The 144179-nt window shown below is 47.4% G+C and overlaps 4 protein-coding genes across 7 annotated transcripts in view; 2 read left to right on the top strand and 2 right to left on the bottom strand.

Annotated features, from left to right (window-relative positions):
• The window catches only part of LOC144147003 (sodium-dependent serotonin transporter-like), a 20737-nt gene extending 542 nt beyond the window's left edge, over window positions 1-20195 (top strand). Inside the window, exons 2-9 of the mRNA XM_077679007.1 lie at window positions 1436-1539; window positions 2290-2414; window positions 2897-3009; window positions 4508-4639; window positions 11225-11324; window positions 12946-13046; window positions 13159-13326; window positions 14757-20195. Of these exons, the coding sequence (XP_077535133.1) occupies window positions 1436-1539; window positions 2290-2414; window positions 2897-3009; window positions 4508-4639; window positions 11225-11324; window positions 12946-13046; window positions 13159-13326; window positions 14757-14831 (918 nt within the window). The 3' untranslated portion in view covers window positions 14832-20195. The remainder of the gene's footprint in view (window positions 1-1435; window positions 1540-2289; window positions 2415-2896; window positions 3010-4507; window positions 4640-11224; window positions 11325-12945; window positions 13047-13158; window positions 13327-14756) is intronic.
• Window positions 20196-32345: 12150 nt separating this feature from the next.
• On the bottom strand, window positions 32346-87859 carry Ns3 (nucleostemin 3). Its single transcript, XM_077679003.1, has 15 exons — window positions 87702-87859; window positions 80845-80977; window positions 73868-73991; window positions 72110-72196; window positions 70076-70162; window positions 69535-69672; window positions 60804-60885; window positions 55773-55896; window positions 54121-54230; window positions 50870-50971; window positions 49038-49181; window positions 44041-44164; window positions 39744-39943; window positions 36901-36948; window positions 32346-32628 (listed from the first exon to the last, which is right to left on the bottom strand). Exons 1-15 carry the CDS (start codon window positions 87777-87779, stop codon window positions 32473-32475), a joined length of 1737 nt encoding a protein of 578 aa, XP_077535129.1. The 5' UTR covers window positions 87780-87859; the 3' UTR covers window positions 32346-32472.
• A 189-nt stretch (window positions 87860-88048) lies between these two features.
• On the top strand, window positions 88049-121823 carry LOC144146998 (branched-chain alpha-ketoacid dehydrogenase kinase-like). 4 transcript variants are annotated; one of them, XM_077679002.1, is made up of 13 exons: window positions 88075-88118; window positions 88335-88405; window positions 88488-88819; window positions 94187-94255; window positions 101682-101792; window positions 104012-104059; window positions 104905-105024; window positions 109090-109188; window positions 112717-112790; window positions 116026-116154; window positions 116854-116946; window positions 119068-119229; window positions 121149-121823. In XM_077679002.1, exons 3-13 carry the CDS (start codon window positions 88640-88642, stop codon window positions 121291-121293), a joined length of 1230 nt encoding a protein of 409 aa, XP_077535128.1. In that variant the 5' UTR covers window positions 88075-88118; window positions 88335-88405; window positions 88488-88639; the 3' UTR covers window positions 121294-121823. The 4 variants fall into 4 exon arrangements, with proteins under 4 accessions (XP_077535127.1, XP_077535126.1, XP_077535125.1 ...); XM_077679001.1 differs by having other exon boundaries at window positions 88049-88405; window positions 88534-88819; XM_077679000.1 differs by having other exon boundaries at window positions 88049-88405.
• A 22100-nt stretch (window positions 121824-143923) lies between these two features.
• The window catches only part of LOC144146536 (uncharacterized), a 1863-nt gene continuing 1607 nt past the window's right edge, over window positions 143924-144179 (bottom strand). The window contains exon 2 of the mRNA XM_077678478.1: window positions 143924-143980. Coding sequence (XP_077534604.1) covers window positions 143924-143980 — 57 coding nt within the window. The remainder of the gene's footprint in view (window positions 143981-144179) is intronic.

Genomic DNA, 144179 nt, shown 5'->3' with positions numbered 1-144179 from the left:
GCTACTTTTGGGCTATAATGTCTACTTTTGGGCCTTGTTGGGCTGTATTGGGCGACTTTTCCCTTTAGGGTGTTATTTTGTTTTTGATTTTCTATTGTTTCTTTTTACCAATAATCTACAGTTACACTTCTATAAAAATGAAAGCCTTAACTTTGCCCGTTATGAATTCTTGTGGAGATCACGATTTTTAAGTGCGAATGCACTTTATAAGCGACCCCAAGCCATCCACCTCCGGCGGCGGCGGCGGCGTCCGCAGTGCTCCTCTATATTTAAAAAAGAAACAGCATCCGGCGCCAGGTTTCGATCCGAGGACTTTGCGGCCGCAGCGCGACGCTCTACCGACCAAGCCACGGACGCGACGGTGATATCAGTGTTAGTTACGCGCCTTATATCTTTAACGCATTCAAACTACGTCGTCAGCGGCGTGCGTTGGCGACTCAGCGGCGTTATAGCGGCTTGATAACTGCGTGGTGTACACGTGATACTACAAACCCGATGGAAGAGATGGAAGAGAAGGCGGCGAGGCGGTGGGCTGCGGGGGCCGAGCGCAAGCGCCGCAAGCGGGCCGACAACCGTGCATTCGCACTTTCACATTCTCCCCCTCGGGGAAATGCGGGGGAATTTTCGCTCACATTTTTGTGCCGATGACGAATGTTTGTGCTTTTGCACGGTTATTTTTTCCCGTTTACTTTTGCTTTTTACGGGTATCTCATTTTCGTTTTGATTGCGTGAAGCGGTGGATTAGATAACGTTTTCGACTCCTTCCTTTGTTTTTGCCCTTTCAGTTGGTTAGTTTTTATTGTTATAGTTTCCTGCAGGAAATAATCGGCATTTATAATCACAGTGATTGAATGTGTACACTTTGCCAAATTTGCCATTTTACAGTGCGTTAAACGATGAGGAATGCTTAGGAATTAAAATGCGTATGAATAAGAGAAAAAACTCAGAACATGGCCTTCACAATGGAGCGTAACCTGGTGGGGTAATTGTACAGCTAACTTCAGCGTTCCCTTACAAGGCTACATTACTGTCGCACTAACGAACAGTGAAAAGGAGATTTGAGCATCGACTTTTCACCTAGGAAGCGCTATTATGGCCACTTCTGGAAGAACTGGAACTCTCTAGTTGGGCTTTTTCTGGAGTAGTCAAGCACAAGAGTATCGACATTTCTAAATGAGGATTCACTACTTATATGCAGGACTTATCTTCAGAGCTACACTTAAAATATGTTATACATCGTTCTCTTCGCGTGAGTAGATATTTTAAGTGCAGTATTACATACTCAGAAAAAAAGCTATTTTTATTGTTCAAATATCACCCTGCGCTTGCCCACATTGACTACGTACCTTAATTTTTGAGATAATTCTTCTAATTTAAATAACTTACCCGGCAACATCGTTGTACACGGAATATAGGCCTGCCCGTTGTTTTGCAGGTATGGATTGACGCTGCTACACAGATATTCTTCTCGCTCGGACCGGGATTCGGAACGTTACTCGCGCTGTCAAGCTACAACCAATTCCACAACAATTGTTACCGGTAAGCTCCTCTAACTTGTTCTCGCAAAACTGCCACCATGGTGTTTTCATTTGCTACAACCAATTCCACAACAATTGTTACCGGTAAGCTCCTCTAACTTGTTCTCGCAAAACTGCCACCATGGTGTTTTCATTTGCTACAACCATTTGCACCACAAATGTTACCGGTATGCTCCTTTCACTCGTTCTCACAAAACTGCCACCATGGTGTTTTCATTTGCTACAACCATTTGCACCACAAATTTTACCGGTAAGCTCCTCTAACTTGCTCTCACAAAACTGCCACCATGGTGTTTTCATTTGCTACAACCATTTGCACCAGAAATGTTACCGGTATGCTCCTGTCACTCGTTCTCACAAAACTGCCACCATGGTGGTTTCATTTCACTTGTCAGCAGGCGCCTAGCTATAGAGGAGGACGAGCTTCGAAGAACTATTCAAAATGATTTCACCGGAACCTTGCTTGCGCGTGCTCATTTCAAGCCATTACAAGATGCATACTCATATGCGAACACCGGCTCTCAGCTTTCACTTTTTCAATATTTCGGCGGGTATTGTAGGCCAGAAATGTCGTTGCTTGTTTGCCTGGTCTACTGGCCAGACAAACAAGCAGCTTTGGTCGGCCGCCTTTTTTGTGTTAGGGTGCACACCGATGATCAGGGTTGGATGCTAACGGCGCGGACCTGCTACGCTTACCTCACTTACGTTGCTGGTCAGCGATGCAGGCTTCTTGAATCTAATTTATTTTCAGAGATGCACTGGTAACAAGCGTCATCAACTGCCTGACAAGCTTTCTGGCCGGGTTCGTCATATTCTCTGTGCTTGGATACATGGCTCACGTACTCCAAAAGGACATTCAGGATGTCGCCACCGATGGTACGATGCTTTGCTCATTTGTTCCATGAATCATCAGCAGGCACTCAATCTATATTAAAAAAAATACCTTCGGATAAATCACATATCAATATTATGGTAGAGCCCGTAAACAAAACATGTGAGATTAAGTACCTTTGAAAAGAAAAACTAGATGTTTGTATGACCAAGCCATTCTTTTACTTGCAGACAAAGCTCGTGGCTTGTTAAACCGCCCGCGTCCACTAATTATCAAAAGCATTTTTATCATTGTTTAGGCTTGACTGATCGTATAAACAAGTGCCATTGTTGATAGTAGGGCACCTCACTTAGATGCTAAGGTGCCTCAACTTTTCATCCGCATCTTTACCAATTCATCTCCAACTATCCGTTCTCTGCTGTACAACTGTAAGTGTCCCCTCTACTGATGCTAGTATACACTGGGTCCGCCCCGGCAAGTATATCTACAACAGATGTTGTCTTTTAATTTCACACGTTATTTACAGGGCCCGGCCTGGTGTTTATAGTCTACCCTGAGGCAATTGCAACGATGAAAGGATCGGTGTTCTGGTCCATCCTCTTTTTCCTGATGCTCATCACTCTGGGCCTCGACAGCACGGTACGTCACTGCATGAAGACACTAAGAGTCTCCACTAGTTTTTCCCCATAACCACTTGTGTACAAAATGAACCGCTTAAATTTCTTTGGGAACCACTTTACTTGTCCATTATTTAGCAAAGAAAATTCATTCACTTAGATGTAAGAAATTGTTGTCTTAAAATCGTCGTTATTAGTGAATGAAGGGCAGGGCAATTACAAGTGCAAGCAACTAAGGAGGCTGGCTACAGCACAGCACGGCTCAGTTCCATTAATCAATCAGTTTGGCACACTCGCATAAAACTGATTGTGACAAATGGAGGAACTGTGGTTTCTAGTTAAGTGATGGCGTAGGACTATACATATGGCACTTTGAGACACAGCGTAAATTTGCTATGCAAAGGCATGCCATCGTATCAGCCACAACAAATACCAAGTTTATGTAAACAAACACCAAGCTCAATGACGTGTCTAAGCTACTCTTTTTCTTAAAATTGTTCAGATGATCTTGGGGCGCCCAGAACGCATGAAAATCGAAACGAAGTTGCATCATAAGGTTAGTCTTTCAGAGAAGCAAGCACCCACTGAATATATTCCCAAACCGATATCGTTGTTAGAACATGGTCATTGAAGCAACCGACACCTTTCTCTTTAAAAAGTAACATAAAGCTCTGTGAACTGGCCTGTTCTACAGTGCGCTGGCCGCTGTTGAAATTTACCTCTCCCAACCCCGCACGCCCACACACACCACTGGAAACACGTGGACTGCGTGCGCGTGAGTACATATAGGCCGCCTCCACAGCCCGTCACTTTTTGTAACTTTTCGAAGAGCTGTCAGGTACAGATCAATTGTATGCCCAAGTGCAATTGACCGTCTTATTGATTCTAAAGAGGAACAGACATAGGCGCCAGCAGGGGGTGTCAATGGGGAACTTGACCCCCTCCACATGCCACACCATCGCTTGCCCCCTCCCCCCGCCACCCGCCCCCACCCGATGTAAGACGATGTGAGCGTTTCCATTAACGGTTTTCTTTTCAATTGTATTTTTTTTGTCCGGACTCTGTTAGCAGCAATCTCTTGTTTTTCTTGTCCTTTTCTTTTTCTTTTTTTTTAACGCTTCATGTTTGTCTTCTTCCTACTGTAACCGTGATGTCTGATATGCACCACTCATCAACGTAGTCACCCCCCATCTGGTGTAGCAAGCCTTGTCCCTAGCAGGGCTGACCTCACCAGTTCACATTAAAGAGCATTCTCTCTCTCTCTCTCCCACCCGATGCGACGATGGTAACAGGGCAATCTGGGTGTATACACATTGTACAGCAGCATGCTTCTTTTGAGCAGAATGGTTTTTGTTAACAATTTAATTTTGTTTTCTGTAGGTTTACAATGCGTGTTGGCTGACAGACATCCTCTGTCAGACTGTCTTACATCATAGTTCACTACTTAACAAATAGAGCTTCTTAACATTGTAAATGGGTGTTTTATTGGATTTGTAATTGGATGTTTCGTTGGTTCGCAGTTTGGTGGGCTGGAGGCTATGCTGACCGGCCTGTGCGACGAGTACCCGCTGGTTCTGCGCCGACACCGAGAGATTTTTGTCGGATGCGTCATCCTATTTATCTACGCGTGCGCGTTGCCAACAACAACATACGTAAGCAGTTTTGATTGTACGCGTACCCGCTCTTTCTGCAGCAAATGTTTGTGCTTCCGTGAATACAGGTAGGGCGTATTGTAAAGCCCTTATAAAATTTGCGAAGTTACCCAAAGGACGTGGTCGTGATAATCGATTCCGCACGAAGAGCACAGTGTGGTGAATTTGCGGCGATGTAAACGTTACTCCCGCAGCAGACTTTTACAGTTTCAAAAGAAAGGGGTGCTTTATCTAAATAGGAAATGCTCTAAAAGAAGCAACAGATAACAAAGCGCACACAGAGGGTCAAGAGGTATTTGCTTCCTAGCACCAGATAGCGCAACTAATAGGGTGAATCAAACAACTTCCTGATGTGACATTGAGTGCTTCGCTTTTTATTAACTTGTAAAAATTCGATCTGAAACCCTATAATCATGCCGGAAGGGACACGTACCTTTGCATGTAGGTCCGTATATATACTGGCTGGATTCAGCTCAAGGAATGCCTAATAATATGAATGCCTAATAAGATGGTGGTGGATATCCAAGTGGGCCTTCATGTGTGTAAAATTGGGTTTGTTACTAACTAGGCTCATATAAGAACTCACAAAGCAAGTTAGCGTGCCTTTGCGTCCTGGATCCGCAAGCCCTCATGTATATACACCTTTTCACACTTTAATCTTTAATAAGATCGGGGCATGTTATGGGCTGTGTTGCGCATGCGCAGTTACATCCTCCTGTCGACTGCGCCAATTATAGGGCCGATATAACAGCCCACTGATAAAATGGCAGCTCCCAGGATGAAGAAGTTAAAAAGGTCTATAGTTTACACACGCTATATGTATACACTAGTTCAGAGGGATAACCCATAACTTAACGGATGAAGCTAGCTGAAACAGGCTGCCGCACCTAAGATTCACCGGAACAGGGTCACATAGTGACAAGGAGGACACACAATTGTTGTGTTACTGCTTTTTGACGTAGCTTGCCGTGAAAAACATGGAAATTAGGCACTTCAATGCGAACCACAGCTTGGATAGCTCCGCATATTGTTTGCATCACTTTTTCCAGTAGACTTGTTATAGGTTCCCTGTTCACTTAGATCCTGGGCCGTTGTTCTCTACACATGCCGTGGCTGGCCGCACGTGTTCTCCTCTCACGTTGTATGCCCGCCCTCTCCCTTCAGCCACCTTTCTGCCTCTGGCATTTTCCATTTTCACATAAGATGGCGTATATTTCCCCCGGATAAATGTCTTCCCATTAATGTGTAAACAAGTGCAGCTGGCTTTAACAAGATGAGTGTAAGCCTGATCTTCGTAATTTGGCTTTCCCACAGTGTGGGTTGCACAGTGAAGCCTACTCACGACAAAAAAATAACAAACGCGGCTGAAGGAGACCACCGACGACGATCGGGCCACTGGCGCCAAGTGTAAGCGTGATGCCCATCGGTATTCCGAATACCACGAGGCGGAAAACTCAGGACATCTGCGTGGCAGCAATCCCGCTGAACGCTTTCCCGGCGCGACGGCTCCGGTTTGAGCGGGAGTTTGTAGCCAGCCAGTTCTGCGTCATTTGTGCGGTATGTGATCGCTTGTGGCTCCCCGGGGACCCCAATCCCGGCCGTTACCATGGCATCCACAGACAGCTCCCCTGCTCACCCACCTCCACAGAGTGGAAAAGCACTCATCTCTTTTTAGTCATATTCAGCTCACAGGTTCCAGCAGGGAGCACATATAAAACGGCTGTCACTCTCGTTTCAATGCAATAAACATTGGAATGAATTGCATGTCGTTATAAAAAGGAAAATTTGCCGCTGATATAAAGCAGCTTGTTTGAACTGCGGCACTTGTCCACATTCTCTTTGTTGAACCTCCTGACTTTCCTCCGTTTTTGTTTTTCTTTTTGGCGAGGGGCTGCGTACCAATACTCACTTTGCAGCCCGTTTTGCTCTCTTTCACAGAAACTTGTTAACCGACCCACGCAAATCATTCGCAGTTACTCTGTGCGCAGTCTTGTACAGACCCTTTCCGAATCCATCAGTAGCTCATACCGTTCTTCTGCGGAAATACGTTGCTAGGCCTTGAACGCTACGTATAGCTGGCGCGCGTTTTGTGCTTGCGTATTGAGGGGCGGGTGGGCAAGTGTCGCTGTTGTGAAGTGCAGGGACAGCACGGTAGGGAAGAGTTGTCCAGCGCAGAAAGTGAAATATATTACTAGAAAATATCACTGGTAGGAAAAATTGGTGGGCCGAGCCGATCATACGGTGGCGGATTAGCCATAGAAGGTGTTCCGGTTTCGCTGGGTTGCAAGCAATCATGAAGTAAGACACAGCTGATCGGGGCGCAGTCCAAAGGAGTACACGAAACTGACACGTCTTGCCGGCCGGCGGGGTCCCCGCGATTGGTGGCGGGAGCGGCTGGGCTACGCGTGACTCCACAGTTTCTGCATCCTCTCCAGCTCCTCGATTGCTGCCACAGTCTGATAAAATTCACAGCATGATAAACAGAACTTCAGCTTTCGTTATTCCCACTTCGTGGAATGCGCATGTTTATTTAGTAAGGGAAAAATATTTAACGAGCCTCTTCCATCCGGAAACAGGCGTGTACGCGAAGCTTGACCTCAGTGAAAGCGAATCCCTTTTGTGAACATCAAAACGCAAAACCTTTGACCGCCCACAACGAAACCCTTCCCTTTTGCTGACCTTTACCTGAATGCACGGCGGAGCGAACCAAGCGCGGCCTACCCATGCCGCAGCCGACAGTGGACTGGCTGACGCGCCTCTTCCGGAGTGCACCTACGATGTGGCGTGATGCGCCGCGCATAGAATGAGCGCGACAGCTGCACTGTGGAGCGACAGCTGCGGGCGATGAGGGAGAGAGAAAGGAGAATACCGAAAAGCAGGGATTTCTGCGAAAGCAGCTATGGCGCAAGCCATTGTGGAGTGATCTGGAGGCCCAGCTGCGAAAGACCCTTTACAGTGAAATGTTCCGTATGTATGAAATTCCGAGAACACGGAAGTCATACGGAGTATTACGCACCCGGTCGTAACTAATTCATATAATCTTTCTAAAAACAAAAGAACCAAATGATTTGTCCCAATAGAAACTTTTGACACAGTTTTAATGCGTGTGTGTTACGTGCGGAATACGGCACCTAATGTTTTCCGTATACGTTGGGTTGTAATTTTTCGGGTTCAAAATTTTTTTTAATCGGGGAGAATTCGTTTGTTTTTGTAAAACCAGTCCGAAATTGGATTTTTTCTGGTCAAATCTACAGGTGTACTAGGTAATACCATAGTCCTTCAATTCTTCTCAAGGGTGCTGAAGGACTCGGGTAATACACTCAGTTTATTTTATAAGTGGGTGTCACGAGCTTCTTAACTTTAACGCGTTAAAATTAGTGTTTGTTTCAACCTGGTAATTGGGGAGACATTAGGGTTTTCTAGCAAATATTCTCTGAAATCTGGCGTTTGTTCGGAAATGAATCAGTAATGATGACAGTAAAGAGCATTGATAACTTCTAGGAAATTGAATTTTTACACATCCTTGTTTACATTTGTTGCTATCAACTGCATGCGTAACATGTCGGTTTCTATTCGAGACCTGTCCGATCGGTAAACGTATACCTCAGCCCGGAGAAAGTTCTCTCCACATCACAAATTCCATGCACGACAATGTCAGTGCAGCACTTGCCAGCCTAGGTAGCGAGCGGCAGAATCATGCCCATAATCAGTGAGTTCGAAAGCTGTGCCTGTGAGACTTGCATGCATCCAGCAAGTACTGGTTGAGAGCGACGGACCGTCAGGCCACAATTATGCAGATAGCTTCATTCGGCTAGAAAAGGTCCATTCGGCTAGAAATCGATTTGACTCGATTTTCCTGAAACATGTTCAAGGTGTAAAAATGAGGTACAATCTGGTTCACCCGAAAACGAACAACTTTGCGTACACGGTATACTCCAAATATACGGAACATGATTTGTCATTTATGGAATTCGTACAGAGGTAAAACAGGTGGTAAAAGTTTTTAAGGCAATACGTACCGCACGTACGTATTGCCTTACGTATTGCCGTACATACGTATTCATGTGTTGCAGCCACATATCCCTGTTTTTATTCCAACGGTGTGTAAGCGAGGGTAAAAATTTCGTATTCCCACAATTCCGTATGTGCGGAACGTTTGGTGAGGGTAGCAGTGACAGCTACGGGCGAGGAGGAAGGGCGAGGGGATTTTAGGCGAATGCCAACCACGGTGCAAGTAAACCAATAGAAGCTTCGCTTGAATAACACAGCTCTTTATTTGTTGCACCTACTAAATTTAACAGAACTGAGATGATGTTGGGTTTAGAAATACTCTATAGTCGTCCGAGTTTGCAGCTAATCTTATTTAAAATGCAGTTTGGAATCTTGTATACTAGCATCGTTTAAAAATACCTTGCAGTTTTATAACAGGGCTTCTTTCGGAACTAAAAGGTGGAAATTACATTGTAAGCCAGTTCGCGTGCTTTGCACTCGATTAGGTTGCTGGGAAAGGTTTTGCTGCGCGCACAGTGAAACCTTTCTGCAGCGCTGTAGACAAGAAGCATAACATTTTTTTCGTTGCATTCATTTAAAATTAAATTGCATTCCCTGCTCCTCCGCGGCCGCTGTCTTTAAAAACTTCCTATACGCATACAAAACTTTACAAGCTTTCGTTTTTTGGACCGCTATGTTGCTTTTGCAGTGGACAACTGCGTGGCTGTGAACGCTTATGTGCTAAATTTTTACTCAGACCAGTAGTGAAAGGAAGGTAATAAAATGTAGCAAGTCGCAGCATGAAGATGCGCTTAAATGACAAGTCAAATGACTAAGTAAGTATTTATTGAGGCTAATCTTTACACGATTATGGATTAGAGGCTTATTTTTGCACGATTATGGCTAATCTCTACATGCAGCAGCGTAAGACTCTTTGAGGAACGATGTACCTTTTTATATGGTCCTACGCAGACTTTGGAGGGACAGTATTCCGGCAAAATATGTGTAACCTGTCCAGAGTTCTACAAATATATTGGCATGTCCACCCCAGTTCAGCCAAAAGAAAGAGGGAATCCACGTCGGTTGCTCATTTTTTAACAGAGGGTGAAAAAGAAATGTGAAGGAAGCTCACACTTAACCCGTAAGACTTGAAGGTTGCGAAGCTGTGCGCATCCTTCACGGCCATCACGAAGGCTTAGTACCATGGTTGCAGCCGATTTGCTTTTTTTTCGCTGCCGCAACGACCTTTACTCCATCATTGTTGCTATAAGTGTGAGCTTCTTACATCAAAACTTCCTAGAGAGCTCCCTCGTAGGCTGGAGACATTATATCATCGCCTACGACTGAACTCGGCCTACACCAACAGTTACCTCTTTCGCCTCGGACTGACGTCCAACCCGTACTGCGATAACTGTTCTTCCATAGAAGCCGTCGAAAATATCTTATTAGAATGTGTGGCCTACTTGGCACCAAGATCCAGTTTTCTTGAAGATATTGAACGCCTAGATCAAGGGCCGGTAACTTTGAAGACCATCTTAGGACCATGGACTAGCCCCTCAAAGCAGCGTCAGGCCCTAAAAAGTTTGTTTTCATATTTGGAGGACATTGGCCACATTTCAAAATTGTAAATTCTGTAACACAATCTAAAAAATAGTCCGCCAAGCCCGCCATACCACGCCAGTGTTTTTTTTTTTGTTTGCTTCTTCGTTTTTTTTTTCTCACTCTTTTTTTTTCTTTTCTGCCCACCTCTCTCTAGGGCCTGTTCTCCCTACATCCCCGACCCCTAGCAGAGAAGCATGTAGGCGATCACAAACGCCGGCAAAACTCTCTGCTTTTTCAATAAAGAGCCTTCTCTCTATCTCTCTCTCTCTCATTTTTTGGGGAGGAGTGATAATCATTGGACATCACCTTGGAGGGGCGTATGCTATGACGTGTCTTTCTAGTTCCGAGCAAGTGTTGCCACGATTACGGCGAACGCTAGAGTATTTTTTGGCCAACAGGATGGAGAGTTGGGCGAGTTGGTATTGCGACATGGTTTTGGAAACAGCGCGCTAAAACAGGACCACAAAGAAAAAACAACCAGACAGGACGAGCGCTTGGTCAAACTCTTGGCCCATGAGTGGGTATGCCTGGTTCGACAAAAGTGCGACAGGTACGCCGGGCGGTCGGCGCGAGGCACGCACACACGAGCGCTCGGCATTTTCCTGGTATTTCTGCCGGGTGGTCGCCGCAATCTTGGCCAATCCTCCTGAGTGGGTACGCTTGGTTTGACAAACGTGCACAGGGAACACGGGGCGGTCGTCGCGAGGCACGCACACACGAGCGGTACGCATTTTCTTGGTTTTGTTAACTGCCCGGCGTTCGCCGCGAGGCCCGCGCTCACGTGTGCGCGCTCGGCAATTTCTTGGCATTTCTAATTGCGGACACGAAAAATTACTATTTTCTAAACAGCTTCGCTGTTAAAAGCTCTACCTGTAAGTGTTCGGATATCTGTGATGGCGGTGGCAACAGCCTACTATATCTGCATCCTTGACATTTCTTGTCGGGTTTAATATTTTTTGCCAATAAATGCTGGTATTTGTTGTTTCTTTTCAGGGTGGAAACTACATTGTAAGCCTCTTAGACACTTATGCAACAGCTACAGGCGTGCTATTTATAGTCTTTGTGGAGTCCATGGCCGTATGTTGGTTTTACGGTAAGAATGATTGCAATCCACGTTTTCTCTTAGCAGTTGGATTTGTCCGGGTGTACAACATACAGACATACGTACACATTACATACATACATACATACATACATACATACATACATACATACATACATACATACATACATACATACATACATGGGAATAGCAAGGTCAAGGTTCAATAAAACAGATAATATCATATTAATCAATGAATTAAAATTGATTACACTTTTAATCGCTCACTCAGCCGAACAAAGTTTGTTTAACCAATAACATGGGCAGTTGGTTATAATTTAAACTTGTGCTGAATCTCGGAGTGTGTGCCTCTGTTTTGCCATTCTTTAGGCCTGCTGCAGTGCTGCTTTATTCCGTATTGTATAAGATATAAGTAATTTCGAAATGCCGCTCTGACTGCATATACTAGAATTTTTGTGGATCCACAACAAACGCCTTCAACATAGAATCGGTGAACAAAAATATTTGATATTGCTACAAATGTAACACGTGCCACAGATGAAGTATAGATAAACAACAGGCCGATGTTTAGCCATCAGCATGGGCAGGCTTCTTTGGAAGCCACTCAGGTTCTGCAAGTTGTAGTTAAGCAACTAGCACAGTAAGGCCTCCTACAATACTTTAAAATAAATTTCGTGAAGATGCATTGTCAGACACCAAAACTAGCACCCAAACGTTACAAAAAGCTCCGAAGGGCCACAAGGCAAGGGTTGCTCGCACCCGTACTTTTCTTTTTAGTACGACACAGTTGCGAAGATCAATTTAGTAATATAGGCAGCTACGTTTTGCCTAATTTGGATAAATGTAGCTGTCACGGCATGTTAAACTTCAGTGGAGGGCAGATCAGTACAATCACTGCATGTTTAACTGTTATGGGGCACTTCAGCCAGCCAAACGTTGGCTGGAGTTTGAGCTTGACACCGTCACTGTTTCAGAAGGCACACCTTAAAATTTCTGTTACCTACTAATTGTTGATTTCAACCACCCCGAGACGGACCTTCGGCAAGAAGGAGGCAAATTGGTACACCAGAAATACATGGTCACTCATACAAAGTATGAAGCATTGCTTAACTGAGCCCAACTGAATGAAGAAATCCTTAGTTGGTGGGCTACTTTACTTGAAAATATCTGTTCTATGGTCCTAACATCATATGACTATGCACACAATTAAGTGACCCTAATATAAACCAGCTGGTGAGCCACAAACATCTGAAACCTTTGACTACCTCGTCAATTTCTACTGCGTAACCTAGACCCTCAGTGACCTGCGTTGCAAAAAGACGCGAGCCATAAATAGTATAGTATAATCCATCGTTCGTCTGTGCAAAAATGGCACTTATGTTTAGTTTTGGTCGTAACTCTAACCAGACGGCTCGTTGTACCAACTGTTAAACACGTTTGCTCAGTCGGCAGCAAAGAGCCATTACCTGAAAAGAAGGCACAACATGGTGCAGCATGAGAAGAATACAAATATTGTTGAGTCGTATTGCTCTGTGCAAGTGAAAGCGAAATTATGTACCACGACTAATTGCTCGGTAGTTTCTTGTGCTTCGATACATCAAGTGGGACAAGCATTTGGGTTGACCAACCGTTCTTGTTCCTTCTCTTTCAGGGGCCAACCGCTTTTCGCAACACGTGAAGGAAATGCTTGGTCACCTTCCTGGTCTCTACTGGCGCATGTGTTGGAGTTACATAAGCCCCCTATTTCTCTTCGTGAGTACACTACTCTGCCTGACCGCATTGTTTCGCTTGGTGAACAGGACCGTGTTGCATGCACACTAACTGTTGAGACCGACCTAAAAGCTTGTCTTTCGTTTGTGCGCAGACGATGTTTCTGTTTGCCGTGCTTCGCTACAAGCCTCTCGAGTGGGAAGACTACAAGTTTCCCGCCTGGTCAATATCCGTCGGGTGGCTCCTCACCGCGTCTTCTATGTGCTTTGTACCGGGCTACATGATTGTGGCCTTTCTGAGAACGAAGGGAACTTTTAAACAGGTAGGAAGCATTAGCGTGCCAGCAATTTAAGCTGCCGCCGTGCTTAAATTTTAATTTGCCCTATCTATTTGCTACTCAGGCAACAGCTGCCTATTAAAGGGTTATTGATTTTGCGAGAGCGTCTGGTGGACAGTGTACTCGCTTGGTGTCGTGCCGGCGAATTCTGGCGGGTCTCTTAAGACTTCGCAACGGACACCTAATGTATAGCTTCTAAAGAAGGCCGAATAGAACCTTAGCTGTAGGGCAACACTGCAGTCTTTAAAACAATTCCCGACAGGAATCACGATACGATAAAACAATACACAGGCTCTGCAGCTCAGCGCAACGGGCCACCCCACAAGGCAACGGAACGGTAAACGCAATGGCTCGCCCTGAAAAATCAAGAAAGTTCGGACGTGTTGCCTGTGATGGAGCGACAGCTGTTGCCATCGTTTAATTGCAGTAAGAAGCTGCTGTTGTTGTGTGCATCGCTTTTTCGCGAGTTGGTGTTGGTAACTTGCAAGATATAAAAACCATAGTCAGTTACCGGAGTTGCAACACATCAGTAACCATAGCGTACATACGCGTAGGCTGGCGATTTTCTAATGCCTCTGTTACCGTCTTCGTGTGTCCCTATACAGCGATTGCCAGGCAACCGCATAGTGGTGAACGCTGATGTTTTGCACGTGAGGGTGCAGGGAACGGTTGCTATAGCAAAATAAGGTATATCATACACGCTCAGTTTATGGAAAACGATATTTCCTTCAAATGGACTTCATGCCGTTGAGTAACTATTGCTTTTAGAGCACACTGTGTTTTTACTGTTGGCGTTGGCGTGGGTAAACTTCTCAGCCGGAATTACAAGTTGAGGCTCCTTTATCACTAGATAGATAGTATTTTGCTTGAAGGGGTCTGTTACTGGGTGCCTTCGCTTTGTACAAGTCAGAGTCCCCAGCAAAACTGTTCGAAACATGCAGTATATGTAGTGACCGAGTCAGTATCGAGCCGAGAGAAAAGAATCATTGAGCGGCAAAAAATCCTGCAAGCCAGCGCCGCAGACCTGCCCGTGGCACGAGACACGGCACCGGTTGAGTTAACAGAAACGGAATGGATATATCCAGGAGGGGGGCTGTTCTATGCGTGTACGTAACAGTTCATTGGTAGATACTCAGTTGAAGGACCTTGTCAGTGTGGATAAAGTAATAAATCCACTGACAATGACTGCTACAACCACATTAAAAGCAGTCTAGAACCCTGCCTTGAGGTACCTGCATGGCTCCAATACTGCGGACGCTTACCAAATGTGGCAATCTGACTGTGTTGCTGCGAAATTCTTGTTAAACACAACCTTCAAAACGAATTTAGTGGGGAGCGCGACAGCCACTGAAAATGAACGTCTGCGTGCTTGCTCAATAATCGCCTAATCGAAATCTAATTTTTTCTCCTCGCAGCGCCTAATCATCTGCCTTCGTCCGCACAGCGCCGCCGCCCGAAAACTTCGCCAAGGAGTCCCAGTTGCGGTCTAACTGTTGCTCCCCACCACACCCACCAGTCTCCTGGCTCCCTTTCTCCCTGACAGCGCAGCTCTGTACCTGCAGTAGAGGGAGCCGCTGGTCACGCGTGGTGACTTCAGCGCCCCTGTGTGCAAGACCTTGTGCAAGTCGTGGAGGCTTTGCTTGCATGCGGTGGAAGGGAAACGTGAGAGTCGAAGAACAAAATGATGTGTGAAGGACAAGGCACGGCTTCGTTTTCGACTTTGGTGTTACACGTTCAGGCATTCACTGGCCGGTCCCGAGCTGTGTAAACTGTAATCTGATGTCCGACGTTACAAAACTGTTGGTACGTTGTGGGTTGGCACTTTGGAGCCTATGTATGTGCTTTCAGATTCCATGCAAAGGGTCAGACCTATCCTGACAGGGACAACTGCATTTTGTGTCTTTTGATAGCTGTAGAGTTTGGAAATGTTGGTAGCAGTGTTACAGGATGAAAATTTAAAAAATTAAACTTCAAACCGGTGCGCTGAAATAACACCTTCTATTAGGGTAGTCTCTGTAATAACGCTTTTTATATCGGAGGGCTGTCCTCACGAGCTCTTCCGTTTTTTTATGAAATCTGTCACTGTTTTCGAATGCATTAGAATACTAACAAAACCAATTCAACAAGACTTCATTAGTTTAACACTAGAAAATGCCTACTCCATGAATACAAATACTAGCACGCTCAGTACTAAACGTTAGCCATGTTGGTTCAAGCTGCAGCATGCTTCTTATGCTCATCCAACATTTTAAAGCTAAAACTAACTGCAGATAATAAAACCTAGGCTTAAAAAATGGTCACGTACTTGCTCACTTCACTGCAAATGGCGTCGACAGATGATAGGCGTCCGCCGCCCTGTCATGTAACGCCCTCTCCTGTTTCCCCGTACTTCTCTTTCCCTCTCGCTTCCTTCATGATGAACGCAATGGCGATTTGCTCAACACAATTTTACCGCGGTCACCCAACTCGCGTGCCATCTCTGTGGACCTTAATTTCTGCTCTGCATGCAACAGCTCCAGCTGACATGTTTCGTTTTAGTGTACGCTTTTATATCCGCTCTCTTTGGCACCTTTTTGTAATGCAGTTTTTAATTTGCTGTAGTAAAAATCAATCCAACGCGCATTCCTAATTGAAAGATCTTTAAAAGGGCACCGATACTCCCGTTTATGTACTTATATGTTGCAAATGTCGTGGCTGTTTATGCATTCTTTGTTTTTGGCCAGGTGATTGAATCAAGTGACTGACAGACAGACCAAACGTTCGCGTTTAGGTATCCTAAAAAAGCTTGTCCTCTTTAAAAAATATCTCACCTTTGACGACGTACAGTTGTTAATTATGGTCCAGGTGCCAGTAGCCACCATCCTGAAGCCATCCTGCATCTCATTACCACGCTGTAGATTTCAGGTGCCCAAATTTATGTAAAGACATATCACTGTTTTTATATACTCTATTCGTGAACCAGCTTTCAAAAATTCTATGAATATAAAGATCCTGCCATGTCCACCGAATAACCTCCTTTCTCCGTCCCCATATTTGAGTGCGCGCAGCAACAGCGCGAGAACACGAAGGCAAGCAGGAAAAAAATAATGTGTTTGGATAAAGGAGACACGTGCTCATTTCGTTGAACCTTCTTTTCGCTTACCTTATTTGCGAAATTGTGTACAGGTATTCTGAACTCGCTCAGTTTGAAGCTTTTGAAGAAATTTTTCACTCATACAGTGCTCAGCTCGACTGCGAATGATTCGCATTAGTCGGAAAACTGCTGTTCTCCGGAAATCACAAAAAGTACCTAATATTTGCAGGAGTAATGCTATCCAAGCTTTTGATATCCACCGAATATATCAAAAACTGCTTTATTTCCAGCCAATGCCCACACAACAACCGCATAACTTTGAGAGTAGTCGATATCGGAAATAACCGCAAAGTTCTTGCGCGCATAATAATCGTTAACGCCTCAAAATCGCTGTGTGGAGGGAAGATCTGTGCAAGAAATTGCGTAGCTTCTCCATGCTCTCAACACAAACACAACAGTACAGTCATACCCGGTTATATCGAACTGTAATATGCAAAGCGATTAGTTCGATATATCCAATAGTTCGATATAGTCGAACCCGTCTACAACGAATTTTTTGTTACGAGTTCGCAATACGCGAGACCTACCTGCCATTCCCACGTCGTAGAGAAACAAACGCATAAATAATGCCACTACCATACACAAAACAATCCAGGTATTGCATGCCCTAAAGCTACTTTCCACCTTAACTGGCTATTTCACAAAAGAGCGGTGATTTTTGTTTTCACTTTCGCTTTGGCGGAGACGTCGTTTTCGCCAGTTAAAGTCCGCGTCCTTCATTGTCGAAGTAGTATTGGCAGAACACATCGACTGGTGAAAGCTCTTCATTAACCTTCATTAAAGCACCAAAGAGACTGAGGATGTCCCTTGTGACATTTTCAGTCTCTTCGGTGCTTTCAACAGATCCAGCTGCCATGATATCAGTGACGCTGTCTGTGCCTGAGGGGCTTACAGTGACGGCAAAGCCGTCGTTGACACTCAGAAAATTCTCAAAGAACACTCCTTTCGGCACAGCATCTGGAACTTGGGCGAGCTCTTCGAGCAGTTCGCCGATGATTCCGTCTTGGTGCGGACTCGCTGACTGGATGTGCTCCGTCGGAAATTCCGTGCGTCGGACACAGTTACGGAAGGTGTCATGCGTCACGTCGCTCCATGCGAGGCTCAGCATCTCAATCGTGGCCAATCAGCATCTCAGTCGCCGCTCCGAGACCATGCATTTCGGTGGCAATTGTAGGTGCGCCGAGTTCGATATAACCGATGTGAACTTCATTATGAGGAATATGCTTCGCATGCATTTTTGTAACGGGTTTCCTTTTGTTCGATATATAACGTAATTCGCTATATCCGGGTTCGTTATAATCGGTTTGTCTGTACTACAGTACACGTCGTGAGTAGTGCCACACATTTTACCGACTTTTAATGGCTAATATGCTACGTACGGAGGACACCCTATTCGCGCTAAAATACGGGACACAGGAAATAAATACATGGGACGAGCGCTATGCTATACTTTCATTACGTCGACGAAATACAATCATGCCTGCCAAATCAAAAGCGCCATCTCCTGTCTAAAAACGTCTTTGCGGAACATGTAGAAAGCCGGAAATTTCCAGCCGAAACTGACTCAGTGTGTGCACTATTCTACCAAGAGATGCTAACTGGGCAAGTGCGAAAATCATGGGCGCCAGATGTCCTCACAAGCTTCCACGCCACCACCAAAATGATAAGGGGACACGGTCACCCAATGCAAAAGAAAACGTTTCGTCAAGTGGCTGCGATTGTGACAATTGGGATACCAAATCATGATGACCCTCAAGCCAGAATTGTGCGCAGTTCTGTGCGAATTAGCGTTCTGAGGTAACATGAGATGAGCGATCTATGGATGCTTACGGACAAAAAACTGCAATTTGTGTTTACGAATTTGCATTAACACAAGTTTCACAGTGATTGTTCCGAACTCCAGGCTGCAAACGCAGCAAATCCTTAAGTGGTGTCGTAACATCGTGTGATAATAGTGCCATTGCTACTTATCCAAAGTAATGAATTGTATAAAACTTCGCATTGTTAGCGCTTATTAGAAATCGCGAAGGCAGCGCCAGTTATGAGAATCTCCCATCTAACCCTCGGTTTTTGAAAAGACGGGAGGTCGGACGAGTTGGTAATTCATGTCGCGTCAAAACAGCCCAAAAACAAGACCTGGCGTGCACGTATATAACAAGCCCGTGGCTTATACACACATGCATTAGATTGGTTTTCATCACTCGTTTGGTTTTCATCACTCAACATGAGAATCTTTTTAACAATTGCTGGAGTTTTGTGGCAGTATTTCTATCCCAGTCGTCGCATAGCCCGTTTGTTAAAATAGCTTTTTTCTATTGTAATTACCACCATCAATGAGCACAACAGCATTAAATTGAAGCAAATTTTTACTGCTATTGAAGGCGCTCGCTATTTACTATTAGAGAAGGTTTTTGGACAGGTTTTAAGGTTGTTGGTGTTATGAATTGATATAGAGATTGTTTAGCATCGTTAGATGTACATAAAATAACATGCTCTACACACTAACATTTGTAATGTTTATAACCTACATACAATGAAGTTGGCCGTTAATACACGGTCTTGTGTAAACTATATTTCCCCTACTTATCACCTCAACCTATTGTGAACTCAGAAACTTGTTTCTCGTTTGACCCAATAGTTATTGTAGTATCATACGTGTGGAAGTCAGTAGTACAATCCATCAACACAATACTAGTGCATAAGGCTTATTGTAATACATTGTTTTTTTTTTCAATATTGCTGGCTAGAAAATCGAACACTGAAGTTGAATTTATCTCAATGTCTAAAACTTAATGCGCCGGTACATTTTCCTAAAATTACCACAGAAAAACATTCCCGGTGTGCATGTCGTGCTAACAACCCCTTGAAGGGTTGCTGATCCAAGGGCAGATTGTATATCTATTTTGGTTTAGTGCCCGGTAAATACCTGTATTTAGCGTGAAACTTTTCTGCGCTTTCTTATTCAGAATGAGTAAAGCCTATTTTAAATTATGAGTGCACAATGAGTGAAACTGTTTTTGGTGTTGTGTAGTTGCTGCTTGAACTTCGTCTTCATGCTTATTGAGGCTATGTGTTGTTCCGGCCGCTAATTTCTGCTCCCGGAAGCAAAATTTGGTTTTGGTATTTATTCATTTTACCACGAACAGTGTGGTGTAAAGTGAATTAAGGTGAGCACAAACCAAACACATAATAGCACAACTTTCGCCACGAGTATTAAAGGTCAGTTTTGCATGTGTGAATATATTCACCACATTGACTGAAGTTTATTCAGAAATCATCGATGCATTTTAGGGCCAGTTTATTTCATGCAAGCAATAGCCTGTATTTATGCATTTCACTGACAAAGTTTCATCGTTGTAATATGAAATCAGTGCAGCTGTGAATATTGTGTCGCTAATCATTTTTGTCTGCGCCGAAGTGCAGAAAAAAATAGTATATGTTTACCCCATGTGACAGCCATCTACACAATACTAGGCACCCTCACCTCAACGATTGCTCACAGAGACTTGCCGCTCAAGTATGTGAAACAAAAAGCAGAAAAAAAAAAAACAACCAGAGCCGAAGGCGCTGAAAGAGCAAATTTCATGTTTTGTGACTGTACCGCATTTTGCGTACGTACCGCACAGAAGCTGCCACAGCCCGAGCGCTATAACTTAATTCGCGGCACCATTATGTCCCTGAACGCGTTTGTTAAAGTGTAACTGCTATTCTGACTGAAATAAAGGTGTTGCGTAACACGTTTAAACTGTTGCATCTGCTCATTCTACGCTCCTGCGGGCTAAATTCCTATTGCCCCAACGCAGACTACTGCGTTGTTATCGCTTTGTCTGCCAAAGCTGTGAGTGAAATCGGGCTCACTTCTTGAAGATGAGCACCTAGCTGTTTTGTAAAAAATGAAGTTTGGAATAAAATCGCAGTGCACAGAGGAACGCAGCTTCCCACATAGAAAAAGGTGAGAATTGCAGAAATTCTGAATTGCAGCCACTGAGAATCACAGGTATACTGAGAATTAAGAGTACGGTTTCTGCGAACAATGCTGGTCCGAACCACGCACATAAAACGCGCACAAAAATGCAACGTTTATCGTTCCATGTTCGAACCTAGTATAAATAGTGTGGAAACACCAGGTCTGTCTTTCCACAACATGACAATGAGACAGCAATTTTGAAGCAGAAAGACTCGCCTTGTCTATACTCGCCTCCACGTTAACCGCCGCTACAGCGAACAGACCTGGCTTCAGTGTCATTTTTGGCGAACTTGTTTGGTGTTGAAGACAGGCGGCTTGCAAGAGCGTTCAGATAAGCTCGCCACCACAGGAAGGATGAAATCCGAGTGACCGCCGAAGGAGGTGCTGAACATCAAAACCCTCAACGCGGAAGGTGTCGCTTTGATGGATACCATGACCACCTACTGCACCTACGAGACTAACGACTTAATCAAAGATTACCATGGTTAGACGAGCTCGATGATGATACCAAGGACAAGGAGGCGTGCTAAGCCGAGTAGAACAGTGCGATTAAATATCAATATAAGAAGATACACGTCCCGGCCAGCCGACAATTCACCCGCACACCAAGAATGACATATGGGCCGAAAATTGGAGCCTATCTGTAAGCACCTTGAAAGCAAACTTCGATCGACCAATGGAAAGAAGAAGGGCAATAGGTAAGAAAATAGCAGCATGGATTAGGAAACAAATCGCGTAGAATATATTCTAGCTGAAAATAAGTGAAAGAAGTAGAGTACAGAAGGTCATATGTAATGCAGGTGATGACAACAAGTGGACTGGATCCATTTACCGTAATAGTCGCCAAGGAATTGGTAATCAGAACTCGGGAAGAAAGGATTTGATGCTAGGACTAACCAACAATGTTCGGAGGAAAAGAATGGACTGAGCAAACTAGCAATTGAAGCAGCTGACAATCTCTGGGAGATGCCTTTGTCTTCCAGTAAACACAAAAAGGCGATGATGAAAACCAAGGTAGCACTACCTACAGAGAAAGCTGCTGACGTACTACTGTCACCTATAATGTGACAAGCGTATACATATCGTCGTACTCACGCATTGCATCCATATTCTATGCCTTTTGACAAACAAAACAACCATATCATCAACAAGGTAGAAAGAAATGTGGGCTGAATATATATATATATATATATATATATATATATATATATATATATATATATATATATATATATATATATATATAAGAGAAGAAAAACTTCGAACAAGGTAAAAGCACGATTGTGGCCTACGTTTCAGCAAAGAGAACTTGCTTTCCTCAGGGCCCGTTCTCTTTGCTGAAACGTAGGCCACAATCGTGCTTTTACCTTGTTCGAAGTTTTTCTTCTCTTGTGTTCTCTACCATCTTCAAAGTTCTACTACTCCCTGGATTTTATATATATATATATATATATATATATATATATATATATATATATATATATCAGGGTGTCGAAGCGAACCGAAAACCCGGAACTGAACCGAAAAAAGAAATAACGGTTATCGGTTCATGCCGAAACGGTTCGACCATCCGTTGTTGATATTGCACAGTCAATGCAATTCAGGCCTTTTTTTCTTTCACGTACCACCAACTTCGTACCCGCTCGCGCACTTTCCCCTCCAGACAATTGAACATTATCACGCTTTCTGTAACACAATGTAGCAATGGTCTGTTGCTGCTGGAAGCGCGAGCGTAGTCCAAGCTGACCAAACGAAATGTCATTCTAGGCAGCTTGCAAATGATATAAAACGCTTTGCCCTTCCCTAGCTGAGACTTTATTGGAGCAATCAGGCTGCAGGAGTGCTCCACTGCGCAACAGCGAAGGCCCACACCCGATGTGTGCAAACTTTTTGCATTTCATAATTTGTGTAAAAGGTCCGGCACCTGCAAATTGTTATAACTTGACAAGTGTGACCGCAGGAGCGGCTCAGTGGCTAAGCCGTTTGCTGCTGACCACAAGCGGCCTCGATCTCCCTTCCCCACAACCGTTTTTCTGAAGTAGATGGAAATCGAGAACGTCCGTGTATCGAGGTTTTTATCCCCGTTTAATATCACCAGATGGTTAAAGTAAGTCTGCCGGCCTGCAACATAAGCTGCACCTCGGAGCAGAGGTATAGCGCGGGGCATCAAATGCGCCAGTTTTTTTAAAAAGTTTGTTTACACGGAAAACAACAAACAAGAAAAGGCGAATCACGTTGTTTCAAAATATTACGCAAAAATTCAGTAAAACCGTATAAGTAAAAAAGAGCACCAAAATGCGGATATTGCTCTATAATTTCCTTTGCCCTGCCTTTCACAACCAAACGTGTCATCATTGCGAAGGAAGTGAGTTCCGTGGTCAGTTTTTGAGGACAGTACAGTGGGTAAGTTCCGTTTTTTACAGGTTCGGGAGCTCTTCCGGCCTCCCGTACGCCGACGGCTTTCACGCGCGCGTGTGCTTGTTGTTTACCTGTTTCCACCGAAAAAAAAACGTTCATGCATCGCACATGCAATGTGTAACAACAATGAATCCTAGTAGGGGCTTATATGAAAGGTAAGCACTCTGTGGCAAATAAACAACACGCACACACGCGCGTGAAAGCCGCCGGCGTACGGGAGGTCAAGCGAGATCTCGAACCGAAAGTGGCTGGAGCAGACGACGTACCCATGAGCCTTTGCGCTCTCCGTGCGCAAAGCGCTCCTCCGTGACGTCGGCTCAGGGATTCTCACATTTGTCGTCTGCTTCGCTCAGGCTCGCTCTCCCTAGAGTTCCTGTATATAGCTCCCGCAGGGAGCTATATACAGGGACTCTAGCTCTCCCTGCTGTTTGTTAGCGCCCGGTCGACGTCTGATGCTTGTCCACGCCAGAATTTGCGTTTGCATAACTTTTTGTCATAGGCTTAAAATCGCATACGCTAGTTCAAGATGTGAGTTAAAGTATTGTTTTCGATACCGCTACGGGAGAAAAATTGCCAGCGTCGCCCCATTCCTTGCGAAGCCGGTCCTTTGCGGAGCGCGAAGATGCTAGGCGTCAGCGTCTGTATTAAGTAATATTTCGAACAAAGGGAATAGCCAGCTGCTAGTAAGCGACAACAGCGAAAATACAAGACCAAAACAAATTGTAGCTAAGCCTTCAGAGCTGTCGGCTTTGACAGAAGCATTACGATTCCTGGTAATCATATGCAAGGTAACAGTTTTTGCAACCTTGCCGAACGCTCGAAAGTATTGTATGACATCACTTTACGTTGTCATGCATGACAGTATGCCGACATGCACTATGGGCTGCAATAACTCTCAGCTGAGTTCTAAATAACCCACTGTGTGTATAGGCCGGTTTTATACCAGGCCTCTAACCAGTATGGAGGTTTATTGAGCAAAACGAGTCACGTCTACGGTAAAGATAAAGTAAAAATATGTTTGTTCAGACCTGGAGGGACATTTCGTTACAAAAAAAGATAAAGTAAAAATATGTTTGTTCAGACCTGGAGGGACATTTCGTTACATTTCCCACAGCTATATCTTACCAATATTCGGATATGCGTTATAGGAAAACTGCACTCAAGAGGAGGAGAAAACTTCAACAGTGAAATCGAGCTGGCTATACTCGGTGACAACTGCAGCGGAAGTTGCCGCTGTGCCTTATCACCGTAGCCAGATGTTTCTCCGCGCGGCGCAAGTAGGGCGTTACTGGGAATATTTTGAACATGGCGTGAGCCGTTCCCGTGATTTTTTTTACTTAATATGCTTATAAACGACTCCAGTGACGACAAACAAACTGCGTGAGACAAGGCAGACGATATCACGCATTCATAGCAAACCCCTTTCAAAACGCGCGCGCACTGACGTCACGGGTCCGGCGCTTTGGCGTAGTGATACACTACATGAGGTGGTGCCGTTCTTGAGTTAAGAGAGTAAGAGTAATTTTCTTCAATTCATAGAACGCCATCCTGAATAAAATATGATTTGTTCTTTGTGCCTCGAAGGGTTGGAAACCAGTAAAGAGCTGCTTGGAAATATATTCATCAGTTTCGATTCTCGTAATATCTGCACGTATACTATTTATTGCGTTAGTTAGCGAGTAGATCGTGCCTTCAACAATGTAATCATGTTATCAATGTTCGGGTTGAGAGTCAGGTCGTTATGATAACAATGGTTACGATAGAAATTCGGAGCACAAAAGCCGCCTTCGAGTACTCTGGACAACGTTGTCTGGGGCGCGATCGCGATGGCGTAGCACTAACGTTCTCATTGTATTTGCATGTGAATAAAAACGCACGCTGCGGATATGCACCTTCTTGCACGCAGCCGTAACGAAAGCCAATTTGTGAAGAAGGGAATGTATGCCATACAACTTGAAGAAAATATCCACACTATATCTTTGTGAGCCTCCCAAACATCCCCAAACCTCCTAAAAAGAGTGTGATGGTGCAGAAAAATTAGTGCGTTGGGCACCGAAAAAAAAAAACAGTCAACAACAACGAAAGAAATAGAAGACAGTCGTTTTATTTCCTGCTGTGCGATGCACGTGTAGGGGCCTGTTGAATTGGTACGTAGCATTAAACTGTTGAGTCTTCATGAGAGCATCTCAAGAATACTGCAGGGAAGCTTACGCGTTTTTAATACTTATCGAGGAGCTCTGAGCGCTGATCCTCGCGAATAAGCTAGAAAGCGCGAGCTACACACGATTTTCTGACCGATGCTCGGAAGAAAGTTGTCTCTATCTCCTCGCGTGTTGTGGGAGATACAGCTGGAACTTATTTAGATGTGTCAGAAGCTGGGAAAAATAACTTAATTACTAAAAGTACGCTTTTTAATGCACAAAAAATCAAAGCGGGCGATTTCTAGCACAGGCACTGCTGCCCCTCACAAGCGGAGTGTAGCAGACGACAGCGGCGCGAGTCCCTCCGACGTCAGAGCCAGGGGGCGCCACTCAAACATCTCACCGCCAATTATCAAGGTGATGCACTTTCTCTTCGGGCGGGTGACAGGTGAAGCAATTGCTTTCAATCAACTTATTTGGGGGCGCTACTTTATAATGCGCACGGGAGTTATGTCACGTGGTATTTTTCATATTTCGCGGGTTCTCTTTACCAGTCAGCATAAATGAGTACGCAATTAGTTCGTCGCTGAAAATACCGCAGTTAGATGCCCCTCGTGGGTACCTACAAGTGCCTCATTGACACTATAGTGATTAGGACAGTAATTCTCGAGTCAGATAATGAACTCTCATTAAAGAAAAATTTGCTGTCCGCTTCTCCACAGTACTGCAAACATTATGCACTAGTTTTTATTCGAGTAACGCCATTGCTCTTTTTTCTAATCTTGGTGCATGATAGCTGGGACCATAGAGTTTCTCAGCTAGTGAGAAACTCTATGGCTGGGACACCCTGTATATATATATATATATATATATATATATATATATATATATATATATATATATATATATATATATATATATATATATATATATATATATATATATATATATATATATATATATATATATATATATATATATACAAGAGAAGAAAAACTTCGAACAAGGTAAAAGCGCGATTGTGGCCTACGTTTCAGCAAAGAGAACTTGCTTTCCTCAGGGCAATCTCTCGCCTGGCAGGCAGTGTTTATATAGGGGTAGGACCCCAGGTGAAAGGAGAGGGAAAGATTGAAGGGAAATTGAGCAAGCTGATTGGTTTCGGAGTGTGTCGGGGGAGAGATTGAGGGGCCAAGAAGGTTGTCTAGTTTAAGCCGCGAAGTAGGTCACACGGAAGTCAGCTGGTGGTTGATATTCGTGGAATTTTTGGACAGAAAGGATGAGAGGGTGCTTATTGACCCGCCGCGGAGTATAGGGAAAGGATCTCAGAACCGCCGGAAGCCGACCAGGCGGTGAGGGTGGGGTCCTTATCAGAAACTATCTGCAAGCCTCAGGTCAAAAGAAAAGATAGAGACGGGGGGGAAACTAACTAGGTCAAGAAAATAAGAAAAAAAGGAGAAAAAAAAAAGGGAGGGAAACCCACACACAAAAGAAAAATCAATGACCCGGCAACTGAAATGGCACGTGTCACCCATGGCAACATTCCTGGAACAGGCCTGTCCTGAAACTCAAAAACGAAAAGATAAAGTTAGAGTGACGTACGGGCCACAAGACCACGCGGAGTAAAAAAAAAGGAGAAATTAAATAATAAATAAAATTGAATTCCAAAGGCAAAGGTTGGAGGGATGAGGGCGAGTATTAAGCTAGACGCTAAGGAATGAAAAAAAGAAAAAGAAATGAGGTGACCAGGTACAGAACAGAGTGAACGGTCATAGTCTTTGGATGAGGTATATGCACGAAAATGCCTAATGCTGTATTCCCGGCGAATATCGCAAGGATTCCAAGTTGCCCTTAGACGCATTAATTCCAGCAGGTTCCATGGAGTTGAATTTGTGAATTAGGTAGGATTCTCGGTATTTCCTGTCCCTAGGAGACTTAAAATTTGACTGAAGTATATATAACTTAAGGTCATCAAAATTGTGGCCTGGTTGGTTGAAATGCTGCGCTACAGCTATGGAGGATTTGCTAAGAGTATCTGCCCGGTGACCATTAAGCCGTAGGCTCATAGGTTGGCTCGTTTCGCCTATATACTGTTTGTGGCACATTGAGCATTCCAACATATACACAATGTTGGATGAAGTGCACGTAAAACTTGAATTAATCTTGTGGACATAATTACTGGCTGTGCTTTTTACAACGCAGTCTGTTTGCAGGTGCCTACAAGTCTTGCATCTGGGGCGGGAGCAGCTGGCTATGACTGGTTGCTTTGAAGGCCCTGTTTTAGCATGCACTAAAATATCTTTGTAACCCTTGGTGCTTCCGGGAAAGTCTTTTTAAGTCGGTCGTTACTGGCTAAAATGGGGTAGTACTTCCGCAGTACATTGTTTACGTTTGGGAGGGCGTTTGAAAATTTAGTTATTAGGGCAGGTGGCCTGGCGCTTTCGTTTTGCCGCTGTTTGTTGAGAACGTCATCCCTTTTGAGATTAGACACATGTTGGTACGCCTGATCGAGCGAGCTTTTGGGGTGGTTCCTGTTCATAAGGGTAGCCTTGAGTTCGTCTAGGTGCTCTACGTAGTCACTGTCATCACTGCATACTCTACTAAGCCTGGTGGCTTGTCCTAACAAGATCCCTTGTTTGCAGTGTCTGGGGTGATGGCTTTTATAATCTAGGTACTGCTGCCTGTCTTTTGGCTTTCTAAAAAGCGTGGTTTTAAGTTTATCGTTGTCTAGAAGTGAGATGAGATTCAGTGAGATCTTTGTGTAACTCGTATTCATTCACACTGTTAACTTTCTGTCCCACAAATAACAGTGTGAATGAATACGAGTTACACAAAGATCTCACTGAATTTTCTCGGAGAATGAGACTAAGCGAGTTTTTTTCGGAGAAGCAGGACCAACCTGACATTAACGAACGCACCCTCCACCCTCCTAGCACTTGGACTCCAGATGTAGATCAATCTCCAGAATTGGATCTGTACTTAAAATCAGTATCAAGAGAAATTTTGGCAACAACTAAGCGATCAAACAAGCGCAAGAACCTAACTCCGTCGGAAGAAGTTACCCTGAATTGCCTATCAGCCAGAACCGACATAGTCATAAAGCCAGCCGACAAAGGTGGCAGTGTAGTTGTTTTACCTATGGGAAAATACAAAGATGAAGCTTATCGGCAGCTCAATAACCCTTGCCACTACAAGCCCTTAGATAACGATCCGAGCCAGGAATACAGCCTAAAAATCATTCAGACCCTCACAGATCTACGATCTAGAGAATTAATAACGACTACTGACTTAAATTTCATGAAACCGAATAATAAGCATGCAGGACGTTTTTACCTCCTCCCAAAAATCCATAAAGTCCCCGTAGAATTATTGTTCACTGCCGACATTCCTGGCAGACCCATAGTTTCGAATAACAATACCCCAACCGAAGCACTATCTCTGTTTCTGAATCATCACCTATCCGACATTCCGGCTCTTCTTCCTTCATTCGTTCAGGACACCCCCCACTTCCTCCGCATAATAGAAGAGATAAATATGGGCGGGCGCCTACCCAGTGGAACCCTCCTTGTTACTCTTGACGTTGCTGCATTGTATACAAACATTTCGTTCGCCGAAGGAATTGAAGCGATTTCAAAATATCTATCAGTGAACCCGCACCAACATGCACCAGAAGTGTACATAACCTTTTTAAAACTAGTTCTAACTCTCAATTATTTTGAATTTGACTCTTCTTACTTTTTGCAAGTTTTTGGAACTAGCATGGGTACTCCATTCGCACCGACCTATGCCAACATCTTCATGGGGCAACTTGAAGCTACCCTATTAAGCTCTTTTCCGCATAAACCTCAGGTTTACCTCCGCTACATAGACGACATCTTCATGATTTGGGAACACGGTCGCGCGACTCTAGAAACGTTTATATCCCATCTCAATTCTTCGCATCCGACTATTAAATTCTCCTGCCAGTATTCTGAAAAAGAAGTGAACTTCCTAGATACTACCGTCTTTCTAGACAACGGTAAACTTAAAACCACGCTTTTTAGAAAGCCAAAAGACAGGCAGCAGTACCTAGATTATAAAAGCCATCACCCCAGACACTGCAAACAAGGGATCTTGTTAGGACAAGCCACCAGGCTTAGAAGAGTATGCAGTGATGACAGTGACTACGTAGAGCACCTAGACGAACTCAAGGCTACCCTTATGAACAGGAACCACCCCAAAAGCTCGCTCGATCAGGCGTACCAACGTGTGTCTAATCTCAAAAGGGATGACGTTCTCAACAAACAGCGGCAAAACGAAAGCGCCAGGCCACCTGCCCTAATAACTAAATTTTCAAACGCCCTCCCAAACGTAAACAATGTACTGCGGAAGTACTACCCCATTTTAGCCAGTAACGACCGACTTAAAAAGACTTTCCCGGAAGCACCAAGGGTTACCTACCGGAGAAACAGGAATCTAAAAGATATTTTAGTGCATGCTAAAACAGGGCCTTCAAAGCAACCAGTCATAGCCAGCTGCTCCCGCCCCAGATGCAAGACTTGTAGGCACCTGCAAACAGACTGCGTTGTAAAAAGCACAGCCAGTAATTATGTCCACAAGATTAATTCAAGTTTTACGTGCACTTCATCCAACATTGTGTATATGTTGGAATGCTCAATGTGCCACAAACAGTATATAGGCGAAACGAGCCAACCTATGAGCCTACGGCTTAATGGTCACCGGGCAGATACTCTTAGCAAATCCTCCATAGCTGTAGCGCAGCATTTCAACCAACCAGGCCACAATTTTGATGACCTTAAGTTATATATACTTCAGTCAAATTTTAAGTCTCCTAGGGACAGGAAATACCGAGAATCCTACCTAATTCACAAATTCAACTCCATGGAACCTGCTGGAATTAATGCGTCTAAGGGCAACTTGGAATCCTTGCGATATTCGCCGGGAATACAGCATTAGGCATTTTCGTGCATATACCTCATCCAAAGACTATGACCGTTCACTCTGTTCTGTACCTGGTCACCTCATTTCTTTTTCTTTTTTTCATTCCTTAGCGTCTAGCTTAATACTCGCCCTCATCCCTCCAACCTTTGCCTTTGGAATTCAATTTTATTTATTATTTAATTTCTCCTTTTTTTTTACTCCGCGTGGTCTTGTGGCCCGTACGTCACTCTAACTTTATCTTTTCGTTTTTGAGTTTCAGGACAGGCCTGTTCCAGGAATGTTGCCATGGGTGACACGTGCCATTTCAGTTGCCGGGTCATTGATTTTTCTTTTGTGTGTGGGTTTCCCTCCCTTTTTTTTTCTCCTTTTTTTCTTATTTTCTTGACCTAGTTAGTTTCCCCCCCGTCTCTATCTTTTCTTTTGACCTGAGGCTTGCAGATAGTTTCTGATAAGGACCCCACCCTCACCGCCTGGTCGGCTTCCGGCGGTTCTGAGATCCTTTCCCTATACTCCGCGGCGGGTCAATAAGCACCCTCTCATCCTTTCTGTCCAAAAATTCCACGAATATCAACCACCAGCTGACTTCCGTGTGACCTACTTCGCGGCTTAAACTAGACAACCTTCTTGGCCCCTCAATCTCTCCCCCGACACACTCCGAAACCAATCAGCTTGCTCAATTTCCCTTCAATCTTTCCCTCTCCTTTCACCTGGGGTCCTACCCCTATATAAACACTGCCTGCCAGGCGAGAGATTGCCCTGAGGAAAGCAAGTTCTCTTTGCTGAAACGTAGGCCACAATCGCGCTTTTACCTTGTTCGAAGTTTTTCTTCTCTTGTATATATATATATATATATATATATATATATACATATATATATATATATATATATATATATATATATATATATATATATATATATATATATATATATATATATATATACAGTGGAATCTCGGTGCTACGAATTCGGTTGATACGAATTTCGTTGTGATACGAATTTTCAAAATTCTCCGGCAAAAATGCATTGCATGATATGTAAAAAATTCGGATGATCCGTACGCATTTATCACTCCGGTGCGGGTGATACGAACCCGCGAGCCGCGAGCAGACGACTGCGGCGTGGACGGGATGCGGTAGTGTTTGTGCGGCCGTGTGGCCTTGGTTGCGCGCGGGCACAAAAGCATTAAACGTGAACCGCATGGAGCGTTTTCTGCTCACAAAAACGCGCCGCGCACGCCAGGCACGCTGACGCCGCCGCGAATACCACCCGCATGCTACGCGCGGCACGGGAAGCGGCGACAACATGGCGGCGTCAACGGCCGCGAAGTAGGGCGGGTAGCTCGACCGACCGCTTCGGACCGCTCTTTATGACACTTAAGGAACAAATGAAGTTGCTTGTTCAGTAAGGGAGCTGATAATTTGTCCGAAAACGACACTATAATGCATCATCCGTGCGGCTAGGGAAAGCGCCTATCAAATATCCACCACCGTGGTAAGCCTAAACATCTCCGGCGGGGCCAGCGGGCTGTCTGGAGCGCTTTCAAACTGCCGCCATGAACAGCGCGCCTCCCCATTGGGGCAAGTCGGCAGGCTCCTCTTACTTCCGCGCGCTTCGCGCATCATTTTCCGAGCCAGGTAGAACCCGACGCGGGCGTCAAAAGAACGCGCGCGCAACGCCGACGCGCCCGAATCGCATGCGGTTCACGCTTGAGTACGTTTGCGCCCGTCGCGTCGGCGATGAACGCACGTTCTTTTTGACGCCCACGTCGACCCTCTGCCTCGGTAGCTGCGAACGGCAGTGGGAGGAGCCTCACGACTTGCGCCAATGGGGAGACGCGTGCCTCATGGCGGCAATTTCGAAGCGCTCGCAGCAGCTGGCTGAGCCACCTTCGCGGCGGATATTCGGCGCGGATGCCTTTTTATAGTGCTCCTCCTACACTGTAAGCTCCTTTCCCGCATGAGCAATTTATTTTACACCTTGAGTGCGTTTTAACAAAAGATTAGAAGCGGTGGCTGAAGCTACCTGCACCGCTTCACGGCAAGAGTCGACGCCATGTTGCCGCCGCCTGTCGCATGCGCGGCACGTTTCCATTTTTTCTCGTTTTCTGACGATACGAATTTTCGGGTGATACGAATATTTTTGCCGCCCCTTGAGATTCGTATGAGCGAGATTCCACTATATATATATATATATATATATATATATATATTGTCACGTAGGATAGGAGAAAGAACTTTTATTTAGGGCGAACTTGTGCCCGAACAAGAAGAGAGAAAACGAGAAAGGTCCTTGCGTCTCGTTCGATCTCCGAGAACGACTTCCTGCCTCAAACCGATCTCAAACTAATGCTGGGTGCAACCCCAACTCATTCACAGCCCCAACAATGCTCCCACAGAGAAACCGATCTAACCACGAAATCAGCGTCATTTATTCACAGCATTTTGTTGTACAGTTCATCTTGACTACCATCAGCAGTGTGCTTGTGCTCGACGAATGAAATCGTCGCAAAAGCTCCTTGAGTGGCCAGCACAGTTCAAGCATCATGCTCTGCATAAAGCCGCCTGAGTTTCTCCTTCTTTCGGCCATTGTGGTGCTTCTTCCATGGCTTGGATTCTTCCGGCAAAGCTCGGCTTGGTCCGGCTCCCGCTGGGCCAACAGCACGGCCCTTCATGTGAGCCTGGGGTCCAGCCTGCATGTAGAGCATTGGCCGTTTGAAGTGGCCTCATATATAGGCACTCTGCACACGGTCCCTTGCTTTGAAAACATGCAGGACTACTAACTTTTCCTTTCACTCATTCATACACAGATTAGTGAAGATGACCTAGTAAGATGCAACAATTTAGGAGAAGCAAACACAAAATGGCAACAAAACGTGAATAATGGTAGCGGTATATTTATTTATCCGATACACTGTCATGCTGAACCACTGCATGTGTCTCTGGCTCAGTGATTGATTCTAACACACCGATGCAGCGCAGGCGGTGAGACGCGCCATAGTGGAGGGCTCCAGATTAATTTTGACCACCTGGGGATCTTTAACGTGCGCCAAAATCTCGAACATATGGGCATTTTCGTTGTTAGACGATGGTCTAACAATGACACTGGGTGGGTGAAGGTGTTCAGCTTTCTAGTGAAGGATTTGTGTGCTGTCGTACGAGTTTCAACTCTGACTTTTCGACTTTGGCAGGCAGTTTGCACGTGATTGTTCCCGCTTGGACATACATTCTCGGGCAGTTTGCACTTCAATCGTTGATGCTTTTACTTTGATTACAGAGGCCTTGAGCTTGGCACTTAGCGATTTGACTTTCACACGCAAGAAAGCTTCGTGTTTCAACCATCGTCATCATTAAGTGGAGGGGATTTGAACTTCTTGTCCTTTCCGCCATTTCGCATGTTATTTCTGGTGCACACAAATACCGGCTAGCTGGAGCCAGTTCTCTCTAGAATAACCCTCGAAAACATTCGCACACGAGAGGTTGCGGCGAGCCCTGCTTGCACTGCATGACCTCCGAGCAAGACAACAGGAGGGCTGGTGCCAATAGTTGCGCGCAGTGTGGACCACAGTAGTACACACATGAGAAAGGAGTATGACAACATTACCCTCCCCTATCATGCCTACAATATGCCTCTAAGCAACACAGTCATTCAACACTTTCCTGCCTTTTCACATGCCAAGCATCTGAATTTGATTTCTATTTGCAGCCTCAACTGTGAATTTTTTAAATCCCTACAGGACTAAAGTTTGTGACACAAATAAAAACAAGCTCTGCGAAGAAGGAACCAGCCAGGGAGATGCACTCAGGGCCTTCAAAATGCAATCTTAAAAAAAATTAAAGCAGTTCCACTCAACATGAAAACTGTAAAGTGCGGAGCAGTGATTCGCCAGAGGGGCTGTGGCACCCTCTCTTGACTAGCTTCAGTATCAGCAGTCAAGAGATGGCGCCAAAGCTTTGAAAAGGCCTAGAAAGAGGTACTGGATTGAATTTTTATTAATTTTGGGGGGAATTAACACATCAATTCATAATTTTTCCATATTTTAAATTACTGTGTACTTATCTGCAGCCTAGCAACAGCAGCCTCTGTGGCGACGGCGGAGTGAAAGATCACCCGAACACTTTGCATATAGAGAACATGTGCCTCTGTGGTGCAATGGGATCGACAATGGCTTTGTAATGTGAGGGACCCATGTTCGATCCTGACCAGGGGAAATCTTTTCGAAGCCTCTGTTTGGGTGCGTGATGCCACACAACAGCAGTGGCTAGATACCACGACCTGGATGAGACCTAGATACCGCGACCTGGATAATGACAAGCCAGGCCCCTCAAGCGCTCTGCACTTAATAAACTAAGTTCCTACGATTCAAACAGTTTACCATGCAGGAACACATACGGACACTGAGGTGAAGGACAGAGAAAGATGACCATTTTCATCTCCCAACCAATCAGCCTGAAAGATGCGTCACAGCCAATCAACCTGAAAGATGCGGCGCGGTGGCAGGAACCTTTCATTCTATTTTTTGATGTATGCGGGAACACTACTCGTGACACCTTCACCTTCAAACTCGCACTACAGCTGAACCTTGTTATAAGAGACACTGATGTAAGAGACAAATGCGTATAAGAGACACTATTCACCCACATGGTTGGCTGCCCTATGTTTCCCATTAAATCGACCTCTTTTATAACAGACATTGGATGTAGAAGACAGTTGGTTATAAGGGACAAGTCATCCTCGAAGTTTAATCAATAATCTCGCTTGTAACAGGCGTTTTAACTTCAGATGCAGTGCCACCAGTCAGTAATTGCAGTTGCTTCCATTGTGGAAACACAGGTGGACGACAGACACCTGCAGTCACTATTTATTATAATTTCTGCAAGCACAAAGTGGTTCAGTCAGCTATAAAATGACAATAAGAAGCCCTGCCAATGGAAATGCAACTGACAGAAGTGGTTGAAGCTTACTGCCATCCAGTGGATGGAGCGCAATCACAGCAAAAACGCCCGTGTGTACGAGATTTCGGCGCACGATAAAGATCCCCAGGTGGTCAAAATTAATCCGGAGCCCTCCACTACGGCGCGCCTCATCGCCTGCGTTGCGTCGGCGCGTTAAACCCCACAATCAATCAATCAATGGAGCGCAATCACACATGCAAGCTCTCCCACTCGCGTAGCTCCCAATCAAGAAGCACTGCAGACGTTGAGTCCTGCAAGCGTAATGAATAGCCTGAGCACACAGCGGAAGAAGCTGTGCGCTCTGGCTATTCATCAGGCTTGTGAACTCAACATCTACGATTCATCTTCCACAAACAAGGAAAGGCAGGGGTGAGACAGCTGAACCAGATTTGGGAGCAATTTTTGGAGCAGCGAAATCTAGGTTTTGGAGCAGAAGAACCTTGATTTGGAGCAGAAGAACATTTATTATGTCACCTTAGGAGCCTAAAAAATCAAAGTTTTGGCAACTCAGGGAGGGTGGGAAGTGGACATTTTAATCGGTTTTGAACGTACATAACACTGAAACAGCCTTTCAATAGAGTTTTTCCACCAGAGTATCAAAAGGTACGAACTGCACTACATCTTTACAAACCATTTTTAAATTCTTAGGCTCTATGCATGGATAGCGTGGAGTGCCGTTGAGAATATCGAATTTCAATTCCCAAGGTGCACGTTCACAACGATCGTAATTTCAGAAAAGTTGGTATATTTAGCCACCTCACTTTTGGCATTAAGTTTCACTTCAGATAGATGAACCTTTAATACTAGCGTGCAATAAGAGCCCGGCCGTCCCATTATCGGACACTGCTTGAACATTTTGCGGCGATATAGCCTGCGCCGCCACATCTGCCGTGTCGATCGTCCCATTCCCGCCGCTCGTCAGCTCGCTGTCAAAGGCAGCAATAACTCAGCGTTTTATAACACCGCAACGAGTCGAAAATTTCACTTCAAGCGCTCCTCACACTCACGGCCGAAACATGGCGAATTCGCGGGCCCCACGCTGTTTTAGGATGAACTCCTGTCTTTCAAGTCGCGGAACTTCCCGCAACAGATCAAACGACTAAATGTAAACCCAGCCACCCCCATAACCAAAACAACGGTAGAAATCGGCGAAGAGCGCTCTGCCTGAAACACGAGCAACTGCTTTGCCCGGCGGCCATGTTTTCCAATTTTCTCCACACCAAGATGGCGGCGCCCAGTGATGTCGTTCCGGAGATACAGTGCTCCAAGGATTGTCGTTTTTTCATCAACTTACACAAGTAAATTTCATGCGGGTTTTCATTGAATAAGCAATCAATTAAACCTTCACAAACAACATCACCCTGGTGGTGCTGGAAAATTATGCCGTCAGTAAGCATTGTTCCCCACTCAAACTGACGGGAGCGTCAAAATTCTTGGCTCTCAGACTGTTTTGGAGCAGTTTGGCACAATTTTTGCGAATTTCAAGCTTTTGGAGCAGCCCGGCGCAGGAAAACACATTTGTATCAAAACTGCGCAATATGCGCAGCTGTCTCAACCCTAAAAGGAAAAAAAGCTTGTAGAAAACAGTGTAAATACAGTCATGAGGCAAACAAAGTTTCATAAATTTTGGGGGCCAAACATAAATTAGAATGAGCCTTTTTCAACACGCTGTAGCGTTCTTTTGAGCTTATTTTAGTCATACGGTGCCCACATTGAACTAGGGTCTGATTAGTAAGTGAAAACATGGTTCCCTGCTTATAAAAGACATCTCGTATAGGAGACAGAAACTGCTCCCTGGTACGTGTCTTATAAAGGGGTTCAACTGTAACTGTTCTACTTGTTACCCTGGGGTGACTAGCAAAGCACAATTAAAACTGCCCATTTCGCATTCTGCCACTGCTGGCCTTTCGCTCTATTTGCCGCCCCAAGACCCACACAGAAATCAACCAGGCCGCTGCTTCTTTCCTCCACTGCACGCAATTAACAGAGCAATGAGCGGATGCACTCACTTTCTGGAAGAAGTCCCGGTCAATGTCCCTGCTGGTGGTCCGGTGGTCCTGCAAGGGAATAAGCAGGGCATCCTTCACGTTCGTATGACTTCTTAAAAAAAAAAATTGATGTGAAATTGCTACTGTTTGCATGCTGCTAAGTTTTTTTCGCATTCATCTGGAATTCACCTTGACACTGCAGCCGCTCCCACCTCAGAGACTGATAATTCGTGAACAAAACTGCCACCGAAAACTGTGCATCACAAAATGGCAATCCTCTTCTTGAACTACGATCAGCACGAAAATCAGGCGCCAATAACGGGCCTGTTTGACTTTCCGCTTCCGGCTGCCCGGGAGCTGCCCAAGGGCTGCCAGAAGGCAAGAACCGTTCATTTGGTTTTCTCAAGCAGTTCTCTACGCCTCTTCCAGTGGTGCCAATCGTCTTTGATTTTCTCGGGTCAAGCAATTTCTGGCTCTCCACGAGCTGCCAGCACCGCCAGGACGTTCGCGGTCTGGCTCCAGTCTGGAAGCTAGCAGACGACAACAGGAGATTGACTCAAGCTGTGCGGCCTGTTTCAACAATGATACAGAGGAATTGTTTGGTTCTTTCAGATTTTGAAGTTGAAAGAGTGTTTAGTTGATTTGCAACTTTGCAAGCCCAACATTTCACTTGATTAAAATTTTTCTTTTGATACAGCATGTTCTCGTTGCAACACGCTGCTTTTTTTTTTTTTGATGAAAGACGACAGCTTCCCGCTTCAGCTGCCTCTCATTTTCAGTTGAGTTTGTGCTAAACATGGCTAGAGCTCTTCAGCTCGTAGATGAGGGCAGAATTTTGACGTTACACGGAAGCATACATTTTTGTTAGTTTAGGTAAGTGTTCGTTTGCAGGAACATACGATGTCTGTACATGAATCCTTTGAATGAACGTTTTCTTTTGTGCGCCAGCAACCAGTGCCGGCTGCCGTGTAGGAAAGCGCATCAAAAGAACTTCAAATTTGGTTTGAGGCCTACGTCCTCTTTTCAGATGATGCGTATAAGCCCCCGAGAAACTTCCTAAGGTACTTATTGCATATTTTCCAGGGTTGGCGACCCTGGAAAAGATGCAAACAAAGCGGCAAGTGCGGGATACCCTATCAAACAAATAAACAAACAAACAAACAAACAAAAAAAAAACAATGAGGTCTTCTTAGGAACTGTGACAATTTCCAAAGTCTCTAAAAAATGGATGTCCGGCGATGGCAAAGGTCTGCAGAAGTGAGTTAGTGTCACCGTCACGCTCACTTTCAGCTTCGTGAAAAAGCCCGTCCGTATCAAGTGCATCCGCAAAAGCAGCGATAGCGTCTTAGTTTGTCTGACATTTTGTGAAGTGAAACCGTAACAGAGGACAGAGAAAAGTTGCTGCTGCGGCTGGGCTTGCTGTTCTGTACACCCAGGTTGGGTGTACAGAACAGCAAGCAGAACAGAAAAAGTGCTCTGCACTTAAAAGAACAAAGCGATGCAAGATCACAGCTTGGTGATCCCATCCAACCAGCTATAGACCTCTGTGGTGGCACGCAACCAACAAGCCAGCCAGTAGGTCAACACAACGCTACGTAATTCTCATGCAAATTCCTGGCCGAGGGCAAGAGCTTCTGACAGCCTGCTGGATACCACGACGCCTGTAAACCGAACAGTCCCAACATTGTGCAGGCCTACTTATCTGCAACCTCTGCTTTCGTAGATAAGCACACGTCTGCAATGCCACTCAACAGCATGACGGGGCAAGACAGCGACCCTTATTTTGCCCAGGCACACAACAGTGTTTTTTGTGGATTATTTTCTCGTTGCTGATTCTCCAACTTTTGAGGGGAAAATGGAGGAGTGAGCGAAAGAAATGAGGACGGGAAGCATGCAACCCGATGTAATATAGTGGATGGAGAATTATCAATTCGCACATAACACGGCCCAAAAAACACGTAGTAAAAAAAAAAAAAATCGAGCCTCTTCGCTACTCCGAAGACGAAAGATTAGCAAAGCTGTCTTGGCTGATAACTGTATCGAGTCATGCGTGGTGACTAACCGCATTGATCGAACGAGGACACATACACAGAACCTCCTTAGCCCTTTGATGCCCAAAACTCAGATTTTTTGCTTAAGATTGTGAAAACATTTTTTATGATGTGTAAGGACTTCTGACATCACAAACATGAAGTCAGAAAAAACATTTGGTTCATTAGGACGTACACTAGGACACACTGGGCACTGGGAAGCACTGGGCACTGGCTGCCCATATATCAGTTGAACAAGAAAGCTATCTTGACCAGCACGATTTATGGCTCAAGGGAAGACAATAACGTAAAGTTTGTATTGCTACCATTAGTAGTAACAAGGAAATTTCACATTTTTGCTTACCTCTCCCTAGCCCATTGAGCCCCCGGGATCGATGCAAGTTGACATGCAGAAATAAGACTTTTTTTTTTTTAGCACACGGAAGTACGTGCTGCCCACTCTTTTTTAATTTTCGAAGGTCCAGAAACCTTTGTCTGTCAACATATGGTGTTAAATGTCGAAAAAAAATCCCAAAGTGCGAGAGAAAAAAAATATTGTTTGATTTGTTGCACCTGAGCAACAATGGGCATCAAAGGGTTGCAATTCGAAGTTAGTTCCCACGTGATTTCTGCTGGGACAGTTCTGTTCAAAGAAGATTCACAGCCATTTCCTCCAACCACACTCCTCCCCTAATTGCCCCTGCACTGGCAGCAGACGGGAATTGTACGACGTCAAGAACTTCACAGTGAACTAATCACGACAAGGACATAGAACTCGGTGTAACGATGGTGTTGTCCCCAGAGAAGTGCCCCTCCTTCATCCTCCCTGCCTACCCGTGCCCGTCGGGGCACCACGCCCATGGTGAGCAGAGGCCGCCGTTCCCGGGGCGGGGGAAACTGGTGGTAGAGCTTCTGGTCGACCCCCGGTGGCGCCACGCAGTACAGAAGCTTGCCGTTCACGAAGTCCTTGAGGATGTAGCGCGAGGCCCGGGGGTTGTCCGGCAGGCCGCTCTGCGTCATGAAGCCCCGCATGTCTGCACAGGAACAGCAGAAGGAGGGGGGGGGGGGGGGGGGGGGGGGGGGGGGGGGAAGTTCAAAGCCGTTCTATTCAATGTGAAAGCTGTCGGAAGTGCAGAGCAGTGATTTGCCATAATGGCCCACTGCTACCACCCATTGCAATTCAAATTTCCCGCCTTCGCAGTGCTCGCGCACCCCCTGCCTGAAACTGCGCCAGCGGGAGTTCTGTTCTTTTTGTGCTCGCTTTTCCTCCGGCACTGCACTGACACTTTTTTTTCGCTTACTGTTGTAAAAGGGACGTGGCTTTCAAAATCCACTTTTTTATTTCTTTGTGGATTTTGATAAAAATTGGCACAGCAACTGGAAATGCTTCTGCTATAACACCATACAAATTTCAAGGTAATATTTTGATAACTTTTTCATTTATTAAATTTTCTTTCTGTTCCGCTTGTACCGAGCTTGAGCGACTTATAAAACATGATAGAAAACTTGTTCGGAGTGCTTTGCATTCCCAAATGAACGGACAAGGTCGTGACAGTTTTAGAATTTTTTTTTTACAACACAATGTTTTTTAGTTTTCATTTTTTTAGAGGTTAATGAGCAACAGGCATGTCGACTGCGAACGACTATTTCAATTAAAAAATCCCAAAAAATAAATCTGGAAAACCAAGAGTGTCACGACCTGAACTGTTCATCAAGGAATGTAATGCAAGAAACGGAATCAAAATAGCCCCAGCGGTCACAAAGAAATCCCTGGAACAAGCGTCACAGGTGGCAAAAAAAACTGTTTTGAGAAAACGGCTTCCGAAGTTGCAACATAGGTTTCACTTATCAAAAGTTGTCACGGTTGTAGCCTTTCATGTCCTTTTGAACATAGGGCTTCTGGAGGGCCTTGCCTTGAAATTGGAGTGCCTTTTACAGCCTTTCTCTTTCCACACAACATCATTTTCAGCTCCTCTGTGAACAGTACATAGCCCAGTTAGCAGACCAAACGGAGGGGGAGATGGCTTTCAATGGGCTTTCAATGCAAAGTAGGTTAGCTGGTTGGCAGTATCGCACTGGACAACTTCCCTTTGCAGTGTTGTCCCCATGGCAACAAGTGAAGCGTTTTTTTTACTTAAATTTGAAAATTTCTGGCTTCTTTTATGTTTTATTACTTTGCCTGGCGCAGCAATTCAGTACTCATAGGTGTTCATTGCCAAAAGTTTGCATACCATAAGGGTGCAAATGAACTACTTTGAAGCTTGGTATAATACTGTGCATAACTCCAACTTTGATGGAAGGGTTTTTTTTTTTTTCACTACTTTTGACGGCATCCAACATTTCTCACAGCACAGTCAGTATGCCCTAAGCCATGATTATATGCATTGGTGCCAATCATTTCCCTATAAAAATCACTTAAATACTGCGACAGTAAAGTAAATTTTTAACGCAGAGAACATATTTTTATTCCTATATTCCTAAATCAAACCGGTTTGCATGATTATTAGAAGCGCACGGGAAACGTTGCGCAAGAAAGGCGATATGGCTCGCGCGCATCGCAGCGCACGCTTACCGCGACATATCATGCTTTGATTATCCCTGATATGGCTTGTCAGGTCGCTTTTAAGATTAAATCTAACGTCGCAGGCATTAATTACAACTACTGGCGTTCAATTGTAACCGGTTGCGCAGACATGTGATGCTTCAATGCGCGTCGGCTATGCCGTGCGCGCCGCAGCGTTTGACGCGTCGACTGTTTCTTTCCCAAGGCTAGCGAGCCCACAATCAAATCACAGCAATAACTAAGCGTGTAAACATCGCAAATCCGACTAAAAGTTCACTTCACGAACCGCCATCGCAAGCGCGCACACCGCGTCACCCTCCGGGGTCTGGCGACGGTAGAGTCACGCGCCCCACGAAGCGTTCGATGACCTCCGCCTTTCGAGCCACACAACTTCCCATAATCTGGCTCGTGATCTCAGGCATTCCTATCGCGATAACGTCCGTGCTGAATACCACCGATTGAATAGAAACTTGGCCGAGCGAAGCACCGAAAATGAACTCAAACCGCACGCTACGCAGTTCTGGCGGCCGCCATCTTGCATTGCGCCGCGACACCCAATCAGGAGGGCCGTCTTGGCGCGGCCCGACCGGAGGACGAATAGCGCTTTAGCATCTATTTCTAGCTTCGTTTGTGCGTCATTTCTTTTCTGCTGTTCGTGCGTTTGTGAATGAACGAAGATAAAAAAGACGCGGGGAACCGGAAAGATGAACGCTCAGCCGATCTAACGATATCATAATGGCCGCGCCCGATGGCACCGTTGCGGAGATACAGCGCTCCGAAAATCGCCGTTTTTTCGCCCTTTTGCGCTGATAGTTTGTCACCGCGCCTGGCAAAACTATTTTTTATGCCACTTTGCGACGCTTTTCAGCGGAAAAACTTCGCAGACATACAGATTAGAAAACATAGAAGCCGAATATGTGGATTTCAAAAAAACGATGTTTTGGTCATTTTTCTGAAGTTGAAAGCCGCGTCCCCCCTTAACGAGCGTTCCTAGCTGAATGAACACGGGCACTGCCGGTTAATTACGTATATTTTGCCTCACATGCGCCTGCAGTTTCCTTTGCGCTAAACGACAGGGAGATGTATGACACAAACGCCAGCAGTTCATGAGTTTTTAAACGCTTATGACTATATAAACCGCTTGGCTTTCGAAGCCTCTGGGTTACACCGTGACCACAGTCGCTACGATGGAATGCCGTGTGGCTCTACTTGGGTCCAGGGAGCGAGCTACGACGACAAGGTGAGCCCCTAAAGTGCTCTGCACTTAAAAGAACAAAGCAATGCAAGATCATAGCTTGGTGATCCCATCCAACCAGCTATAAGATCATAGCTTGGTGATCCCATCCAACCAGCTATAAGATCATAGCTTGGTGATCCCATCCAACCAGCTATAGACCTCTGTGGTTGCACATAACGAACAAGCCAGTCAGTGGGTCAACACAGCCCATTTACAAGTACCACGCCACACTTGGCTGGCTTTAACGGCTCTTTGGCAAAAGACAAAAAACGAAAGACGACACTGTCAGGGGCAACCCATATTATTTTTTACACTGGGATTCATCACAAAAATATGAAAGTTCATTGGCAGGTTCACCTTGTTCAGGCAGATTCACCCTATGCAGCTCGCGTTGTGAGACCAATTGAAATTTTATTCGGTGTTGTCACTTCAGAAACGTACCACTCGAATTACAAACGCATCTCAACGACAAACGACTGGTGCGCTGTCTGAGAGCTGAAAAAGACACTGCCCACAACTTGCTCGTGCTCTGCTTTCCGGTGGTGCGAAAATACTGCGCCGGTCGGCTGCTACCCTAGAGGTCCCAACAAATCCTGATCTCCGCCGTTTATACGGCTGGTTTATTAACTGCCCACTGAAGAAGGGCAAAATGTTGAAATGACCCTACACTGGGTGGAAAAAATGGCAATACCGCACTGGTTTTCTACATTAGCCCAAAAAACTCTCAAATTACTCTATAGCCTGTATTCAATCGTGAGGCACGCATGCAGGCAACCATGTGAGTGCGCCATCGCTGGTTATGTCTGGCTCCGCGGGATGGTGGTACTTGTCCGTGCTAAGCGCATTATATAGGTTGGACATTCCAAGCTCTAGTCCGCCGAACGCAAAGTAATGCCTCGATTCCAATGCGAGTGTGCTTAACAACAACTCTATTGACACCACCGTTGAGAATCGGGTTGAAAAGGAGCAGACGACGCACGCCGGTGTTATTTTTTTCTTCGGCGTGCGGCCGCAGTGGCACAAGCCGCGCCATGTCTGCGGCGCTTCGGCCATGTCCGTGGCCATTTCAGTGTTGCCAAACGAAGAAATTGGCAGCTAAACTTTTCAATGAATACCGGCTATAGGTGGAGAAATTACCCTACAGTTGGCAAAACTGGCACGACCAGACGGTGCGCAGATGCAACAAAAAGAAGGAAGGCCATGGCTTCCCCAACAAAAAATTTAAGTGCAAAGCTACCATTCCTGTAGAAACGCAGCACGCGGTGAACAGGGAAACTGAAAGAGGGCTCGTAGACTCTTCACCTCCTTGCCAATGCTACACGGCCACTCACATCCGTAGGCGTTGAGTAGCTCCTCGGCCGTGGGTGACCGGCCGGGGTCCTCCGTTTCATGGGGGGCCGGCAGGCAGATGCCGTACGTGGACTCCAGCACATGCCTCGGGATCAGGCTGGCCACGTGACCTTCAGGTTAAGGTCGCCACTTGCTCTACGCAGTTTGGTCCCCGAGATTCCTTCGTGCAATGCCGTTACGTGTGCTCCCCAACCGAAAGCCCATGTTGCAACGTGAGGTCTGCGCGCCGCGTTAGAACGGTCACCACCAAATGTGCAATGGAACAAGCAAGACCTAAAGTGCTAAGTTGGCCGAGTTGGTTACCAAATAAGGAATTCATCGTACTAGCAAACATTAGGACAGGGACAAAGAGGAGACTAAACACATGCTATAACTTCGGCTCAGTTTACGCTACAGGAACACGGAAACAGACCGAGAAATTGTGGAGGCCTTCATGATGGGCAGAGAAGGGGAAAGGTGCGTCAGCACAACGTCCTTGGAGCTGTCCGCAAAGAAATTAGTGTGACGTTTCCGAAACTATTTCGTTTCTTCTCGCTGCATTTTTATGATTACCCTTTCCACATATCATGTACGTGTGCAAGTGTTTCCGTGTTTCTGTGGCATAAACTGACACCTTTGTCCTTGTCCTAATGTTGGCTAGTACAATAAATTCCTTCATAAGCCAGACCTGCCCCTGTTGGCTCCAACCTGTCCTTACAAAGACCATTCAAAGCAGTGGTAATCGAATCGCTCCCCATACTCGAGTTTGGAGTGAATGTTTTGCCCGGCAACCCTGTCGTCGCAGAAGGTTCAGCATGGCGCGCAACAAGGCCAACCTTAATTTCTCGCTAGGAACTTTCCGAATACAGTCGAATCCCGCTACAATGAAATTGGCGGGATGTGCGAAAAATTTCCTTGAGCCGGGGCATTCGTTGAGGCGAAATCTGCACCGATATCAGGGTGTCTAGCAAATTTCGTACTTCAATTTCCCTGACTTTTCCAGGTTTTCCATGACCATTTTAGTTGAAATTCCCTGACCAATACAACACGCGCCATTTTGTGGAAACGGTCCTAGAAGCATATAAAAAGCGTAGAGAAAAGACATTCGATCATACGGAAAAACACATTTGTTGCAACTGCCCTAATTCTCAAAATGCACTTTGATTAATTTCAGTTTGCTCATTGAGGTTTGCTTGCCTTCAGTTATGGCTTCAGAGTTTATTTCATCTTGCGGGATAGAAACTTCAAGTTGCGCTTCAGCAAGCACCTTTTGCTTTTTTTCTTGATTGTCCTGGCTTGACATGCAACGTGAACGGCATGGTGCGTTGCGCGTGCGATTTTTTGACGCCCGCGTCGACGATTCGCGCACGCGGCAGCTTCTGCCTCGCTCAGAAAATGACGCGCGTCGCGCGCGGCAGTGGGAGGAGCCTGACGACTTGCGCCAATGGGGAGCCGCGCGCCTCATGGCGGCAGTTTCGAAGCTCTCGAGGCAGCCTGCTGGCTCCGCCAGACATGTTTGTTAAGGCTTACCTCCCCGGCAGGTATTGCATGGGCCCTTTCAGTAGCGGCGCGAATGACGTTTTATTGTACCGTTTTCGCCCACATTATAAGCTCCTTTACCTCACGAGCAACTTCGTGCGTGCCATGTGCGTCATTTTAGAGAGCGCTTAGAAGCGGTCGCTCGAGCTCCCGTCACCACTTCGCGGTCGAAGCCACCGCCATGTTGCCGCCGCCGGCAGCACCACGCGCAGCGTGCGGGTAGTTCCACGGCAGCGTCAGCGCGCCTGTGATGTGCGCGGCGCGTTTTCGCGAGCAGAAAACACCCCATGCGGTTCACTGGGTTCGCGCTAAACCATGTTTCTTTTTGATTATGTAATTCTGGCTCCTGATGTCATAAGGAAGTTCTTTCAAAATTAGCCCCCCAAAAACGCTGCCTTTTAAAATTCGCTGGAGAAAAGGCCCCGTTTTGCGTGCGATTTGGGCACCACCTAGACGTCCCTCTGCCGCAAATACACCCAGCAACCTAAGCCAGGTCCGTGGACCGCACGGCGAGTTTCTGCACGTGATTCGTGCGCGGTATTTTCACGGCCGCGTCGACGATTTCGTGCCTGCGGTGGCTCCTTTCCTGCACAAGCGAGTGCGTTTGTGCCTTGAGTAGCATTTTAAAGTGGTCAGAAGCGGCCGTTGGAGCTACCGCACTACTCCGCGGCCGGTGCTGCCGCCATGTTGCCACCGCCTGCCGCTCGGCACGCACCGTGCGGGAAGTTTCCGCGGCGGCGTCAGCGCGCCTCGGGCGTACGCGCCGCGTTTTCCCTTGCAGAAAAACCAGAAAACGTTTCATGCAGTTCACGCTTTCGTCGCGCGCGAACGTGTTACGTTCGGTTTGCGTTCGCGTTGCGTTCGACTGGTTTCCCCTATTCTAAAACTGTGTGGACAGGCCCCAAAGTGGTTTTCCCTGACTGGTACTACTTGATTCAAAAATTCCCTGACAATTTCCTGACTTTTCCCAGTGGCTAAAAATTCCCTGACTTTTCCCGGTTTTCCCGGTTTTCCCGGTCGCTAGACACCCTGAATATACCACAGAAGGGCAACAAAAATATCCCTGTATATTAGCTGCATTATTGACGCCATAATGCAATCTTTAGGAAAAAAAAAAGCGACGTGAAAGTATTCCGTGTTTATTTGATAACAGGTGCAACAACGGTTATTTGTTTTTTTAGCCGCATGTAAAGAGCACGGGGAATATGCAGTCGCAAAACATAGTGGTGTACAACAAGGCATATCCATCGAGCTGATTATGAGCACGTTACCTGGGGGGATGGGGATTCCCAGTCGCAAAAACAGTGGTGTACTACAAGGCGTATCTACCGAGCTGATTATTTGCAAATAGCTGCTAGGCCGTCGAAAGCCCGCCCCCTCGCTTGTGGCAGGAGCGCCGTCCGTTATATCTTATCCTCTGATTAAGCACGGCGGCATCTCACCTAGGCAAGAAATCCGCGCGCGCTTGAATTTATCACGACCGCGTGTTCACAATTAAGGTAGGATGATGCGGGTTAAAAATTAAATACGAAAACATTATTATTGCTTTTGACTTTGAAGAATGGTAGAAAAAAACTGCAATGACAGCTGCTCACAACGCATATATGACGGCGCAGCGCCAACAGAGCACATTCGCGCGGCGTGATTTCAACTGGACACGGATTGGATGTAGGTCCGGCTTGGTGAAAAGGACCTGTGCCTCGTGTAACGACGGCCAGCCATATCATTATCACTAGCAAAAAATGATGTTCATCTATGAGTGTTTTGGTTTACGAGAAGCGGTGCAGCACTGATGTGGGCCCAAGGCACACATTTTCGGTGAAACTAAGCCCCCTGAATGTATGAAAAGTCACAGATAGCTGGCATTATGCTTGTTTTATCATAACGTAAATGTTAAACCCCAGCAGCACAGAGCAAAAATTTCGTTGGAGTAAACACAAGCCAGACAAATGGTGCGTTGTGGCGAGGACGTTGTAGCGTTGAATTGTGTGGCTAGCTGACGAGGAATTGGAAATATTTCGTTGAAGCAGGAATTTCGTTGAAGCGGAGTTTGTAGTAGCGGGATTCGACTGCACTCCAGACACTTCTATACTACTGTGAACTATAAAGGAGCCCAGCAAATTTAATAAAGCAGCAGAGGCTATTCGCGAGTATCCAGTTTGCAATCATCTCGGGCACTTGCAGTAGGTGTGCTTGTGAGCCACAGAGATTAGATAACACAAGACTGTTTGAAAGCCTCCCACATGACAAAAAAAAACAGTGGCCAACCTTTGCATATCCTTCAACTGCATGAAATTCGCTTTCACTTATAGCGCTTTCCATTGGGCGAACAGGAGCACCTCTAACTGCACCCAAAGTGCTCTCGCGAGTTCTGGCGTCTTCCAGTGGTCGGGCCGGAGCAGGGGCGTTGTGTTTCATTGGTCGATGAGGAGCACTTTTTTGGCGCCGAGAGCAGTTCTCGGTGCTCCGTCGCCAGCTGCAAAGTAACAGGGAACGCCGAGGAAGTCACATGACCTCTTTTGCGTCACTTCTGGTTTTATCCCCGGGTGGCGGAGGAAAAATGGCGGAATCCAGCAGCCGTGGTACTCGCACAGTGCGTATGGCAGCAGCTAAGCGCGGCCGTCTGGACAAGGAATTGCTGCTACTTTTAGATGATGAAAGCACCACAGATTCAAGCGCAAGCTCATCATCGGACAACAGCAGCAGCAGCGACGATGACGATTTGACATTGCATGAGTTTAAGTTCGAGCACCTGTTCGCGCCGCCGGAGCAGCGACCGAAGGTAGAGTCGTAACTGGAAAAGACGGTTGACGCTGTTATCGTTCGCAGCTAATTTTTGGGAGACACGATGGTGACCCCTTTATCATGAACATGAACATCCACTCGGCTTCTTCATTCGTCGCCATGCGGAAGGCAGACACAAAACCACCGGCACGTATCTGGCAAAACTGGCGAGGAATAACTGCGTGCGGACATCGCGAGCGCGCGAAATGCTCCGGGAAGCGAGCGCGAGAAACGTTTGGTCACATGACTCTTGATATCTTGCCCTCCCCCTCTTTTCACTGCTCCCGGAGCAGCGCGAATGTTTCATTCGCGGAACGAAAGCACACGTCCCCGTTACTCCCGTGTGCTGCTCTGGCTGCTCGCTCCACTTGCTCCTGTTCGCCCAATGGAATTCGCCATTACTTCACTGGCAACTTGGCGTGCTGTTCGTTGTTATTTGATCTGAATTTTTGTACCTGAGGTATATTCTGTTTGCTACACCAACAAGCTCACTCCCCCAGTCATCCAAGAATGAACTATCCTAAATTGCAGCAAAATCATGCAGGAAATGACCCACACACGCACACGCACACACACACACACACACACACACACACACACACACACACACACACACACACACACACACACACAAAAACTTCTACAACGCAGCGTGACCGCCCCTCGACAAGGATATGAGGTTGACGGGTGGCACGTGGTCGGTCATCTGGTCGATGGGCAAGATGCCGTGCACGATCATGTCAGCCTTGCTGTTCACAAAGTTCGGAAACACCAGGCCGGGGCAGTCGCACAGGCTCAGCTCCTCGTCGAGGTTCAGCGTCTGTGCAGGAACGAGCAAAGAACGGGGCATGGTCAGGGTGCTTGTCCTGGCAACTTCGTAGCTCCCCTCAAAAAAACCCCTTCGCTATGCAACTTTTTGTTAGGGCACTTTCTTTCAGGGAGGCTTCCAAGTACTTAGAACCCCCGTTAACTACGTCACGACAGGGGGATTGGTCCATCAATGACATGAAGATAATGATGGGGTCGTAGATCGACGGCACTTGGCAGATAACGGTCTACTCTAACAATTACAACTTATTTACAAGTAGTACTACTTACACAACATAAGGCTCTCGCTCAGAAGTGGAGCAAGCACAGCCCACACAAGGCAAGGCTCCCTCGCCACCCCAAAACACCAAACACTTAGGTTTTATTACAAAAACCCTGCCCCAACCCCCAAGAGGGTGTAACAACAAAGAGTGAGAAGGGCATGCCAATTAGTCCACATTTGGCCTGATGGCTAAAACTAGAACCAATTGTAGGCGAGTGCACAATTAGACGCATGAACGACCACTCTTTTTCTTGTGGATGCTCAAGGACGTTCTGTCAAACACAATTTAACACTGAGAAAACCAACAGAAAGAACAGAAATCAAGTGACAAACTCGCAGCACTGAACATCAAACCTTGGACTCGTTTCAACTTGGCTTTACGTGCCACCCGTTAAATCAATGCCAATAATTGTACTCTGTGCTAAAGATTACCTAACCCGTCGCGGTGGCTCAGTGGCTAAGGTGTTGCGCTGCTGAGCACGAGGTCGCGGGTTCGATTCCCGGCCGCGGCGGCCACTTTTCTGATGGAGGCGAAAAGCAAAAACGCCCGTGTGTACGAGATTTCGGCGCACGTTAAAGATCCCCAGGTGGTCAAATTTAATCCGGAGCCCTCCACTACGGCGCGCCTCATCGCCTGCGTTGCGTCGGCGCGTTAAACTCTACAGTCAATCAGCCAAAGATTACCTCTCTTTGTCAGTGCGCCCCTGTGTTCCGTGAAGACGCTACAGGCACGGGGTGTGAAAGGACAGTCGCTCACTCGTCAACACATTTGAGACGTTGCGGCGAAAGTCTCAGGCGTGAGGCTAATTGACGCATAGCAGCTAGTTTCAGCAATACATATTCCCCAGACGTGGCACTGTGTTTCCCTCACACTGCCTCGGTGACTGAACCCTACAGCGGTGTGACCGCTCTAGTCTCCCCGTTGACTGGAGCGCGTATGCACTTGCACACTCCATGGTGGAAATGACATGCGTTAAACGCAAAAGAGATACACTCCGCCGGCTTGACAAAGAAATGCGTGAGAACATCTGGCTAAAGAATCGCTCCTGACCAACGACTGCAAAACCTGCTCTGTCCCTTCCAATCATACTCGCCGAGAAAAACAGCAAGGAGCAAAAAAGCTCCCGCCGCTGCGCTTCGCACCCCTTGTGCACAACGTAGGCTCAGCTGGCATCAAAGCAAAAAAAAGACAGCTAAGCAGCAATGATAAACAAGCTGCTCGTGGTCTTCATTAACCTGAACTTAACGACCACTTTCCCCTTTCTCCCCTGAGAGAGAGAGAGAGAGAGAGAGAGAGAGAGAGAGAGAGAGAGAGAGAGAGAGAGAGAGAGAGAGAGAGAGAGAGAGAGAGAGAGAGAGAGAGAGAGAGAGAGAGAGAGAGAGAGAGAGAGAGAGAGAGAGAGAGAGAGAGGGTGTACCTGGAAGTGCTTGGTCTTGCCGGGAGTGGTGGAGACGGAGACCTTTTTGCTGCGCAGCAGGGCATTGATGGTCGAGCTCTTGCCCACATTGGGGTAGCCCACCTGCATCATCATCACCATCATCATCAACAACAACAACAACAACAACAACCATATAAAGATCACCAAAAAAATCGCCTCACTAGAGGACGTACTGGGATGAATTTGAAACCTGTTGGGCACCTTGTCTATAAGTGGTGCCAATGTTCATATAAGGTTGCACACGATGTTGGGGTTTTGTTGAAAAGTCGGCCTTTGTGACACCCGAAGAAGCAAGTCATAAGAGTTACAGAATTGCTATAACTTGACTCCTTAAAGAGAAGAGGGACCCCAGTCTATAAGCCATTTCACTGACTCGTTAACCTGCACGCTTCAAATTTTCAGTCTTTTGATGCTACGCCTGAAGAAAACACAGAATTAGATCTTCAGTTAAGCAATAGAAGTTTGAAGCCACGTAATCCATTATGCCACACCGTTGCACCCACAGTTTTGATCAGTATATACTTAAACACTGGTTTTCGTGTTCTATAGGAAACAGTGCAATTATACTGTAAGTCTAGCTCTGTCACTGCACAAATTATAGCAATTTAAAAGTTTTTATTAAGACTGCTATAGCCCTGGTTTAAATTGGTTAAACTTGCGTTGGCACAAGTTACCGATAAGCCCCTGACAATTTCAGTATTGTATGAGTTGGGAAAATTGCCCGGCCAAGACGTGCTGTGCCCAATGAACTAAATTTCAGCTGTTACAAATGCATTCTGGAGGTGCGACAGATGATAGAAACCAGCAAGTGCTTCCACCATTAACAATATGGTTTCAAAAAATAAAAAAAAATAGAATAAAAATAAATACAGCTATAACTCATGATCTAATCAATTTACTTCAAAACAAATTGAGCTACATTTTACCTACAAGACAACTCTAAGTGCGCCAAACCTCATTTCATTCACTGCCATAGATAAGCAATCGCAGCCACAAAACAAGTTATCTGAGCCTGGCACATTCACAGCTGTTTGGTGACCAGACGAGGCACGGAAAGACAGCTATAAACAAAGTTGTAATGCAAACTTCCTAAGGCACATTACACTATGTATTCCCCCCAAGATGGCCAGCTACTTAGCAAGCTTCATAACTGATAGTGGCGTTTAGCATGCTGAAACTACATTTGAGCTATGCGGCGCGCCGTAGTGGAGGGCTCCGGATTAATTTTGACCACCTGGGGACCTTTAATGTGCACAGAAATCTCGTACACACGGGCATTTTTAGTTTCCGCCTCCATCAAAAGAGCAGCCACCGCAGCTAGCATTGAACTCGTTCCTTGGGCACAGCAGCACAACGCCTTAGCCACTGCACTATTGTGGCAGGTGGAAATTTTCCCCATGCTTCCTATCCTTAGAAGTAGGCTAAGCTGGGATCTAAAAATGGCCATATTTTAGTATTCCGCCAACTTGGTTACGAATACAATGGTGCCCAGGTAATCTCAGCCTCATCTTGCAAAGACGATGTAGCTCTTGCTGTAATAAAGCTGCGCTGAAGGAAAGTAAATTTCAATTAATGCTGCATTTGTTGATATAAACAAATGCTGAAAAATGCTCCTTAATTTCCGAAAAAAAAAATTAAAGCCGTTCCACTCAATTGAAAGCTGTCGGAAGTGCAGAGAAAAAAACCCCCAAAAAACAGAGCAGTGATTCGCCATAATGGGCTGTAGCACTGTTATCCGCTCACTGCTACCACCCAATGCAATTCAAATTTCCCACCTCCGCAGTGCTCGCGCACCCCCTGCCTGAAACTGCGCCAGCGGGAGTTCTGTTCTTTTTGCGCTTGCTTTTTATCCCACATGTGCCGGCGTTGCACTGCCACTGTTTTTTCATTTACTATCGTAAAAACCCATTCAACGAGTGTTCCTAACTAGATGAACACTGGCACTGCCGGTTAATTACGTATATATTGCCTAAAATGTACCAGCACTTTTCTCTGCGCTAAACAACGGGGAGATGTATGGCAAGCGCCAGCGGTTCACGAGTTTCGAACGCTTACAACTATATAAAGAGCTTGGCTTTTTTTTTATGGGTTATGCCGCGAAAAAAAAATGGGTTATGCCGCGATGATGGATTGCCAAGGGAGACCTACTTGGGTCCAGTGAGCGAGCATCGACGACAAGGCCAGCCCCTAAAGTGCTCTGCACTTAAAAGTAGGGATGGGCGAATATAGATTTCGAGGTTCGAAGCGAATTCGAAGCGAATAGTGATTTGGTCGAATAATTTCGAATTGAATAGTTCGAATAGTACACATTGCAAATCACAAAGACAAATGATCAACTTGGGACCTGACTAATGTACACATTTTTTTCTAATAATGAGAACTCACGTAGGCACAGCATTGTGTAAAACTATTACCAGTTGAACATTTATTGCACAATCTTACACACAGCTTTCCTTTGCTGTATTCACAAGTTTTCATGAAGAAATGACTGTTGCGCCACATGCTCTAGGTGCAGCAGTTTCCGCCGGCTGCTCATTCACAAGTTTAAGCGCTGCCTAGAAACTCGCAGAGTTCAGCGCCGCCTAGAAGCTCCGCTAAAAAAAGAAGTATTGTAGCCACTAGTATCCTCGGCCGTAGCCAAGCAAAGCGCAAGTGGCTGGCCGCCATTTTGAATAGGCTCGCTTAGTGCCGCGTACTGCCGCGCTGTGCGAGCCTATTCAAAATGGCGGCATGCCTATTCAAAATGGCGGCCTGTACAAGTCTGCTGGCTTGGTGCCGCTATGTTCGGAGCGGTGTCGTTTCAGTGCCGCCTTTTTTTTTTTAACTTAAGTGTGCTGGCGGCCGAGAGCTTCGTCGAACCTCTAGGCAAGGCAGCAACTCGGCAGTGCCGGCACTGATAATAGAAATGTCCGCGTCGGTGGGTCTTGAGCCAAACCTGGGGTAACTCTTGGAAAGCTTGACCGAAAAGCTTGGCTTTTAGCTGCCTATTCGGGAGCATCGAATAATTCGAAAATATCGAATACCCGCATTCGGATCGAAGCGAATAACGAATAGAGAGCTATTCGATCGAATATTCGACAATACCGAATATTCGCCCATCCCTACTTAAAAGTAACCACTGAGAAACCCATCCCCGGGCAATGAAAGTTGACTAGCACGCACAGAAGCATCCCACAACCCAGCCTTTCCCTCCCCCTCGACAAGCAAGCAACAAGGACGGAGATGCTCACCAGACCGATGACGGTCTTCCCCCTCTCAGCCTTGGACTCTGGGTGGACCGTGCGGAACAGCTGCAGCAGTTCCTCCTTGCTCACCAGACGGCCCTTTTCAGTGCCTCTACCTGAAACACGAAGCCTCTTGTTGTTAACAAAACAAGGCTCGCATGCTATACGTACAGTCAACTCCCACTGATACGAAGTTCACGGGGACCGCAAAAAACTTCCAGTCAACCAAAGTTCCTATTAAAACAAAAAGCACAATAACAGCATTTTCACTAGTCTGCAATACGTTTCCCTTTTTCGTTTTGTTCAGAATCTCTACCTTTGTCGGTAGTTCGAGCACACAACACCGGTTGCCCTGATAGTCGAGACATATGGCTAGAATGGAAGCCTGAAGCACCCACCACACGAACTGCTCACGCAGCGCTGTACGCAACGAGGAAGGTTGAGGACCTGAAAAGAGACGGATGCATGTGCTGGCGCACCTGCCGCTTCATCGACTGGCTGCTGCCTCAGTTGTGATGGCGCTGACATAATGCAGAGCACGACAGTGTATTGGTGCTTAAAATTTTTAATTTCGATGGGATTCATTGATTGTAGGGTTTAACGTGCCGACGCAACGCAGGCGATGAGGCGCGCCGTAGTGGAGGGCTTCGGATTAATTTTGACCACCTGGGGATCTTTAACGCGTGCCGAAATCTTGTACACATGGGCGCTCTTGCTTTCCACCTCCATCAGAAAAGCAGCCGCCACGGCTGGGAATTGATCCCGCGTCCTCGCGTTCAGCAGCACAACGCCTTAGCCACTGAACCACCGCGCTGGGTGTCAAATTTTTAATTTTATCAAGAAATGACGGTCCCCCTGATGCCTTTTATTCGAAATAACTTACAATTAACTGATGTGATAAATTTTATGGTGGGGTTTGTTATCATGGAGTTTGAGTGTATTTTATTTGTCTTTGTTGTTTGGGACAGTGTTTAAGAAGCATTCTTTTTTTATTTCCCTAGTTCACGGTTATAATTCCTCCATTTCAGGGCAAAGCCCTTTGGCGCCCGGTACTTTGGATTTACGGCGGCGTAGGCATCCATTGGCATCTTCGTAACCAATTGAGCGAACAAAGCAGCACAGGCAGAAAGAAAACAGAAAGGGGCATCTGGGCAAAGTGTGAAGCGAAAATTCTGTTCGACCAATGATGTTCCTTTGCGGTAGTACTAGTATAATGATTAAATGTGGTCCTCTGCCAGTTACGCATTTTGGTGCAAATTGTGGGGGGGGGGGGGGGGGGGGGGGCGTTACATGATTAGTCTGTCTTCACGACATTTTTTATCCAGGTTTCCGTCATGTTCTCTTGGTTCTTTTTATTTCCGTCTGTTCTTTTAGGTGTATATGAAGCACATCTTTGATTTTATTAGTTCATTTCTGTAAAATTTTTATTTCTCCCTTTATTATTTTCTGGTCTTTCAAAATTCCGTTAAACCAATGAGCTCCATTTACGCTCTTATAACGATCAAATGTGTTACGCCTGCCCATTATGAGCGTGTGTGCAAATTCAAGGTGTTTCATGGTCCTAGCTGTAACAAGGGGGGAGGGGGGGTAGGCGGCAAAGAATGCTATGCACTGAAAGAAAACTCAGCATAGTAGGAGAGAGCCGTAGGAGAAGCTACCTGCAGCTTGGCCAGTGTCATCAGGGAGAGCTCCTGCCTCCTCCTCCTCCTCCTCCTCCTCCTCCTCTTCGCTCCTCTCCTCCTCTCCCTCACTCCCCTTCGAGCTCTCTTCTGGGTCCTGGCACTGAGTGAAAATAAGCGAAAAACCACCAGCTTACTTTGTGCCTCCCATGTGTTCTTGAAAAACATTCCACTCTGCTTGTTGCAATAACACTCATGAGCCACAACCACCCAGCCCCTCAAAAACAAATCTGTCCCCTGCACATGCAACGAATGGATCTCCAAAAAAATGCCGTGAACTGAGGTCTCTAACACACCCCAAAATCTCGACGTACAGACGTTTTAGCTTTTCGTCTCCAGCAGGAAACCACAGCCGAGGGTCAAAATGGGGGGGCCATCCCTTGACACATGGACGTGTCTTTATTAGGGGGGTGTCTGAACAGAGTACAGGGGTGGAACAGGGTCCATGGGTTTGGGAGCGGTCCTGGGAGCAGGCAAAACTGCCGTTTGCAGCAGGTTTGGAGCAGCCAGGAAGGGCATTTGTCAGGGGGCTGGCACAGAGTGCTGTGCCAGCCCCCTGACAATTTTATCTGTTTATCGACTATATTAGGCCTTCTACTGTGCACTAGAAATTTCTCTGAACCAGGAACGCAGTTCTTGTACTATATCGAGTAATTTCCGACATGCGGAGCTATACACCTTCGGCCCCAAGTTGTCACCATTCAAAGAGTAAACCTCAAGCGCAGAGTCAAAGGGGATCAGATAACAGGCTTCGCTTCGTGTCCGGTAGCCGGTAGTGTTAAGCGAACCCACAGCGACATTGCGTAAAACAAGGCGCTTGCTTGCATTTTTTCTATCAAACAGCGGGTTCAGTGCGTGCATAGCAGAACACAACTTTGTCTTCTCCTGTCACGGGATTTTGAGAGTCGACAAACGCACGCCGTGGACTATGCAACGAGAGTGTGTTCGAAGGCATAATTACTTCTGGACCATCCTCCACACAAGCAAAGCTAACCCCAAAGACCACAGGCGAAAATGAGCAATTACCTCACAGCAAAGGCGCACCGAAATAACACGCACGGCGTCCAACACCCTGTTCGTTCAATGCATGCCGATAAGCTCGCCCAAAATGGGCGACTAAATCGAGGTTCACCTTCATTGAGCTACAACTTTTCGTGCGAATTTTATTCCGTTTTCTATACGTCTGCGATGTGATGCAAAAGCACTTCACTCACTTTTGGTCATTTTCCATTAATTGTGGCACAGCGGCCAGCACCAGCGAACAAAACCGTGCAAATACAGCACAAATAAATCCAAAGCAAAGGCGGAGAAGGCGCATAGTGCCTGCGGCATAACAGCTAAGCAAGGGCCAACATCCATAGCCGCTCATAGCTCTGACGAAACCGAAAACATAACCGCATATCAACAGAAAACACGATGTTTCAGCCAAGTTTTAGGGCACGGGGCATCGTGCTGGTCGTATCTCGCTGCTCAATTCGGGCTCTGCGGTGCAGGGCGGTGCTGATAAAAGAGTTTGGCGCAATAGGCATGGTTCGGCGCAGGATGGCACAGGTAAACAAGTTTGGCGCTCAATGGTGCAAATGGCGCAGCTGTTCCACCCCTGAGAATATCAAAAAGACACCAGATTCGAACATCGGATGCAAGTTTCTTGCTGCACTGTTGCATTTTTCTTGAGCCTGGAATGCCAACAACACAAACGGGGAAAAAAAAAAAAAAAAAAAAAGGAAAACTGACATGTATGCGCATTTTGACATGCCCCAAATCATGTTCAGGTGTTGTATTTTCCAATGTACAAGTTGCGCTTTTTTTTTCTGAAGTATTCATTGGTGCGTCTTATCCACTGGTGCGACTAATGCATGGAATAAATTCGGTACATGGCGGCTGCGCGTGGTCCGTGCTCGAAAAGTTGCCTGTGTGCTGTGTGATGTCAATGCACGTTAAGAGACACAGCTCTATGGTCTAAATGAATGAATTATTTGTTAGCGAGTCGGAGGAAGAAGGCCTCAATGGTTTTGCCTAAACGCCGTCTGTAAGTACATGCCATCTGTGTGTATCAATACAGTCGAAACCCGCAATAACGAAATCCCGCAAGTACGAAATCCCCGCGGCAACGAAATATTTCCGGATCCCCGGCGAACGTCCATAGAAGCCCATGTATTTCATATCTCGCGGCAACGAAATGTTTTTCAACAGCGATCCCGCATTAACGAATTTTCTACTGCGGTGCGGGCCTTATTTTATCCGCCCGTCAAAGGTTAACTGTCAAAAATATGCTAGTACGCGTGTTGTGCGCACTCAAAATTCGTAAACGTCTGCTTTTGGCGTGCTAGCGTGGGTACCGCCATTTTTGTTTACATAAATCGGCGATGGGGTCTGTGTCAGGCAACATGCCTGGCCACACTGCAGCAGGCGATGGCAAACAATCATGCTGATACGGTCAGCGGTGCCACCAGACGGCGCCATCGGACGAGCTCAACAGGCCAAAGCAACACCAACAGTTCGAATCAATCAAAACGACGAAGAGAAGACTGGGACTGGTGGCGAAATCGAGACGAAGTTACAATTGTGCCTGAGAAAAGCTTGACGCCGGGAGCGGATTCTCCGTTATCGCGGAGAAAGAAAAGAACGGCAACAATATCATCATCATGTTAAGCAGCCTTGGAGCGACACCCTTAGGGGGCGACACAATCCTATCCTGCGTTGCTTCCGTCATTCCGTCACTTCCGTAGCATCGCACACGCGAGTTCGTGAGTTCGTTGTGTGTGTGGCGACCGGCCCATCGGATCTTGCTAAGATGCCTCCACCAGCCAAAAAGCGGAAGTTTCTGACGCTTCACGATAAAGCTGCCATCATTGCGGAAGTTGATAAGGGCAGAAAAAAGAAAGACATCGCCGACGAGTATGGAATTGCGTGCAGCTCGCTTTCGACCATATTGAAGGGCAAAGATGCCATTCTCGCTGCGCTTGATAATGGCGCACGTGCGCAGAACAAGACGGTGACCGCGGCGGCCTTTCCGGACGTCGACAAGGCGGTGTTCGCGTGGTTTTGCGAACAGCGTGCCAACAGAGTGCCACTTACGGGAAAAATACTACAGCAGAAGGCACTGGACTTTGCCTGCATCCTCGGGCACGACCAGTTCCGAGCAAGCGTTGGATGGTTGGGTCGCTTTAAAGCCCGGCACGACATCGTGGCCAAGGCGATTTCGGGAGAAGCAGCAAGCGTTGACCCTGTAACAACGTCGTCATGGCTGCTGACCAACAGAGAAGTACTCGACCAGTACCAGCCCTGCGACGTGTACAACGCGGACGAGACGGCGTTGTTCTTTCAAATGCTCCCGTCGAAGACCCTGGAATTGAAAGGCCAGAAATGCCATGGGGGCAAGCACAGCAAGCAACGCGTTACCATTTTGTTGTGCTGCAATATGGACGGCACAGACAAGCGGCCACTTCTAGTCATCGGCCGGAGCGAGAAGCCCCGCTGCTTCAAAGGAAACCGCCGCTCGCTGCCCGTGCAGTACGCCGCTAATAAGAAGGCGTGGATGTCTCGCGCTCTTTTCTCCAGCTGGGTTGAGGCGTTCGATGCCGACATGCGCAAGGCGGGCAGGTCGGTGGCCCTTTTTTTAGATAACTGCAGCGCCCACCACATGGACGAGACGGAGCTCACGAACGTGCGCTTGGTTTTTTTTCCACCAAACTGCACTTCCGTTCTGCAGCCGCTCGATCAAGGCGTAATTCGCAGCGTGAAGTGCGCCTACAGGGAGAGGTTGATCCAGCGTCTGCTACTGAACCTCCACCACAAGCGTCCCACCGACGTGAATTTGTGCATGGCCTTCGAGATGGTGGCCGCCGCATGGGTTGTGACATCCCCTTCCCTGATTGAGAACTGCTTCAGGCACGCGGGCTTCACCACCACCGTGCAAGCATCACGCACGGATTGCGCTTCAGCGTCACCAGACGAAGATTTCGACGAAGGTGCACTTGACGGCGAGAGTGCTGGCAGCGCAGTGCCAGCAGTGCCGCTATCGCTGACCAACGCCTGGGGGGCACTTCGAGCCATCGACATCGACATCCCAGATGGGCTCACGGTTGATGCGTTCGTTCGCGCCGATGACGATGTCGTCGTGCATGAAGAAGTGACCGACGAGGCCATTATCGAAAGCGTGCGCGAAGCTGACGACACCGAGGACCAAGAAGACAAGCACGCGGAGAAACCCAACCCGCGGGTTGTTTTGGATGCCCTCGACACTCTTCGGTCCTTCTTCGCCGCACATGACGACGACGTGGCAATGGACCACTTTTTTCAGTGCGAAGGGAGAGCTTTGAAGTTGTTGCATGGCAAGGGTCGGCAAAGTAAGTTGACTGACTTCTGGCAATAAATTTTCGTTCTGCTGGCCATATCACTGTTTTTATGTCTCGTACTCGCGGCAACGAAATCCTCGCGAAAACGAATTTTTCCGGTTTCCCCGGCGATTTCGTTATTGCGGGTTTCGACTGTAAACCATTTTTGAGAAGTTAGTTCTGTCTAGACTCCGGAAGGAAGATGCACGTGTCTAGCACTGCTTACAGGGGGGTGCATTCAGAGGCGGCGGCTGCCGCAACCATTTACTTTCGCCGCACTTTACAACGAACTGGTCCTCTATGAGTTTACCTGATTAACAAGAGCGTTTTGTGCCGAGGTGCGTCTTATACACCAGTGCGACTTACATACGCGTTTTTTTTTTGTTTTTTCGGAAAAACTTCCGTTTTTAAGGAAGACGCGACTTACGCAAAAGTGCGACTTATAGACCGGAAAATACAGTACTTATAATTGGCTTGAATATTTATCCAGAGCCAAGCATATGATGGTACCTAATTCTCCAATCAAGAAGCAAGATTTATTCGACTCATACTTGAAATTTCATACACTAGTAAACCTCCAATCTCTGTGCACAGGGGGCTTTGTCACAAATACTATATACCAGGTTTAATCAAAAAATAGGTGCCACATATGGGCAACGTAGTAGTGCAGTACCTTTTCCTCCTTGCTCTCCAGGAGTGCTGAGAAGAAGACACCCTGGATGCCGATCGAGTCCAGGTACTGGCCCCACGCCTCACTGTCAGAGAGAATGGGTAGAAAGTTAACCCCACGGAGATATGCAGTGCTGGCGCGCGATGTTTTCGCACAAACTCTCTGCTCTGCCGTTCAACACAAATTACTCGGGCACTGAATTTCTTTTCCAAGCCCTCCCCAGCATCTTTGGCTTCCTTGGACACAAGCCATATGCATGCATGCTGGCCAGCTGCCCATAATAACATGCATGTTAAGTGGGGCATGTTTGCTTGACCCCTCGTATGAACATAAATCAGCTCCCAATAGCCCTGGCGACAATCTCTAAAAAAGAAACGCAAGAAGGTGTGACTGCTTCGTCCAGTGTAACATCTACTGAAATTCAGAGAATCGTCTACTAATGCGTGGCATTCTTATGCTGCTTGTCTAAAGTGTGAACTGAGTTCCCTGGAGCCAAAATTTTTAGTTTTTGTAAATCCTGTCCAACCAATTATCTTCAATTCCCCTATTATAACGATTACAGGTGTTAATTGCACCAAATCTGCATTCTTTGTAAATGAAGGGCGTTACCATGGCTCACCATTTTCAGCATTCTTTTTAAGTATCTTTTTTTTTTTCAGATTTCTGTTCGACCAATTAACTCCATTTATGCTACTACAACGATTACAGGTGGAACTTCCGCGAAAACTGCATGATTGTGGAAATGCAGGGTGTTACACGGTTCCATTTTCTTTTTTAGTTTTCCAAATTCTGTTCGACCAATTGCGTCCATTTACACTATTATTATGATTAACAGTGGAACTGCTGCGAGAGTGGAGGAGTGATGGCTCGCTATCTTCTGAGGTGCGTCAATCAAGGGCAGTTGTAATTATCCAGTCAGTGCAAATGGAACGCGCAAACTAAAAGGTGCCTTTTTTTTTTTTTTGTATCGAAGTTAGAGAAGAGTGGGAGCCCGTGCTGCGTTGGATGGCTGGTTCCATCTTTTCTTTTTTTTTTCCTCACGACCCTAAAACGCTGCTCCAGCTACGACAGTCGATCAGCGTACCGGACAAAAAATCGCACTAAAAACGGTATTGTGCTTCGGGCAACCGCGTTTTAAGTGGTACACATATGTACCGAGTTCTATGAGAGGAAAACCGGTGGTCACAAAAGCCCACGTTATACTTGGTCCTGCACTAAAGCGGTTACATTATATGTAAATGGTCTACACTGTATCAACATTTTTGTGTAAATGCAGGACGCTACACGGTCGTGGCTGTCTGGGTACTTGGCAAAGAATGCCACACATTGACACAATTATCACAGGAGGTGTAAATGCTGACAGGTGACCAATTATTTCAAAGTGACATTAGTCAGACCATGATTACGACCTCTTTACAGCCACTAAGGAAGACACCTGGGCTTGAGAAATCATCGTCCGCTATCACTAATATGTACCCCCAAAAGTGCCCACACTAGCAAACCTAACAAAGACTCCACATGTGACGTGTGCCACCCATATTACTCTAGCAAGGCACACCTCCAATCAAAAATTTATGAGCAATTACCGTATTTACTCACGTAATGAACCCACTTGCGTAATGGACCCTCCCCCCCACTTTTCTTCTCGAGAATTTACTTTTTTGTCACTCTCAGGGGTGAGACAGCTGAATCAGATTTTATAGCAGTTTTTGGAGCAGCGAAATCTCGATTTTGGGGCAGACGAACCTTGATTTGGAGCAGGAGAACGACATTTATTATGTCACCTATCAAATTTTCAGCATCGCGGGTAGAAAAGTGCACTTTTTAATCGGTTTGGAACGTACATAACGCTGAAACAGCCTTTCAAGAAAGTTTTTTTCTACCGGAGTACCACACGGCACGAACTGCACTACCTTCTTACAAACCATTTTTCAATTCTTAGCCTCTACGCATAGACAGCGTGGAGTCCCGTTGAAAATATCGAATTGTAAAACTAAAAAATCGTAAGGCACTTTTATTATCATGTCAATCCGGAAATTATTTTTGTAATCCCAGACTCGGCTTTACGCACAAGTGTAGAGCCACGGCAAAAGTTGCGCAAAGCGAGGTGACAGTTGTCGCACCCCACCAGCCCTCCCATTTCCATTCCCAAGGCGCACGTTCACTACGTTCATAATTTTAGAAACATTGGTATGTTTAGCCACCGCCCTTTTGGCATTAAATTTCGCTTCAGAAAGACGAACCATTATTACTAGAGTGTAATAATGGCCCGTCCCGCTATCGGACACTGCTTTAACATTTTGCGGCGGTGTAGCCTGCGCCGGCACTTCTGCAGTGTCGATCATTCCATTCCCGCCGCTCGCGATCTCGTTGTCAAAGGCAGCAATAACGCAGCGTTTTATAACACTGCAATGAGTCCGAAATTTCCCTTCAAGCACGAACCGCGCCCCACCACACTCAAGGCCAAAACACGGCGAATTTGCGGGCTCCACGTAGTTTTTGATGAACTTCCGTATTTCGAGTCACGCAACTTCCCGCAACAGAACAAATGACTAAATGTAAACTCAGCCACCCCCATAACCAAAACAACGGTAGAAATCGGCGAATAGCACTCTGCTTCATAGGTCGGCGTACTCACTCGTGAGTACACTCATTTGTACTCATTTGTACTCAAACTCACAAGTGAGTACGATGATGAGTGAGTACACACCCAGAAAAAAAAGTGAGTATGATGACGAGTGAGTACAGGGGTAAGTACACTACTCGTGAGTACAGTACTCATGAGTACACTACTCATGAGTATGAGTACTCATGAGTACAGCATTCATGAGTATGAGTACTCAAGAGTTTGAGTACTAATGAGTATAAGTACTCATGAGTACACAGTACTCATGAGTATACAGTACTCGTGAGTACACAGTAGTCATGAGTACACAGTACTCATGAGTACAATACTCATGAATACTGGTTTTGCGAGCGCTTGCACTCTTGAGTATGTGCACTCGTGAGTACAGTACTGCAAACAAGTTTTATCACGACCTCGAGTTTGGACACGCGTTTACGAGTCGCAAACATTAGCAGTGCCGCTGTGCAGCTTAACTGTCAAGGATGGCAAAATTAGACAACGAAAACTGCACCTCCCCCCTTTCCAGGTCCCTGTTTGGCGCTGTAAGCGTTTCGCGGCGGTCGCTTGCAAAGGGGTCACGGTGAAGAGGGAAAAACGAGGGGGTGAGGGCCCGGCGGGAAACGCGGCCGCAGTTGCTCTTCTTCTACGGCACGTGTTGACTGCAGCAGTTATTTTTGTTGACGCGGCCTGTGAACGCGTGGCGCCTTCATTGCGCGTGCTCCCTTCCAGTTGTTTTAGGGGAGAGGCGGTGGAGGCTCCGTGGAGGCTCCACCGCCTCCACCGTGGAGGCGGTGGAGGCGGCGCTTGCGAGGGGTACGGTTGCGCAATGTTCGCAGAATGCGGAACATGGCGGCAGCGTCTCTTTCCAGCTGGTTTTAAAGACGATAGCCTTTCTTTGGCCTCTTGAGCGCGACAATGTTGGCCTGTCAGTCTGTCTCTCTGTGTCTGTCATAGAGATAATTTATTATTGCAACTTAATATCACGCCCCGCTGTATACATGGGAGCTACTAAGGGTCACCGTTAAGTAGCTTTATGTACATAATGTGCCCTCTCTACAACTGGCCAACTGCCCCGCGATTCAGCCGCTCGGCGAAAAGTTAAAAGGATCCTTAATCGAGGGCTTCATATTGGCAAAATATTCCCTCGCTACTAAAGCTGGTACCATGCTTCCTATTTATCAGCTTTGTTCAACAAAAATAAAACATTAGGGATATTTGAACCCAGACATAAATGCGAAAGTGATATGAAAGTGAAAGTCTCAGGCTACAACCCCGCGCGCTTCGAAGACACATGGAGTCTCGGGAGCTCTTATTTACAGACATGAATTATACACGGAACCGTAGCCATACAAGCTTGGCTAACAGCCGTGCGCTTTCTGACGCTACCGGCGTCGACAGTGCATTATTTATATGTACAGTGGAGCACACAACGATTAAGACGTTGCCGCGCTTTCGAGCTATTACGGGAACTGTACGTCATGAAAGTAAGAAAAAAAAATAAACACCAGAGCACGGCGTCAGAAATGCATCTGAAGGGCGATTTTTTTTTTCCCCTCTTCACTGAGCCGCCTCGCTGGCGCGCCGGCACCGGGAGCGCGAACGTGAAAGTAAAACGAAAGAGTGTGCAACCGGTTGCACAAGGCGGCGAAAAATCCGCTTTTTTGTTTGTTTGTTTTGCTGAGCTCGGTTAACCCACGCCATCGACCAATGGGAGGCATCCCATTGCCTGTTGCCCTCAGCTCCTTTCCTGGCACCGTGATAGCATCCCCGGAGAGAAAGAAAGAAGCGACGCGCCACCCTGACGCCTTTCCCTGCGTCCCGATACACACGACGGACCGAGTCCGCGGCCCAATCGGTCACGTGATGAGACGTCACGGTCCGCCGCGGTCCGATCCAAAGCAGAGCGCATCCACACGGCGGGCCGGCTGAGCGGACCGCGAATGGCCGACCGTCTGAACTCACAAGCCAGAAGGTTGAACACAGGCACCGTTTGGCCGCGACAACATGTTGTAACGCACAAGCCTGCACTAAACCTTTCATCCCCACAATAACGGCTACCCGCATGCAAGCCGGGCGGGCGTGCTCACGCAGCCACCGCTGTCGTTCGCATGAAGGCGACACGACGAGCGGCGACGGCGGGGAGATCCGGGCTGCATACGGCTCGTCACCGCTCGCTGGAACCGAACTCTTCCCTAAATTGAGGTCCACAAGCGTGAAACAAAGTGATAATCATAGCTAACATCGCACTAGTAAGAGTCATAGGACTCGCAAGAAAAAGCGCGAATGAAGTATGCGTCGCGATTGTAAGCCTAGCCCGTCGCTTATCCAACCGCGGGTGATTGACAGGCTCCTTCGAGCGCTTCGAAACGGCCGCGCTGCCCGCGCTGTTCTCTATTGGCGCAACTGGATGCGGCTCTGCCCACGCGACGCGGCCGCTGTCAGACCACGCTGATTGATGTCGCGGTCCGCCGTCGAGACTGCGGACCGAAAAGCCTCGGCGAATATTTGGACCACGAAGGCCGCGGTCCTGCGCGGTCCAACGGCGGTCCGCGCGAACTGGTGACATCCTATCACGTGATGCGCGGACCGCGGTCCAAATAATCGTTTTGGTCCGCCGTGTGGATCGGCGAACACGCAAGCCTTAGCCAAGAGGTAAACACATCAGGGAAGGAGTACTTGTGGCGGTTGCGCCGTGAAACTTGCAACTTCGCGCTGCGTAGCGCGAGGTATTGCAGTGTCGCCCGTTCCTCTTTCGCCCGTTCCTCTTTCGTGCTGTCCCGGCGCCGGTCCACGCAACCAACGACATCGCATCCGGATTTTTAGATATGGCCCCGACAAGCGAGCAAGACGCACGGCGCCCGAAATGCACCATACGTGCCGAACGACCGCAGACCAATTATAGGGGAGTTTCCTAGATAAAACGAGACGCACAGCGCACGAAACGCAACAGAGGTGACGGACGACATCCAACTTGAACCAGTCGTGCTGACCACGGCGAACGAAATGCACAGCGCACGGAACGCCGCCAAGCCAGCACACACGGAGAAAACTGCTATTCGCGACATCCTCCGCTCGCGCTGCTGCTATCCCGACTTGGCCAGCGAATGTTACAACCTCAGAAATCACGTGGCCACAAGCAACAAAAGACCCAGCGCACGCGATTCAACCCTACCGGAACGTACGAGCTCTCCGACACCCGCTGCTCCAGCCCGAGTCCAGCGGACGAACGACATAACACTCGTGCAGGTAGGTCCGTCAACGAGCAACGACACGGCCAGCGCATGCGGCATGTCCGAGCCAGAACGAACAAGATCCCCGGCATCCGCGCTCCGACCGAGGCTCACACGATAAACACTATTTCGTACAAGAGGACGCAACCGCGAGCAAGCGGACTCGGGACGAACGGAGCCTGCTTGTATGGGAGAGATAGCGATTATAGCATTCTCGAAACAACGGGCAAAAGACGAGGGCTTGAACGACGACACGGACACAGCAAAAACGACAACGAATGAACCCGATCCAGACGAAGGCATCGAATGTCCTAACAATGAAGTCACACTTGCGACGCCAAGGAATGTGGGACCGAACGGACGGCACGAACTACGCCCGCTTCCCCACCACAACGGTTTCACTTCCAAAACAACCACGGCAACTGCGAGGACGGAGCCGAAAAGACTTTGACCGATCAGCCATGCCACCCTACGAAAACGCCACGCTACCGCACACTAAACGAAAAGCCAATCGGCTCCCGCACCATACGCAGCGCACACGTCAATTCTAGCAACGTCCTCAACACGCCGAACTATGCCATCCCTACACAGCGCAGCTCGCCACCGGACAAACCGGACGTCTACGCCCCCACATGCATCAAGCACGCGACGAGCTATACGAACACAATCGCCGACGGAAGCGGCGCGACTAACGCAACGCCGTAAACACAAGATCAGGTCTGACGAAGTGAATCCCACGGCACACACACAATAAAAGAAAGCAGATTTGAAATTCACCGAAGCTCAACGAGACGAACACCCTCTTAACGAAGTTTCTAGTATCCGGAACAACAAAAACAAACGCCAGCATCGAGCATCTGTGAATAAGCGGACAGTGATCTGGATACGAACGGACGTTAATCTACGGAAACGCTTCATTGTGCCTGGGGGCAGGCACAATTCGGATTTGGAGCACGATTAGGAGAGTATCAGCGCGCCCGGAAACGAAAATGGACAACAAAAGCTGCCACCCGAAGACATGCAGAAAACCGCAGTTTACGGCCACGGCCGCACCGACAAGCCCCGAGCTCCCCTGAGTCCGATCCTGTGTTTTTCTAATCAATTAAACATTTTATTTTTTTCTATTTAGTCTTTCATTCGAGATACGACCTAGCTAACAGTGCAGATAAGTTGGTTATTCGTGAGTAATACAAATTAAGTACTCATGAGTACAGATTGAGTACTCATGAGTGCAGAATGAGTAGTACTCATGATTGCAGAATGAGTAGTACTCATGATTGCAGAATGAGTAGTACTCATGAGTACAGAAGATTGAGTACTCATGAGTACAGATTGAGTACTCATGAGTGCAGAATGAGTAGTACTCATGAATGAAAAATGAGTAGTACTCATGAGTAGTACTCATGAGCAGTAGTACTCATTGAGTACTCATGAGTACAGAGTGAGTACTCATGAGTACAGATTCAGTACTCATGAGTACAGATTGAGTACGAATACTCGTGAGGACAAATGAGTTTGAGTACAAGTGAGTATGATTACAAATGAGTATTTGATGAGTGAGTACGAGTGATTTTGTGAACAGACGAGCTTTTTGAGTCTGAGTTTGATTGAGTACAGCGTGAATGAAAAAAATTGTGATTGAGTTTGAGTGAGTTCTTTCTGTTTTGCCGACCTATGCTCTGCTTGAACCACAAGCAACTGCTTCGCCCGGCGGCCATGTTTTCCAATCTTCACCACACTAAGATGGCGGCGCCCAGTAATGTCGTTCCGGAGATACGGCAATACGGCGCTCCGAAAAGTGCCGTTTTTTCATCAACTTGCACATGTAGATTGTCGTCTCAGCACACATTTTTTTCTACAGGACTTTGCAATGGTTTTTGATGTGGAAAATTTTAAGAACTCGCAGAATATAACCAGTGCAACCCGACATTGTGACTTACGAAAAAAAAAACTATCTCGGGGACAAGTTTACGCGGGTTTTTTATTGAATGATCAATCAATTAAACCTTTACAAACAGCATCACCTTGGAGATGCTGGAAAAGTATGCCGTCACTAAGCACTTTTCTCCACTGAAGCTGACGGGAGCGTTAAAATCCTTGGCTCTCAGACTGTTTTGGAGCAGTTTGGTGCAATTTTTGCAATTTTCAAGCTTTTGGAGCAGCCTGGCGCAGGAAAACACGTGTATCAAAACTGCGCAATATGCGCAGCTGTCTCACCCCTGCACTCTGAATGCAAAATGCACCGGGAATATGTTTTCATCTCAGCATAGTTGCTGATGCCGTAGACGATTGCAGTAACTTGACATCACGCCACAGCACGTGCAGAAAAACTAAAAACACATTCCAACAAAAAGAAATCTCAAGAGTAGGCGGAGAAGTGAGCACAAATGCTGGGGCTCACAATTTTAAAATTATGCGCTTGCAGAGTGCCACTTGCCAAACGCAAAACAAGCCTCCTTGTGCAATGAAAACACTGCGGCAAGCGAACAAAGCACAAAATGTACTCCGCACTCTTTCCCTGCCAATGTAAAGACGCAAGCGACTTCAGTGAGGAGGACAGCTTTGATGGCGAGTAGGGGGCCACTAGCATGTTGGGAATAAAAAAGAAATTTGATTGCGTAATTACGTACGTGTTTTTACAAAAATGGTAAGGCTCTGACAGCGCTTCTCTTAGCAACTTCATTGCATAAAATTTCAACTTTTAAAAATCTGTGGAATTTTTTTTCCGCATAAAAAACCCTCCCCCAAATTCATGCCGAATTTGGTGGGAAAAAAGTGGGTTAATTATGCAAGTAAATACGGTAATAAAGTACAGAGGCTATCGAATGCGTCCACAGAGTGGCGACACTGCGATTCCAGATGCCACGCTCCCCTTTACCGCTGCGGCTGGGTGAGCAGGTCGGCCTTGTTGAGGAGCAGCAGGCTGCGCTTGCCCATCTGCGTCGCATAGGCCACCAGGTCCTGGCACAGGAAGAGCAGCGGGTGGCGGGCGTCCACGATCTGCACCACCACGTCACTGCGTCCACCCCCACCACCACATCGGACACTCACCTCATCAGTCACCACACTTCTCGTTTGGCAGTACAACACACACTGTGCTGATGACGGGCTTTGCAATTAGCACTGACAATGCAACAAATTTACATTTCAAACACCTGCCTCGCAAATGTCAACACACGCGCACACAAAAAATTTCATAATTTTAGGGGTTTAACGCACCGTGAAAACATACACCTGGGCTATGAGGTCCACTGTAATGGAAGCCTCCGGATTACTGTACGAACAAACAAACGAACTGGACCGGACAACAGACAGGCCAAAATTTTCAGATTTAGGTAGACCGAGAAAGAACATCGCCTTTTTAAAAAAATAAAAGGCTTTCCAGTGCAGTGTCAGGGTGACACTGGTGGTGGCCTCACCTGCGCTCCATGACCCTCCAGAGCTGGCGCCAGTACTCGAGGTTCTTCTCATACGGCGTCATCACCAGGCCCTCCGTCTCCTGCAGCCTAGAAAGGGGGCGGGAACGGAATCGAGTCAAACTTGGACATGTCAAACACAGGTAGTTTCAATTATTGTCCGACAATTAAATGATTCTACCTGTGTCCTGCACTGCAAAAGACGAAATGAAAAAGCAACGAAGAATGCTGCAGTGGAGCGAATGCGTTAAAAAAAATTGGTCGCGTGTTTCCTTGCTTTGCTGCAAATGTCTTTGAAAGATGGTAGTCTTCTGTCGCCCTTGTAGCGTAAGTCCTCGTAACTTTGCCTTGCGTTTTCTGAGCCTGCGTTCCCGTCTAGGCTTGGCACTTCATGACCACTGCCATGGTAGCTCAAGGGCGGAAATGCTCTGGCGCTGTCCTTTCCAGAGCTATGTGCACTCCGCGCACAAGGTACACACTAATACACGACTCAGTACAGTTACGTCGCCGCATACAGTCCCGAAGAAAGCAAATACCAACCACACAGCACACGACCGAAGACACTGCTGGCAACACTGGTAGCGCCACCTGGCAGTGGCCCTGGGAAACACACGGATGTGTGCACCGGGGCCACTGCCAGGTGGCGCCACCAGTGCATCAGCGGTGTGCTCCACGTTTCATTCTTATACAGTGGCTATAGTATTTTCTATTTATTTCCTATTGGAAAATCAAGCATCCGTGTATTTTTTTAATAAAGGAACACTGCAAATGTCACTCATGTATTGATCCTCTGCCTCAGATATCCATAATGTTTTGTTTTTGCTCAACAATGTTGACAAGTATGAACAATGCCACCAGATTTAAATGTTTAGAAATGGACTTGCCTATATAAAAGTCTCGCTCGACAAGCCACTCAACTTTGGCCGGGTAGCTGAATCGAGGGACAGACAGACGTACAGACAGGCCAAAATTTCCACGTACAAGTAGCCCACGAAAGACTATAGTCTTTAAAGAACCTCTGAAAGATGCCCAAAGCCTCCATGACATTAGTAGTCACACACCACTCTCTTGCCAGATTCGTTATGTGCGACTGATGCCAGTGTAGTCTTGTGGCCTAGCTTATGCCGCAAAAAGCATACCTGTAGTGAAACATGCTTAAGTGTACGTAAAGATCCAGCATTTCTTGAATGTGCACCATACCGAGTTCCAAGGTGAATTGCAAGAGACGAAAGGGGGAAGTTGCAGGCATTGTTAAACTGAAAAGATTCAAACGTCTTGCAGGTGGCTTCGCTTTTCGCCAATGGGACAGAGGCAGGTCTACCCAAAAAGCCCCAGCAGCCAGTCTTAAAACTGATTTTTTTTTTTTAATCTACCCTTTGGCTTAACTTTGTTGTCTGGTAAACTACTGCTAACCATTGGTCATTAAGGGCATCAGAGTGAATCTTTAGAGTACACAAGCATGGCAGGGGGTAGCAGAAAGTTGGGTGTGCAGATCAGATCAAGAAGTTTGCGGGGATAAATTGGTCACAGTTAGCACAAGACCGGGATAATTGGGGATCTATGGGAGAAGCCTTTCCTTTGCGCTGCAGTGGGCGTACACAGGCTGCTGCTGCTGATGACGATGAAATTACTACTGCTACTAGAAACTACTGCTAATAGAGACAAATCAGTTCGGAGTTGTTTTCTGTACTCCAACGTAGCGATGTTTGAGGGGCATTTGAGGGACAAACATGAGGGCCTTTGAGGGCCTTTGTGTTTTTTCGCTGATTTATCCAAAATGTCAGAATGCACCAACTGGCCCAGCAAGCTACACTTCTGCAGAAACAAGCCTGCAGTTTTTTTTGTTTTTTTTTTCCTATCTCTGCATTTCAAAGGGCCATAAAATCAGATCTTTTATATAAAGCAACAACAACAAAAGCAAGGTGGTCCATCAACTGAACCACGAATTTTCTACACAAGCAAGGATGAAGCAGCCACTCCTTTCTCATACAAGCAGCACAAAGATCAGGGGTGTAAACCAGCCCCCTGAGCACTCACTCAGCCAGCTGTCGACGCCATGCCACAAAGCTCTCCTTCTCCAGGGCATGCAGCTCCTCAGCACTGGTGCTTTCATCCCAGGGGGGCCTGAGAAAAGAGGAGGGAAGAGAAGGAACCCCTGCTTATGGGCACTCCTGAAAAGCATGGCACGACACACACAGGGGTTACCGTAGGGCTGCCACTTAATTGAGCACTGCAACAACTGTGTTCGAACTCTCTGCCCAAATATGTCTCTCCAGTGAGTGTGTACAGTAAACAAAAGAGGAAAAAACTTTACGAAGCATTTTTAAAAGCTGTTAGCCCGCACATTACTCATTCATTCATGTTCCGTTTAATTCATCAAATTTGTCTGTAGTGAATGTGTAATGCGGGGTTCCCCAGGGTTCGGTCCTGGGGCCACCTTTGTTCTTGTTGTATATAAATGATCGGCCTAATTATGTATCTGCAAAAATCCACCTCTATGCTGACAACTGTGTATTACATAATGTAATTAACACAAATGATGACCGTACTTCACTAAATGATCCTTTTGCACAATTGTGCAGGTGGTTCGAAGAAAGTCAAATGAATATTAGCTTTACAAAAACAGTCACTTTATCTTTCAGTATGTGCAGCTCCGATTATTTGTTTAATTATTCGTTTAACGGCTCTTCCCTACAGCGGGTATCTGATTATAGCTTTACCTGGGCGTCATCTTCCCACCCACCTTGTCCTGGTCAAAGCACACTGAATATAAATGCAATAAATCACTAAAAAAATTGGGCTACCTAAATCGATTGATTGATGATGATGATGATTGATTGTAGGGTTTAACGCGCCGACGCAACGCAGGCAATGAGGCGCGCCGTAGTGGAGGGCTCCGGATTAATTTTGACCACCTGGGGATCTTTATCGTGCGCCGAAATCTCGTACGCACGGGCGTTTTTGCTTTTCGCCTCCATCAGAAAAGTGGCCGCCGCGGCCGGGAATCGAACCCGCGACCTCGTGCTCAGCAGCGCAACGCCTTAGCCACTGAGCCACCGCGGCGGGTTGGGCTACCTAAATCGTACATTGCAAGAAGCTCCCTCGAAACAAAATTGCTATACTCGGCGACAACTTAAGAACGGCACCGGAAGTTGCCGCTGTGCCTTATCACCGTAGCCAGATGTTTCTCCGCGCAGCGCAAGTAGGGCGTTACTGGCAATATTTTGAACATAACGTGAGCCGTTCCCGTGATTTTTTTGGACTTAATATGCTTATAAACGACTCCAGTGACGACAAACAAACTGCGTGAGACAAGGCAGACGATATCACGCATTCATAGCATACCCCTTTCAAAACGCGCACGCACTGACGTCACGGGTCCGGCGCTTTGGCAGAGTGATACACTACATGAGGTGGTGCCGTTCTTGAGTTGTAACCGAGTATAACATACAAATCGCTCACCTGACCCATCCTATAATATGACTGCACCATCTGGAACCCTTAAGTATCTGAAATTAACACGCTTGAATCAGTCCAGAAGTCAATCCATTTCATTTTCTGTCGTTTCGACTGGAGCTTTTCATCGTCATCCCACTTGGCTACATGCATGCATGCAGAGTCAAAGCTGACAATGTGATGCCCACCTACAGGGAAAGTGCAAGAGGTTGATACACATGAGGGGTGTTTTGATACACCCTTGAGGTGCATGATGACACCTTTCAAGGTGTCACTAGAAATGTGATACAGCTCACTCCTGTGCGCATGCAGAGTCAAAGCTGACAATGCGATGCTCACCTGCGGGGCACGCGCAGGAGGCCCTTGTGCTGCTCGTGCAGGTTGCGCAGGCTGGCACGCTCGCGCTCCGACAACACACCACGCACCACACTGCCCGTGCTCACCACCGTCACGTTGTGCTTCTCTGCACACGTCAAGTTTGAGACAACAATCAGGAACAGGGAACGCTGCATGCCGTCTCTCAACAGAGTCCCGTCACCTGCAATCGCAACTTTTCCATAATTGTTTTTTTTTATCCCACTACGAGAAGAAAAAAAACATCTCCAGAGGCTTGGATGCTCTTCTACATCTCCGTGCCGCTTAGCAGTAATCCAGTCTCTTTCTACTTTTTCTACCACTTTCACAAAAAAGCCAGCCGTGGCTCTCTTGAGGGGGGGAGAGCCCTGAGGGCAGCCAGGTTATCACCAGTCGTGTGATGTGGTGAAGCAAGAAAGAATAACGGAATTATGGGATAGCTTTGCAGGATCACACGAAATGTGGCACCCTGAAGGAAACTCACGCCAGCCAACATGGTCAAGTGAATCTTAATCATTTAGCCCCCTGGTTTTGCATAATTACATGAGTAGGCCCCGTTATTAGTCACGTTGCCAGCCCCTTCGCTCTGTCTTGGACCACCATCAAGAAAACTTGTGTTGCTGTAGCATTAGTTCAATCCTAATATGTTTTAACAATGTGTCAAACAACGTCCCTTGCTTAACTTTATTTCTAGTCCAGCGGGATCACTTGCACAAAGGTAAAAACAAAGCAAAATATTTATCCCTCACTCGCAATATAACCCGATGTCAACTGCCACAATGTAAGTTAGATCTCCGGAATGATGCGCATGTTTGCGTATGGTAGAATTTATGAACGAATATAAATGAAGCCCTGTTCCTGAACAGGTGTTTTCTAAAGGCATGCAAACTCTGGGCGCTGTCATACGAGCCAGAGAGAGAACCATTGAGAAAAGAAGAGACCGAGAAAAGTGTGTGAGTGTGCCACCATTCTCCTCACTCTCTTGTCATCTGCTCAAATAGCTGTAGCGATGGAAGCTTTGCCCCAAAACAGCGCTGAACAAAGCACACCTTTTCAGTTACTATACACTACGTTTGGCTCCAGCTGCCAAAACAAACATAATTAACCTTTCCAAAAAAGAGATTTACTCATCCTCAAGCATGAAGAAAATGGCCACTTTGCATGCGAGATGGTTGGCATTAGCATAGATTTATATAAGGGGGAGCAGCCGTGAATGAGAATGCGATTGTGGAGTAGTCGCCTGATGTGACTACGGCAAGAGACATCCTTTTTGAATGATCCCAGTATGGCTGTCTCGGGTCGCCCACTTCCTTTTTCTCAGCCTAGGTGTTGCAGCTCAGAAGCAACTCTCTGCGATGAAGACCTGCCCCAAGTCGCACCCGCACTTTTCGCAAACACGCTACCGTTTTTGTGCAAAGACACCAGATGGCGCTGAAACCATTGTGTTTGTGACAACTCAGGCTGCGAGATGCGCCATACGAAAGTCTGCTGGGCAAACAAAGCCACTATCCATTTAACTCTGTGCCCTTGACGGCATTCCGAAGCAGCATCGCTGGCATTTTGCTCATCTTTTGACAGCTCTGACAGCAGGAATTTTGGTTTATAAGCAAGGGCTCCACGCCTGCCTGACAAATAGGGATCGCTACGCCGCATTGTTAGCTACTAATTCCCTCATCCTAAGGTTCCAACTTTTTTAAAGTAAAAGCTTTCTACCTCTACCCGCCAACGGTTTCATTGTGGTATGCGCGACAAGAAACTACCAACGCGGCTATGGAGGGGGAGGGCGCTTTTCACTCACAGAGCAGTGTACATAACGCGGCGGATGGGCGCTATTGCCCACCGCTCCCCATGCTCCCCTAGTCGCAGGACCATTCCGCCGGCTTTGTTGTCTGCTTTAGTGACGGTTGTTTGGGCCTGTTTTGGCGCAGCTTCGCGTCCATTGCATGCTTCCTTCGCACGGCTTGATTAACTTGTTCGACAACACCTCCTGGGTAACCCCAACCCGACGGAATTAAATGGTCGTACGGCAAAGATACGTTAAGGATTGGTTTGCAGGGTAAGAAAACAAAATGTAGAGGCCACACACAAACATCTGGCCGCCAGAGAAATGCTACCTTTCGCGCACTGCTTGCCACAGATGGGACTCTGTTTTCTAAACTGGGGGAATACCAATTTAGTTGCAATTTAAAAGGTATTACAAAAGGCGAAAGAAGCAACTGGTTCTGATAAATAGCGATTATGAAAGTTCCCTCAGCTTTCTCGCAATTCTCAAACTTGCTAAACTAAGTAGTTTAAATTGCTATAAATGGGAATCACTACGCTCACATGCCAAATTGTTTCGGTGTCTGCGCTTGTGTCGTGTGGTGGTGTAGCCCCAAGCTAGCACATCAGGATGGCTAGGTTCCGCTGTCTCATCCTTCAAATGACGCTCCTCTCCGTTTTCTTTCTTCCGACGCATGGCCAGGCTACAGCAGTGGCACCCACCGCTCTAGCCCGGCCATGGCCGACGCTGCTGCGTTCGGGAATGCGCCCCCGCGAATCCCAGGTAACGGCTGGCAGAACCTCTGGTTTCACTCTTTGTAGAGCCATGTGTGTGAATTCAAGTGACGCTGCATGGGCAATTGTTGCGCTTGTCCTTTACAGCTTTGCTTTTCAACCACCGTTGCACCGTGGATTGGAGCCATTTTTTTTCCTCTGAAGAAGCAGGTGACAGCTTGTACGTAGCATCGTATTTTGTAGAGTACAAATACACTAAAGCACAAAACACCCCGTAGCCTCTATTCTGTTGGCCGAAGCAGCATATAAATAGAGACCAGACGTCAAGCAGAGGCCACAAAAAAAAAGTGGAGGAGGAAAATTATTGGTGGTGGAGGAAGGGTATTTTTAATCCCACATTGGGCACTCTCGATTTACCAGTCCTGGACGGTCCGCGGGCAGTCCGCGACGCAAGTCCCATAGGGATACAAGAGAAAATCGAGCGCCGGTTTGCGTCTACTGATAATCGAGGAGGCCCATTGTGCATTCAACACTAAATGTAGGAAAAAATTCCCTGGAATGTGCCAGCACACAAATGTTACAAGGCACTAGACGGCTCATGCAATTCCTTAAAAAAGTATTTCTGGTTCCTGTTACACAAAGGCTGTCCATGCAGAGCGAGCCGTATTGGAGTAAAGCTAAGCTGTTGTGGAGAACTTGAGGAAATCCCCCTTCGTGTAGGCTGATCGTTCCGAAGAAGAATTTTCCAGAGCCCATTACAATGGCAGTAATGACACTGAGGCCTATGTGACGCATATACGCATGTAATGACATATGAAGCATTCATTCGCACGTTACATTTCTCTTCACTGATAGTCTTTGGATCACTGTGCTCAAGCACTGTGTTCAATATGATTGTTAAAGAAATTACCCTTAAAGGGGTCGTGAAGAGAAAACGCATTTGCCTTTGCTTAATTTTGACTGCTTAAATGACCTTTTAAGAACAAAAATCCCAAATATTGCCAGAATTCATTGCTTTTAGAATATAGGAGATGCCTTTGAAATTATGGTTTTGAGATGCATCGCACGCGACCATTCGACGGGTTGGTTTAAAGTTCCGACTACTAGAAGTTCCCGCGATAAATGTGTTTATGTAGCCAATTCCCATTTTAGGCTTTCGGTCGTTTATCTCGCTAGGTCAAGCGTTTCACGTTCGCGCAACTCACATTACAGGCTACGCGAGACAGACGTCGGCAAGCTTGTTCAAGAATGCCGGCAAGCAGAACGACTGTTTAGACTCGTGCGAAACAGTGTAAACAGCGTACAAATACCCGGTTTACTTTAAACGTGCTTACTTCTGCCTGTACCGCTCGCCCGCGTTGTTGACTGAAAGTTCGACCGTATTGATCAGTCGCATCAGAGATCAGACCTCTCCCGTTCAGTTGCAGGGCGCATTTCATCATGGCGCCGATGTAGTGGCTTCATTTGACCCTTTGCGAGCCCACTCTATGCCGACATGTTGTGCAGACCAGAAGGAACTGTGATTGGCTTCTTCACAAGACGTCACAACTAACATCACGGGTTGAAGAGGAAAGCCTCGGTGAAACTGGAACTGAATTTTTTTTTCACATTCGCCGATGTCGGGCAACAAAACAGATATGCGCTGTTTGTTTATCAAGGTTCTACAGTTATGAGGACCCATACAACACAGTTTGTTTAAAAATCTCTTCATGACCCCTTTAAGGCAAGGAATGCTTCATTCACATTCTGCGTAAAAGCCGATATTTTAAAAAGGTTACATTTTAAATTTAACCTTTGATCAACCAATAAAACAAAATGTTTATTGTTCAACAAAAGATTGGGGTTACATCAGGCGAAAAGCAGTTACATATCGCTCGAGGGTGCCTCATGACGCCTACAGACGGCAGCGTGTTAACAATAATAAACACTTCAAAATCGCCTACATACACCCTAAAGTACTTCAGTAAAAAGGAAAAAAAAAGTAGCATGAACTATTATGCTTACATCCAAAAAAAAAAAAAAACAGATCAAAATATGCGTACAACACATTTGCTTACGAGTTGTCTAAGAAACATTCCACCAACTGTTTACGGGTAACACTGTTAATATTAATCCCATTTTGGTCCAGAAGAACATTTTCACGCGCTCGCTCGCTCACTCACTCACTCTGTCTCTCACACACGTACACACACACAAAAAAAAGCCCACAAAACCATCCCTAATAAAGAGATAGCTTCAGATTTACAACTACACAACACCACAAGTGGAGTCATTGAGGACTTACTAAACACACAGAAATCTGCATGTTATCTTTGTGCTAGCATTCAAGTAGTCCGATCAAACTAGAATCACATAAACCAGCCCTTGTGACATCGTACGAGAAATGCAAGAAAGAGTAGCGAGCCACCCCCCTTCCACATTTTTTTTATTATCTAACTTAATTGTTGTAAGTCGTCCTTAAAATTCGCACGACTGTGTTTCTAACCTAGCAATCCTTTCTCTTTCAAGCTTGATTCCCGGCAGACAGCGGGTGCCAACAATTTGGCAAGGCGCCTCGACAATGACACCCACGCCTGGATATACCATCGAACACAGATGTATCAAGCACGGATACATCGAATTATTGCCGATGTCGAACAGTCTGAACATCCCTTTTGGAAATCCCGTGCAAAAGTATAGTGCTGTTATATGTGGGTATCCGACTCATCATCACGGGCACATTCGATATATCGAACACTGCGTCTGTCGCAAGTGCCCCTGCAATTGTACTTCTCCTGACAGGGTGGTTGCACAGATTATGACTTCTCGAGGGCGCTGCCGCACCTGGTGAGGAGGAAGCGTGTCGTGTCGCTTCGATGGCCTTCAACACCTCCTCACACGCTAGCATGGGGGGTGGCCACATGGCAGCAAGAACGCTGGGAGTGATTAGGTGCGAAAGGCAATAAAGGAGGAGGGGGAACCGACTGGAAACGCTTGGTTTGCGGCATTTTTTCTGCATGCGTGAGCGGTTACCAGTGGTGGCTTGCGCAGGGGGACTGATGCGGCGTGGTGCATGTTTGTTTTGTCCGCGGGACGCATTAGGGAGCAATGGTCACGAAAAAACAAAAGAATTTGGATTTAGCGACGAAACCGGACATTATTCGACTGGTACAGGCCTGTGAAAAAATGTTGGCTGCAGAGGTATTTGAAATTTCTCGCAGCATTTTTGAGCGCGATACATATTGCTCGTCACACTCGATGTAAAGGTGCAGGCAGCACGGTCACGATTTGGCCGATTGGGAGCATGTCGTGTGCAAAGCGGCTTTGTTGCGTGGCTCCAGTTGAGAGGTGTTCGGATACTGAGGACGACGGTACTGAGTGCCCTGAGAGCGAATTTAGAGAGCTATCAGTGTTCCCATGTGCCATTCTGAATGACATGACACACTAGAATGTAAGTGCTGACAATGATGTGCAGGCTGTGGCGGACATCACCGATGCCGAAGAAATGGACCCTACTAGCGACCCCGAAAACATCCCCAATGGACCTTTTTCCAGTACTGGTCGCCCTAGCGGACGCCGTGGTGAACTAAAAATGGTAGCAAGGCGAGGCCTCTCCAAAAATCTGGCTTTCGGAGACCTCGTGCGCAAAATATCCTGGTCCTGCAGTCCCTCCCGTATCCACCCATCACCCGTACCTTTCACATTTATGTCACGGTAGCAGGCGCATGTTTCCGTGACTAATCTGCAGTGGTCGAAATACCCCCCTTTTTTTAGTTTTTTTTTTTTCCATTACTCCCTCACTGGCAGCCTTGTGCTCGCAGCATAGACAGCCTCGAACGTCTTAGCCCTTTGTTTTGCAAGTGTCTTTGTATGCATGTACGACCTCACCACGAGCTGCAGAAAAAGAAAAAATAAAAAGGTACAGTGCTGGAAAGCATAACCCCTCTTCAAGCAGCAAAATGAGGGGGCGCCCTTTTGTTTATTTTGCCCGAGGCTACTGCCAAGAATGGCGGACTGCCAGCCCGCAAATGCGCAAATCGCTACTGGAAAAAGGTCCATTGCCTACTGCAGCTTAGCTTGAGTCAGTGCTCAGATTCGCCACTGCTGTGGGGCACAGTGTAGGCCAGGTTTTCTAATTTGGATGGCATATGTAAGCTTGAAAACAGCGTGGTGAACTTTATGACGCACAAGAAGAAGCAAAGAAATCGCACAGACTTTTGCAGTGGTCATCGCGCTGTGGTTCCAGTTTTCCGTGCTGTGAGCAACAAATTGGTAAGCTATCACTTGTCAGAATCTCAGAAAGCTCTCAGCGATGTGCAGAAGTTATCAGATAATCTTCAGGCAGGCATATTTTATATTTCGAATTATCGATACCTCAAGCTATTCTGCGATCCCCTTGGAGTTTGATATATCCATGTTCGATTGTATCTCCTTTTGAAATGTTCATCTAGTTGTAACTATCAATAGACTTTCGACTTTCCACCGACCGGCAGTGAAGTCGATGCCGGCCAGCTCGGCCGTGGCCAGGAACTCGTCGAGGTCATTCTGCTCCGTGATGCTGGTCACGTTGGCTCGGGCCCAGTCGTAGCCATCATTCAGCTCCGTCGTGTGCAGCGCCGACTGAAACCGGAAAAGAGAGAGAGAGAGAGAGAGAGCTCGCACCCGGATGGGACTTCCAAGCGCCCAGCACTCAACTACCGCATTTTCAAGCATACAAGTCCCACCGTTGCGTAGTAGATCGCCCTGCCACATAACAGCCATTCTTTTAGAAAATTCCGTGGCTAAGGACGACCTTTGTGTATTTCCCAGCCCCCACAAACAGCCCTTTCTTTGAAAGTTTTGTACATTACTTGCACTCTGTGTAAATTCAAGAGAAAGGGGGGGGGGGGAGAGTCATGCCCTCATGCCCGCGACTTATATGCTGGGAAGTACGGTATTTTGCAAACGTAGTGCGATGACTACCATAGAAATGTTCACTACTGCAGATTGCTGGACGCAGTTGGTTCATGATATCTAAAAACTGAAAGCCGGCGAGCGGTCGAAGACGCTGCCCAAAGGAGAGAAGAAACAAGCGGTCGTCTATGTGTGCTTTCTCTTCTTGTGCAGCATCTCTAACCACTGGTTTTTACTTTTCAAGTACCAGAGAAATGGTTTCAATGAAAATGGTAGCTCCACGCAATTTCACAATTGCTTCTATTCCCATCTAAGCTACGCTGACCATCATAAACCACAGTAGCTGTCGGACTGCCGTAAACTTAACTCACTGGAGCATGTAAAGAAAAATTGACCCGGACATACGTTGTACACTGATTAATATTTCCCAATTGTAGCCTTCAAAAATTATGCACGAACAGTAAACTTGGGTACAACAATAATATTGCACAAAAGGACAATCAATTTTTTTAGAAGTGTGTCAATAACGAATGGTCTTAAGATAAAGCTTGATAGTTGATTTGCTGCATACCTTTATGATTCCAAGTATCCAAGTTTTATGAATATTTCAAGTGAAACAAATGATAAAAATTAGAGCAGGCCTTGTTGAACATCTTAAAGCTTGCAACTTCTGTGAATAGCGTGAGGGTGTGACCTTTTTGGTTGTCTTTTTCTGCAGAACACTGCAGCTGTGGAAAGAAAACTCAACACACCAAAAAAACACCTCCCACAAGACACGCCTGCCAACTGTGGAGTTAGTCAACTCAACTGAAGTAGAATGCTATTTGCATGTAAAATCTATGGGTTCAAAAGAAGTCTTTTGTGAATACTAGCATGAGGGAGCAATCCATAATCATGGTCTGTTGGCTGTGTTTAAATGGGCCACGAAGACAGAATACAACTTTAAATAAAATTCATTCAAAAGAGCTAGCCTTTATTAAACCACCAGTCAACTCAATTCTGGCCATTAAAGACTTCTTTTAACTGGAAAAATTATTAGAAATGTTGAAGAACTTTCAAAATCCACGCCACACGATGTCAGCAGTGACAAAACAGGATAGTACTAATACAATCAAACGAAACTACATGCACAACTACAATCACTTATGTTTCATGGCAATGGCCTTGTTTAGCAGCTGCCAATCACACAAACAAGATTTTGCAATGTCATAAAGACCCGTCGAGAAGGTGGCTGGTAATTTATGGCTGCCTGAGCCATTGCCGTGGATACCTAGCCGAAGTTGTTGGAAGTCTGTTTTAACATTCACGACCTCCTTGTACGGTCACGGCACTCTCTTGAGTGAACCAAGCTTGTATTTTGTCTTCATGGCCTCCGTAACACGAGGTGTTTAGTCATGCCAGCCACTAAAGTGCCCGCAAGTGGCCTTTTCTTATGGCCTGAAAGAACCGCAGACTGCCAGGCAGACAGTCTCGCGTTTCTTTGTCGCAATGTTTATATTCACATATCCCTTGTTTTTCTTGCCCTTGATGCTTCTCTGCCTTAAAAGCCCTGACCTGGAAGCTTGGATGGTAGCAAAGTGCAATCATGCTATGTTTCCCCTTTCACTCAACAATGGCTCGTTCTTCACGACACTTAACGGTTTCATTGCCAAGAAAGTGAGAGCATAACAAAGGAGATGGTACAAGATAACAAAGGAGATAACAAGAGCCCCCTTTACAGTGATGCTGTACATGGGACACTTCTAGGGATTTCAAGGTGGTTGACTATGTGAAAACACCAGCCCCCTCCTGCAACATCCTCCACATATCCCCAGGCTCAATTCCAGCTGAACACCTCAACCCCATGCTCATTAAACAGAGGTGAAAGACCAATAGCTTTGACGGTGTCCATAGACACATGATCCCAAAGTGACAAAGTGCGGTTATCGAATGTGTGCCGACGTGGTCTTTCAGTGGGACATGAAACTCATTGCGAAGTGCTCCAAGGTCTTTGAAAGACACCCCAGGGTGGTGCTTCTGCTGTGCTCTCAAGTTTCTCGGCAAAGTTTGCATGGTGATAGTGAAAATGCACGTCTAACGTGTCCGTGGGTCCGCCTCCTCAGAAAACGCTGTCTCACATGTTTACCTGACAGCCCGAATGCGTGTGTTCATGCAGTGGAGACGTCGTTTGTCCTAGTCATCACCATCATCATCATCCTATCTAAGCCCACTGCAGGGCACAAGCCTCCCCCATAGATCTCCGATTATCCCGGACCTGTGCTAACTGCGACCAATTCATCCCCGCAAACTTCCTGATCTCATCTGCCCATCTAACTTTCTGCCGCCCCCTGCAACACTAGCCTTCTCTAGGGATCCACTCTGTTGCCCCTAATGACCAACAGTTATCTTGCCTTCGCATTACATGCCCTGCCCATGTCTATTTCTTCAACTTAATTTCTACTGATATGTCCTCAACACGTGTCTGTTCCCTGACCCACTCCGCTCTCTTCTTGTCATTTAATGTTACACCCATCATCTTCCGTTCCATTGCTCGCTGAGTCGTCCTCAATTTAAGTTGAACCCTCTTAGTGAGCTTCCAAGTTTCTGCCCCGTAGGTGAGTACCGGTAAGATGCAGCTGTCATACACTTTCCTCTTCAGGGACAATGTTAGGCTGCCATTCATTATCTGAGAATGCCTGCCGGATGCAGTCTTATGCGTGGGTGTACATGCATCGTGATTTTTCAACACCATGCCCTTGGAAGCAGGGTCACCACTGCTTGTGCTCCCAAAGCGATAAAGTAGAGCTATCATAAAACTGTAAATGCAAAAACAAAAATACCAACACCTAAATTTTGGGACTGCATTTTATTGTGCTAAAATAATGCCTGAGTCGATCGACGCACCACACTAACTACTTTGATGCATGTGATATGCTAGACCTTAGAATGTGAAAATCCCAAATTTGTGTACTCTGCTGAACGACTGCATCTGCTAGTTCGAATTCATCGCACCTGCCAGCCCAGCCTGTATTTGTGGGGCTATCTTTTTTAGAGCATTTTTACGGAGCTTAGCCCAACTTGAGAGTGCAGAGTTATGCTTTTAATGCAGCTAGAGTGAACTAGAACACAGAGTGGTTACAACGCCTACACTTTCAATAGATCAAAAGTGAAGCAAAAAACGGGTAAAATTCTTTAGGGGCGCTGCGATCACAAGACTTCGAAATGAGGCGCAGTGGTAGAATACTCGCTTCACATGCAAACGGTTGGGGTTCGATTCCCACAAGCGGGACAGTGTTATATCTTATTTTTTATTTTTTTATTTTAATGTCCACGAAACCTTGTCTAACTACGCTTCGAGGTTAGTATATAGGCCTTTAGTATTTATTTACTTTCTGTTCGGCAAGACATGCAATATTCATAATCTGACAGTGAAATAAATATTCGTGCTTCCTTGGAACACACAATCACTGGCAAATTTGTAGTTTGCGATTATAAGAAAGGACGGCAGCGCAATTTTCTAAACACCGAATAGTTTCATACAAATATCATTGTATGAAACTCTATGCCTATACATGCTTTTGTTCTATGCAACGTCACATTTGCTGAATCTTCATCTCATCGGTGTGTGTTCATGCAGCGAGGTGCATGAACACGCTTTTATGAGAGCCCGGCAGCGCTTTTCTCCAAATGTTAAGAACCGAGGGCTGATTAGGCGAGGATACATATATTTGGCGAACTGATGCTCTAACGGTGCATATTTTAGCCATGAGGTATACTCGCGTCACACCCGGATTTTAACATGTATGAGCTGTCTTCAAGCCACGGGGTGCATTATCTGCCATGCAGGCTCCGCGTCGCAGCAGTTCATGTAGCAGATGACGCGAGAGTTGTTGGTGGCTGCCGCATGGCGCCGCCACCATCGCAAGCATAGAGGGAATTTCTCTTCTTCCCAGTAGTGATAATAAAGTGCAAATATTTATGTAAATAATTATTTGCTAGCTTATATCTTCATATAATTTTATATATTATTAATTTATTTGTTTGTTTATTTTTAAATTGTCCATGCAGAAGCTCAAGTTGCCACTGATCGCCGCAAGGTGGCGAGACAATCGCAAGGCTTCGGGGGGTTCACCTGTCGTTACCCTCTTTTCGCTTCATTTTTCGCAGCTCGTTTGAACCACTCTGTGTTCTAGTTCACTCTAATGTAGCCTTCTATCCAGCATAAAAATAGGCTTAGGGGATCCTTCTTGCCACTCATTGAAAAGCGCAGAGCATCTACGTGTTGCTCACAGTTGGAGTACTAACACCATTCATTGTTGTGACAGAACTGTGCCCTCGAGGTGTGCCTTTTCTGATTTTGGGTGTTTTACGCACCGAAGCTACACATAGGCTATGAGGCGCACCGTAGTGGAGGGCTCCGGATTAATTTCAACTACCTCGGCATCTTCAACATACGCCGAAATCTTGACACACGGGCATTTTCCCTTTTCACCTCCACCTGAAAAGCGGTCACCGCGACTGGAAAATGAACCTGTGTCCCTGGGCTATGCAGCATGCCTTATACCCCTGTCACACGGGCACTTTCAATCGAAATTGAGTCGATCCGGATCGAGCGTTGCTACGCGGCCAGTTTCAATCGTGATCGAGCCCGATCCCACTCGAACTCAATCCCCGTTCCCAAAGTGCGATTGAAGTTTCCAAGCACGATCGGACGAAGGAGATGATACTCTCATCCCCGCTGAGTAATGGCAAAGAAGGTCACAACTACAACGATCACCACAAGTTGTATCAAATAACTTGATTCAAATAAGCATGTGATAACACTTACGTAGTTATGTATACCAACGACCTTGCAAGGTTACCAGGTGCCGGCCGCGAAATACGTTTTTGGCGACATCGGCGTACGCGAGTGCAGCCAGTGCAACTTCTCAATCGGGATTTAAGCGTGCCGTGTAGCAGCGGTGATGCGTCGAGCGTGCTTGGAAAGTAAATCGCGTTTCGCTTCAATCCGGATTGAAAGTGCCCGTGTAACAGAGGTATTAGCCAGTATTTTTGTGCTTTACCCAATGGGGTTTGCAGAGAGGGCACCGCTCTGCAAACCCCATAGTGTAAAGCTCAAAAATACCCCCAGGTGCATTGCGAAACACCCCACAGTGTGGTACTACCTGAATCCCGGTTAGTGGGAACAAGAAATCGCGCAGCTTTTCATGCAGTCAGGGTGACTTGGTGATTCAGCATGCTAGCCTGAAGAGACCAGAAATTGAGAACTTGATGTGATAAAGATGTTTTGCTGCTGTTATCGGGGTGAGCGCACACACTGGTTCTGTGCTGGGTTGTTGCTCACACTCTTGTGTTCCTGCTAACCGTGACTTAGCATGGTATTTTAAGAAACAATGCCTGTATTTAGATTCTCCTCAGATGAGGAAAAGTTAGCTGTTTATTTGCCATGAGAACGAGATCAAAACGATGCTCATGTGCTGGGCACCCACCATGACAACCATCACGTGATGGTGCTACGCAGTGTTTCGACGCAAGGTTTGTGCACTTTTGATAGCGACGGCAGCCTTGAACAAATCCTCACCCATTGTCCTAAAGATCATTTGTTTGATCCATGGTGAGTTATGTGTTTCACTGGTTACTCCGCTGTTGGCGTTCTGTGTTATCCGGTGATAAAACTTCGGATTCAGCCAGGAACCGATTCCGTTTCGCTGGTCCATTTGAATCCACTCGCTTGTAATTAAATTTTGCCGGTTCCTGGCAGATTTTGTTGCTGCTGGAAATTGACATGCCGAGCATATGCCACCAGACACAGCGTTTCTGTTATGCTGAAGGGCTTATCACTCTCGGCCAGGAGATTAACTGGCCATAACGTCTTTCTGCTTCTCTCTGGAACCAACGAAACTGAGGTCATAACGCGTCACCCGCGAAAATTGCGGTACAGCCCTTCATCTACGCAGTTCGAAGCGCTCGTTAGTTCGAAATTCCCACCCCAGTTGGCGATGGAAATACTTCCCGTAACAAAAGAACCGTGAACACTTTTTATAATGAAGTCCTGGAAACAGGAAACTAGCTTCTCTATAAGCGATGCTTCGTTGAAAGCGGGGATGTCTTGCTCTTTAGGTGCTGCGGTTTTCGAATAAAGCTACATTTTAAATAAAGCGAATTCGTTATAACGTAGGGATATGAAAAGGGCAATGTCGTTATAGAAAGTCTCCGTCGAACAGGAAACAGCGCAGACCTAGCCCGCAATTATGACCACCCTGTTCCCAATTGTCTCGCAAACAAACGATGAGGTTGTTTTTGTGACATTTGGCAGCGGCCAAGGTTTGCGGCTTACAAATTGCTACTTCGCAATAAACATGCAAAGTGAGGGCCTGTCATCACTGCCCGAGAATGATTTCGTTTTTGAAGCAGCTCAGCGCGGACGAAACCTGTCTACACTCGTGCAAGATTGAGACTGGACAACACTTACGGAATCATAAAGTCTGCTGGTTGGCTTCTGCTTGATCAAGCTGCGGCCGAGGCCACCCGCGTTTTTCTTTTTAGTCATTCCGCGGACACTCAAAAATCATGCCCAGCCAACGTGCTAAACTCCTAAACTCGCTGCGAAATAGGACCGGATCTAAATTTTACCGGAGCCGCACGATGAGCTTTGAATAATCCCTACCGCTGCCCTATCGAATGAGTGGTTGAAAACAAAGTGAGTTTATTGTGTGAATTTATTGTACTTTTTATGCGACAAGATAAATAACCTTGCTGTTTTATTTTGATAAGGATAAAAGAAGCAATACTTCATAAAAAGCGATGGGGGCGCTGCCAGCGCTGCCTCCAAGAAGCAAACAGAAGCAAATTGCGAGCCTCTACTCACGTTCAGAACTCGCTAAACTGGGTGAACAAAATTCCCTCCCTCCCTGTTCCGCGACCAGAACCTCTGAACCTTGTTGCTAAGGCTAAAGACGCCGCCAGAACTAGAAAATTGTACGCTATAACTCGGTAGGCCCGTCGCTCAACTCAGCCTCGAAGTTCGCCCTCCGCATCGTATTGTGTATCCGCAAAGGAGAGCGGCTGTTTTGACGGGCAACGTGTTCATTTTGCTCTCGCGCAGAGCGATCGGCGCGGCTGCGGGTCTCTTGAGATCGACGGCCGTCCGCCGTCTCTGCGAAGCAGCACCCGTCGGTGAGTGAGCTCGTTCACTCTCGGCCCTTCCCTCGCTGTCGGTCGGCCGAATGCCGCGACGAGTGCGCAAACCCCGCCACAGCGATCGTCCTGCCGGCACTGCGCCCCTCCCCGCCTGCGTCGCCCAGCTGATCGTCGTCCCTGGGGCCAGCTGACTCGCGTCTTCGGGCCCTCTTCAATGCTGTGCGGCTTCCGGCGGGCCCCGAGAAAGCTCCGCGGCGCGGAAAGCCGGCCATGGCAACAACAGCGGCAGCTGCGCTGCTTGAGCGCTCGGCTCTGGCGGTGTCGGGCCGCCGCTCCATCGCGTACGCCAGCAAGGGGGCCGCCGCCGAGCTGAGCCCGCAGCCCAAGGATAAGTCACGCACGGTGCAGTCCTTCTACAACCAGTCCGCCATCGACGTCGCCGCCGCAAAGGTGGGTCTTCGCACTTTTTTGTTTGTTATCGCCCATATCCCTGTTTTATCCCTCGCTCAGCGCTGCTACTCGTTCTCGGCTTATCACCGGATGGTTGCGCAACTGATTTGCATGAGCGGAGTACTTTTTGGGTGTCGGCCGCGTGCTGTTGGTTCGGCCAACCGACCTGTCTCAGTCGGACTAGTTGCATGGGCCGCATGCTGTTGGTTTTAGTGGCGCGGAACTGGATTGAAGCATGCTGCGGTTCGCGAAAACATTAACAGTTTGTGGCAAACCGCGGCACCCACAACAATCGCACTTGTTTTAAATTTGTCTCAACACTTCGTGCTTTATAAAAAAGGAGACGCTGGGCTTGTATACTACTGCGCTGCGCTGTGTGCGCACGAACAAGCAAACTTGCCGGTTTCTAGCGCGGTGTTTTTGCGGCTTCATGCCACCTATCTGGCAGGCACCCGCATATTCGCGCCCCTGCTAGTCTTGCACGCAAACAGCACTGCTGCCTGGCCCAACCAACGAACCAACCAACCAACCGCGCAGTCAGCGCCGAGCTTGGCACGGGAACGTAGCTCTGTTTCCCGTGTTTGTTTTCTTTTTTTAACTTCACTGGAAGTAGCGCACGCTGCGAACACGTGCCGCTAGTGCTGGCCCCTCGGAGAACGTGTCTTGCGAGCGGCGGTTTCGTCATCCTAGACGGTCCCGTTCGCCCCGCCTTTTTCTTTCGCCTGACTCCTCTTGCCTTCCGCCTCTGGAGGCGCGATTCATTTTATTCTCGTAAGAGTAATACGCGTCTTTTAAACGATTCCGCTACGGCGTGCTAACGACGATGCCCGCGCTAAGAAGCGTGCGCCTTCCTTATCAGGCTGTTTGCCAACAACTGCCGACTGTTTGTTTACGTTGATTGATCGCTCGCGCGTCCGCCTCGTTGAATACGGGCGGAGTTGGGGAGCGTTTGAACTCTTTATTTACCATACGAACGCCAGAGCTAAAAAGGGAGTGCAGAGCAAGTTACTAAATAAGTCGCCCTTGAAAGTTTTTATTTAGTAACATCAAGGAGTCGTCGGTCTGCCAACGGTTTTTTGGGGCGTGAAAAACAAGCTTTTCTCCATGCAGGTTGAATGCGTGCAGTGGCACTCTGGTCGACTTTTTTTTTTAACTGATTTGAATTATGGTTTTATGTTTCCTGTGTGATTTACGTGCATTATGAACTCGAATGTGAGACGTCTGTCAGAAATGTGCACATTTCATTTTGCTTTGTTTGTACGCATCGCAAGTGTTGGCACTGCTTTGAACGGGGAAAAATATACGTCTTTGTTGCAGCCACCGCAGTTGTGTTAATAGTTATCTTGTCAATGTATAGTATCAGGGGTGTGCTTGTTTGCGTAGATTCTGCTGCTACCTGCTGTGATAAGGTGTGGGTGTCAGACCCTTCGCGCCTTGCTTGCACTTTCCCGTGTTGATGGAGTCAACATTATTCCTTCCCTCGTAAGAGTTAACTGCCGCACCCTGCTTCCCACATATCCGTGTTGGAGTCAGCTTTATTCCCACCCTGTTAAGAGTAAACTGCAGGTTACTCTACTACAAATTACTTGTGTGCTGAGTCGTCCAACCGCAACTGTTCCTTTGTTACGAACCGGCTTGTGACACAACACCGTGTGATTAATGGACCGAATCGCCTAGGACGTTGATGTATGGTGCAGATGCTGCTGTATACCACACTCAGTTCTGTGTATGCCATGCTAAAAGTGCTGTATACACCAGAACCAAAATGAAATGAGGACAAAAACTGCAGAAAACCCAAATTGCATATTTGCATAGGCTTCTGGGAGACATTGTATGTTGCAGCACAAGAGGGCCTAATTCATTCATGTATTGTGGGTTGCCTGCAGCGCGCGAAAAATTCCTGAAAAAATGTAGCCGCTGTAAAAACAGAAGTGTTAGTGAGCTCTTCACTCTTCGAAAGCGCTAATTACACGGAAGAATTCTTTTACATCTTCTCTCGAGATTTTAATTTATGTAAAGGTGAGAAGTGCATCGCTGTAGAAAAATTCCAGAAGGCCATGTTTGGGGAGCCACAATTTCACGCTCTCATCATTTGTTAGTGCTCCTGACCAAACTTTTTTTAAGGCGAACGCCTTGAGTGCTTCATTCTGCAAAAAACTCGTCAAGAAAATTACCATCGCTGTTAACAGTAAATAAAAAAATCGGTGATCCGATGAAATGTTTCTATGTAGACATACCCACTTGGGTTAGGAATAGGGCAGTTGAATGTTGACTCCATCAACACGGATAAGTGGGAAGCAAGGCGCGAAGGGTCTGACACGCACACCTTATCACAGCACGTACCAGCAGAATCTACGCAAACAAGCACACCCCTGATACTATGCATTGACAAGGCACTGACATGCTGGCTGGTATACAATCAAGATAACTATGTCAAACAACTGCGGTGGCTGCAACAAAGACGCATGTTTTTTCCCCGTTCAAAGCAGTGCCAACACTTGCACTTGCGATGTGTACAAGCTTTGAAGGGCTAATGTGCCACCTTCACAAAATTAGCGAAACTGAATTGGGAACGTAAACGTGGTAGAATAGTGCGTGCCGTGGGATACCTGAACACGATGGTATGCGAGTAGAACGGGTGTGCACCAGCCATGCATATAGCCCTTATTCTAGAAGAGCTGTGGTGTGTGCCAGTCTACTTGCTGGCGTAATTCACGTTGTAAGAGAAGAAAACGAAACTAAAGGAAGACGCAAATGCGATTCAGCAATAAAGAAGTCTGATAATCACTACGCTTTCGCCTTCAAAGCACGTACGCACACTTAAGTGCCCCAGGTAATTTTTTTATTTGTCTTGCGTCTTTATGCCTCCCAGGTGGCCTACAGAGCTTTGCATAGTAGCTACCCTGCCTTTGACAACTCCGTGTCTGTTGTGGTTTGCATCCAAGAACACTGTGAGGTTATAGGTTCCGTTATAGCTTAGCTGGCATTTCAGAAAGTGGGTGAGACTCTCGAACCTGCCGGCATGTTACTACTGAAGAAGTGCAGCTTGCTGGGCCAATTGGTACATATCGACGGAACGGAAACCAGCGGAAAAAGACTCAAAACACGAGGAGAGACGCAAAACAAAACAGCGTTGTGTTGTCTCGTCTCTCCTCATGTTTTGCGTCTTTTTTCGCTGGTTTCTGTTCCGTCGATATGTCACTACCCACAAAGCATTCTGAAACGGCACTTTTGGTTAATTCCCAAAATAGTGAGCTTGCAAACAAATTTATTTATTGTGTAGAAAATTCGCACACAAGAAGACAATTTCACTCTAGGTATCATGGTATCTTCAAATGGGGTGGGCCCTTAATTTTGATTTTTTTTTTTTCTGTCTTCCGAGCCTTTATTGGCTGAAGGCAGGTGACAGAATGTGATGCATAACAAGCGAGGTGCACGCGTTCATTTTTGTGCATGTCAGAAGCTCTCTAACTTTAAAGTACATCATGCTGCTGAAATGAATGGGAAACGGACATACAGTCAAAGCTCGGTTAACGAAACCCGATTTAATGAAAGTCCTTATTTAATGAAGATATCCCGATTCCCTCCTCAGACGCCCAAGAGACTGATGCTTTGAGTAACTCGAAATACCAAAACCAATATCATGAACTGTCCCAGTTTAACAAGCTTTTCTAAAAAAAAATGCAGTTCAAAAAGTGTTAATTTTTGGTGGTTTTCGAGAGAACACCTCAAAATTGATTCATGGCGTGCTGAAGGTAACATCGCGGTGCGCCTTTGTCCCGCTTTTACGAAACTGCGCAGCGCAAAACGGTAGTTGGAATTTTGAGTTGAATCCACCAGGTGGCACCGGCGAAGTTCAAGTTGCTAAGCCTACTGTTTGTATAGCATGGCTACTCGTGTGCACGGAAGTTGTGTGTGCAAGCAAGCGCACCGCTAACTAAACCTTGTGACGAGCGTGTCGGACATGGAGCCTGCCAAGTCCTGTGCTCCATCATGAAGATGGATGGTAGCACCTTCGTTCAGTGGACAAAGTGCCCATTGGGATAAGCTACTCCGACTACATGAGCTGTGACGAAAACGCAGTCACTATGGAAGTTTTGGGTGACGGAGATATTTTGCGGCTTGTAGGAAGCGTGGAAAAAGTGGAGGCTGAAAAAGCTGACGAAGATGAAGATATCGAAAATATCGAAGCCAGGGATATCCATCACTGACACCGGGTCGAGTGACGGATATCCCTGGTCTGCTGCAGATGTTTGCCGGAATGCACGAGGACACGGAAGACGCACTGGACTTTGTACAAGCTTGCGAGAAATCCACGCAGCCGTTGTTTACAAAGCACATGCATGCAGAGATCACCGACCTCTTTGGGGGGAAATAAATTTGTAGTCCGCCCGGGGGCCATTTTTGTCCAGGTAACAATTTTCGTGGTCTCCTTTCATACGTGTGGGCCGCAATTTTATTTTCGGAGCATTTACGCTTCGCAAATACGCCGCCGCATAAGCCTCCGGGAAGCCGCCACAGTATATAACCTAATGTACCGAATAAAGGGAACGAAAAATACTTAACTCGATTTACCGAAGTTCTCGATTTAGCGAAATAATTCATTGTTCCCCCAGTTTCGTTAAATTGCATTTTGGCTCTATTTGGAACTCAGAGAATTTCACCCAAGCATGGGCTGCCCATAGGCGCACCTTCCTGTTCTTAACCACATTTTGACTTCAGGGCTGCGTCTCAATATCTGTCTGCCATTCAAGCTTCACACAAGCAGCAACGTGCCTGTCTTCTTACTCGCGTACAACTTAGTTGGGTGTGTTCCATGTTTTCCTGAAAAACCAGTGTTGGAGGGGCCCTGTCAGCTACTTTGAAGTATTTGAACAATCATGATTGATGTGCGCTGAAACGATGAGCTTTTAGCGCGTATGGAAACAAAGTTGGACAAACAGGCATAGTCGAGAGGAAACGAACAAGTGAAAGAAGGAAAACGAGAAAGAAAAATGGCGTGTTTGTCATTTCCATTACTGACAGGTAGTTGAGTAATGGGTTTGCGGGACGTAGTACGGGGATAAATGTGTGCAACTTCCCGTTGTGATTGTGTAGCTGGTGGTGCTAATTGGCGTTGTGGCCACTAAGTACCGCAGAAAAAATAACCATGCTTCTTTCTTTTAGACTGTGTACAGTAACTTTTTCTGTGCTGCTGTCTTTGGCGTCACTCAAACGGCACATAGTTATGCACATTCCTTGGTAAGGGGGTGTGATTATACGCTGTTTGAGTGGTGAAAATGTGGATTCTGTGTTGGAATGTGCTGTACAGCAACAAGGTCGTTGTGGATGTTGGCTCACTTGCACCCGCCCTCTTTCCCTGTGCAGCCTTCCGTGAGGCTAACGCCGACCACCATCCTGTACTCGGGCAAATCCCCCGATGGCAGCCACTTGCTGGTGAGTAGCAGTCCGTCGGAGGAGCCGTGCATGCTCGAAGGCCTCGGGGAACAAGCGTGGCCAAAAAAGTTGGCGTAGCTTGCACGAGTGGTGCAAGGCTGGAGAAACAGCATAGCAGGGGGCCGACCTAGCGTCTTCTGGTTTTGCTAAGTTTTGTGTGGTTTTGAAATGGTCTTTCTAGTCTAGTAGCTGTTAGGGATAAGGCTAAGTTTAGCCGGATTTTACTAGGTCGTTCCGGTTGGTCAGCACACTGACAGCGGATCCCAGGGGGAAAAAGCTAGGTTGACCCGCAGCTCTGTTGTTTCTCCAGCCTTTGCACCATTAGTGCGAGCGAAGCACGCCAATATTGTTGCGTTTTAGTTGCCCAAGAAAGACCATCACCTTTAAAATGGTATAGTAAGGAACGCACATACGCATATGCCGTGCCCCATGTGCTTGCACTCGAGCTGACGCGAAAGCCGGCTTCACTGTTTTAATACCCTATCTGCGGTGGTGCACCCTCTACAAGTGGCGCAGTTTTTTTTCTTCATATTTTTTGCTAACGCCACTGGACCAAGCTCAAGCTTAAACAACTCTGCTGTTGAAAGCTACACCGTATTTACACTGGCGACCTGTGTACATAAGAAACCTTCAGGCGATCCCTCACATGGCAGGCAGAAAGGAAAACCAAAAGGCATTTCCGCAGGACATCGACTAATTATTTTGTACAAGTTCTGAAGTGCACATGGGATAGGTGACCATATGCCACTGCAGAGCATTCTTTGAACGTGTGTAGATGGACGTTGAGAACTGGTTGTGGCTTTAAAACCAATTTGTAGAGATGTTACTGGTCGAAATGAGCTTTGAACTTGGGCTAGTTGGTTCCGTGTATATGGCGAAAAACAGCGCTTAAGCGAGGACAATGAAAGGAGCTTGCAAACACAAGCGCTGACTAACAACTAAGCTGTTGTTTACTTCGCCAGGCCATATAAAGGGAAAAAGTGGAGTAACGTCAGATATACGTCAACAAAGCAAACACACGCACACACAGTAAAAGAAAAACAATTGCCCGACAAGCCATTGTTTGTCAAACCATACTCCTTCAGTAGGCTTCAGATGACTGCGCTGTGTTTGCTCGTGGCAAGGATATAGAAACAATAACACGTACTGCCAGCAGCTCCTGCCACCAGCTAAAAGGATGGTGCCGAAAAAACAGTTTGACACTCAATGAAGCAAAGACAAAATGTGTGTTGTATGGGACCCAGAATACCATTGTATCAATTCCAGACACTGTTATTCTAGGCCGCCTTACTATTGCAGTTGAAAAATCTGTAAAGACACTGGGCATTACCTTTTCCAAACACATGTCGCGGAACGACTGCATTAGGAAATTATCAACAAAGCTTAGCAAAACAATGCTCATTTTAAACCGCAGCATGCACTTGCTTCCATGTAGGATTAAAAAGCTCCTGTACAACACACTTTTTTACTCGCAGCTCTGTTACTGTGCATTAGTGTCGGCTTTTACCACTGCAGCTAACCGACACAAAATTTTCTTTCTACAGAAAAAAATCGACTTGTATCAATGTACCATATCTTGAGCACACATGACCACTCTTTCATAAACGCGATAATGAAAGCGTAAAATATACACTTGTACAGTCTTTTATCTACCTACAAAAGTGCCTTACAGATTTTTAGAGCATGTGCGCATCTCAACAGACCTACAAATGTTTATCCCCTACGCTACACACCACCATGGCAAATACCTCTCTGGCGCACTGCTTACAAAACGGAACGAATTCGGCACACATGACCCACCACACTAAACTACACGAAGGGAAGATGCATAAACATTCTAAACATGCCTCGTAACGCTTTCTGCATTGTTCTTGTGAGAGTGTTTGTAAGCACGAAATGTCACTTTATATATTTTATTCTTTGAAAAGGTATACAATCATTACATTTTTCTAAGAATTCATAATAGTACCTGGAAACACTTTGGTGTACTGCAAAGCCTGTTGTATACCTTGTTATGTTGCTAAATCATTGCTGCTGTTGGTTTTGTCCTGTCTTTTATTGTTTAATTTTAAGGTTTAAGATTTCTGTTCCAGGTCATCCTGTCTATATGTGGTTTGACTTGCGGGATTCCTTCATTTTTTTTTTTATTATTATTCCGGTTATGAAGAGTACACTTTCGTCTCATGAGCGAGATGCATTTTATTTGACGTGTTTTAATTTATTTTTGATGCATTATTGCGGTTTGATCGCGTTCTACTTTTGGTAAACATTTACTGTGTACTTTCATGTAAATTTTACCGACTGTACTTTGTTTACCTTCTTCTTTCTTTCTTTCCTTTGTCTTCTTCTTCCTTTTACCTTTTTGTTTACCCTCACGTGCTACCGCTGTTCTGTACGGGTGGCTAGAGCTTTGTCAAGCTGGGAAGGTGCAGCTTTTTCTCTACCACCTTTTTTCGCTGTACATATGATATGGCAAAAAATACACCTCATTGATTGATTGATTGATTGATGGAAAAAGGTACTTGACAAGAAGGATCCCAGCGTACTTTGCTTGGACGATGACTCGGTGGCTGCACTCGCTTGTCAGGCAGCTGTTTGTTTTTAGTGTGTGTGTGTGTTTGCTTCATTGATGTGCATCTGCTGTCACTCCACTTTTTCCCTTTATATTGTCTGGTGGAGTATACAAGAGCTTAGTCAGCACTCGCATTTCTGAGCTCTTTTGTTTGTTATCGTTTATGAGCCATGCTACACTGGAATCTCGAATGCCTTCAAATCGAATGTCATTCGGCTCAAATGTGAATATTGTGTTGCTCCATGGATTTTTAATTAAATGACATTCAGCTCAAATGACCGTCGAGCCAAATGAGCATCCTGAGACACATTTGGAGCTCTTGAATGCTATTTCTTGCACTTTCGCTCGCAGCGTCCTAAATTAGCAATAAAAAGGATATTAGCTGAGCACTTAAAACAAACAAATAGCATTTTTAATTGTGGGGCTTTGTTTACTTTTCATTCACCAGTGCCACTTTATTGCGGTGAGCAATTGTTAAAGCTTTCCACTGACATCGAAATTGCAGTGGAGCACGGCAGATTCTGAATGGCATTCAAAACTCTTCATATGAGTTGAATGACATCCGTTCAAAGGCATTTAAAGGTATAAGCGCTTCTTTTCGTCATTTTACTAGCAAAAGGTTCGAAGAGTATGGTGGTATGTTGTTGAAATGCGGTCGGTCTTATGTACTTCGCCAGACTAGCAGCTGACTATCCTACTTTACCCTGTAGACCTGACACTTGACAACCTTTAGCAGCCCCCCTGGCATTATATCTTGTACTTTGAGGTTGTATTTATAGCAATGTTTCCGTTGCTTTGGTGGTAAGACACGCGGCGGGAAACAGTGAGTCTCACAGACAAAGGCGACTCCATTCACTGCACTGTCGGTAGCAACAAGGCGCTTGCTGGAGCACGTTTTTCGACACGTCGGGCAGCGTTCAAACGAAACGACCAATGGTCACTGCTGCTCAGACGCATCCAGATAATGGCACAGTCGGCTGAGGGTGACGGTCACAATTAACGCACCAAGTCGGGCACTCTCGGTGCTACCCAAGGAATTCCTGGTGCTAGTGAACAGCACACAGGGCGAATGTAAACGAAGGACGAAACACATACTTGACCTCAACTTTGTTTATGACGGAAGAAACGAGGAAACGCTTATATGTAGGTGAAAACAAAACAAGTTGAACAGGAAAGCATACGTTAACGAAACAAGCTCCGCATTCATCACACTTGCCTTTATCACCATTTCACAATTGGAAACACAGGCACAGCATGGGCTCCTATTACAGGACATGCCTTTGGATATGTGTACAAAGCCATTGTGTTCACAGCCTTAAAGGAGCCATGAAGACAAAATACAAGTTGGGTTTATTAGAAAGACTGCTTAGTCCCGATAACAATGATACCACTATCATCGCAATCCTCGAACAAATAACGGAGATATTAAAGAAAACGTGTGAAGCAGTCGCGAAAACCCCAGCCAATTTCCCGCAACTTTTCTATGACGTCACGGAACCTTGTTTGTGCGATTGGCGGCCGCCTAACGGACCTGTCGCAACGACACAGGACTGGACGTCTGTAATGGGGCCTCTAGTTCCATTTGACCGCATCGCTTGAATGCTAACGTGCAGCTAACGCACTGAAAATTATGTTTTATTGTTGGCCCGTATGACGTCATTCTTGCTCGTAACACGTCACTGTGGCGCAAAATTTGGCAGTTTTAAATACTTCTTGCTTTTTCGTCGTTAAAAAACATCTTTTGTGGCTGTAATGGAGCTGAGTGAGATACTGAATCCTAGTTCTTTCAAATTGAACAAAGTTGTATTTTCTCTTCATGGCTCCTTTAAATTGTGTGCTCCGATAAAAGGTATAGACTGCTGTGCAGCACATGGTGAAGGCGGCAGCGCGGGTGCGTGAACAAAAAGTAAGCTTGTTTAATAGGCAGGAAGAAGAATACACGTGCGAAAAGAAGAGAAAAAGCCCCTGATGCATAACAAAATGCGCAGAAAGCAAGTAGAGAGGCTGGCTGCCGACGCGTATACCAATTTAGCTGTCGTGACAGCTGCTGCCCTTCTGCCCCACTTATCAGCCCCGCTTTTGGAAAGCTCGAATACAATTCTGTTCAGTTATCATTTTGCCAGGCACATACTTTCGGTGGTTAGTTGTTGCCCATGAAGGTGGGCAAGTGTTTTTTGTTTCTTTTACTTGCATTGTTCTGTCGAAACTTTCTTGAAAAGGGGGTTGTCTTCTTGAGAGTCCAAGTGAAGGATTCCTTGGTTATGTGGCTTTTCCGTCACGAAAAGGGAACAGCGCAAGTTTCAGTCAGGTTGGGATGATGTGTGACAGCACACTTCAGTAGGCAGGCGGGGTGTGCCATCCCTGAAAGGGGATTAAAGATGACAGATCGTTAGATGACCCAAAACAGACCATTGTCGGCTCGTTTAAGACAAGAACAAACACCAAGGTAAAAGAATGCACATGCTTGTTGTGCACATATGCCTGCAGCTTCTGCAGGGAGTGTTACGTGCTTTAGGACTCCCTCAAGGACCGAGAAAGGGCTGGCAATTTTTCGCTGGGTCGCATGTACAGGAAAAAGCATGCTCTTGTGTGAAGGGCTGAGGACATCACGATCACCTGGGTGAGGTGTGAACAGTGTGGTGTCACTGGTGCGTCACCCCAAGTTACGCGCGGTTTCTTGATTGACTGTATATTAGTGATGCCACGGTGTAGCAACGCGGTCACGTGGGTCATTTCACCAAAGAATCCATCGATGTTTAATTCCAGTGTTGCTATGAAGGGGAACGTGGCTGGTAAAACTATCCTGGTTACTTATGAACCAAATTTAGTCAAATTAGGAGAATTTATGTAGTTAACTTACCTAATAACATAACTTAAATCATTTTATGATTATTTTCTATACTTTTTGAGTTATCAGACTAATTACCTTCACAAAGCCGCTCCAAGAATAATTAACTAGTTAGGCAAGAACTCAACTTGATTTTTATGTCAGCATGATCAGGAAGGTCTGTTCTGTGCAAGGAAGCTAGATTAGATTGTTTCTGTATTTCCTTTAGGTATCCAAGAAGAAAGAGGTTTCACTTTCTTTTTGACATGAAACTATTTCGGATTTCGAAAGTAATGGCAAAACTTTTTTTGTTCTTTCTTCATGCCTAAAGGATATAATGCAATAATCTAATAGCTTCCGTGCACAGAATAGACCTTCCTGATCACACTGACGTAAAAATCTTGTTGACTTCTTGCCTAATTAGTTAATTATGCTGAATGCAAGTTTCAGGTGATTAGTCTTCCAAGTTGAAAAGTATAGAGGGTATCTTGAATCTGATTTCAGTTTTGCTGTTAGAATGGTTAGCTACATAAGTGCTCCTAATTTGATTCTATTTGGTCCATAAATAAAAAAGTCGCTTTACTTTCCTCGTCCCCCCTTAAAGGAGCCATGAAGACAAAACACAAGTTTGGTTCATTCAAAAGACGGCCTCATTATAATCATACTGACACCAGTTTTAACGTAAACTTTGCTCAAATAAGCTGTGTAATTAAGAAAAAAGGGAATGGCCATGCGACCCACCCGCTCATTTCCCGCAACAGAACCTATAATGTCATACCAGCCTGCTCTGCGATTGGCGGAGGCCGGCAAAAGCAAACGCAAATTAGGATGAGCTTATAAGCTTGCAAAACGAGCTATTTGCGCTTAAATTTAGGGCACATTCTCTTTAAAGCAATAAGAATGGTGGGGCAAACAGTGAAAGTTACAAAAGCACATGCAAATAAAGAAGAACTGATGCGTACTGCTGTTGGTACTGAGCGCGCTATGCTTGGTTTAGCTGCACAGCACTGCGGCGCTTTGGGGTTGTCTCAGACGACACTGGGCGATTGACGCAAGCAACGTGTCTTATGTGACCATATTTGTGGAGCGAGCACTATGCTTCACGGAACGATTATTTTCTCCCAGAACAAGAGCAAGCCACCAAAGGCAGAAAATGGCTTGCCACGGTATAGTGGTGCCCTTTAGGTTCAGTAGCGTAAACAAACGCGTGAACGGTGCGAGATTGGCTGCAGTAGGGTACCTTGATACCAGCGCCGCCGTACAGGGTGGAGACACCCTTTGAACGGTCCCCTGCTGCCACAATTGGGTCAACGTGCTCAACGCGTTGTTTTCGTTTCCCACGAAACACAGCAAAGCGAAAGAGATAAGATGATTCAAACTTTGCCAGTAAACGGCGTTGCGGCGATAATTTTAGGGCGGTTTTGATACAATGACTTGCTTCGGCGGCGAGCGAGTGACCCAAAATGGCGGCGCCAGCGTATACGTGTCTCCACCCTGTACATGGACGCGTGAATCAAGGCACCCTAGGCTGCAGAGCGATCGGATCCTTTGATGTCATTGCAGACCATGAAAACACGCGATTTAGCGGGAAAACCAAAATTTTAACTTAAATTGAATAATTTCTTAGTGAATAAAGCATCGTTTGTATCCGGACAAGCGCTGGGGGCACTATAAAACAAGAAATCTTTCGAATAAAACAAACTTGTATTTTGTCGTCATGGGTCCTTTAAGGGCAGGCTGAAAATAAATTTTGTCTGTTGCAGGTGGCAGGTGACCTGGCTACATTTTCCTTACAGTTCATCTTCCACCAGCATTATAATCTTTGTTTAGTCACCTCTGTAACCTTGAAATTTACTGTCTTTGTGCTGCTGTTAGACCCGAGGGCTTTGGGGAGACGAATATTCCTCACATACAGTTTTTGACGGATCACATTCCAGGACAAGGTGCCACCTTGTTTCTCCATCTTTTCTGTGAACCAAGCATGCTGAGTTGGGCCCCATATTTTTATTTCTTTTGCACGAATGCAGCGTAGTGCCCAGTACCTGCACAAGGAGCTTCCGGTTCGCATTGCGCACCGCATCGCGGGCTTCCGGAATCTGCCTTTTATCGTGGGCTGCAACCCCACCATCCTGGCAGTGGTAAGTCTACCAGTTCGTGCCTCTTTTTTTCATACAGAATCCTTTCTCTGTTTTACATATGCTAGTCATTGTTTCATCGTTCATTTTGGTGGATATTTGTACTTGAGTGTTTTTATTGTAGTTATATTTATGGTCACTCGCATTTTATAGAACATAAAATCTACAAGCTTGCTAATAAAAAAAGTAGTTGTCTAGATACATATGCTAAAAACACCCTTTTACTCAAATCTCCGGTTTGCTGCACGCTGTGAAATCATGTATGTCTTTATATGAAAGGTCTCGTTGCAGTCTGTGGCTAGGGGACCTCCTTCTGTCTATTCTAACCATGTGCTCAACCTCCTGTTCATAATAAAATCTACTGACATTTTTTTTTTTTTTTTAGTTTTAACTTTTTGTTAACCGCACGAGCTGCTGTGCACAAATTTCTGCCATGCCACGGGCCAGTTTTCTTTGCTCCGAAGTCCTGTGTAGATGCCTTAATGATGGTTCAAAAACAGACGTAGTTGGTGCACGCTTCATTATGCAAAGTTTTTGTTTTGGACGGAGAACGTACCGTATAAGTCGGAATAGGGGTTGAGCTGGAATTATAGGTTGCGGCCAGAAAATGTGGGGGGAAAAAAAATTGGGTTCACAACACATCATTTTGAATACATAATAAAGAAGATGCTAACCACAAGAGAAAATAAAACACAAGGGGCTCCCGTTCGGGGTGGGCCGAAACTTCATTGTTTTATTTTCTGTTGTGGTCGGCTCGGCGTCTTCTATTACGCATTCTAATGTTATTTCCGACCAGACGGGCGTCCGTGGAAGCCTCGATTTCGCAACATCATTTTATTGAGGCTGTAAGCACGTGTTTCATCTCAGGTTACTCGTTAGAGCTGTCTAAAATCCTGTCAGACGACTGCTTCTGGCCGGCTGTCTCCCACACAGCAGGTCGTCCTCAGTGTGGTCCGGGGAATCGCTTATGCAGCACACTTCTTAAGCACTCGCAAGACTATGGCGTCAGGAGCCAAGCGCCAGGTATGAAACACCGGTGAGCAGCTAGACTATCGCGAGAGGCGGTCTGTGCAGGTGGCCAGCGCGCGTCTTGGAGTATCCATTCGTATAGACGTCGCACGACGCTCGCTGACGAAGCTGGCAGGAGTTGCCACCTTGTCCTTGAGCTCCTGGTGCACAGTGCAGCGCCCACGAAGCGAGGTCTTCCGAGCATTGCATACTGAGAGCTTCTCCTTCAGCTAACGCCAGTAGCGTGCCCTCTCTTCAATGACACCAAACTGGCGCTAGGCAGACATGTTGGTGTGGCTAATTTGGCACAGCCTATAACTTTTCTGTTAAATGCTGCAGTAAACTGACGTCTAGCGTCTGAACTGTTATTGAGCAGACGAAAATAGCATGCACATGTTCACTGACTGTGAGAGAAGCGACACAAAGATGGCGTCGCATCCTATTGACGTCGGTGGCGATAGTGCGTTTGCATTTTGGATGGGCTCGGTAGTGCCCCCTGTCGCCAGGTGACAACCAAAGTTATGCCAGTGACCGGTATATTGGTTAAAGGGCGACTTTCCAGCAATCTTTTTTTTTTTTTTTTTTTTTTTTTTGCAAAAAAATCTTGACGTATACATTCGGACTTATAGGGTAGTTTTTGCTGGGGAAAGGTGTCATACATTTCGTGCAGTTTGTAAGCAACTGAAATGGCTGTTGTTATTTGATTCATATTCATTTTGGGGATTCGATATTGTATCTTTCTTCCAAAATTTGTCTTGTCCAAATATTCGGGTGTGCTACAAGTGCGAGATACTTGCGTGCTACAAGCTAAACGTGGTGTAGCGTAAGCCGGCCTCCGATAGTCGTGCCAGTGCCATGCACTGCGAGCATAAAAATGCAAATCTGCTTTCTAGTTTGGCTGTCCCATCGATGTTTGTTCAGAGTGTGTTCACATGCCCAATTTTGGTCATTCAAGGCGCTGAATTCAGCTACACCTGGGGTGTGAGGCGCGCCGTAGTGGAAAGCTCCTGAATAATTTTGACCACCTAGGGTTCTTCGTGTTCCGAAATCTCAAATACACGGGCGTTCTCACTTTCTGCCTCTATTGGAAAAGCAGCCACCGCGTGTTAGACGAGCATAAAAGACGGGGGTGTTCAAGAGCAGTCCACCTAACTGAATGGTACAGTTATATGCAAATTGTTCTAAACAGTGCCTTTCTCTTCTTTGTTGGCCAGCATGAACTGTACACACAGACCTTCTACCTGCTGACAGACTTCCCTCCGGTAAGCACATCTCACCTTCGCCTATTCGTATTCACGGGCAGTCTTTTTGTATTTGATTTGCCACTTAGGATGAGGGATTGCTAGCAGCTGCGAATGGTAGGGGCTTGAGGCTTATGCACTTTCATGGCATAAGTGTTTGCTTAGAATTGCATTAGCGCTTGATGTTTAACCACATCGTGTGTGTAGCTGTGAGCTTGCAGAGTTCATGGTTATTGTGCTCAAGTTACTAGTAGAATAGTCACTACCCATAATGATAGCCATTGTGAGGGAGCTTTGTAGAAACCAGCTTATAGAATAAACCGGGTGCTGTCTCTTGGAGTACTTTTGGCATTAAAGTGGCCTGTAAAAAAACGGAACGAAATCTTTTGCCACAGAGCAAGGACTGCAGCACAGCGCTGGTGAGCGTTTCCTTGACCTCTCGAATTATATCGTGGCATTTCAAAGCCAACTACCCTGATAGTAGCGTGCGAAAACGTCACAAAAAGCTGGGTTTGCAAGTAATCCATCCTGTGAACTCGGGCAGAGCCAACTGGAAAGATTCAGCACGCAACACAGAGTGGAAATACAGTTGGTACGTTCTTGCGTGCCATTTTCTTTCTTTCTATCCTCGCGAGTGTGTGCACAGTTCTGGGACATAGCTCTAGCAATGCACAGCATTCAGGGTCGCTTTGTGATTGGCATGGGAGGCTATAACAGGGAATGCATGAGAGTAGGGGAAAATTAAAAAAAGGCAGCCACCGGAGTTTGTCGTTGGTTGTGGAGCTGGCGGGGCAAACTGGGCTGGAGGATGTTGGAAGACGTGACTGCGTTAGTCTCTTCTTTAGGTCTGGCTGCCACCTGTGCAGGTGACGGACTTTGAGTCGGAGAGCCGGTACTCGGAGACGGTGCAGCAGGTGCTGGACGACCACAAGGACGTGGTCACGCAGCTGGCGGCGGGATTCAAGGAGTGCCGCAAGCACATCAAGGTGCGTTCTAGTGAGAGTGCGGATTGCGCTGAGGGAGTGCGGATTGCACCTGTGTGCGTCTGGTGTACTCGACTTGCCTATGTGAGAGCAATAGAGTGCCAATGGGATTTAAGGCTGAAGTTTGGCAGTATAAGTGCCGTGAACTGGCCAGAGCAGACATGCTGTCAACTTTACAGCAGAGCAGAGGTTGAGCTAACATTACATGGCCAGTGAGAGAAGCGGCGAAGAGGCATCTTAATTAACCCTTTCAGACGCTATGTACACAACTGTGTACATTTCAGTACTGCGGTTTTTTACAAAAACAAATACCGCAGCTGAAAGTTTTCGGTAGTTTACCATAATTTTGTATACTTCGTCTAACAGTGAAGATTTTAGTGCCATCTGGTGGCTAGTAAGATTGCTGAGAGCGTAAACAAACAAAATGGTGATGCACGTGACTGCTTCAGTGGGTGATCTTTTTCAACTCTTTCCCCTCATTTTCTCAAAAGACTTGCGGCCCTAAAAAAATATGGAAACAATGCATATTGCGCAAATATGTACGTACGTGGAAATATTCAGCACTACTTGACGCTCCTGACCTCTGTGACGCTATGTACACGATTCTGTAGGTGACTGCAAAAAAAAAACTATTATGTTGGGGTCAGTAACCTGCCAATTCATCTTATTTGGTGAGGCGCACAGCGTAGAAACAACAAAAAAGATTTTGTAGGGGGAAATAGCGAGCAGCGTCTGAAAGGGTTAATAGAGAAGAACCTGTATTTTTCAGTACAATTCAATGAAAAATGAACTTGAAAATGTTTGTGCTTTAATTGTACAGCATGTGTAACGTAGAAACGCTAGATACTTTGCACTGCTTGTGTACATAATCCTCTGTCAGTGCCTCAGATTTATATCGTCATCTGGCTGGAGCTCCTGTGCTCCGCTTTTAAGTGTGTCGCCTTACTACGTCTGAAAGAAGAAATTACTCTGAATTTTTATTCCCTGGAATAAATGGAGGAATTTGAGAAGTAGGGTGGCAGATTCTGGGCACACATTATTAGCACTTGTGGTTTGTCTCTTCAGCATTTATGGTGTGTCCTTACAACGCTGTCTCTGGCGGTTATGGTAAGTGCTAATACCGTATTTACACGATTGTAAGTCGACTTGAATGTAGGTCGACCCCCAAAAGTTGCATCTCTCAAAAAAAAAAAAAAAATGCGAGTGCCGCCTAGAAAATTGTATCACAAAGAGAAGCTCTTCCATCCATGCTCCCACAAGATCCATGCGCTCGCGGCATGTGTGGTAGATGCTAAAAAAGAAAAGCTTTTGTGTAAGCACCCGGAATTACCATGCGCTGCGGGTTGAGCAGGAAGAACACATTCGCTGCTAGATGACAACCATCGAAGCAACCGGCAGCAGCCACTGACGTGCGATACCAAAACAAACAACATGGCGGCTGACTGAAGCTGCCGCACGCGATTTATTTTTGAGCGACTAACCTCCCACCATCGCGTTCGCAAGTGCACTGAACAATGTGATATGATTTGGGCTATGTTAGAGCTGCTCATTGAATGAAGGGATTCGCTAATACTCATGTTGTTTACTAGAGGCGAATGAAACGCTTCTTGACGCGTTTTTCCACGCGATTCGTGCGCGTCGGCGTTGCGCGGGCGACTTTTCGACGTCCACGTCGCCGATTTTGCACGCGCGCGGCAGCTACTAGTTCTATGTCAATATGACGCGTGACAAGCGCGGCAGTGGGAGGAGCCTGACGACTTGCCCCAATGGGGAGGCGCACTCTTCATGGCGGCAGTTTGAAAGCGCTCGGGACAGCCGGCTGGCGCTGCCGGAGATGTTTAGGCTTACTACGGTGGCAGATATTTGATTGGCGCTTTCCCTAGCGGCGCGGATGGTGCTTTATAGTGTCATTTTCGACCACATTATCAGCTCCTTTCCTGCACAAATGCCTTTGTTTGTGCCTTCAGTGATATCTTAAAGAGCAGTTAGAAGCGGTCGCTGGAGCTACGTGCACCTCTTCACGGCTGGTGACGCCGCCATGTTGCCGCCGCCAATCGCGTAGTGCACAGAATGCGGGTGGTATTCGCGGCAGCGTCAGCACGGCGCATTTTCGCGAGCAGAAAACGCCCCATGCGGTTCACACTTTAGACCATAACCATGGGAACGAGGGTGCAAAGCTGTCCCCACCTCATAGCACCCCCGATTTCTCCTTTCTCTCGCTGTTACTAGCGGTAGACGGTTCAATTTCGATTCTAAGTCGACTCCCCAACATTGGATTATCAAAATTTGAAAAAAAGGGTCGACCTACAGTCGTGTAAATACTTCCCTTAGGTGTGTGCAGAAAAAGCAGAACCAGTTTTCTTTAGGTGAGAGAGACGGGCATAAAATTTTTCACGAAGTATTTTGTGAAGAACATAGACAAGAAAAGGTGGTTGATGTTGTGCCATCAACAATCGCAATTTTCTTGATGTGCCGCTGTAAGGGAGGCACTCCATAAGAGAAGTTGCTTACGTAGAGTCTTCTAGTATTTGGGCCGCATTCATGGGTTAAAGGAAATCGCATTGTTTCAAGTAGATGTGCATTATGTTCAATGTATGCTAGTTCTGCAGTACCTGTTTGGGACATAGGTAGCGTATTTTGTTCAATCGAATTCTTAGTTTCAATTTTTTTTTTGCAGCCTTCGGAAATTATTTACATATTGTGACCCCTTGTGTAGGAGATTTCGTTGCATATATAATTACACGAGAAAAGAGGCTCCTGTGAAGTAGCCTCCTCTTGCAAAGCTGGGGGTGTGGCTTACCTAGCTAAATGTTGGTCCTGGTGAGCAGTTGTTCTCAGATTCACACGGCTCGCTAGTAGCTGCAAAGATAATTTAAAAAATACCAAAGTAGTGTTGAACAACCTTAAAAATCTTGAGCCAAAGTAATGAGCTATTATAAGTTTATGGAATGATGATGAATAAATATTTTTGTCAAGCTGGTGCAGATGGGTGGGGGGCTTGCCTATTCCGGGATACCCTGAGCTCAGCTGGCGGTCCAGGCCCTCTTCACCAGTTCACGCAGGATCCCAAGGTCCGGGCTCGTCAGGCGGTTCACCCACTGCTTGTAGAAGGGGGAGGTTATTGAGGCAAGGCCTGGGGTCTTCTGGCACTCCCAAATCTGGTGGTACAGTGTACCGGGGGTTGGACAGAAATTGCAGGTAGACGGGTATTGGGTAGGGTAAATCGCATGGAGTAGGGTTCTGTGAAGGTACGTATTTGTCTGTAGTCTTCGAAGGGTGGTGGCTTCTGCTCTTGTTAATTGGGAGTGCGGAGTCGGGAAGTTTCTTCAGCCTCGACGTCAGTAAATGAGAATGTCAGCATACCTGACAAGCGGTTCTGTTTTGGGGGCCACGAGCGGTGTTTGTCCCTCTATGGTAATGGCCCGGTGTATAAGCGTGCGGGCAGTGCCGTGAGCCGCCTCATTACCTTCGAGAGATTTGTGACCAGGTATCCAGATGAGCCGCATTTCAGGTATGTGGGCAGTATTCTTAAGAATTTGAAGTGCCGTTTTGCTGATGCGGCCTCTTTGGGAACTGCGGCACGCCGCCTGCGAATCCGTCAAAATCGTAATTGCATCTTTTCCTGTCGTGATGGCCAGGGCAATAGCGGCTTCTTCAGCAGCTTCCATTGATGTTGCGTGGACGGTGAGGGCGGTTGTTACTTGCCATGCTACATTGGTGACACACACGACGTGGGCTGGCTTGTTTCTGTATGGAGATGCGTCCGTATACCTTGTTGTTGGATTGTCACTGTATTTATTCATGGCTTGTACTCTTGCTATGCGTCGAGCTTTGTTGTGTAGTGGGTGCATGTTTCTTGGGATGGGGGCTACGGAAGGGGTATTAAATTGCCCTGTAGATGGCGCCACCAGTTAGACGACTACGAGGGTTATTGTTATTATTACTGTTAATGTTATTTTTATTAATGTTTCTCGCAAGTGTGCTCATCATGGTGTGCCGGCTGTGTGCATGGAAATTATAAGAGCTCCCTCCCTCTTTTGTGCGGTTCCTCCCCCTTGGCTGCTGCAGCAAGACGAGATGGTGAAGACCTTTCTGGACCGGACCTTGACTTCGCGCCTGGGCATGCGCATGCTGGCCGAGCACCACATAGCGCTGCGCAAGGACCGGGTGAGGGTCTCTCTCTCTCTCTCTCTCTCTCTCCCTCCCTCCTCTGTTCCAGGTGAGGACAGATTGTCTATCTGTTGCCTAGTTCTATCAAGGAGATGTGCCATATTTACCCTCACTAATAGTTCACAAGTCTTAAAGGGACAATGTGGAGAATTAAGTGTCATTAAAGTTTGTAGCACGTACGCCAAGTCGTGAGCTTTTTCTTTTTTTTTTCCAGCTTATATACACTGGTTTTTTAACGGGCAAAATAAATGTAAAGGTTTTGCTTTCCTTGCATCATCCTCTTTTGCTGGTTGGATGACGACGCTCTGGAAGGCTAAACTTTACAAATTGTTTTTGTCTTTAAATCAATACATCCTGTGCATGTGAGCAAACGGAAAATCTACAATAACCGCAAAAATGGGCAAAAATAGGGACTGTGACGCAACTGAGATAGCATAAAGACACGGCACACCGTTGTGGCGCTGTTACTGTAGTTGGTGCGACGGCTGAAACTGTGCATGATCTGTTCTTTTCTGTCGCCCATAACAAATACAGTTAATTCTGTACACTTTCACCTGCACAGATGCAGTCGCAATTAAGACTTCGCTAAAAATCGGTGGCAGCGATACAGGCGATCCGAGAATTTTATCACAAAATGCGGCCTTCTAATCTTGCCGATAAATTGTCACAAGCGAGAGGAAAGTTGAGATTTCGTGTCCAGTCTTGAACATGCCACTGTTGTTTTCTCTTCATTGTGGGCATTTTAGCCATTCCAAGTTCAGGTGGTGAAGTGAAAGGCATTGATTAGGATCAGAGGTTCTTACAACTTAGCAGCTACCTCATCTCAGCAGATGTGCATTGCTGTAAAATAGCATAATTTTTTGTTGCATTTTTTTGCTATTGAATATGTTAAGAAAGATTGACACGACGTTGCTGTGTGCAGTGACCTATGCAGGTGTGCTGCTTGCTTTTCTCAGTGTACACGGTATGGGGTTGCAGGTTATACATGCGCGCAAGGTTATGTGCGTGAAAGTATGAAATATTCTTATGCTGAAATTGCAGCTTGCTCTTAGCAAAATCGACAAACAGGTTGTGTTCCCAGTGCTCTATCGCAATTTCATAAAGTGCAGGGCACCGGGAAGATGAACACAGACTTCTTTGTTGTGCCTCACATACGTTTCCTGCTTAAAATAACAACGGATTAAACGGGCCTCGGAGTTAAAATACAACTTTTCTCATTTTGAAAGAAGCAGCCTCTGGTAAACTGCACTCAGCCTCATTCAAGCAAGCCACAAAAGACTTTTTTTTAAACCTGGAAAAAAAAGAAAAAGAAGTATTCAGAACTCAAATTTTGTGCCACAGTGACGTAACGTAAAAAAGAACATTATCTGAGGGATCGCAGAAATTATTTGAGGTGTCGCGGCTTCACTTGAGCTTATCTTTTGTGCTCCTGCCAACCACGTTCGCCGAGAGGGCCCTTCAAAAGGGTGATTCACCCTGTGATTCTCCACATCAGGTACTCAGTGTAGTTGGATGTAACCCTTTCAGTCACAAATTATTATATTCACTGCAGAAAAAATTCCGTACCTGAAGGTTCAGCAGTGTCAAGTGTCTAGAGGTAAGAAAAAAAAGTTCAGTCTCTCTAGAATACTTATTACGCAGTGGCATCGCGTCCTCTTACGGAGACACCACTACTGAATCTTGTTTTTCCCTATAAAAAATAATAAATATCCTGAGGCAGTTTACAAACAAGGAGGTGAAATAATAATTTCTGCACATGAAAGAGGTGTTTTTAGCCTTTATAAATGATATACGCCGCAGTAAAAGAGAACTTAGGATGGCAACACACCGGAGCTCCCACAAAACTTGGTGGCGTCCATTTTGAAACGATGTTTAGGAGTGCGGTGCCGCCATTCCACATCACATGGTGCTACCTTTCACTTCCATAGGTTTCGAACACCAGCCGCACCGCTCTGCAGCATGAACTCTTCGTTTTCACGAGGAAAACGACGAAGAAAGTCGCGTCTCCATATGGAGACACGGCGACTGAAAGGGCTAAATGTGCAGGGATTCAAAGAAACGTAGCTTGCCGTTTGGTTATTAAATATCAACTGCTGTATACTGAATGAATATAAATCTGTGGAGTTTTAGAGACATGCGGTACTTTATTAATTATCCAACGTGACTGCATACATGAAGTGCGGTAGTACTTGTACTGGGCTTTAAAGGGGCTGCTCGATAGAAATAATTGAAAACGTGTGTACGCAATATCCACTAGTTTGACTGCACAAGCCGAGTGGAATTTAAGTGTTTGAGTTGTAATGTTGGCCGCCGCATTGTTACATCCGTTGAATTGAAACGATGTACCGACTGCTTAATAAGAGGAACTTGCGTGCGTAATGCAGCGCACAGTTGACAATGCACCGCTACGACTTTTCTGGTGGTATTGTTGTCCCAATCAAGATGCAATGAATGGTTTAAGGCATGGGTGTTAATTCATGTAGGCAGCTATCTTTAAAAAAAAAAAAGCGTTTAAAGGGGCTTTCTGGCGTCATTTGGTCACTGTACATTTTCACTTTGACCTGGCTCCAACTCCCCGGGTCTTTAAGGGCCTTAAAACAACTTCTTGATATAATAAAAGAACTTCTTGATCTCTGTGAAACTTGCCGCTTTTTTTCCACTGATTTCAAATACGCCACTATATTTTGAGTAAGTCAGTTATTTCCCAAGACAGAGATAATTACCCATTTTTGGAGGAACAATAGACAATGCAGTGTGAGTCATAAAACTGTAATCTTCTTATTTTCTAGTACTGTGAAAACTGATGAATGCTTTATAGGAAGTGTGGTTTTTTGATGCATTGCTTGGAACTAATTTTATAGCTCAGTAAAATTTGGTGGCACCAGTGGCAAGGAACCATTTTGAATGCCCATTTCAAACACCGACGTTTAATAAGCTGTAAAATTAGTTCCAAGCAATGCATCAAAAAACCGCTTCCCATAGTGCATTCACCAGTGTTCATAGTATTAAAAAATATGAAGATTACAGTTTTATGACTAACACTGCATTGTCGATTGTTCCTCCAAAAGTGGGTAATTATCTCTAATTATCTTCTCAAACAATTGACTTGCTCAAAAAATAATGGCATATTTGAAATCAGTGAGAAAAAAAAGCAGGAAGTCTGGCAAGTTTCGTGGAGGTAAAAATAGATTTAAAAATTCTATGAAATTGTCGGAAGACCCATGTCCCCCCTTAACGGACAATGGGTCGCAAAAAGGCTAAATAAAATATTGAACCGTTTTGACCCGACATGAGTATTGAACATTGTAGACGGTGACGCAGAGGTGTGTGGGTGGCGTGGTGATTAAAAAAAACAACAAAAAGTCCTCCCCAAGGCAACCGAGCAGATTTTGACCACAGTTGTATTTTGTTTGACCAAGCTCCGCTTTCTCCAGCACGCCTTCTGCTCTTTGCTTGCCTTTGTCGACTCGTAAGAGAGTGAGGGGGAAGGCATGTGAACGCTGTTTATCCTTTCCCTCCGCACAGCCACACCACGTGGGCATCATCAACACCGCCATGAGGCCGAAAGACGTCATTGAGAAGTGGGCCGACTTTGTTCGGTACGCACAACTTCCTCCCTTTAGTGACAGATTGGCCGTGGTCTGATGATGATGTGTGCCACGGTAAACGCTGTGAAGTAACCAGGCTTATTGGGGGCCAATTTTCTCTCCTTTAGCAGTTGTGTTTCAGCGCGTCACATCTTATTTTCGGAGATTTTTACGCACCAATGGTTAATAGCGGTGCGCGGGCAGTGATTTGTGCTTTCGAAGTGCAAACATTGTGAATAGGGATTTTGTTCTGCTAGTTGCAAGCCGAAGCGAATTTTACCAATTTTTATACGGAAACTGAAATTTTACAACTTTTCAAGCATGCTTCAGTAACTGTAGCCCGTAGAAAAATAACGGGCCCATTTATAAGGATTTGTATAATAAGGCAGGACACTGACCAATGTTACGGCCAAATGGATGTTTCGGGATCCATAGGGATCTGGAAACGTCAATTTTGTTGTAACTTTGGTCAGTGTCCTGCCTTTTTAAACAAATTTTTCGGCGCACGTTAAAGACCCCCAGGTGGTCAAAATTAATCCGGAGCCCTCCACTACAGCGTGCCTCATTGCCTGCGTTGCGTCGGCGCGTTAAACCTATACAATCAATCAATTTTTATACAAATTGCCTTTGCCTGACCAGACAATATTCCATCGAACCCTTGACTATTTATAACGGTTTGCAAAATCTTCTGTGGCATAAAGCAGGCACAAAAAAGCTACCCTGCTGCGTTCAGCCTTTTTGATGACATTGCACTTTATACGGGGGCGACCTCCATCTCATGGGGAGGCCTCAACCACGAGGGCTTCATTCTGTTTGTGTGACAAGGGTACAAGTGTGTATTCTGACAAGCTTACGTAATCAACACTGTTCCCTCATGGGAAAGAAATGTGAATGGCAGTTTCGTGAACTTTGATGTCCGCTCTAGGAAAAGGAAACTCTAACTTGCGGGGCGATGCAAGGCATAAAATTTGCTTAAACCCTCTCAGGCGGGCCCTCATGCCTGTTTCCCAACCCTTCACTCACAATTCCATTTGCCTGTAGTAACAACATGTGAATTTTACAATCACAGCACACTTGTGCCATGCATGCACCAGAATCCCAAATCCCAAATATGGGCTCTGCCACAAGTGACCCACATGCGTGATCCACTAAACAGCTCCAGCGGACTGGCTTCCCCAGTGTTCAGGGTCAAGACCTTTTTGTTAAGAAAGCTGCTTTATCGGGGTTCCTATGAGTAAAAAGCTGGACAAGGTTGCATCTTCTGGATGTCCTAAATAGAAAAGAGAAGGAACGTCATAGGAAAAAAACAATGCATTCTTTGCACAAAAACCAGGCCCTATGACAGTAGGAAGCCAGGCTTTCTTATCTAGGGTTATTAGCCTGGTTGCTCGAGGGTTGCCTTGTTATCAGTGTGTGAAAAGGGGAAACACGAGGGCAGGGTGACCCAGTGCCAAAGAGATGAGGAGCATTCCCCGGAAGCATGTTTTCCTGTCCGTTTCGCTGCAAGTCAGCAGAGCAGCGCTGGAAGGCCCATTGCTGCTAGCAGAGAATGCCAGTGCATGTTTGGGGTGATCGATGGTAAGCATTCAAAGTGTGATGCATCTATTGCCCAACTAGTACTGCAGTTGAATCCGACTATATCGACCCTGTTTGCATGGAATTGTGCGGTATATTGAACAATTTATAACTGCGGTGCGTTTACAATGAGAACGTAAAGCAAAAATTACGTTTAACATCAAACAAAAATAGCAGCAACTTCCAATATCGACTGTCAATAGGTGCTGAAATGCCCCCAGAGTTGCTTTCCCACACGGCAGAGGATAAACACGGCAGCACACCCTAAAAGCGGTTTAGCTCGGCGGCGCATGAGTGGTGGCTCATGACCACAGTAGCGCAGTCTTCCTACTGCGACCGTGCCACCACCGCACTGCGCTGAGCGAGAGCCATTGACACCCTTCATGCAAAAAAACTTCACCATCCCTTCCCAAAGACAGTTGAGAGAAGCGCGGAAGTTTTCTCAAATCATTGCTGCATTAAAAGTGCGTCAACCTTCGCTAAAAGTGCGTCCGTTCAATCGACCGTCAGACCTTCAAAGACCCAAAACGAGCCCATGCGACCGTTTTTCGCACACAAAGCGAACACATCTACGAGTGATCTAGATGTATACCAATACATAGTTTATGAGATAAAGGTGCACTATTGTACTCCTTCTCGATGATGGATGCATGTCTTATCTAGAACTGCTCCGTTTCAGTGATCTTCAAGTAAGCATTTTGGCACAATGAAATCCTGGTTTAACCCATGTGCCGAGTGTCCAGAGATCTCCATCAGAGCTTTTCGGTTGACCAGCCAGTCTTTGGGGAAATGCATTAGTTTTTTGTCAGATCGGTCCCACTAAAAAAGCTTTCCCATTGAAGTGATCCTGGCCTACCCCAGTGCTGTACCTTCGCTGCTGTTTAATACGTAGGTGCTTTATTTTGTACCGTGCATCTCGTTCCTGGTGTAGCTGAGGTCCAACTTTGGGGAGACATCTTGAGCAAACCAAATGGACAACTTTTTTTAGTGGGCAGGTTTAATTGTCTATTTCCTCTAATCGAGTAATCTAAACAAGCTTTGTTTAACAAGCAACAAAAAAACTGTGTGGGATTTTCAATGCAGACTTTTGTTGTAATTCTACACCTGCACACTAGTGTACTAGTGTCGCCTTGACTCCAGCTGTGCTGTGGGCAAGGCGACTAACTCAGCCGGTCATGAAATAATGACTACTGATAATTACTCTTTGTTGTCAGCCATGCACCAAGGATATGAGGCATCAGTATCTGCTCCCACTGCGACGTTCAGTCATTTTGCAATTTTACCCAAGTAAAAAAGTACAAAATGATTGGCAGGTCATCTAGAGTATATATCCATGGCTTCGCGAATCCCTTAAAATTTTTAACTCATTCCTCGTTTGGGCTTTTTTTTTATTTGTTTGTTTTTTTACTTTATTTCTTTTGTGTTCTGTTTCACTTCTTGGTGCCAAGCATTCTCACATATGATGTCTGTTTGACCATATAAAATCATCGGTTTAAATGATGTTATGTGGCTTAAGTAGTTTCTATGAAAAATGCAGTGGTGTAAACAATTTAAAACCCCTTTATATGTGTGTGTGCGTGCGTGTGCGTGTGCGCGTGTGCAGCCTGTCCTCCGCACGCGCGTTGGGACAGCCAAATGACGCCCTTTGTTGTGGCCGGTCTCCCTCCCCCAGGCAGGTGTCGGTGCACAAGTATGGCAAGGCGCCCCCGTTCAAGTACAACGGCCACCTGAACTGCGCCTTCCCCTACATCCAGATGCCCCTCGACTACATCGTCCCCGAACTGCTCAAGAACGCCGTGCGGTGAGTGTTACAAGGGCTGGGCCGTTCGGACAACCACCCAACAGGCTGGTGCGTTTGTTGAAAGGGGGAGTTGGAGTTCGAAGCATTTTGCTTCTGCGGGTTGTTTTCAGTAATCGCTCTGTGATCACAGCTGGTCAGAGTCCTTGTTCGAGGTGTTGGTAGCAAGCCCCACACCATACGAGGAGGCAGAGTGCGGATAATGCGTGTTTTTGTAGCTTTCTCATAACAAGAAGCATTGCCACTGTTCAGAAGTGTCGCGTGCTGTCTCTACTTGGCATTCAGTCATTCTCGCAGGCAGTGCACTGCGGGCTGAAGGAAATAAATCTATTGGGCAGTCTGTCAAGGGGGGTGGTCAGGTCAGATAATGGTCTGCCAAAGGGTTTGTCTCTTGAGGAGCTTGCTGTGCACCATGTAGTACATATGATTATGAAACTCTGCGGTGTTTCCAGTGTTTTGCCACACTCGAAGCGGAGTGGCGCAACATCAAGCCAATCAAAGGCTGGGATTACCCTGTGCAATTGGGCAGCTTGTAAGTGTTCTGGAAGGATAACCCACTTTCCACGAATATTTCAGAGCAACACTTGGGTATAAAAAAATAGGCCAAGGTTTTTTTTTTTTTTTTTCCCTTTAATTTTGAGGTGGGGCAGCGTCTCCGAAGAAGTTTCCCGCGACCTCTCTCCCTCTCTCTTTTCTTCACAGAGCCACAGTGGAGAACCACATGGACAGCCCGGAGTCCAGCCTGCCTCCCGTGACGGTGACCATTGCCAACAATGACATCGACTTCATCATCAGGTGAGCAAGCGCTGCCTCCTGGGTGTTCCGTGCGTGTGTTCACATGCCCACGTGGTGTGCACACACACACCTGCACATGCGGGTGCCATGAGGGCATAGAGTTTCATACTAATATACACTAGAGGGAAATCTGGCGCCACTGTCTAGGGGAGCCGCGCTTCAGCGAGCGTGCCGTCATGTACCGGGCAGACACGTTCCACCTGTCCTTGGCATGGCTCACGAACAGGCTGAAAACTTGGCTTTGGCTGCAAAAATGCAACAATATTACTGCAGAAAATTAATCAAATTTGTTCTGTTATTATAAAATTAAAGCTCCCAAAAGATTTATTTGTCAGGGATTATTTAGAAGCTTCATGGAAGATGAACAAAAAAACAATGTGACCCCTTTTGGCTTCGAGACGAAAAAGGAGCCATGTGGCTAACCAAGCCAAGGAGGCGAGGAACGTCACTAGCTGCAATGGCGCCGCCCACGGCGGCCCGCGAATGCAGCGCCAGATTTCCCTCTAGTATATATTAGTATGAAACTCTATGCCATGAGGGGTTAATTCAAACGCAGGAATGGTGGCCGAGTCATGTCGGATTTGCCGTATAGCTGGCCGGCTTCAGCCGAAAGGAAGCGCCCCGTGCATGCTGACACCGATAGTCTGTCTGCACATCTCGCCCCGTTGAACCCTTTCGGCCCTGGTGTCGTATGTTTAGGATATTGCCCCAAATTCTTCCAGCAACAAAACCAAAACAGTCAGCTTTCTGGGAAATAGTTCTTTGAGGATGCCTCTTTTGATAGATACCACCATCGTTCGTTTTTTGTTAGAGCTGAATGCTAGAAAAAGGAGGGCATTGCATTGAAGGTCAGGCTGACGTGACCCCGAGGACTGAAGTCCTAGTGTGAGGACATGGCTGTAGATGTAAAAATACTTGCGCTAACACCTTTACTTCTTGTAGCAGGCTTTCCAAAATTCCGGAAAACAAGTAAATAAAAGTTTTTGCTGGAATTTAAAATTTTCCTTGCCTGATGACCTAACTATTTGTCATGCCTGTAAATCACTAATTACCTGCATTATGGCATCAAATTTTTTTGTTTTAAGCTTATAGGGTTCAAATATGAAGGAAAACACAGAAAAAAGCTTTTCTGCTTGAAATAAAAGAATTCAGGGCTGAAAGGGTTTTAATGTACCATACCTATGAGCGTAGTGCATGCTGGCCACAAGGATGTTGCAATAGCAACGTCTCCCACGTGCTTCAGGCACATGCGAGCTGCTGGAGGAGCTGTGCCATTAGCAGTGTCTGAGACGTGGGTTATTCTTATTTTCCGCTTTGTTATGTCACCAGTATTCAGCCAAAGTGCACGGATGCCCAATGTTTTACAAACCCACATGATGCAGGACTCACTGTGCAGATGTGCAAGATATTCGTCACTTGTAATGTGATGCAATGGAGTAATACAGATATTGCCGCCAACCTTGCGTTGGTTTGTTTACGTATGTGTTGCGTTTTACCGCCCGGCTGCGCCCAGCTGTGTTATCTGTGTGCCAAGTGAAGCGCGCATTCCATTCTTTCTTTTTATGGCGCACGGGCTATCTCATTTGGTAGGGAGAGTGTTTCGCCCTATCGTTACTGGACTAGAATAATCTTCTGTGGTCTCCAGTGTTCTCGGTGTAATTCGACGGTTTGAGAAACGGTCACGCCGAAAGGCAGGTGCTTGCCGAGCGGATGCCGCAGCATTTGATTCGCCGACGCTCACTCACCTGCGCGCATCACTTTGTTGACCGCTGCTTCGCCCCCTCTGTATTCTTTGAGTTGTTGGGGGAGCACAACTTCGCTCCAACAAACTTGCTTTTCTTTCAAGACAGCTGCGTCGTCTGTCGCTACGTGACAATATTCATGACAATATTCAAATGTCTTCTGTTAGCTGCAATCGAGTCACCACAACTCAGTTCCCGTATGAAAGTGTTCAACAGCTGTAGTAGCTGTCCTATCAAGACTTGAGTTTCCGCCGTCTAGTTTTCGCAAGTTAGTTGTTCATGGGAAGTCTGCCTGCGATGGCAGGGTGGGGCTGTTTGGCGTGGTTGGCATCGCATGGGACAGGCCCTCTCAACAGGCTGCCTTGTGGCACTTGTGCAGGATCTCTGACCGCGGGGGCGGCATCGAGCACGAGCACCTGAACCAGATCATGCAGTACCACTTCTCGACGGCCGGCGCCTACGAGGGCCAGTATGACGGCGGGCTCATGGGTGCCATGATGAACAGCCCCGCCGACGGGCCCGCCGGGGGACCCATGCACGGGTGAGGGGGAAGGGGGGCGATTCTTTGTGCAGTAAAAGCTCATTAATTCGAACTCGGTTAGTTCAGACTTACAGTCAATTCGAACTGACGCCCTGGTCCCGGCACAGCCTCTGTGTAGCCTGTATTCAGTAGTGAGGCACGCATGGAGGCAACCATGTGAGTGCGCCGTCATTGGTTACGTTGGGCTCCGCGGGATGGCGGTACTTGTCCGTGCTTAGCGCATAACATGGGGTGTACATTCCAAGCTCTAGCCCGCCGAACGCAAAGTAATGCCTCGACTCCAATGTGAGTGCGATTAATGACAACTCTGTTGACACCACCGTTGAGAATCGGGTTGAAATGGAGCAGACGACGCACGCCGGTGTTATGTTTTTCTTTGGCGTGCGGCCGCAGTGGCACAAGCCGTGCCATGTCCGTGGTGCTTCGGCCATGTCTGTGGCCATTTCAGTGTTGCCAAACGAAGAAATTGGCAGCTAAACTTTTCAATGAATATCACCTATATTTCAAAGGGGGGAAACTCTCGATAATTTGAACGTGTCAGTATCCAGGACAGTTGATTCGAACTGGGATCCCTTGGCATCCAGTTGCAAGCGGTGCTCATGCAGTCGCACAGAAGAAATGCAAGTAAATACGTATTTATGATTACTTTTAGTTTTGATTGCCTCGACCCTGCCATGTAAGTAAACGTGTTTTTGAGCATAAACGACGTCATTATTTCGACTGTAGGCTGGCTGCTCACGAATGCATGTCGATGGCTGTTTGTGGCGTATAACTGACTGATCAATTAATTTTGTTTGCTGTTCGAGCTCCATGAACATTGTATTTACCAAATCCCTGCCACAAACGTGTAGTAGCACCTAATTCGCGATAAGGAGTCAAGAGGTGGGTTATTTGTGTTCCGCCCGCGCAGTGCGGCACGATGTCCGCTCATTCTAGCGCCCGCCCGCTAATTCAAACTACGCCTGATTCGAACAGTTTTATGGGTCCCCTTCGAGTTCGAATTAACAAGCTTTTACTGTACTGGGTAAGGGGGTGAAGAGCTGCCTTCGCTGAAGGGATGAAAGCAGCGTGACAAGGCGGTACGGAAGAAAGGAGAGACAAACAAGCACTTGCAAAAATATTTGTCTTTCCCTTTGTGTGTCCCGCCCATTGCGCCGTTTTCATCAACTCGTCTTTTTTTTTTTTTTTTTTTTTTGCCAAAAAAGGGCAGTTAAAAGCAAGAACCACACAGCTGAGAATGGCATTGTCTGTCTCGCTCCTCTCTCGCGCCCCATCCATCGCGCTGTTGTCACCACTTTGGTTATGTACGAGCCAGCCCGAGTTGGCTGGAGTGCCACTGTTCTCAGACTGTGCTTTTAGGTTCCAGGGTGCACAAGATTGCAGTGCTCGTGCTGTCTGCTTTGGTCGTGTGGCCTCTGCACTTTTGCGTACCTTGTAACCTAGACCGCAGTCCAAGAATGATGCAATACCTTCTAGCCCGATTCATTGCCTAAACGGAGTGCCACGCATTGCTGATTGTGTACTGGCCTTTTTTCGACCGGGCTAAACTATCTGTAGTTGTAAGGGCTCCACCCGGACTGGAACTTGGCGTATATGGGTGGGTGCAAAAAAAATTGATGCCTGATTGCATCCTAGACAGTTCGCTAGCAGGCTTGCAATTGGGGATGCTTACATTTTGGACTTGCAAGGGGACTCTCACTGGGAAGGAGATAGAACTGCTTTTGACGAGCCACGAGGGTACACAGAAAAGTTGAAACCAAATGGCTGGACTGCCAGTTATATTGCGGATTGTGTAATGGGCTTTGATTTCGCAGCCCTGAGTAGTCAAACTTGGTTAGTTGTTGTCTAAAGCTGCTCCTGATTTTTGCAATGTTGTTGGGCTTGTGTAACACCAACGTCCTGGCTTGGCTTGGCTTCAGGTTCGGCTTCGGGCTCCCCACGTCCCGCGCGTACGCGGAGTACCTGGGAGGCACACTGACCTTCGAGACGCTCCAGGGCATCGGCACTGACGTCTACCTGCGTCTCCGGCACATCGACGGAAAGTGCGAGAGCTTCCGCATCTGAGCAGCTGCAGCCTGTGCGTGCGTGTCTCCCCGAAACGAGAAGAATGGAAGACCAGGGAAGTGCTAAGGACAGCTAGTCAAGGAGCGTGTTTTTGCAAAGGGAAGAAGACGGGACGATTTTCTAAACGGAAAGAAAGCCTGCGTGTGTACTCAACAAAAAAAGGTTTTGACAATTCTTCGGGGAGTGTTCTTCAAGATTCTCTATTCTTTTTTGTCTGTTTTTTCTCTAGCTCGCTTTTGCCTTTCTTTTTTGAGGTGTTGTGGTGCTTGCTGGTTTTCTCCTGGGAGCCAGCAATGGTGAAGTGACTACTGACAGAACAACGACATTGCGTTGGGCTTGGCTTGGATTGATCCAGCAATCGATCGTGTGTATTACGTACTCACGAAATTACATTACTAATTGTTTGACGTTGTTCGAAAGATAACGAAATCCAGGCTCTCTACGGTGTACTGACATGGTCAGTTGTGCATTTAGGTCAGAAACCACACAGGGTGTTGTCTGTAAATAAAGGCAGTTTTCTCGTTACTTTGCACAGTGGCATTTGCCCTTGTTTTGATATGTTGCCGAGTGGTTGCTGGCGAGGGGGGGGTATCTGACTCGCACAGAAGGCTGTCGTGCTGGGTGTTCTTCCATGCTGTCATGTGTGTTTGTCTCGGTTGTCTTTAAGGTTAAATCCGACAAAATTTCGCCGGGGTGTATTTTGTTGCGACCGTGTTGTTGCCCACGGTAAGGCAATTGGGGACATGATTTATTAGCTGTGTGAAGTGCCTAATTAATTCATACTGGCTTCAAAATTGCTGATTTTCGCCGGTCTCTTATTTCAGGAATCGCATTTCATAACTTCCAGACATTTTAGCCAGACTATACGAAAATACCGTTTTCAATGTGTTCAAATTTTCGCTGCAGTTGGCCTTCAAGTAGATCCACCTCTACATGTGGCTGGAACCTCCATTCCGCGGTGTGCTTGGCTTTTTAACCCTTCTAAGCATTTCTTTAAGCATCTGGCTTATCCTGTCCTTTTTTTGTGTGTTTGCCCAGCTTTCGGGCAGTTGTGCAATGCCTCAAAATATTCTGTGCAAGCACTTGACAAGGTCCCCTGCCATCTGATAAGCAGTAAAGGGTAGTACAGCTTCCTTGGCCCAAACGTAAGGTTTTGTGCCACAGCTCTTGTACACATAGGATGCTGCTGCCACCCATGCTGTGGCAAGCACTGAGCATGTGTTGTTCCCAAGAAAAAAAAGCAGCGGAGAAAACCGGATGCCACTTGACTGGGAAAGCCACGGGGTCAGGCGTATGCTGTTCACGCCACAGTTGCTTTTGCATGTGTGAGAAAGTTGCAAACTTCTTGAAGAAGGGGGCGGAAGGTTTCTTTTTGGTGCTGAGCAGTCAACCTTTTACAGCGAGTAGCTGTAAACCGGGGAGAGGGGGTTCGGTGACAAGCACGTGCAAGCCACCAAAGAGCAGCTGTGTTGCCTAGCAACCACCGCTCGGTGCATGAGGTTGCAAAGAGGAGGGTTCCTGTTTTGGTGGGTGACCCCGAATGTGTGTTCTCGTGTTTGCGTTGTCATCGGGTATGGACACAGTTGGCTTTGGTGTGTGCGAGGGGTGTGTATGTGTGCGGTGTGGAATGAATTTGAGGACTAGGACTTCGAACTTTATTGCGACGGTGCCGACGCATCATGAAGGCTGCCCACGTTCCCTGAAGCAGCAGCGAAACGAGTTGTGCTGATTTCGCAAATCTTTTTGTTGCTCTTTTTGTGTTCTGTGCAATTGCATTCACTTGCGCGGTGCTCCGTGTGCATTGTGTCGAACTCCTGAGGCATGCTGGTATTTGCTTACGCATGCTTTCAATGCTTGATCCCGGAGGGCTGCTATCTCTTCAGAGCTCAATTGTGCAATTGCTCGCCACGTGTGGAGCTGGAACACTGGTAGAGACGAAGGGAGTGCGTCCTCTCGTGATTTCGTTCGCGTCATCTGTTTTCTTTTTTATGCTAACAAGTTCAACCCAGCCAAACTTGTAATCCTAGTAAGTTCTTTGTTTATTGAAGACTTAGAAGAGAAACATTGAGTCACACTTGTTGCTTCTTCCGGTGCTGCATTTACTACTAGCTGGCTTGGAGGCTGATGCTAGAAGAGTAATCTCCTCTATACATCTATGCCACTGTGCATTCCCTGCTCTGGCTCAAAGCACTTGTGTTGGAATTGAACTTTTCTGTAGTGCGCACGGCTGATAAAGTGACCCCATGGGCTGCTGACATTGCTTTACATGCCGTTATTCAAGACGTGTTCACAGAATCCTGGAGGTCTCTGACCTGCCCGTTGAAATATTGAAGAAAGCAGTGAAGTGGAATTTGGTGAAAGCAAAATGGTTAGTAATTAGGCACAGCACATGAATAATACAGGCATAAAATGTATTGGGGGTTAAGCTTGTGCATAGTTGTGTAAATGCGTTCTGCATCCTTGCTCACTGCATCAACTCTTTGCCTGGTAGGTCGATGGTTAGTTGTTCACGAAAGGGAGTATGTCTTTTTAATCCACAACTGTTCCTTTTTTGAACAAACAAGCGTTCAATGATTTTCATCAATTGCTGAAGCAATATTTTAGCAAAATTGTGCGCGTGTAGTGTGTAAAACTATATGGAGACTGTTTAAAGAAGCTAATTGTCTCGAAACAATCTCTGCTTACTATTTGTAATTGTTTACAATTGTCAACTCATTTGTTACTTTCTACAGTGTTCCTCTACCCAGAGCGGTTGATTTTTCGTAGGCACTTCTGCTCGTACGGTGGGCATTCTGCACGAAATAATGAATCAACGTAAACGCCGTTGCTCTGAACGGAGAAGGCTTTCTTCTCACATCTCAATATTGTTAGGGGCGAAGCCACTTAGGGGCTGGTGCTGTTGGCATCTCCAGTCGTCATCGTAATAGTTGTTTCATGTAGTCACAGTACTAAAACACCGGGGAACTCGTTTACACATTGCAATAAACCTTACGCGTACTAAAGGAACACTGGGACAGTCGTTAATGCCTCGCGCTGGAGCGCTTCGTACCACGTACTAAAAAAAAAAAAAAAAAACGGGAAACTCGCGCCTCGCACTAGAGGGCTTCGTGCCTCAATGGCAAGAGACTTTTACAGCAAAGCTGTATACCTCTACCCCCCAACGGTTTCATCTCCGTTGGCAAAAACACCGAGGTGCCAAGAATGCACCTTCGCCCCTCCCCAGGTTTCACGTTAGTGGAGACAGCCCAGGATTTTTGCCCTTGGGGACCCTTTCTGGTACGAAGAAAGTTGAGTATGTGCACAGTGGTGTAACATTTTTATGTAACCATAGCTTCCCACTTTTTTGCTTTATGCCTCTAATTTTTCCCTGTCTATTGACGGGTCCCTGAAAAATGAAATTTGGCAAAATGTGGTGACAAAAATGTGTTTGATCGACTGCCATGATATGCTTGTGGGGTGCTTTGGGGCATTGCTTTCCTCGTCATTTGTGCGCGACCTGAGCACTCGCTGATTCATTCGAAATGAGCTGGCTTCGAAGTTGTGTGTCTTTCTCACCTCAGCTCTAGCTGGATGTCCAATTAGAGGTGGAGTTGTTGCCAGTGACATCCTCTTTCCAAATCGTCCATTTGTGTCGGTCTTTTAGGCGCAGGAAACCGTTGTGTTGCTCGAATGCTGACTGAAAACCTCTGTGAGTCACTACTGTCTTCCGCAGATTGCCTTGGAAAATTGCTGTGGTCACTAAGATTCATTTTTGTCATGTGTGAAGACATTCATGCAATAACGACTCCAGAAAAGGGTAGTAAACAATAAGGCGAACATACGAAAGTAGTTGAAGTTGGCCAGTTAGCAAGAAAGATTACAGTGCTGTGTGTTTAGTTGTGCAACTAAATATGCACGAGGCCAAGAATGTGCGAATAGCGTTTTAAAAGTATACAAATCTTCGAAAGTCAGCTTTTGGCAGCATTGGAAGCAAATGGATTAAGTGCTTCAGTAGGGGGAAAACAAGTATTCAAAAATTTGCATGCTTCACCGGTAGTTTGCTACTCCAAAAGCTCATGCAAGTTAGGAGGTTCCTTTACCGTTTGATGTTTTCTTGCTGTCAAAATTAATGTTTATGTGTGTCACTTTGGATCAAGAGAAGGTCCCCCAGGGGCCTTAAAGGGAAGCTGAAGCGCTTTCCAAAAAAAATGAGTTTGCCAAAAAAAATGAGTTAGAGGCACGTTTATATAGTTTCTTGCGGGCTGACTCCGAATTTTAGCGTGCATGAGTCCAACCGGCATTTATCTTGCAAAACGCGCGGTCCCGTTTGAAAGACGCGCGCTTTTCGTCTTTTGACGCCCCTGATTGGTTGCGCCCGTAATGACGTCAGAGGAGGACACCCTTTGGCCGCGCGGCTTGTCGGAAGCATTGGGAACGATCGCACGGCAGCGGCGCTTGCTTTTTCGGCAATTTAGCTTGCAGTTTGATGTTCGCACATGGCTGCAACTTTATTAAATGCAGAGCATTTCTTTAACTCACAATGTCACCCGTCCGTTGGCAATCGGCGTCCGCAGCCAGCCAGTACGTGCGCCCCTCCCCCGCTCCTCCTCGCTGTAAACAACAGGTGCGGGCGCGCATGCGCGTGCTCCGGCGCTGAAAGGCGTTGCAGCAGCAGGTGCTACCTCCTCTCCCTCTACTGCGCGCGCTACGAATATAAAGCGGGTATCGGCGCGACTCACTCCATTCTACTCCTGCGCTCTGTTCTGCTTACTCTAGAGTTTGGTCGTCGTCGAAGTCCATAAGCGATGGAAGCAACACCTTCAACCAGTACCGCGACGCGAGCCAACGTCAGCGTTGCAGTACCAGTTCAAGACATCGTGCCATCCTCTTCATCGACGGCGGCAGAAGACAAGGCGGCGAGACGGCGCGCTGCCGACGCCGAACTTCGTGCACGAGAAGCCGCGGCCAAACGTCAACATCGGGCCGCGGATCCTTCGCTCGGGCAACGAGACGTGTCTGCGCAACGCGAGCGCACTTACGTCTCTCTCTCTCTCTCGTCTCGCAACCCAACTACCCAACCCCTACGACAACAACTAGAAAGAAAGAGAACTGAACATTGAACATTACAAGGATTGTCTCGTGGGATCCGGACCGATCCATACAACAACTACAAGTCTACCACCGCCAACTACCACAACCTACGCCACGTGACCACCCCCAATGCTCTGCATTTACTCGTGTCCCTCGCGTGGGGGCATATGCGGCGGAGGTTTTTTTTTATAACTTCCCGTGCTGTTGGTTTAATTATCTTGGAGCTTAAATTTGCTTTACACGACTGAGAATCCCAAAGCAGTAACTGTGGCGTCGGCTAGATGGTTCCGTAAAAATATTTATGAATTAGGTAGGCAACCAGCATAGGGGGTTTCCATTTCCTATGTTAATATTAGGTACTGCCTGAACTGTTTGCTCCTATATACGAAACCATGCATTTATGCCGAAGATTAAGCGGCGTATTATAAACAATCTACCAGCGAAAAGCACGTACGTGTGCACTGCGCGAAAAAATAGCGTTCATGCGCTGTAAACGTATATGCGAGACATATGTTGCCGGTACACGCATAAACCACCAAGCGGACTCTGCTTCCGAAGACTCTGCTTCCGAATTTCGTTTGTTCGTTGTCGCCCACCCCAGCCCCGTTACTCATCCCCATACACAAACCCACATGCGCGCGGCGCGCGCGCGCGCGCCATTTGGGCAGCGGCGCTAAGGCCCCCCCGCGATCGCTAGCTGCACTTCGATGAGTGGCGTCTTACTGCTTAACATGCATTTATTCTGAAAACACTGTAGCATACTGGTGCCTCCGTAGCATTATCGGCTCTAGTAGGGCTTGATTTTTGCGTGTGCGTTGCGCATTCTGCTACAATTATTACGGCCCCCTCGTTAAAATTAACAGGCCAGTCGGACAAGACAGTTACGTTGTAGTTACGTTACTTTAGGTAACAATCACCAAACGTTTGTGATAATGAATCGTTGGCCTACTTCAGCATTTCTAAATTTAAGCATTTACCGCGCTAGTCGGACAAAGCCTGTATATATTTATTTACTCTTCGCTCCTAATTTTTTTTAGTCTCGTCGTAATATATATCAACGACTATTATTGGCGCACATTTTAGGTTCAGCGGCAACAAGTGCATATGCTTGCCAGGTTATAATATGCAGCCACACGGAATCTTGGGCATAGAATTAGGCCCCCGCATTCAACACAAATTATGGCACGGTGGTGGTTCGGAGCGGCGTTTTTTCATTCCAGACAAATATTACCTTATCGTGGCATGTATACTTGCAAAATAAGTAATGTGGTGGTCTTGGTTCTGTTACTTTGTAGGAATACATTTTACCTCTTAACCTGGAGAGAACTTCTATCAGGATTGGCCCCTTGTTTTATAGCATCCTCGATTAACCGCACCGGTGCACACCGGGGCACACCGGTGCGCCTTTTCATCCTCGATAAACCGCACCGGTGTGCACCGTCCGTCCTCGATAAACCGGGGTGCACCGTCGCGGGGCAATTTTTGGTTGCACCGCCGCGCACCGAGAGAGTCGACGGTGCGCCGGCGTGCAGTCCCGAGATGCATCGCGGGTGATGCCGGCGAAGGAGCTTCCTCCGCCGTCTGCTGCAGCGACGGCGCATCGCCGCACTCGTGTCAACGCGGACGGAGCTGTGTATTGTTGCTGACAAGGATGGCGTGCTTGTGAATTCATCGGGCAACGATGCGACAGTCTCCTAACGGGCGGTAACAACGGCCAGTGATTGTAAATGAGGACGCAAACTTTGTGTACTTCAAAGACGGCTGCATGCATTGCCAGAAAGTTGGGGATTGACATTCGTTTCGTTCGATCGAATTATCATGAACTGTTACCGGAGCGCCTAGACGATGAAGACCTACTTGTTTTGCTGTAACGGAAGGGCGGAACAAAACAGGCACTCGCATTATGGCTCATACGAAGATTAGAAGCAGCTTGTATGTAGCTGTTTAGTGGAAGCGGTGGCGGTACGTTGTTCCGCATGTGTGACGGATTTAAGTTGTGCGTACATATAATCATTGGCCTTCAATAAATACCACTTTCAAATAGCGCTGTGTCTCATTACAATGCTGTATTGTTACTTGTGAACGTTTTTATGAGTTGATTTCTTGAGATGGCGCCTGGGTAGAACCGCCCCGTTTGTCCTCGATCAACGCTCCGTGCCGGTACGCACCGTCGTGGGGCACTGTGCACCGCGCCGGTTTTGGGGGCAACACCGGTGCGTGTTTATCGAGGACGCTATTAGTTTCGCCAGAAACTGGGTTTTTGAACACTGTTGTAAGCCCATAGAGAAAGAAAACCGACGCGTTTAACGAAACAGGTATTTCCGGAATAAGTGACTTTGTTTTTGGAACGGAACGAAACACCCCCGGTAAAACACAGCAGTATTCCCCATCCTACCTAAATCTAGAATCTAATGTGAATATGCACGTTCGTCGCATCAAAAAAAGTAAAACGCATTGGAGCATTTTACACAGTATCTAACGTAGTGTAGTATATTCTCTGTCATCAAGCACCGCCATCACGGTTGTCGCTTCCGTATGTTATCAAACATCCCGGCGTGCATTATCCTGCTTAGGAATACGGCATGGTAACGTATGCCTCGTTTGGCGTTCGTGCATACTTTTTGAACACAAAAATTGTACATATAAGTGCTATCAACCCCAACAATGGCAAGTATCATTCACAAGGAAACACGGCGGAAAGAGCATGGCAGAGGCGGCTGATCCGGCCGGAAGTCCAGGTATGACGTTTTTCAGCCGGCTTTCGCCCGCACTCTTCAGTCTTCCGGTATCGCGCGGCGAGATGGGGGCGGGGCATCGGACCACTTTTGTTTGCGCATTGCGGCGCTTCTGATTGATTGTAGGGTTTAACACGCCGACGCAACGCAGGCGATGAGGCGCGCCGTAGTGGAGGGCTCCGGATTAATTTTGACCACCTGGGGATCTTTAACGTGCGCCGAAATCTCGTACACACGGGCGTTTTTGCTTTTCGCCTCCATCAGAAAAGCGGCCGCCGCGGCCGGGAATCGAACCCGCGACCTTGTGCTCAGCAGCGCAACGCCTTAGCCACTGAGCCACCGCGGCGGGCATTGCGACGCTTCTATTGGATGTATTGCGAAAATATTTCGTACACGGGAACTATTCAATGTGTACTCGCTGCTAGTCAACTTTTCTTTTAATTCTAAAACCGCTTCACCTTCCCTTTAAGGAACTATGGCTAAAGGCTGCGGATGAATTTATCTGCCTTGGACTGTAAGGGCCCGGTGTTCAAAATGTTTGATTGTTTGAAATTAAGTTGTTTGGGTTTAATGCACGAAAGCTGCGCCTATGCTACGAGTCTTGCCGTGGTTGAGAGCTGTGGATTAATTTTGACCACGTGGGGTTCTTGAGTGGGCGCAGATATCTTGACACATGGGCATTTTCTCTTTTGTTCAATAATTTGAAGGTTTTGGGGCCCCCAAAGGAGGTTTTGGAAGGGATTATTTAAGTTGCACATGTTTAGATTATGCGTGAACGTCTGAACGATATACAGTAAAAGCTCGTTAACTTTAACTGCAAGGGGACACCACCTCAGTTTGAAATAATGAAAGGTAACGATAACGAAAGTGCACTGGAATTGGGGAGCAGTAGGGCTAGTAAACGATGCCTGAAGTGCACGATTGCAGTGTGGCTTTTGTCAGTGAAGCTGATCCACCCCCCCTACCCCGCTCCACGAGCGATGGGAGACCTTGCGGTCCAGCCCCGCCCTGCCGACCCAGCTCGCGCTGACGGCCAGGGGCCAGGAGCTGCTGGCCCAATACGGTTCCCGCGACCTGGGAACCGCTCCGTCTGGCGTCTGAAAACGCCTCGAGCTCAAATAAAGTTACTACTACTACTACTACTATCCGGCACTTCTTGAACTAACTAGTGAATGTAGCATAATACCTCCCAATCCGGTCATGAGTTTTAAGATGACTGCACTGGTGCTCTGCTCTCCTCCTCCTCCTCCTCGTCACTAGCAGCATGCGCTTCTTACCTGAGATAAGATAAAATTGGACTTGGCCTCCCCGGTCAAACCTCTACCTGTCGTTTCTTCCAACTCGGAATTCATAACACCTTCTAAGAACTCCTGGAAGCTCAACGCAACAGCCAACTGACCAGGCTCCTTACCACTACCGGCCGGCACGTCCTTCAGGTCCTCGGTTACGCGACGCAACCTGCTTCATAAGCCCTTCAACGCATTCCATCTTCAGTGCGGTCTCACATTACTGTGTCCAAAATTCCTAACAATATGCACCCAGAATTCAACTAAGATATAAGATTCTCCCGGGTTAGTCATCGTCGATCCCAATTGCACTTGCACCCCGATACTCGCTACACTGACGCCGCCCACTACCCCTCACGCCAGGCTCATTCTCTGGAGGCAGTCAACTGGGAAGCCACACTTCTCACCTCTCTTTCCAGATGAACGACCACTGCCCAAGAAATTGCCGTATATCCATCACCGCTACCACTGACTCAGAATACCTTGCAATTATCACAGATTCCCAGCAAGCCTGCCGGCGCAGTGCTGCCGGCGCAGCACTGCGCCGGCAGCACTGCATACTTCTGAACTTTTGAAAAAGCATACTTTTGAAAAAAAAAAAAAAATTCCTGCGATTTTGCAGCCGCCCCATTCCATAGGGGCGATTTCCCGTGCAAGCCGGGTGAACTTCCCAAGCGTTGTAGTCCCACACAAGGGCCGAGCGCCAGGCCGGGGAGTCGCTTGTACCTATTTTACCGGTAGGTGCCCGGCGCCACCAAGGAACACGAATTCACATGGTGCCTTCCACAGCCACGATGGACGCTCAACTCGCAACCGCCTGTGGCAGGACAAGCCGCCAGACTCTTTCACCCCCGGCAATGGCGCAACGCGGCATGATGGCCGGGGGCCCCGCCAGATGGACAAGGGTCAGGGGCCCCTCGATAGGGTAAAGGCAGCTTTCCAGACGTGAAATCCCCTTTCAAGGGTCCGCACTCGACCAGGGACGCCTGTACCCATTAAAGAAACCGGTGGGTGTCCGGCGGTACCAGGATTCGAACCCCGGACCTCCCGCATACGAGGCGAGTGCTGTACCTTTGAGCCATCTCTGCGGTTGTTATGCCTGGTACGTCGCATGTGAACAAAAGCGCATATCCTTCGGATGTGCCACCATTAAAAACATTCACGCCCCAATGCCTGTCCTAACGCATTGGTGCTTACACAAAACGAAGCGCCCGGGTCAGGGTAATTGCGTCGGAGGGGTGCTGCTCCAAAATGATGGCGCCCTCGGGTAAGCTCAGCCCACATTATGCCCCTTTGTGTGTGGCATGTCGCCACACAGAGAATAATTGGCCGGATGAGACGTTCCCAGCAGAGGAGATTGACTCGCCACGGTATAACCGGGGAAGCAATTGGTCCGCGCTGACTTGCGGCAGAAAAAAAAAGAGAGAGACCGCCCACCATTGATGGGTGGAGACTGGTACGATAAAGGGCCGAAAGGGAAAAGACGATCTTTGTATGTGTAACAGAACCACGTGCAAGCGGGGGTGGTAGACAGTCCGGAAGGTAACTGAAGAAAAAGATGGGTCTGCTTATTGGGCGAAACGTGTGCTTTAGCTGGCTGAATGTCGTGGTTGGGCAGAGGGCCTTTGTGGATGAGGCGCATAGCAAAGTATGCCTCTCTTCTGCGCATCACCCCTTCAATCTTTTTCCCGTTTCTGTGGAGCCAGGGAGGGTGTTGGCGTGGGATAATTAAATGGGCTCAGCTTGCGCACACTGCGTGTCCTTTTCAGAAAGCGGGGTTGCAGACAGTCATTTTCTCCCCCGCGATTAGGCAGATTCGTTCGGCGGTATTTTTCGCTAACCTACGAAACTTGGGAACAGGGAGTTGACGAAAAGGGCACGCCGCGGCTTGCCGAGCGAGTTCCAGACTTTATCCTACACGTGAAGGCTTGACGGTCACCAGCCCTGCCATATACAGACGGCGCTCGCCACAGTAACGTTACTCGATGGCCATCTTCGACCTAGGTCACAACAAAAGCCTTTCCATTGCGTCCACGGCCGCTGTTTGCCTGCCTGGCGGCTGCTAAGAGCAGTGTATATTCAGGGACCTGAGTCACAAAAACACCGACATGACAGTACGGTGCAAGGGCCGAAGCGCTCTTGCTTTGGGAACCTCACACTCGAAGTGCCATGCAACACACAAAAGAGGCCGCAATTGTAAGTCATTTTCGATCCCCTGACCCCTGATTTATCCTTGCGTGACCACTGTGTCTTTTAATATTTAAATAATCGCTTCCTAATATTTACACGATGTCACAGTACCTTTATGTCTGCGAGCCAAAAAATTTATATCTCGTTTTATTTCGAATGCAATAGTTCCTCTTGAATTGATTGTTGAAAGGAACGCCAGCTGCTATATCGGGTAAGTAACATCCTATGATGCACAAAGTTGACGAGGGTTACTCAAATCGCGTCGGGACAGCGTTATAAGTACATGAAGAGGTATACCGCTGTCCGTGAATTACGTGAACAGTTAAATTACATGAAGAGTTAAAAAATATATTTGGTCTCGCTGCCGTTTTAGTAGTTTGCTTCATCTACAGGCACACAACTCCAAGTGAGGTAGCGGCTGTCGCATGGTGTGCCCGTTATCGTGATCTTTGTTACTCCATTTCAGACCACACGATCGGGCGTAGATTGCCAGCAAATAAAATTTTCTTACCCAGACCTTTACTCAAACCTCTGCACTTTATGCAACAGCAGAGCCGACCTACATTACATGATATGGTCCTGCCATAAGCTCCAAAAAAATACGAATGGCTATAATAGCAAATCCGATGTAGATACACTTAGAGCTACAAAATTAAGACTGCAGAACAATGGGAGACTGTTCTGCTCAGCTCCACACCGGAGGCACAACTGACAGCAGTCCGGATGGCCGAAGCCGCCGCGAGGAAGGAATCCTGGCTGACGGATGAGGGAGGGAGACCGTCCAAGTCGTCTGCCCTTCAGAACCCATCTCGGGCATCAAATAAAGTCATCTCTCTCTCTCTCTCTCTCTCTCTCTCTGCGTTTTAGACAACAGCAACTAAATAAACAACTCTCATTCTTACGACCTACGCCATTTTATTGCGAATGTCAGACTCATCATACCACACACGTTGAAATAAAGCAAGTAATCACGTATACGCATGAAACCACGACCGGCTCTCATTTAATGCAATGCCTGCACAAGGTGCCCGTGCGTGCAGTATATCACGGGAGCAGATTTCCACAACGCGATCTGCGGATTTTTTCCCAGTTTACAATTTCATCTGGCACTAAATACCATCATAATCAACACCAGTAGAGACCTTAAGCCCATTTGAAGACATACAACCTTGTTGAATTTTGTCGTTGAAATGGCCGGATTGTTGAAATACAACCTTGTTAACTAAGCCGACGTCACGGAGGCGCGCTTCGCAGCGCCGCCCGTGGTCGTGCTCACTTCCAATAGCTTCTGGCGGCATTTTAAGAAATCATGCGGCAACAGTTACGAAAAGTTCCACGTACTGTTTGGAACGCACGTGCAGTAGGGCGCCTCGATTCACGCACGTCTCCGCCGTACGGCAGCGCTGGCATCGAGGAACCCGGCTTGGGGCAGTGGAACGCGGTAAATGTAAATTGACTTGAGAAAACCTCTAGAGAGAGAGAGAGAATCAACTTTTATTGAGCCCAATGAGGTATTGGCTAGTGCACGCAGGCAGCGGATGGAGTGGAACCCTCTTCTCGGGTCCCATATGCGTCTAGCAGCTCCTGGCCCCTGGCTGCCAGCGCGAGCTGGATCGTCAGGTCGGGGCTAGACAACAAGGTCTCCCATCGCTCTCGGGGATCGGGTGCGGGAATAGGGGTGGGGGGCGGGCGGATCTCAAGAGACTCGCACTCGGCTTGGACGTGTGCCAGAGTGCCTTGTCTCTCCTTGCAGAACGGGCAAGTACTCTCGTACCTGTCCGGGTACATCTTGTTTAGAAGTGTCGGATGGGCTAGCGACCCCGCCTGTATTCTTCGGATTACGGTCTGCTGTTTTCGGCTCAATTGCGGGTGAGGCCTGGGAAATCTGCATCTACGCTCTCTGTACATTTCAGTAATTTCTCTATAGCTCGTGACGGGGCGCAGCTGTGCCGGCTCGTCCTCGGCCCGGACGGATAACTCTCGGGCATGATGGTCGGCGAGTTCGTTTCCTTCCACCTTCGAGTGAGCCGGCACCCACACGAGCTCTAAAGCTCGCCTCAGGGGGCCTTCGCTTGGACAATATCGCATGTGCCGCGGGGGACACCCTTCCTTTTCGGAAGCTGGCGTACGCCTTCTTGGAGTCCGTTACTATAGTGCCGGCCGTCGGGTGTGTTAGCGCGAGGGCCACAGCAACTTCCTCTGCTTCGATCGATTGGGTCGTGCGGACCGATGCGCAGGTCACCAGGGTGTCTATGGTGGTGACCGCCACCGTAGCCTTGGTTCCGTACTTGGGAAGCGCCGCGTCCGCATAGAGGACGTCGGGGTCCTCTTTGAGCTGGTGGGACAGCGCCCTGGCCCTTGCGGATCGCCTGCCTTCGTTTTTCCCGGGCTGAATGTTCCTGGGAAGGGGCTTGGTCTTTACGACGTCCCTCCACTCGGTAGGTAATGTCTGGGTGTCTGGTTGTGGTTCGATGCTCCATTCCACCTTGCGCAGGATGGCCCGTCCGTGTTCGGTCTGACTAAGTCTGATCCTTTGGTTAGAGAGGTGGGCCTCCACCATTTCGTCCACCGTGTTGTGCCTACCCATGCCCAAGAGTTTCTGCGTGGACGAATGGACGGGCACTCCCAGGGCGAGCTTGGTCGCCTTTCTGACCACCATGTCCAGGGCCTCACGGTCCGCCCTCGTCAGCTGGAGGTACGGGGCAGAGTAAGTGATGCGGGACACGATGAATGCCTGCACCAATTTCAGGGCGTCGTCTTCCTTGATTCCTCGGTTCCTGTTGGTGACTCTTCTGATCATGCTCGAGATCTGCTCGGAGACGGTCTTGATCTTGTGTGTTGCCGCGGTGGCCTTGCCGTCGTCACGCAGCAACAGGCCCACGATGCGGACCTGCTGTGTGGGCTCGATCTTTGTGCCGTCGATCGTGACGATCACGTTCGGTGGTGGTTCCTTCTTGGGTCTACCTGGCTGCACCATCAACAGCTCCAACTTCTGCGGGGCACAGCTCAGCCCGCAGGTCGTGGCGTACTCATCGACGGTGGTCGCCGCCCTCTGCAAGGTTTCTTCCACCCAGGCTTCGGAACCCGCTCGGGACGTCCACAACGTAATGTCATCGGCGTAGAACGCGTGGTCCACGCCTTCGATCTCTTGGAGTAACCTAGGCAGGGGCAGGAGGGCCAGGTTGAAAAGCAGCGGCGACAATACCGACCCTTGCGGAGTGCCCCTGTCTCCGAGCTCGATCGGGTCGGACCGTTCCTCTCCTATCCTTATGGTCGCCGTACGCTTGGTCAGAAAGTTCTCGACGTAGCCGTACGTCCTACGGCCGCAGCCCGTCTTGCGGAGGTTCTCGAGCACGCTTCCGTGGGACACGTTGTCGAAGGCCCCCTTGAGGTCCAACGCAAGTATCCCGCGGGGCGAGTGTCTCGTGGCCTTCTTGAACACCAGTTCGTTTAGCTGGAGGAGGACGTCTTGGGTGCACAGGTGCTGGCGGAACCCGTACATAGTAGCCGGCATCTGGTTCGTCTCGTCCAGGAACCCTTGGAGTCTTCGAAGAACCATGCGATCCATGACCTTGCCCACGCAAGACGTGAGCGAGATCGGGCGCATGTTCTTGATTGTCAGCGGTTTGCCCGGCTTGGGAATGAATCTCACTTCTGCTTCCTTCCATTCCGCGGGTAGTTCCGAGCGTCCCCAGGCCAGGTTGATGTGGTCCAGGAGCTCGGCCGTCGCCGCGTCGCTCATGTTGTTCAGGAGTCGGTAGGTAATGGCGTCCGTGCCGGGTGCGCTCTTTTTGTTACTCTCGTCGATGGCCGTCAGTAGTTCTGTGGTGGTAAAGGGCTCGTCCAGCTCCGGATTTTCGGGTCCCCCGTATTCCTCCGGCAGCGGGAACTGCCCGCGCTCCGTCTTAAGATACTTCGCCTTCAGGTCTTTGATGAGCCTCTTGACGTCCCCGCCGTAGGCGTTGAGGACCTTGGTGAGGTTTCGGTTCGTGGCCGCCCTACCATTTAGCGGGTCGACCAAGTGACGCAGCAGGCACCAGGTCTTGCGCGCAGACAGCATGCCCTGCAGGCCGTTGCACGTGCTCATCCAGTTCTCCCGGCAGAGCTTGGCGGCGTACTCGGAGATTTGCTTGTTCAGCGAGGCTATGCGCTTGGGCAGCTTTGTGTTCCGTCTCTGCCGTTTCCACCTCCGAGTCAGCGAGTGTCGAGCCGCCCACATGTGCGCGAGCTTGGCGTCGACGAACGGTGTCTTTGCTGTCGTGGCGACGATCTCCGTGAACTTATCGAGCGCGGCCTTCTGTTCTCGTGCCCATTCCGCGTACGGGCTTCCACTACCCTCCACGGCTTCGGCGGAAGATTCGGCCGCTTCTGCCCCGCACTTGCGCATGCGGTCCCAGTCGGTGATCCTCGCCGTGCCGATTTCCGCTCTGAACTTGGGTCCTCTGATCATCACGCTCAGGATGTCGTGGTCGGATCCCAGGCTGACGTCCTCGTTGCGCCAGGTCGCGTCGAGAGTCCCCGCGAGCCACGAGAGGTCCGGGACGGTGTCCCGGTTCGTGCCGGTTCCCCTTCGGGTCGCTACCCCAGGCTCGTTAAGGAGCGCCAGTTCCAGGTCTTCCATCGTTTTCACGAGGGCCTTGCCCCGCTTGGATTGAAACTTGTAACCCCATGTGGTGTGCGGGGCGTTGAAGTCTCCGAGGACCAGGAGCGGCCTGTTCCCCGCCAGCTGCTTCGCCTGCCCGACCGTCTCGTCGAAATCGAGGTCCCTGCGTGACGGCCTGCAGTAGGCGCTCATCACGAACAGGTTCCCTCCGCTGCCTATGGTTCTCGTGTGTATCTCGACCAGGGTGTGTTCGCAGCCCTTCTGGGCCGTGTGGTGCTAGGTGGCCGCCACGTTGCTGCGTACCAGGACCGCCGTCCCTTCTTCCGACGGGTCCGCGTAAGTCACGTATCCCGGGATTCTGGGTCTGCCGCGGGTCTCCTGGAGCGCGATCACATCCGGCTTCTGGTCGAGGCTCTCGATGTGTACTTGAAGTTCTGCCGATTTGTTCTTGATTCCCCTGCAGTTCCATTGGTAAAAGATCGTGGTCTCCCCCCCACGGTTGCGTCGTTGTTGTTGTTGTTCCTTGAACTTATTGTCGCATACCCAATCAGGGATCGGCCAAACATCAGTCGTTAATTCGAATGAGATTACTGCCTAGGTGGATGATTCAAAGAAAATTAGAAAAATTTGGAAGCTTTTTTTTCTTGTGTTGGAGTACTTGAGTTTGGAATTTGGTCAATATTGAAACAAAAAAAGGAAATAAATAAATAAATAAATAAATAAAAATAAGAAGAACAAGGAGAAGAAGAAGAAGAAGTCTATTATTGTTGTTCCTCTTCATCGTCGTTCGAGGTCACCTGGTCGCGCCTACTTGCGACCGCCCCCTTGATTTTACTGGTACTCGCGCGCTCCCTTCTCTTCCCGGAGAGGTCCGTGTACCGCATTTTTGCTTCCAAGGACGAGGTCTTGGCGGCTTGTTGGTGCAGCTTGGTGGATAAGTCCTCCATCCTGCCCTCAATCTCGACCATTTCGTGCTTCAGGCTTCCCACTTTGGACCCTAGGAGCTCCAGCTTCGTTTGCATGTCGTTCTGCTGTTGGTTTAGTTGGTTAACTGCCGCGAGGACCGCCGCCAGGCCATCCTGTAGCTGTTGCATCTGACTTGGCTCTAGCGACGCCCCCTCCGGCTTCGAGGTCTCGGCGTCCATTTTCTCGTGACGGGGCGACGACGACGTTGACGGTTCCGTCTCCCGATCGGGTAGAGGTGCGGGGTCCCGCCGCGGCACCTTGCGTTTCGTGTTGGCGTCCACGGACGCTTCGTTTGATATAACTGCCCTAGCGAGCCTTCCGCTAGCTAGCGCATCCATTTTCTCCATTAACGCCCTGATCTGCAGGTGCTGTTGGTGGATTTGAGCGTTCTGCTTTTCGATTAGCTTTTTCAGATCCGCGCATTCGCTACATTCAGGAGTTGGAGCGCTTTGGTTAGAGGGAGGAGGAGGGGAGGAAGGGGGACTGAGAGGAGGGAACTCCTTCTCGCATGCGAGAGTGACGGAAGACCTGTCGGTCCAGCCCACCTGTTTTTCGGCGTTCTTCCGTCGAAGGGACCCGGCCCGGGACTTGGACCTCGATCTCGAACGGGACCCGCGTCTGCTGCTGCTGCTCCGGCCACCCTTGGCACCGCCCGACGTCGGTGCACGGCGCGACCCGAGGGGCCGCCCGATGGAGTCCGGCCCGCGCCCCTTGGGCCGCGGGACGTGGAGCGTCGTCGGCTCTGGTGGCCCCCCTTGCGGGACGGTGTTGCCGATCGGCGGCGAGGGCTGTTGCTGCGTTGGGGTCGCCCTGTAGGACCCCTGCGTTCTTGACTTTTTTCGGCTTCTGCCCGTCGGCGTTCCCAGCGCCGGCGCCGCACCACGTAGGGTGTCTTGAAACGGGCTTTGCAGGCCCGATCTGCGGTGAGGTGGTAGCCCCCGCAGAGACCGCACTTTGGGTTACAGGTGTGCTTAGAGTCCGGGTTGGCGACGCCGCACCCCCGGCAGATTCTGTTTTGGGGATTGGGGCACACATCCATCCGATGACCGACGCGGCCGCACTGGTAACAGATGTCAATCTACTTGCGGTACAGCGAGCACTCGACCAGGAGGTTCCCATACCGGACGTAGTTGGGGACCTTGGGCCCCGCGAAGGCGATGACGACGGACGTGGTTCTTGTCTTGCCTATCCGGCTCGCCTGGAGGGCCGACGGGTTGTGCTCGTGGACCAGGAGTTCTTGGATTTCTTGGGCGGTGTCCGTCAGCGGAACGCCCCGTATAACTCCCTTGACAGTACCGTGAGGTGCCGACTCGTAAGCGCTCACCTCGTGGGACGTCCCGTCGATGACGATGCGTTCCACCAGGGCGTACTTGTCGGGGTTCTCTCTCTTTGGCGTGCTTACGATGACGATGTTCTGTTGGCGATTCGGGCATACTACGTCATCCTTGGCCGCGACCCCGCCGACTTGCGCCGCCGCGGTGATGGCTCGACTGAGCTCCACGCGGGACACCTCGCAGACTTGGAGGCCACCCCGGGGTCTCATGACGATCTTTATGTCATCGCGAGGGAGCTCCGGCATGCGGGCGGCCCGCAGCAGCCTCCCCTTGTTCAAACTTCCCGCCTTGTGGTGACGTGGGTCTCCGCCGCTAGCGCCTCCTGGAGCGCCGCTATCTTGGGTTCCACGTTGACCGTCGCCGTTGGCGGGTCCGCCGCCATCTTGGCATTCTTGGTGAGGTAGCGTTAGGCTTAGCCTGCCGTTCTTTTTCTGCTTGAGCTTTTCACCGGCGGTTTTCCACCCCAGCGCTTTCGAGACTTGTTCTGGTAAAATCTTTTCGCCTTCAACTTCGACTCTCATGGCGGTCGCCATTTTACGTCAACGGCCGCTTAGCTGATGAGCGACGGCGTCGTTTAACACAAGCAATTAGCGGCGAGATGTCGCGGCACGGTCCCAGGCCTAGCGACTACCGCGGCCGAGGCCGGGTCTTCATTAGGCTTAACGACGGGTGCCTATGGAGGATCCACAAAAGGGGCTCAAATTGTTGGAGAAATGGTCCCCTACCTCGGATTCCGGTGTTCCGATGGTTCTTGAGACTTCAGAAAGTCGTACGATGCATTTTCGGTGGGGTACGAGTTGATAAGCCGACGCACCTCTAGCACGTTTACCTTGGGAGGAGTGCGACGGAAGAGGAACAGCACGAGACGTGTGCGGGGAAGCAAAGGGAGGCATTTACTTCGCAAATGTCGACGAAAGACGATCTTTCGTCGACATTTGCAACGAAAGGAGCAGATACGCGGCCAATCTTTTTAGTACACGTTACGTTCTAGCGCGAGGCGTAAACAAGTTTCCCGGTGTTTTAGTATTGTGACTACATGAGACGACGCTTACAACGACGACATGAGACGCCGACAGCCTCAGCCCCAAAGGGGCTTCGCCCCTAAAAAAATTGGCCGCGTATCTGCTCCTTTCGTTGCAAATGTCGTCAAAAGACTATAATACCCCTGCTACACTGGGGTCCAAATGTCATTTGAACCAAATGTCATTTGACTAAAATGGGTTGCTTCAAATGCCATTCAGAATCCGCCGTGCTACACTACAATTTCTATTGCATTTGAAAGCTTTCACAACTGTTCGCTGTGCTGTAGTGGCGCTGTTGTTGCCCCGTTCCGTTTTCATACACTAATACAACAATCAAACTTAGGAGCAGTCCGAGGCAGTAAAATATCAAATTAGAAGAGACACCAGTTTTGACTCTAAATATGGCTGTCTTGCGTTGTTTTTGTTTGTGTTTTTTGCAACTGACCCACTGGTTTTGAGAGTATGAAAATTAAATATGTTAATTTCGTATTTTAAGTAAATAAACAGTGAACAAAGTTTTACAAACAACAATATTTTGTTTGTTCTACGTACGGAAGAAGTATTATATTTTTTACTGCCGATCGAAGACGCTACGTCCGAGAGTGCTGGAAAGGCATTTGAAATCTTAAATGTCTCTCTCGGTACTCATTTGGCTCAAATGTCATTTGAGCCAAATGGCATTTAAAAACTTAGTGTAGCCGCACAACTTGGCATTTGAGCCAAATGACATTTGGTTCAAATGACATTTAGACCCCAGTGTAGCAGGGGTATTAGACGATAGTCTTTGCAGACATTTGCCAAGGAAGTGCCCCCATTCGCTTTCCCGCTCACGTCTCATGGTATTCCTGTTCCGTCGCAACATCCCGAGGCAAACACACTAAAGGTTTGCTCAAGGCGATTTGAATTTACCGCGTTCCACTGCTACAGGCGGGGTTCCTCGATGCCAGCGTTGCAGTACGGCGGAGACGCGCGTGAATCGAGGCGGCCGACTTCAAGGTTTATAGAACCGCGTTGCCGTGCTCCACGTCCGTTCAAAGCAGAACGTGAAACCTAGCTAGTGGAACCTTTCTTTGCTGTTGCCGCGTGATTTCTCATATGCCGCCCGGAGGTGGCGCGGGCAACAGCAGGCTGCAGAAGATGTAGAATATCATTTGCTATCGAAAAACCAAGCATCCAGAAATTGTTAATAAAGGAACACTGTAAATATCTCTTGTGTACTGATTTCCTGTCTTATATTTGCGTAATGTCTTGTTCTTGTTCAACAAAGTTGACAAGCATGAACATATAAACCAGGCTTAGACGTTTACATTTGGCTGTGAGTATATAAGATTTGCGCAGTAAGCATTTTTTTTACTTTGGCCGGGTGGCTGAATCGAGTCACAGACAGACAGAGAGAGAGAGAGAGAAGTAAACTTTATTGAGAATGTCCGGCGGAGGTAGCGGGGAGGACCACGCAGGGTCGCCCGCCACCCGACGTAGTTAAGGCGTCTTCGGGGTGTTGCCTCCCCGACTCCCGCTAGGCCGGCCCGCTGTCGACCTGTGGGGTTTATACCCCCGGTCTCCAGCCGGCTCAGCCCCACGCGTTTGTCGGGCAAGAGCCACCTCGAGCCGCTGGACGGCCTGCAATTGTTCTGTCAAGTCCTGCGATAACACTGCACGAGCTATATCTTCCGGCAGTCGCCCGGGAGAGGCGACCGCTTCTTCCGGATGTAGGTCACAGTCCCAGAGGATGTGGGTCAAAGTTGCTTTAGCCCTTTTGCACACACTGCACACTTCACTTTCGAACACCTCCGGGCACACGTAACGCGCAAGCGCCGGCGTGAGCACGGATCTAGTTTGAAGTTGTCTGTATAACACCGCCTGTTCGCGTGTCAGTCCCGGGTGGGGCGGGGGCATGGTTCGGCGACCGTACCGGTACCAGCCCAGCACCTCCGCATACCCGAGTAGTGGGTCCGTTTCGTCGTCGTCATCACTGCACATATCACAGTCTTCACAGTCCGCTCCTTCCGCCGAGGCGAGGGCGGTGGGGGCGGCCGCGCGGTTGGTAAGTGCTCGCGCGGCGGCGTCCGCCGTCTCGTTGCGGTTGGGATGGCTGCTGCTGCCGCTGCCTGTAGTTATTGTATGCGCCGGGAACCACCTCAGATGGGTGGCCGGCACCGAGTCGTTCACTGCACTGCAATGTACCACGCGCACTGCACTGGCACATACTGAGTTGCGGGCGTAGTTCTTGATTGCCGAGCGGGAGTCGCTCAGTATCGTCGAGCACCGACGGTCCGTGAGGGCAAGCGCAATGGCCACTTCCTCTGCTTGGCATGCCGACGGTGCCCGGATGCTGCAGGCACTGTACACTTCACCGGTCGTGGCTTTGACCACCACTGCCACGTAAGTGTCTTTTCTGTCTGCGTACTTGGCCGCGTCCACGAAGAGGGCGCCGGTGTCGTTCGCGTACGTGTCTGTAAGGGCCTTGGCTCTTGCGGCACGTCTCACCGGGTTGTTGTCGGGATTGACATTCCGTGGGAGCGGTGTTATATTGAGCCTTTGTAGGGTTTCTGCCGGTAAGACTCCGGCTTCTTGCTGCTGGGGTGGGGTTGTTGCCCCTGCGAAGCCCAGCCAGGTGAGGATGCTCCTGCCCGTTCTGGTCGTCGAGAGGCGTTCTAGTTGCGCGGTTCGTTGAGCTTCTGCAATCTCTTCGAGGGTGTTGTTGACCCCCAGCTCGAGAAGCCTGGCCGTGTTGGTGCAGTTCAGAAGCCCCAGTGCGGCCTTGTGGGTTTTGCGAATTGCTGCGTTGATTTTGTCTCGTTCTTGCACTTTCCAGTAGTGGAACGCACCGATGTACGCCACGTGACTGGTCGCGAAGGACTGGACCAGTCGGAGGAGGCTTGCTTCCTTCATTCCGTGGTGTCTCGTGGCTACCCTCTTTATGAGACGGGTGGCCGTCCCGAGTTTGGTGATGAGTCGGTCTACTGTGGTGCCGTTGCTTCTGTTGGCCTCCAGGAACATGCCGAGGACCCGGAGCGTCTTGACTTTGGGGATGACGGTGCCGTCTTTCGTGTGAAGAGTGATCTTCGCGGAGTCTTCCGTTGCCTGTTTGCGGTACCTTCCCGATGAAGGGATGATCAGCAGTTCGGATTTTTGCGGCAAACACTTGAGGCCCGTACCATCCAGGTGGTCTTCGATGGCGTTCACTGCTGACTGCAGCGTCTCCTCGATGTGGCTGTCACTGCCCCCGGGGACCCACAGCGTGATGTCGTCCGCGTAGATGGTATAGCGGACTTGTGGGACCTCCGAGAGCAGTCGGTTGGCCACGCCGATCATGACGAGGTTGAAAAGGAGTGGTGATATGACGGAGCCCTGGGGAGTACCGACGCTCCCCAGTGCCCTTTCTGACAGTTGTAAATTTCCCGCTTGGATCTTCACGGTTCGTTCAGACGAAGTCCCGGATGTAGTTGTACGAACGTCGTCCCATGCCCAGCCTGGAGACCTGCGCCAAGATGGCCGAGTGGCGCACCTTGTCGGAGGCACTCTGGAGGTCGAGGCCCAGCACCGCCCTGTTGTCGCGGGTGGGGATGGACGAGTCGAGGATCTCGTGTTGCAGCAACAGCATTGCATCTTGGGTGCTGAGCTTCTCCCTGAACCCTAGCATGGTGTCGGGGTAGAGGCCTTCGGTTTCTAGGTAGCGT

The sequence above is a fragment of the Haemaphysalis longicornis genome, unplaced genomic scaffold (genome assembly GCF_048455015.1).
Source record: "Haemaphysalis longicornis isolate Haplotype H1 unplaced genomic scaffold, Haemaphysalis longicornis Haplotype H1 scaffold_7, whole genome shotgun sequence".
NCBI classification, from domain to species: Eukaryota; Metazoa; Arthropoda; class Arachnida; order Ixodida; family Ixodidae; genus Haemaphysalis; species Haemaphysalis longicornis.
This window is presented reverse-complemented; position numbering and strand designations above follow the sequence as displayed.

What these genes read in the sequence shown, in the direction of transcription:
- Ns3 (XM_077679003.1), bottom strand. Translation starts at nt 87,779, where the DNA reads ATGACTAAAAAGAAAAACGCGGGTGGCCTCGGCCGCAGCTTGATCAAG. An exon ending in TGGAGGGTCATGGAGCGCAG is followed by an intron (nt 69,673 to 70,075) that starts GTGAGGCCACCA and finishes GGGTGGACGCAG; the next exon opens with TGACGTGGTGGTGCAGATCG. An exon ending in TGACACTGGCCAAGCTGCAG is followed by an intron (nt 54,231 to 55,772) that starts GTAGCTTCTCCT and finishes TTCGTGTTTCAG; the next exon opens with GTAGAGGCACTGAAAAGGGC.
- LOC144146998 (XM_077679001.1), top strand. Translation starts at nt 88,640, where the DNA reads ATGGCAACAACAGCGGCAGCTGCGCTGCTTGAGCGCTCGGCTCTGGCG. An exon ending in ACCCCACCATCCTGGCAGTG is followed by an intron (nt 101,793 to 104,011) that starts GTAAGTCTACCA and finishes TTTGTTGGCCAG; the next exon opens with CATGAACTGTACACACAGAC. An exon ending in CTGCTCAAGAACGCCGTGCG is followed by an intron (nt 116,155 to 116,853) that starts GTGAGTGTTACA and finishes TTTTCTTCACAG; the next exon opens with AGCCACAGTGGAGAACCACA.